Genomic DNA, 144179 nt, shown 5'->3' with positions numbered 1-144179 from the left:
TATTATCAACAGGAAACTTTTTTTTTGTCTGTAATTATTCAATTTCAATTCAATTCAGTTTATTTTATATAGCCCAACATCACAAATACAAGTTTGCCTCAGAGGGCTTTACAATCTGTACACATGACATCCCTGTCCCGGGACCTCACGTCGGATCAGGAAAAACTCCCCCAATAAAGATAGTAAAAACCCTTTCACAGGGAAGAAACCTGAGGGAGAGCAACAGAGGAGGATCCCTCTCCCCGGATGGACAGAAGCAATAGATGTCATGTGGTTAGAATGAATAACGTAACGGAGTTACAGCACATTCAATGAATGTGACATTATGCAGCTTAGGAGTGGATTTTTTTTTACGTTGCATGTGATAAATGCATCAATTTAATAAAGCTTGAGGTCCTTGCTAAAATAAAGACGACGTGACAAAACAAAACTGGAAGTTAAATGGGTTCTAAATATGCGAAAAGGTTAGCAAAATGCACCCCAAAAAAGTAAATTGGTTAATGATGAAATATCCTTTAGCCATCTTCTTCTCTTCCAAAGTGGTTTAATTACAACATGTTTGATCATCAGCAATAAAAAATGGCAGCAATTGGTACCCCACTGATTTTGCATCATGCTTCCATAAAGTCGGTTTGACTCGTGAGAGACAAGATAGAGATGTTTTGTTCCCCTTCAAGCTCAAAACACATAACATTGCCCAACATGCAACAAAACTTCATCATGAAGGGTTATTTTCTCAGCCTTGACAAAGCGCCAAAAGAGTTACAGGAGTTAAGGAGCACTCCTCATGGAGAGAGAACAGCGCTTTACGCAATATTACAGATACAAACGATGACCAACTATGAAAAGTGTTCGCCTCCAAAATGTGTCCTTTAATTAGTGGGAGCACCAATGGGAGATCTGTGGTTAAAGGTGTTGACATCAGCACATTTTTTATTTTACAAAAGGGCACGCGCCCATACGTTTGGTGCGAACCACTAACGAGTAGCTTTACCGTGTCGGACTCTCGCTAAAAGGCTCCCGGTCATTCGTGTTGAACTTTGAGTTTTTTTTACCGCAAAGTTTCTGCAGCGTATATGGCTGGGAGGAAGCCCAGCAGACCTCAAATTATCCTCCTCTTTTTCAGGGTCTTTTCATCATTTCAGCTCTCTTGCACACCATTCCTTTACTCTCGGACATTTTACCCACAGTTATATCTGTTCTCGCTTGCACATTATTTTTTTGCTTTCTTCTTCTCTGCTCGCTCCGGTCCCTGCTCCTCCCAATTTCATGCCAGGCCAGTCCTTGGAGAATCACCAAGGGCATTGGAAACAATCAGACGACTCTTCCCTCTCCCCAAAAAAAAACAGACCTGAGTTCTTCATAATCAACCATTTACTTTCCTCTGTGTCACAATTAAAAAGCGAGATGGAAATTATTTTTAGACATGGCTTTCGTTTCCTATTTTGCATTTCACAGTTCAAGATTATTTATCTAAACGCAGCACTGTGCGAGTGTGCGTTCTGTGGCCCGCAGCTATTTTCCACATGGGCAACCGTGAAGTCATATTGACACTAAACATATGGTCGGCCCTGTTTTGAGATACACTTGCAGACTCCCAACGTTTCACTTGTCTTAATGAATAATACCATGGTGGATTCCGGCGTCTGGAATCAGTGGAATATTTCAACAGCACCAACAGTGCTTTCATGCATGAATTAACGCTGTGCATTTCCATTTTTACATGGTGCTGGGGAACACAACGGTTTGTAATTTCATTTGCAATATTATGAGGGAGGAACTAAAAAAGAGAACCGTCCCGCTTGTAATAAGTGGCCCATTTTATGTTGATTTTTGTATTCCAGTCCAGGCGAGTACATCCTGGCCGGCACAGTTAAAAGATTGAAGCATTTGAGCAAAATCAATGATATTTTACGGTACTAAACCGCCAATCCTTAGTGATATATCCCTTTGTTATTGAAATGCATCTCTTTCAGAGGACCCTGGCTTCGCATCAAGACTGGAGCTATTCCTGTGGGCGCTGAACGGAAGAAACCTAATACTAAGTGACAGGATAAGAAATGAAAATAATGAGATCTCACAAATATAGTTTGGGAGACTAACCGTCAACTCCTGCTCAGACAAAAGGAGGTATTTCTGTCCGCAGACCTAATTTCAGTGACCTCTGAGGTGCAGCGGAAGCCAGAGACAGAGGGGCGTAAGATGTGTGTATTTGTGCAATTCTTTATGTTTTTGAAGGTCATGGCCATACCAAGCTGAACAAGACATCCAGTAAAGAGATGAGCTCACATTCCAGTGTTTTCTAATGAGAGACCATCAACACATATATACACACCAAAAGGGCAGGAGCTTGAAAAAGGAGGCAAAAAGAAGCACATACGTGTGTTTACACATGTGTGTGTGTACACCTGCCCCCTTGGTGACTTTCAGTGTGTAATGATTGTTGCGGAAGTTTATTTTAGCCAGCCCAGCCGATGGAATGTGATGATGTCAGTGGATCGTGTTTTCCTTGATCTTGACAACTCATAACTCCGAAACCTTATTAGGGTTGATTAGCGATTTGTTGAGCTCATGCTTTTGTGTGCACTTCTGTCACTCATACGTCTTGACAAATGGCCTCTTGGCGCTCGCCACCATATGCATGATGTAGTCGGCTCCACACAGGTCTCACTGCTTGCTGATTAGCTGTCTGCGTCTGACTTTGGTCAAGTGTAATGTTGACTGACTAGAAAAGTGAACTGGAGATACTAGTCAATGAAAAGAAAGGAAACAACAACAACTGCGGCAACTGCTCATTAGCTTCTAAAAAACAAGTGCAATTACATTATTTGTATCACCTCTGCTCATATTCATATGCAATAAATTGCCTATATTTTTGCTGAATCCAATCACCAAAACCAATTGGTTATAAATACCTCGCTATCCCTATTCCCAAATCATTACAACCGCAAACACAGTGCAAAAGTCAGTGCATGCAGCTGACATTTTCAGTTTAATTTCACCCCTACAAATAAATTGTCCAATGGGAGAAATTTGATTTGCAGAAAGGTTTTGAAATTAAAAATGTAATTCACTAGATACAAGGGACATAGCAGAACATGCCCAAAAACATCAGCTGATAAAATTAGACTACGGGCATGATGTAATACATCTTCTGATGCATGCATTAATCCAATTAATGGTCTATTGGGCTCTACATCAGAATGCAAAAGGCATGAGCTCTCTTTGCCCTCTATAAGAAAACCACTCCAAGACTTTAGAATGGCATCGGCCTCGCTCACCATATGCTTTCCAAAAGTTTCCAGTCAGTCGTACCTAGAGTAGCTCCATCTTGAAATCTACTTCTGCTAATTAAGAGAGGGCGACAGTGGTACAGTAAAGGTCTGTGGGACAAGGAGCAAACATAAAGGTGCAGGTTAAGTGACAGGCCAGATGGTCCCAGTTTACAACCAAAGTCACTTTAGCTCGTTGGACTCCTTTCACCTTCCTCTGCTGATAAAGCATAGTGTGACTGTACACTTTTTGAGGTCAGTTTTCATTGGACTTGATGTTTTTATTCTGCATGTTGAAGATTCAAAAGTATCAGAGCACCGTAGAGAAGACTATATTTACAATCAACGCATTTCTAAAGTATATGTCCCAGCACAAAAGTGTATAAATACCCAATTTCTGGCTAAATGCATTGAAGAAATCAATAACTGGATGTGCCAGAATTTTCTTCAATTAAATCAAGATAAAACAGAAGTAATTGTTTTTGGTCCCATGGACGAACGATTGAAAGTGAGCGCTCAGCTTCAATCACTAATGTTAAAAACCTCAAATCAAGCCAGAAATCTAGGTGTAGTTATGGATTCAGACCTCAACCTGAACAGCCATATCAAGACAATTACAAAATCAGCCTACTACCACCTGAAGAATATATCAAGGGTTAGAGGACTTATGTCTCAACAGGATCTGGAGAAACTTGTCAATGCATTTATCTTCAGTAGACTTGACCACTGTAACGGTGTGTTCACAGGCCTCTGTAAAAAGTCAATCAGGAAGCTGCAGCTGATTCAGAACGCTGCAGCTCGAGTCCTCACTAAGACCAGGAAAGTGGATCACATCACTCCTGTTCTGAGGTCTTTGCACTGGCTCCCTGTCAAACAAAGAATTGACTTTATAATCCTGCTGCTGGTTTATAAAGCACTGAATGGTTTAGGGCCTAAGTATGTTTGTGATCTGCTGCTACCTTATGAACCATCCCGGCCACTCAGGTCGTCTGGGACGAGTCTACTTTCTGTTCCAAGAGTCAGAACTAAACTTGGAGAAGCAGCGTTCAGCTTTTCTGCTCCACACATCTGGAACAAGGTCCCTGAAAGCTGCAGGTCTGCTGAGACCCTCAGCTCCTTTAAGTCCACATTGAAGACTTTTCTGTTTGCTGCTGCCTTTAATTGAACTAGATTCAATTACTGCATCTCACTACTGCATTTTATTTCTTAAACTGCACTGCAACTTTTATTCAACTTTTATTTTTTATTTTGCTTTTTCAACTTTTATTTTTTATTTTGCTTTTTGACTGTTTTAATGTTTTCTTAACTGTTTTTAAATCTGCATTATGTTTTGATGCTTTTAATGGTTTTATGTGAAGCACTTTGAATCGCCTTGTTGTTGAAATGTGCTATACAAATAAACTTGCCTTGCCTTGCCTTACTTTGTATGTAGTTAGTATAGTCCAGTGGTTGCCAACCAAGGGGTCAGGTCCATTCTAAAGGTCACCGAAATTAGTAAACTGATGATTAAAGTTGCCGGGAAGAATAATAAATCAAAGTTGTGCATGACAAATCTGAATGTTCTCTGTTATTTGTTTTACAAGTGAAATAATGGATAAGTTGACCTCTTAGAACCTAAGAGGTCATCTAAGACATAGATGATGTAGAAGAAATACTCAAGGACAGTACAAGTGCCTTAAAATCCTACTTAACTACAGTGCATGAGTACTAGTACTAGTAATGGGATGATTTACTGAGCAACTGTTCCCCTCCCTTCAATCGGTCCGTTTCAATAAAAACAAAAGTCTCATTATGGCAATGCCTCATATGACAAGACAGTGAATGAGTGTTGAGCAACATGCCACATTATTCTAAGCTATTTTCCAGCATGTCTGTTCAATTTGTTACCATTTATTTAATTTCCCGAGATTCAGACACAAACATTAGGGTAATAACCAAAGCTAAAACCCCCTGCAGGTTGAGCCAGCAGTGAAGACGCTGATTATGAATCATGGTTGCTTAGAGCATCACAACACCATTGCTGTCTACCAGGAATAATTTCTTTCAGATTTATTACCGTTGTTTTCCTCTTCTGATATGTGTTGATTGACGGCTTAGAATGCGGTTAGAGGAAGTAACTGACAAAAATAATCAAAGTCTCACTGTGATGGATTACCGAAACTAAACGTGATTAAGTTTCTGGAAGTTCCGTGTTTGTACAGTGTGTTGAGAAACGAAATAGCTCGAAAACAGAGTTGTCTAACTCCAGGGGAAATAAACACACACCCACAAGCGATAATGCACACAGGGACAGTCTAGACAAGCTGTGAAAAACCCATAATCATGTTGGCTTGGTGCTTAAGATGCAGTAAATGGGAGGGCAGTGTCTTTAAAGCAAAGTGAAAACTCACTGTGCATATCAGCATTGAACACTCTCACCCTTTCGAACAAGCTAAGTGCATTTTATTGGCAAAGTTTGCTGTAAAGATGAAATCATTTCACTGTTCTCCTGTGCCGTGCAAGCACTCCGGTATCTGCCTGATCAGACTGATGCGCGCACACACACACACACACACACACACACACACTCTCTCTCTCTCGTGCATGTAGGCTACTGCACAGATGGATATTGATGACAGTGCAATACCAATTGGTGTAATTAATGCCCAGGTTATATTGGAAGGACATGGACAGCGATGTGGGCCATTTATCACCGGTGGGCTTGCTTATTCTCGCCCCATTGAGCCATTGGAGTAGGCTGGCTGAGCAGAATCTTAATTGCAGGCTCAACCCCCTCCACCCCCAATACCCCCCATGCCTAGAGACAGTGGGGACAAGACGCGAAAGTCAAGCAGCCAGCCAACCCCCCTCCTCCTCCTCCTCCTCCTCCTCTTTCCTTCCACTTGTCATCACTTTGCCTCTGCACAGTGTGCAACGAGGGAGAGGAGGAGTAATACATGTGTGACGGTGAGAAGAGCACACATGCACACACACATCGTCTGCCGGATATCTGAGTGAAAGCGGGGGGGAGTCCGTCACACACGCCGCAGGACTCAGAGTAGATTACAGAACTCCTGAGGAAATATGTCTTGGCCCTCAAACAGACAGTGGAAGTGAATTGACCGCTGTCGAGCCCCAAAACAAACATTCGCACTACTCCTGCCACACACAACCATACTTAAAGAAACGAAAATGAGAAAAAAAAGTCACATTCTGCCAAATGGAAAATCGACAGGGAGCTCGCGGTCTGTATTTACCTCAATTGGTGTGAATGCCAGAGTCATTGTAGAAGATGTGCCCTTTTAAAATGTGTTTCGGCAGGAGAGAGCCACAATGTTTTACATGGATAGTGTCTGCTGCCAACATCACCTGGCTGTCTCTTACAACATTTTTGGAAAAATTCCCACCAGGTGTCTTCGTTTTGATTCTTTTTTTTTTTAACTCCCTCTGCCTCAATGAAGAGGTTAAGGTGCTCGTCAGAACGCCTAATTGAAAACATGAATGTCAGCGATGAAGCGAGGCAAAGCGTGCTCGCATGGCAGAGGAGCCGACACACTAGGAATAACACGGAGGGCTCCATAATCTACCAGCGTTTTACTGTGTGATGAGGAGGTGTAAGAAGGGAAGGCCCTGTGGGTAGAAGGTGAGGAAGGAAGGAGAGACGAAAGGAAGCAAAACAGAGTTAACAGGTGGATGCAAAGGGACACGTAGAGATAGATATGTGCACCTATGGTTATAATATGTTTCCAAAAAGTTCTTCCTTTTAGCATTTTAAGCGTCGACCGTGGTGTCACACATTAGTGGACAACCTCGTGGAAGCGACCTGTCAATCACTTAACTCTTGGAACACTGAGGTAATTTTCAGTCGATTTTCTCAATTTGACATAATTTCTTAAATTCACCTTTTAAGGCACTTTTATACGAGATACATACCCATGTTTTACATCATAAATTGCAGAACAATCTCAGCTCTCTATATAATGATGCACTATTGTCATAAGGCAAAAGGGTAAAGAGAAAATATGAGTCTAAAGCTGAAAAATGGAATCTCGATTTTTGGAAATTCTTCATATTTCGTGTTCAAACATAGCTTTGCAGGTGGTATATAGGTGGTAACTCTGTTTAGGTGATGGAAATTGGTTTACCAAAGGTTTTAGGTTCACAAAACGACAGAATTTAGACAGAATGCACGTTTAATGCCGCCTGGTTTTAAGCCAGAAAGACGATGACCAAGCTACTTTCTCTGCATCCCTTGTCCCTCTTGTTTTCATGGTTGTTGCACATCACCACATCTCTCTGTGTGATTTTATCATCAGTTCATACCTCCAGTGGCGAACTGTCTGCCCGGCCAGCACTCAGTGAACAATACTAATATTTCAACTGCACTCTATTATGAGATGCACTGCAAACAAGACACCAGCACCCCACCCCTCACCAGCCCCCATTTTCTCCAAACCACTTGTGTCAATACAGGGGAGAGATGTAATGCGATATGATAGACTGCTGACCTTTCTCTGTAATCAGACGTGTCAATGGGATGACAAATAAGATGTTAAGTCAGGTGAGAACGCTGACGGTGAGCAATACAGAAGCCCAAGAGTTCCCACTCTTGTCTCAATCACTCTTAAACATACTAGTGGGTATACATGGACATACAGAGGGGAGGCACACTTTCTTTTGGAAACGTCGAGTCAGCACTTTGGTGTCTCCTGCTGACTTGTGGCCTACCACCACTTTGAACTCAACAAGCAGCTAGATTTTGCTTTGCATTAATGTGGCCGTTGTGACTCTATGGGTCATGCTAACCGTTGTAGAAGTTTTGAGGAAACAATAACTTGTACAAAAGAACGTATATATTGGGGCCTCCCAAACAACGTATATTGGGGCCTCCCTCCCCTACAATCAACACTAGCTCCCCCTGGCGGCTTGGTGGGTCTCCTACTACAAGCGAACAAAGCTTACATTTTAAATGACTTGTTCCTGATACATTATTTAGATGTTTTATTTCTGACTAAAACCAGGCAACGGAAAATGAAATGCATCCATCTAAATGAACTATGCACTGTGAACTGTTCTTTTTTTGGGGTCTGGAAGAATCAGTCTTCCTGCCAAACGGGGAGCACAGAACCTTTTACTACTGTTGACCTCCAGTTGACGAACGTGTGTCGGCTAAAGCCGTTTTATTGTCTTAATTTATCGTCCTCCCGGTCCAGTAGGTCAGTTTTTATCAGAATTCAGACGTTCTGACCTCTATTATCAAGCTGAAGTGTAACTGGTATTACTGAATCTGTAAATGTACAATACCATTGTTTCGCCGTCTGACTCTACATTACCATACTTTTCTACTGATGATTGTAATAAGTCCATTACCTTTTTTATTGATAAGGCGATGGCGATTATTCATGCAGATTACTGACGAGGGCAAATAGACGGTCTCACATCACGCCCATTCTCAGATCTCTTCACTGGCTCCCTGTAGAGTATAGGATCCACTTTAAGATGCTCACTCTCACTTACAGAGCACTACGCAGCCAGACTCCTTCATATGTGGCTGAACTACTTCCCCCTTATTTACCAGCCTCAGCAATCTCAGGTCAAACCTGTTAAATCTTCTGTCCGTCCCACACACTCGCCTTTAGACCCGTGGTGGCCGAGCCTTTGAGGCAGTAGCACCAAAGCTACACTAAAGATATTCCTGTTTACATTGGCGATTGATTAAAATTCATGCTCCTCTAAGGCCTGTTTTTAATTAATCTGTTTTTATTGTATTTTACTGTGCCTTTTTAAAATGTCTTGTAATGTATTGGGCCCTGGTATGGTCACAATGTGTTTTTCTACTCCTGTCAAGCCCTTTGTGACCTCAGTCTGAAAAAACATAATGAATGAGTAAATATTGTTTTCTTTCCTTTTACTTGAATCATTCCAAAGGCTTGTTTTGTCAACGGCAGGTTAATAATATACTTCATAGTTAATTTCTTGTGCATAAAGATAGAAACACTGTTGATTCAGAGATTGTTTATCAAACGTATAATTTATATAGACCCAACATATTTACTATACACATTATGTATCAAACGATCATACAAAATATAAATGTTGTAGGCAATATTAATACACTGCAGTGTGTCTGTCCACCACGTGGAGGCCGTTCTTGTGCTGATTGACGGTGTGCAAAAGAAAAAAAGTTTTGCGACAGCAGATGGGTCGAGGAGACATCTGCAGTGTCTACAATGCAACTTTCTCCATTTTACTCCTTTCCCCCCCCCCCCTGCGTCTGCTTCCTCAACCCTCCGGCTAAACACACTTCATTGTATTCCTCGTGTTCCTCGTGTCGCAAGAAATAACTGTCACCAGGGCTCCAGTCATGTGCCGTCATCTGGCTCCTCCGAGGGGCGCGGGGGCTCTCTGTGTGTGTGTGTGTGTGTGTTTGGTGGGTGGGCTGCCATCCCTCCGTCTCCGTTGAACTGATTGGCATGGCAGTAGTGAGAGCAGACGCTAATCTCATGTGCCAGGTTGAAGGCATCGCACGGGCTGCTATCACTTCCACGGGTAAACAAGTTACCCGCACAGAAGTAACGCTGCCGCGGAAAGTCAGTTGACTCAATACATGACAGTGAGGGACTGAGAGTTTCATGCACGGAGGAGGCAGCGAGGAGGATGTCCGGGGGGTCACAAGTTCAACACCAAGTGAAGGGCACATATTTGACTTGAGCAATACAAGGATAGCGTCACTGGGGATTACATCCATTTTGGATTTTTCTGCCGGATTACGATTTGCAAATCTGTCTTCTCAAAAAATTATGTTTATATACAACTATATGATTTGACTTATAACCAATTGCACGTTGTAATGTTGAGCCAATGAGAGACGACAACGGCCATTATATTGATCTATAATATCAAATGTTTTACACCAATCGGGGTGCATAATTTGAAGGCTAGACAGATAACTGCCGTTAGATATTCGGTGGTCTGTGGACGCTGTGTTTTTGTGCACCCTCGTGTACACTGTACCATCAACTTTTTATTAAATTCGTTTTATTATAACTTACTGAATTCAGAACTATTTCTTCAAGTCGCGAGACAACATGTGCCGTGTTACCTTCTCCCAGTAGTATTCTTAGTTTGGAGCTGTCATCTAGTTCTCTGAAACCAGAGACTTGGGAGCTGAGCTGGTTTAGGTATATTTCTCTTATTTTAGGAGGAAGTGCATCTCCGTCTCGACCTCACCTGTCGAACAGTGACCACATATTCTATTTTCTTTTGGCTGCCAAGATTTCTTTTGTCTGCCTTTTTCGATGGCCAATTGGTGGTCACTGCGCCTGCACTTGGTCAGGATCTGTCTCTGCTTTCCATCAATGACAGAACAGAGATATTCTGCCAATTCATAATCTATTTTTAGGCCCAGATAACATTTTAATCTACTTATAGTTTATTTTTTACAGTGTTCCAAATATGTTTCTTTGCTTTGCTTTATAATTTGGTTTACTCTGATTGGTCTTTGGAAAAGCAGTGTTCTGCTGTGTAGGAGCAGTTAGTCTCAACACCAGCTGACTCAGGGGACTCTTTCAGCTCTTGGCTTTCAACCAATGAACTGTGCTTGAGTGAGAGAGGGGAGATACTGTGATTGCTGTGACCAATGTAGTACCAACAGCGGAGATGACAACATTGCAGACAAATAATGCCATCTAAAATCACACAATGAAGATATGACGACATATCTTACCAAACCAACATACTGTATACGCTCACCAAAGGACAATGGCAAGGATCTCTCAACTTCAAATAGCCTACTCATGACCAGCAGTGAATGGGGAGTTTGCCATCTGTGGAGCAACCTCGTCCTTGTAAACATTGTACATGAAATCCCAAAGTGTGTCTAGAATAGCGGCTGAAGTGCCCTTTACATAGCATTGAGCATCGTCATGGTTCCTGGAGTCTGAAAAGAAGACATGGAAAGCAGAACAAGGCTTGTTTTCCTTTTGAACCACTGGTTGTTGAATTATCTTTTGTTTAAATATTTTCCTTCTTGAGATATGATTAAGTCATCTGGTCCCAAACATTGCATTTCCCATTTTTGCTCTAGGGGTAAAGTGCTAAATTGTCCTGTAGTAAATAATCCACTTGAGTCATTACAACTGTTGTAACTGTTGTTAACATAAGTACAATATCAGTCCCTCTGTACACCCTTGCACCATTAAAATCGATCAATGGGATGATTATAGGGGCCCTGACCATCAAGCCCCACCCACAATCTAAAAGTACACATAGCATGTGTGCACACATGCGCATATGGTTTGTCGGGCCAGGGCCACAAGTGCAGTAGGGCAATATGTTTCTAGAGAAGAGATTTAATTCAGAATATAATGAAAATTTGCAAAGCAATTCAGCAGCTGAAGACCTAGATATTTCCCTGAAGGGCTGGTAGAGACCCAAGACGGAGCTAAAAGAGAGTGAATACTGGGCTTACTACTCGCCAGGTAGCCACAAATATATCTCTGAGTGGAAACTGACACGCCATCCCCGGCCACATCCAACAATTAAACTAAAGGGTACATAAAGCGCCATAGTTTGAAGCGGGCCACTGACAAAGTGTCAGTATTTGACGTTTTGGGATTGAGAATGTTGAAACAAAACCTTTCTTTGGCAGCACAAACGAACACACACGCACACGCTGGATCCCCCCTCCGTGAAGTGACACACAGTGTGCACTTGTATTGCCTGGTAAGATGGCGTTTATACTCTGAAAACCAGAAGGAAGTGGGTGATTTTCTAAGTTGCAAAATCGATGCATGAATTAAATATTTCCCTCAGCTATTTTCAGTGCTAGTACAGCACTTTGGTATTACCTGCCACAGCTGAGTCAATGCAGTCTCACTCACCCCAATCATGCATGCCACCCTCAACCCATCCCTCCTCCGAATCCTTTAGAAAGCGCTATGTTATTTATACAGGGAAGCTTTGAGTTATATATTTGTTTTCCCCGGCCACCGCTATGCTTCAAATTCATCCAGTGCAATGCACTCACTCAAACTCAAACACAGTCTTGCACTCCTGGTAATAATGCAGCAGAGGGGGTTAAAGGTCTTGCTCAAGGGCACACTGGCAGCAGTTGTAGAAGGAGGAGCGGATCCCCCTGCTATTTGAACAGGCATTGGAAACAGATGATGAAACCTGACAGCATAAATCCTGAATATCCCCAGCGGTGACATAGGTGGTTTTATCACACATTTTTATCACACATGCCCCCAATCGCATAGCGATAGAAACATTAAATCACCACAGAAATTGAAGCCTGCATATGAGAACCGCTCGGTTAATAAAGAGGGTAGCGGCGTGGCGGCTGACACTATGGGTGGCGATGTGCACATAAACATCTGTTTTGTTTTGTCAAGACAGGCTGCTCCCTCGGGTTCCTGCTGCTTAGCGTCATCAAATCCATGTGGATTTATCGTGTGTGTACTTTTGCATACGTGTGTGTTGCATTACCAGGACTGTAATGCACGTTGCGGGCATTTGTTTGTGTGTGCTTATGTTCATTAATGCTAATTAACTGTAGCCGTTGAACAACACACGTTTTTTTTTGTCCTCGAGGGGGGAAGACGGCCGGCAGAGGTTTAAACGAAAGGTTCCGGACACATGGCCTCTCGTGGGATGTAATGTAGCTCCTCCCCCTGTTTTCTGCTCTCCTCATCCCATTGGGTGTAGCAAGACAGGGCAAGGCAGGAAGTATACAAGGTGGCCATAGGGACCACATGGTTCACACAGGGAGTGTGTGTGTGTGTGTGTGTGTGTGTGTGTGTGTGTGTGTGTGTGTGTGTGTGTGTGTGTGTGTGTGTGTGTGTGTGTGTGTGTGTGTGTGTGCGCGCGCATGTGTGTTTGGATATTGTAGCAATGCATAGTGCACTTTATACATATTTCTGTGCAATACTGTCACTATATTTTGCCTTATTTTTATTTATAATTTTTTGCCTTAAGTTTATTTGATTTTTTTTCCCTTTTAAAGTCTATTGTAATTGTGTGTTAAGAGGATCCAGCAAAATAAGCTTTTCATTGTATAGAGTAACTGCCTGTTATCTGTGCATATGACAATAAAAATATCTTGAATCTTGTGTGTGTGTGTGTGTGTGTGTGTGTGTGTGTGTGTGTGTGTGTGTGTGTGAGAGAGGGAGACAGAGATAGGATGCAAAGGAAGAGGAAGACGCTTGTTATTCAAAATCACACCTCTTACAGCCTACAATAAACGATGATGCTACATATGGTACAGTCTTCCGGAGCAATTAAGGGTTCAGGACACCTTCACATGCGCAGTGGACGACCCGCCACAGCAGCACCCCCCCGTATGTGGAAAAATTAGCATGGACAGCATCACATTTCCTATGCGTTGAAGTCCTGCAACCCCAATGCATCAATCAAAACACAACCAACTGGGCTGTGATCGTCACATATAACGTCCTTTGATGTGTCGCATGTAAATACCCGATATTCTTCTCGTGCTTTTGTTCTCAAACGCAGCTTCTTCTAACCTAGATACTTCAACAAGCAAGCCACCCCTTTCATGGGGCCATCAGCTTTATGCAAATGAGTAAATAAAACATGCATGCGTACATGCTTGACTGATTGCATCCCACACACACGTGCGCAACTTTGCAACGTCTCACCACAATCAGATATGTGGTATAATTATGCTGTAACATGCATGCAGATTGTGCATACAAGTAAGCGTGTTTACTATAGAACATCAAAGACAAAGTGCTGGCCTTGTCTGAATAATGCATGCATAAACAGTTATTTTATATACAACACAACAGTATTTTGTTTGCTGGTGTTGACTGTATAGCAGGGAGCGAATAAAGCAGCAAGCAAGAGGCGACTCTCCACAGAGAATTAGCCTACAGATCTCAGTCTCTTCTCACGATCCTCATTCGGTGAATTGTATTAGCCCGCACGGATAGCCGAATCCATTGATCTTGGCAGAGGCTCAAATTAGCTAATTAATTAGTGCAGGGGGAAGGTGGGGGAGGGGGGAGAGCAGACAGAGAGCGCTTGATGCAAAAGTCTTCCACAAAAACTAAGTCCCATCCTGAAGTCGCTCCCATGCCCGTGGAGATTCCAGGTTGAGGCTGGGCTTTGTACCTTATGTAAATAAACCTCAGATGAATTATTCATGAGCAAGTGTCACGGCCAGTGTTACTTTGGTATGCTAATGCAATATGTAAATAGACAGCAGCGTGTTGGACCAGCGGTTGGTTTCAGAGATCACTGAGGGATCAATAGTTGAACGGTTTAGAGGGAGTGCATTAGTTTATGTATGTACACATGTTCATGTCAGACACTGTAGACGAGAGCATGAGGTTTAGTGATGCGGACTGGAGTGGAATAAAAGAAGTCGGAATTGTTGATGGAATTGCACACAGAGGGAATAAAAATGATGTTTTGACCAAATGTGTTATTAAGAATAATTGGATTCCCTGCTGAGGCCATTATGCAAAAAGTCCTTCCATTGTTATTAAACGAGTTGCCGTTTTTCTTTCTGTTTTTGATTTTTAAAGATGAATAGTGCACAAAGACTGAGTCGACTTTTCACAGTTAAAGCCCATGACAGTCCACCCACGCAGGTGTTTTCACTTATGTTGCCTAATTAGACCTCTTCTCTGGACAGTGTGGGCGTGTACAAACTGAGCTTGATTAGCATCTCCCTGACTCCCCTGTTGCCACATGTTAGGGTGAGACCCCGTGGCATTTATCCAAAAACAATGGAAGCGAATACAATAATCCTCAGCAGGAAGTGAACTAAGGAGGCTGTTTCCCATGGTTGCTGCTATTGGAACTACTACTACTACTTAAAAAAGAAAAATAGTCCCTATAAATCACTGTTGACTGTGTGTTCCGTTATTATATTGTCATGTTGTTCAATTATGCGGGTAACATAAACTTAATCCTAATCACCTCAAACGTACGGGTGGTGGCAGAGACCTTTAAAGTAGAATACATCAAACCTTACACCTGAGAAGTAGAATCTGAATGGCTGGGAACTTTTGTTTTTACGTTATTTACCAGAACTAGTCATTTTAAAGAGTAACTTTGGCTCGACTGAAAAACAATATCTTGCAGCTTTTGAAAGTTTACAGTCAGTCTCACCTCAAACCAAGCTCACTGGTGGGTGATGCCATGAGGTCATGGAGTACACATGTGCATCACTGCAGCAAGGTGAGAAGTTAGACCACTGGAGATCAACAAACAAACAAGATTTCTGGTGGTGTTAAGTTACTCTTGGAGTTCAACAGTTGCTTGGAGGAATATGGGGGGGCGACACCTTTTATATCATGTTAAAAGTTTGTTTTGTGAAAGCAAATTGTGTATCTTCTAATATTTGATTCAGAATTCATAAAGTAGCTTTTTTTGTCCTTTCAATTATACCAGAAAAGCTGCCTCACAATTTGCCCATTTTTCATTCTATGTATTCAAATGTCTAGTTCTGTTGATGAACATCTTGTTATAAAGTTGAAAGTCTGCTAATTGGGCCTTGTGGTGAGAGTTTTTTTCTCAACTGTGATTGATTGCTGGAAGACATATCTGGCACACAGCTAACTAATGATAATTTAAAAAAAGGCCACATACTGAGTAGCTTTTGGGGAAAGCGCTCCTTCTATATGTACCTATGTGGTGATTTCCTTTGGTGCAACAGTAATGAGAAGAGCAGCAGAGTGGCAGAGCTAGCGGGGCACAGTGGGATAGAAATGTCTCTCTGTCTATCAAAGTGTCAAAATGGAATATAGCTGTGCTGCACTCTGGCCTTGAGCCACAGGGTGAGTCAGGGTTTTAACACACACACACACACACACAGGCACACACATACAGACCCACACACACCTACACTATAAGGTCAATACAATCACTGCTGAGTCAAACCCCATATTCATGAACTGACATGGAAGTGTGAGCGTCTTCGAGAGCGAAGGACAACAAACACAACTTGAGAACGGTTTTATCCTTGAGCTGGAGGGCTCTTAAGACACACAAGGAGGTTGCACTCGCACGTGTGTGTGTGTGTGTGTGTTCTGGCCCTCACACACAGCTGCGCCGTACATTATACATTCATCCACATGGGAAATAATGAGATCACTGAGATCATTCTCTTGGAAAAGGAAATGCGTTGCATGTTCGTAGCTGGTGCCCTGTGCATGTTAACAGCATGAGGCGAGCAGGAAAAACCAGCGCGCCTCTCTCTGTCGTTTTCTTTTGCTCGTTTCCCTCTCGCTCTCTCTTTCCGTCTGCGTAATGCAACAAATTGGAGCATGTGCGGGGAATGTGTGAGGATCCCACAGACGGGGACGAGGAGAAACCAAACAAAGAGGAGTTGAAGAAACCAGATGTGAGTTTTGTCTCTGCAGCTTCACAAGCAGGGTCACCCTTTCGGTCCGGGGAACGCGAGTCACTGTTAGGCGAGGCTAAACGTTCAGTAGTACAATTCCGCTAAAACATTTCCACTGGAGGAAAAGAAGCTTTTGTACACAATAGTGTGTGAATCCTTAACTTAAATTCAGATGTGGAAAAGGGCAAAGATGATATATCACTCCCACTACCAAAATGTAAGCAGCGAAACATTACCAACCAGAATGCTTTCATATGCTATCACCCCGTGATTCATATGTCAAAGATGATCTGCCTCGCAATGTCTTCCATAAGTGAGAAATTCCATGCACTGGCCTTTTCCTCCAACGAATGAGCACCGTTTCTTGATCGCTCTGAATTCTGAGTATCGTAATCATGTATTATAAATGCCGTCTGACTAATTTCTTTTTCATGTTCTGATTGTTCATACAAATGAAGAGCGATCTCATCCTTTGAACCGTGCGGCTTTTTGGGGGATTACAACAGGAAGCCAGGCAAGGGAGCCGTTTTCCAAAATGAATATAGACAATATAGGCACGCTGCAAAGGTCGACTTGGGGAGTGCTTCTCTACACTGTAGCGACAACATAAACAAATGTCACATCGATGATGTGGCAGGTGTATTAGGGTATAGAACAACATTACTCATATGAAAACTGAGTGTTGGAGATGGAACAGAATGAATCAATAGGTCATGAAAACGCCCAAAAATTGCATATGAGACTTGTGGCGGGAACTTTAAACATTACAAAAAGGCAACCCCTATGTGTACTGTCCAGTAGTACAACCAGCCAATACTGTGTAGCACTAGCTTTAGTTTGAACCGTAATAGTCCCATAATTTCCTTCCAAATATGTCGTCACGTATCTATGTTGGAAGTATTATTCTTGCGGTAAAACACAAACCTGGAGTTCCACTGCTCTGAACATGTCTTACATGCAGCCCTGATTCATCTGCAGAGTTGTTTAAGTTATGAATACCAAGGGTTTTTGTATAGCACCATATCATACGAAAGCGATTTAGAGTGAAACAAAAAAGAAACAACTAATAAAATGTGCTACGCATGACTGAGGATAGCAATCCCCTCTAGCATTGGGCAATAGGTTTGAGATCTGGCAATACGTGGAGCTATACGCCTTGTTTTTGTGCGGAGAAATCATTGAGATGATCGGCGGGCCAACAAATAACTCAAGAACGAGTGACTTGGAAGGAGGACGAAACAGACTTCAAGTCACAGCAGCAACCAAGAAGTTACCCAGTGAAATATTTGTCCACTATTAGCATTTGTGGAGCAATGAGTTCTCCTTCAAAATGAAAACTCTCTGCACACCAACTCTCTCGGCTCCTTCCAGGAAAAGGCTCTCCCACCCACGACCTCACTATTACCTTCAACAACTCAGTGTTGGCACCGACCCCGACTGCCAGGAACCTCGGTGTTACACAGTCAACTTTTTTTCTTCTCTCACACATCTTTTTCGACTACACGTTGAATAAGGAAGGTATAGCGCCGTAGTCGCACTTTAGTAGCACTTAGATGGCACTTTGTAGTTTAACTTTATTGAAATTGTACTTTCTTGATTCTTGTTTTTCTGAGTTTGTAACTCATGGTGGAACTTATTGTGCACTTATTGTAAGTCGCTTTGGATAAAAGCGTCAGCTAAATGAAATGTATTGTAAAATATCAAACAAACCAAATTAAGCTCAAAGGATGTCTTTTGTCTTTTTTGTTCATTCAGTTTTGTTAAAGAAGCCTTTATTTGGCACCTGAATAGTCATATTTGTTTCCACTATCAGTCCGTTCAATGTGACAGTCGGGTTTAAAGTGCTCTTTCCCACCAGGTTTGACCCCTCACATTGGACACCCGCCTTATTCAGTAACTTTTGATATTCATAAATTACATTTGGCTTTCCAAAAAGTACTTTTCAGAAGCAATAGCATCCTCAAAAGGTGTTTTTTTAGTCCCCATTCAGCGTATTCATATTCACATAATCATTCTGAGTCAAGCATTAGCACAGACACAACTTCAATATTTTTACAAGGTTTTCCGTCTTTTGGTGTAAATTGGGGTACATTGGGTTTTCTAATGATTCATTTTCTTTTCCACACCTTCCAGAAGTAAATACATTTCGAAGTAGGAGTTTGGCTGCAATGAATAAATGTATTTGTCATTTGTCGAGGCTTACTTTTTAGAACATAGTCTGGATGTAAGGTATCAGGGGGCGGGGAAAGGGGATGGGGGGGTTGTCGGATACTCAATCAAGCAGTCACCTTTTTTCTCCATCCCTTTCCCACACAGTCTACTTCCATCTATTTGTCATTTCTCCGCCTCCTGCAGCTCTTTCCTTCCCTTTTTCTTCTCACCCGCTCACTTTCTCTTATGTAAGTAGTTCTCATTAATCACAGCTCCGGCTCCGACTACTAAGGCTTGTATAGATTTTGGTCAAATTGCTTCTGCCACATGAATCTAGCACATATGAATTTGTGTGCATTCACAGTCACAACTGATGTGTGATTAATGCGAGCACATTCGGCTTCACCGCTGCAGATGTTTGGCTCTCTTCGACAAGTACGTGTAGCGCTCTTGCCTCGGCTTTTGGTCGGAGATCACGTGACAGGGGGGCTCGGTCTGAGCTGCAGGTCATTTCTGGGACATCTGTCATGTGACAGCAGGGGTCGCAGAGAGTCTTGTGGGTAATAACTAGTGACCCGTACACGCTGGAACGATATCACTCATACCTCCTCTCTCCGCCAGTCCAGTTGCTGCCTTCTTCTCTGTGTCCTTGTTTGCAGGTAGAATCTGTTTGTCATGTACACAACTAGAGGGGTGAGAGCAAAAACAATGACTGATGGACCGAAGATGAAGATATGCTTCTGCTGCAGTCTCTCTTATACTTACTGCATGAATGTAACTGGACATTTTGTGTGCGAGGATCCTGTGGCTCAACCTTTTCAACAAATATTGATCAGGAGAGAAGCAAAAATACTTGTATCTAACTTTCTGACATTTTATTTACTATGACATGATTATGCCATAGAAATAAAATGAGCACCTAACATGGTTGAACAGTTATTATAGTGGCAGTGGCAAATACATCTGCTTCTGAAATGTATAGTGGAATAAAAAAATGGAGATACACAAGTAAAGTATTGTATAGTTTAAAGGTCTGCATGGGGAGGTAAAAAATTATAAATAAATTGCTTTCACCCTACTTATTTTCATTCTTAGTTAACCTAATACCTTTGTTTGAACTCTCAACGCACGTGTTTAAAACTGCAAGGGCCCAGTGTGACGAGTTGGGAGTGTAAACGTTAAAATATATTGTCATGACCGTGGTGTTGAAGGTTACCTCTTCATACTTAAATGTATTACATTGTAAATGCATTTATTTATTGATTTGGAGGAATTTAGCCGAGGCCTAATAATAGTACATGTACAGAAGAAAACACAGAAGCACTCGATTCATAGAAGATATATGGACTGGAAATGATATTCAAACTGTTAAAAGTGATAAGAAAGCTTAGAGAATACATTCCACGGAGGTTATCCAAGGGCAGAATGCAGCGTCTGCATTTCTTTCTGTATTGTGAAGCTTATATGTCAATAAAAAAAAAAACTTTGGGTGTGTGGGGGTTAAATAATCAGACATAAATAAATGCATCATAACCTTTCTATCTGTGTTACTGTTTGCGCTGCAGTCTGAACACTTTAAATACATTTTTCTAAACTTCTTCTTAACTGCTCTGCCTTTGCAGGGCAGAATTGTTCAGGCAATAAAAGTCCACCCACCATATTGCAAATCACAGCAATATAAAGCAACTGCAGCAAATCCACAATGAATGAATCTCCATCAGAAAACACTGACTTTAGCAATCCAATGTGATCACAGTAGTTGGAAGTGACTGCATCACCTGTGTGTGTGTGTGTGTGTGTGTGTGTGTGTGTGTGTGTGTGTGTGTGTGTGTGTGTGTCCATCTCCGCTGTGAGAGCAATACAATTAACTGTAAAGACATCGTCCACTGGGGTGTGATCGCCCGCCTGATAAATGCTGATCGAATTTATGTGATCACAATTAAATCAAAGTTATTGCAGGAGCTTCCTTATGAACTTGTTTATCTGCTCCATCCTCAATACATAAAAAAAAAGTTAGCCCTCGATCCCTCTGCGCATTCGTAAAATAAATATGAAACAGAAATCAATTTAACAAAGCCTTAACTGCTATTCCTCGGATGCCATTTCCCTCGGTTGCGCTGGAAAAATAAAATCTAAAAACAATAAAAAAGTCATAAATTGTGGATATCAAATAGCTTCCTCTAAGGTTTATGGTCAAATTCCCCCAGCTGATGTGATTTTGAGTCGTTATTTTTGCACCAGTGGGCATAAACGGGGAATAGGATTCACACTGAAATGGCAAACCTTGTGTTTGATGTTGGAGAAGTGATCAATGATTTCATTAATTTTATTTACATATTTGAGCCTGGGGTAACTTTGATACCTCTCACAGAAGCGAGGCTGTTTCCCTCCCTCCCCTCCCCTCCCCTCCTCTCCTCTGCCTGTGGTTTCATCTGCCGGCTCCACGCCATCTACAGAACCCTCATAGAACCCTATGAGAACCCTCATAGAACCCTATGAGAACCCTCATAGAACTCTATGAGAACCCTCATAGAACCCCATGAGAACCCTCATAGAACCCTATGAGAACCCTCATAGAACCCTATGAGAACCCTCTTAGCCCCACAGCAGAGCGCACCTTTGATTCAGGTGAATGCACGATTACTACCCGGGCTTCACCTGTGGCTCTTTTAGGGCTCGTGTTCTCACAGTAAAAAACCTGTGTGGGAGGTCAGTGCATTGGCCAGACCTTTTTTTTATTTTATTTTTTTATGCGTGGGTGCCTGTTAGCAACTTTGCATAGAGACGGTTGATATCAGGGCAATGTCAGCAATGATTGCTCCTGAGATCGCTGCCAGAGGGAGTTTGTTGCTGCCAGTGGAAAAGCAGCAGCTGCTTATGAACCTCTAAACCGGCACTTTGTTGTGATACAATCAGAAAGAAAAGCGCATTCATACATAATCACTGCCAAAATGGATGCATGTACCTTTTAAGGATATAATAATTTGCACATAAACTGTATTATTGACTGACGCCTCCGACAATCCAGTGATGTGAACGCATCTTGTAATTTCTGCTCTTATTCTTTTTTTTTATGTTATTCACAGTATTCAGTCGCTGTTTTATTCATGAAAAATAAATCTGAGCTCATCAGTATGCATCGCCTAAACATAAATTGCATTCAAATTCATTCTAATTTGTCTTAATTTACCCCTCTCTCAACAGAAAAAAAAAAAAATTAATACTACCCACTGCTTATTCCATGCCAGGCAATTCAAAATGCTTCAGAGAGGACAAGAAAACGAGCCAGACAATTTGCATATCAACATGATTCAAACCTCGTATTTCTTGGAAGTGGCATCTTTTGAAGACGAACGTGCAGAAAAGAAACGGTCACACTTTTGAGTTTTCAATTGAAATATAAACAAAAACTTTCCTGCCTCGTGTTTCTCTCCAGCTGTGTTCCAGCGTAATTTCTCCGTGACAGTTTTTCCGGAAAAAAACAATAAAAACTTTGGAGATTTTTGGAGAATTTTACAGGGCATTGTAGTTTTTTCCATTACGACGCCATTAGTGGTTTGAAGGTGCTGGAGATCCTGCGGCGTTCTGTTAATCAGAGCGTATATGGCAATGGATCTCTAATCACCTCGACTGTAATCGCCTCATACATCACCCAGACATACAGGCGGGACAGGAAACGCACACTCCAAAACATATGAATACATGCACGTTACGTCAAGTGCAAATACAGTACATAGACACACACAGCTGCCGCGTGCGCCATAAGTGCTGGACATGGTTGTTTAAAGGAATGTGGACGGCCATAAATGATCACTACTGTAGCTGGAAGTGGGAACATGTTGAGAAACAGCACTCCAAATGAATGCTAATGTCTCTCTCTGTCTGCTTTGTGTAAGTAGGCGAGTGTTTGCTAACACATTAGTGTTAATGTGCCCCCAAGTAGTGGGGAAAATAAATTAAAAGGTCTTCAACTTAAAATGTGGAATAATGTAGATGTGTAAACTAGAATATGATTATTATACTAAATATTGGATTTTTTATTTTGAAATGAAACTACAATCCTGCTGCATGTAAATGGATAGCATACTGTGTTTATATACTTTAAATATGTCATTGCATTAGTTTTAATAAAAGTCATTGTATTATGGTGTTGCCCTTTGACCAATTAAAGGCTCTGAAATTATTATCGTTAATTTGAAATGCATACACGTAAAAACAATGAAACCAAATATACTTGTTTTACCATGTTATATTTTAATTTCTGCAGAGACAAAAATGACAAGCAATTATTTACACAAACCTGTACAAAAGCAAATTAAATTATGTAAAATATCTCATAAATAGAAGTGGACTTGCGTTCAATACACTTTGCCATGTTCAGCTAAGCTGCGTGCATAGTGACTCATATTAAACGATGATAAATTTGTTCCTCAATTTCTATATCAACATCCAAGTCGTAGGACAAATAGTAATGGTTAATATTACAAATCTCATTACACACTGTGAAGGCTATACGAATACAGGAGAGCGCGGACTGAACACAGACCTCAAACATGTCGGTGGCAGGAATTTCCAAAATGTCGAAAACATAATAATAAATGAAGAAGTGTACGCTGCATTCAGTGTCCTTGCCAATGCATGTTTTTTTTCTTTCTTTCACGTCTATTCTTTTTCGTTTGAGCTTCACACCACAGAGTCTTTGTTTCCATCTGATCTAGAAATTCAAAGCGTCACCTCGCACTATCATAGCAGACATCTTATTTGTAGTACAGGGTTTCATCACCTGCCGATATGCATACTGTAAATCTGCACACGAGTGCCGTGTCGCTCGCCGCATCCTGAGGTGTGTGTGTTCTGTCAGCCACTCTCCCCTGCAGCTTTTTTTCTTCCCCTCCATCACTTCCACTCCTCCTAGTAAACCGTCACATTAGCATTTTTATCTCCAGGCTCCCTCAACTCCGAGCAGTCAAATGTCTCCAAGCAATCTTTTCTTTTTTTCTTTTTTTTCATTCTCCCCCACCTGTCCTATCTTGCTATGCTTCTATATTCAGTCCTAGAGCTTGTTTCATGCACAAAGAAGGTTACTTGACCTCAGATGTCATACATGTACATGAGTGGAACACGACAAAAAAAACCTTTATATCATTATTATTACTACCAACAAGCAACTGTTGAATGTACCTGCACTCATTCGGTAATGCACTATGCTAGGAATGGATATTTCAACATGTTATTTGAACGCAGCGAACAGCCTTTTGTGTATTATACCTACAGGCTCACTGACATTTGAGTGGTTGTCCTCCAAGAAGCCTTTGACATCATGGGATTTCATCTAAGATATGCAAATGTATTTCAGTCCGTTCTTAAATGCCACCCCATCTTCTTTTGTAAGCATGTCAACATAATTGTTTCTGCACCATTCCAATCCAACATTGAATCATACCAATCGGTATAAAAAGGCACAATTGCATATTTGCATTCACTCTAGTATTTTTTTTTTAGTTGATTTTTGTTGTTTTTTCAGAAGCACTCTAAATATACAAAGTGGCACCAGATAAAGAAAAAAAGTAAAACACATAGTACATTGCCATGATCATTTCCACGGTTTTCGACTGTAACAAACACATGTATGGGATTACAAAGTAAAATACAAGATGAAGATAAAAATTGCAAATCTCATGATATAAAGTGGACGTAAACTAAACGTGTGAAAGATTTGGGTGTGTGTGGTTATACAAGAGACAGGGGTGAGATTCTATCATGTATGACAAATAAAAACAACAGTATGGACTGAACTGATGTACTAAGTTGTACTACATGTTACTTCAGGTATAACAAAAGCAAGCAACCAGGTGGATTTCCATGTTTACAGGGAAAACATTTTTTTTGTACATTTTGTTTTACAGATTTTTTTTCTTCTTCCTTCTCGTCAAGTGAAGTAAGTTCCCATTAAACGTGCAGTAAAAAGTAAATATTTATGTATACAGTTGATAAGTATAGGAGCACTTTCTTTCCAACGAGTAGTACTTACAGACTATAGATTGCCGGAATGCAGAAAAAGCCGCTCCGGTCAAACCAAAGGGGGTTTTGCTAACATACAAAAAAAGGTTCCATTGCATCTGATATTCTTTTGCTTTATTACAGTCATGATATTTTGCGCCTCTGCAGCTGCGAAAAAGAAACATCACTGTAGACAGGGAGGCACAACATCTCAACATTGTCATGTGTCTGTGTGTTAGTGGTCATTAAGTGTCAGCTCAAAGGATATAATGGATGTGTTGTCATCACATTCGTATCTCAATGAGAAAATCCATCATGTAATTTATACTTAAAGCCCCCCAAATAAAAATAAAAAGCTATTTTTTTCTGTGTGTGTAATGAGGGAATGCTTCATCCTTTTTCGCAAAGCTTTGGTTTCACTTTGACACCAATTTTTTTTCTCAGCCTCTCATCCATCAACCTCCTGGTATCTGCGCGTAGAGACGTTGCGTTTTGATTGTTCTCTATTGAGCTGATTCTTACATTCTTGCTCAAAGATGCCATCACCATGTTTTATGGAAAGCACAATCTACTAGTGCGAGAAAAAAAAAAAGGACTCTTGGACGTGTGGGTTAATGTAACCTTGAAGGCTTGAGTAGAGGTGAAAAAGAAGTTGATGCTTGTTGTTCACGTGTACATTATGATATTTATTGCTCAGTCTATCACACAACAAGAAAGAAATAACAGTAAAAATATGTCATTGCAGCTGTTTAAGGATCAGCTCGGCCACGTAGACGCCCCTCTAAGCTTATTATCGGTGTACATCTACAGTATACACTAAATATAGCCTACAAACACACACTATGAACTGCATATCGGGCCCGTAAACACATACGATTTCCATTGCACCTTCGTAATTTTAATCTTGGTACGACACAGTGTGCTTAGCCAGGACTCTTAGTCCTGCAGTGCCCTTGCCCTTATTTAGATGGATCTGCTTCTGTGTGTGTGTGTGTGTGTGTGTGTGTGTGTGTGTGTGTGTTTGCATACACCATTGCGAAAAAAAACGGGTAAGTATTACAACTTGACATACACAGTAGCATCCAACTGAGGTGATCTGAATATCCACGACCATATGCACGCATGCTTTTCCAGCCGATGCGGCAATTTTGCATCTAGTAAGAGGGGTTTGGTCCCAACCTCGCCAATTAAAGACAAAGAACGAGAGACTGAGGAAAGGTAGCAAGACGAAAGGGAATGAAAGCGGTTAGCACTTGTTGCTGTGGTCCAATGTTTATGTACAAAGAGTGACTTTTCAGCTGTGCCCACTGGTAGGAGAGAATCAGTCACCAGGAGTTCATCATACCAGTGGTGTTGTAGTCTGAAACAAGGTGTTGCAGCAAATCCCATTGGCTCCCATGTCTGTCCATGAATCTTCATTTCAAAAAGGGGACTGACACAAGGATTGTTTTCTGGTGTATTTAAAGCTTCAAGTCCTTTATAAGATTTGAACGCGGTTACGTTTTGGTCTGCTATTGAGCAACTTTAATCACAAACGGTCTCGGCGACGGAATCCACAGGCGGCTCCGTATGATGAGACCATTATGTCCAATATATTGTTGCAGCCACTGAACATCACGGCCAGAGCAGTGTTCTGAAACTTAAAAAAAAATAAAATAGGCATAACCAGACACACTTTGAAGTCAAAATAGTCCACATGTACAGCTTTGTTTCTAGAAAAAAAAACACAAACAGAAAAAAAGAAATTGTCTCTTTTGTACAGTGTCATCTTCAGGGAATGGGGCCTTCATGGGGGATATGTGTGTGTGTGTGTGTGTGTGTGTGTGTGTGTGTGTGTGTGTGTGTGTGTGGGCAGGTGGGGGGGTAATGCATGCATGTACTGTATATGTAAAATGAGTTGAATATTGTACAGATTGACTGTCAAGCAGCAGATCGTGTCCCATGAGCCCGACTCGCCAGTAGAACAGCCTCCTCCCAAGTCCCATCAAAGTTCCTTCTCCTCCTCCTGTCTTCCAGGTCATGGCCGGAAAGAGCACTTTTAAAAATGGTGTTTATGTATCCACTTAGAGTTTTCATTAAGGAGCTGTCGTAAAAGTCTTTGGAGTAAGTTTAGTCCTACCTTGCGGAACAAGGGTGGCTAAAAGCCGCTAGAGCTGTAACAACTATGCCTAGTGTTGTGTTTCAACGCCATGTGTTGTGGCACAGCAGGTGTGTCTCACGCTCACAGGTACACCTCCCGTCGAGTCAGAGTACCGCAGGATGTCGGCTTGTACTCCCCAGCGGGTGCCAGAGGGATCTCCTCGGTGGGGTGGTGCAGCGTCTCCTCCCCACTTCCCGGAGAGCCGTAGGAAGGCGAGCCGAAGACCTCGTAGGAGGAGGAGGAGGAAGCCATCTTCTTGTTGAGCAGGTTGCGATTGCGGTCGCCCATCATGTGAGCGGCGGTGGGGTCTCCATTGGCCATGGCGAGGGTTTCTTGGCTGCCGGGCTCGGCGCTGCTGCTGCTGCTGCTGCCGCTGCTGCTGCCGCTGCTGCTGCCGTTGCCGCTCATGAAAGTGGAAAGCTTTGGTTGTTGAGGGGTGGTGGTTGACTTTGATGGCCGTCGCTCAGGCGACGTGCGCACAGGCATCCAGCAGGAGTCCGAGTGGCCGTACTCGTCGCATTCCCGGGTGCACTTGCCAGTCATGGCTACGTCAGGCAAGGGCCGAGAGTCTAGAGGAAGCAGAAGGAGAGAAACTACGTTAAAGACACTGTTTGTTCCATTAAAGTGGGATATTTAATGATGAACTAACATGGGATACATAGATTTCCTAGCACTTAGTGTTTGGTGTGGTATGTGTCACATGGTTTGGCTATCATGAATTCCTTCATTAGATGCGTGAGTTTGTATTTTCTCCCTAATGAGGTCATCACAGCATCTAAATGTTAATGGAGAAGGTTTGAAAGAATAAAAAAACGTTCACAATGGCTCCCAGGCACCGAATGTCACAGCCAATGCAACTTCTGACTTTTATCGCTCGTGGAGAGAATTTAGCTCTGACGGATAAAATTGCATTTGTTTTCATGCAGGAACCCATACCACATGACAGAAACGGAAAACACCAATGAAAAGAAGACTCCACTGGCTACCACAACAGCCTCAAACTAAAAAACAGTGGCGTGAATCAGAGTTGAAATAATGTCATGCTTCAAAACGTGTTTGTGCTGAGAAGAGGAGGAGGAGGAGGAGGAGGAGGAGGAGGAGGGTGGGTGGGGGGGAGTTTGGATTGTGTTTTTCAGTTTGCCATGATCTATAATGTAAGATGCACAATTGGGCCTGCTTCTGTGTGTGTATGTTTGTGAGACATTGTGAGCACCAAAAAACATCCTATTTCCTTATCTGGTGATTGACAGACGGCAATCACATTCTGATCTAAGTAGCTTAATAGCTTTGTCTGGCTAAAGCGCCCCGATATCCTCTTAAATCCACTAATAGGGTTCTTAACCAATTACCTAGCTGGAAGCTGGCCTCAGATTAACTATGTCTACTGTATTATTGGGGAAAGCAAATTATGTGCTTACAATGTTACACCAGGAAAACAGTTTTGACAGACGTCATCAACTAATGTTAGACAGTGCAAGAGTCTGTTTCAGTGCAATATGGGGGGAGATAATTATCCATTAAATACAGCAAAGCAAAGCTGAGCAGCTCAATATAAGACCAAAACTGTAAGAAAAGGAAGGAGTCTACTCCACAGCCCTGACCGGATGACAAAGACTTAAGAGTGGCAATGTTATAGAGATTCTATGTTAGATGTAATTTATTCATGACCTGATGCAAAAGTATGGAAAACCAAAAATAAAGCAAAAGCGGAGGGTGAGTGCAAACCAAGCCAAGCATGCCTTTGCCCACATAAAAATCAGAAGAGTTTGGACCATGGCTTACTTTTAATGCTCTTTTTCTCCTGTAAAAGACAAAATAGAACAGAAATCACTCTTTATGTATCGCACTTGCAATAATTTATATATACTGTATGAGAAACCTTAACAGCTAAAGGAAACCGTGTTATGCAGAGCAGACACATGGCCGAGGACACGATGAGGCCGACGAGGACAGCGAAGAAAGGATAGGTCGGAATAAAAGGTCGGAATAAAAGAACGGATACTGATTGGAGGGTTTAATCACATGGTACAAATACAAATGCTTTTTTAGCAAAAACATTGCTTCGAGAGTGCCATTCTTGTGCAGCCAAAATATCACTTTTCTACTAAATGCTTATTAGAATCCATTTTCGTGACACAAATTACCTTTTGTAAAACATCAGCTAATGAGTGCCAGTCAATATATAACCAAAGCCTCAGGGAGCAGCTTGATATGAATACAAAACAACTGTTCATCATTTGTCAGCTCCAAACTGTTCTGTTCGAGGTGCAATGAAATGTAAAACAAGCTAAATAAATGAGAAGGCAAGGAACTAACACAAAACAGAGGGATGCACTGGCGATCACAAATAGTTAGCATGCCAGCTGATGTGGTGGAAATGATAACAGCGTCCGTGGATCACGGGAAGAAGAGACGTCTTCGCTTCCCTCTCCCTCTTTCCCCCGTCTCAGCTCGACAAACACAGCCATCAAAGAGACGAGTGGATACCAGCTACTGATTGTCTTGCTCATGTTCACCTATACGATTGAGCCATCAGGCTACCCACAATGCACGGCGGCTCTCACGAGGTCCCACAGCGGCCTGCTCCTGAATGCCTATCCAATTGCCTCCTCACCCCGGTCGCATTCAGACAAACTGGCGGGAAAAAAAAGAGGAAAAAAAAATCTGCGGGGACGACCTCACGCTTCCTCCAGCTCTCGTGGGTATAAACCGGCCAACCTTCGGCATCACGTCTCAGCCGCCGTGTGCGGTGAGCTGCTGAGGTTGTTAGCCGGCTCTCTGTGTGTGTTGTCTGCACTGAAAGGAGGCTGATTATTTCCTAGCCATGCTCCATTGACTCGGCAGGCTTGCTCAAAATGAAGACGTTTCCCGCTGAGCTAATGAACTGGGCCGCTACATCGAAGCAAGAATGCTGTATTCTTTCCTCTTTCTCCATCTTCACAAGAGCCACCTCCACTCAGGTTGGGCCATCAATAGGAGTAGACTATTTAAATCCATCCGTCCTTTAGCTCTGGACAAAAAAAGTATGCTCGAGTTTGCTTTAGCCTGGACCGGTAGGAATAGTTGTGGGTAATGCTAAATTACTTCTAATGTCAGGTTATCATTTTTATTCGCAAGGATAGAAAGAAACATCACGATTCACATCTCCTTGTAAACCTTTGCTGGCTCATTTAATTCAAAGTTTACTTCATATCAAAGAATGTAAGAATCAAAGCAAATGCATTATATTAAAGACGATAAAAAAAAAATCTATTGTATTTGTTTAAATATTTCTATGGAGAGGACACGCAACGTGGCTTCCACACATATTCATAGACCCTTTCAAGACCCGATTCAGAAATCAGGACATAGAAAATATTTTCAAAGAAAGGCCCTAAGAGCACACGCAGCACTGTAGCAGGCTTTTGTTACATATTCACAAACACCCCGCGAGCTCACACTATCAACTAAAACATAACACAATACAAGTGGGTCACTCGGCTGTGTTAAAAAGCCTCGCTGCAACACTGAGAGCCGAACAAGGAGGCCCTCCATACCAGGTTACGTCCCCGGGGCTCGGGCCTTGTTGTTTGGGGATCCGGAGCCAGAAAACAAGTGGCACAGCCCGGGCCCGCTTTCTCCATCCGCTGGAAGAGAAGAGCTTTTTAACCAGTGCTCATAATGGCCCCCGACGCTCGACGCGAGCCATTAGCCCTTTTTTTTTTTTTTTTTTTTACATCTACTCAAAAGAAGCTTTCCGGAAGAGCGGGAGGGAGAGGTGGATGGGGAAATGATTGACAGATGAGTAAGAAAGGGGCGATGGGTAGAGCTGAGGGAGCGCTGTGGCTTTCCATGTAACATGTAATTCCATACGGACAAAAGTCCCGTGCGGCTGAAGTGATGATTGCCTCAGGGATACTCCGCTGTAGAGCAGTGCTTCCAGATATTTGTGCCTCACACTGTGTCGGCGGTGAAGACGCTCTTCGTTTGTGCAAGGAGGCAGGCTGAAAGTGGGCCATTGGCTGCAGCGGTTGAGCTGCGGCTTTTCTCGGCCGGCTTTAGTCAGTCACCCTATCAGCTGACTAGCTTACACTCTGGGATATTTCAAAGAACCTCCACTGCCGGGGTACAGTAGCAATTCGATGCGGCTTCTTTAGCACTCGCTAAGATGTTTTGCAGTGGTCGGGGAAAAAAACTGGAGGGTTAGAGTGACATCGACTCTGGCACAATGATATCTGTTGCGTGGGCATTTCTGGGCAATTACACTTTAGTGTGTTTGTTTGTGTCATACTTCTGTACACTGTGCTTTCACTGCATGTCAGCAAGTCCACTTGCCAGTCCGCATTCATCTACGTCACCGGCGCCTTTCCCTCTTGAGCGGTGTCGTCCCCCCGCACCATCACTTCTCCCTCTCCTTCCTCTCTCCATATTCCGCTACGAACCGACTGAAGCTGCGCGGCTTTTCGCCCTCTCTTTTTACAGCCGGCAGATTCAAGCCAAACAGCTGAGGCATTGGGAGGGAGGGGTGGAGGGCGAAATGAAAAGAACGGAAAAAGAGCGAGAGGAGACAAAGCAGAGGTGATGTGTCTGCGTGCATTTCTGTGTCTACGCTGTGTCTTTGACAGACGTTGCAGTCGGCCGGACAGCGGATAGGGGTCAGAGCAGAAAAAGGGAGGATGAGGGCACGCGGGATGGGAAGAGAATAAAGGAGAGAGAGAAAGAGAGACAAGGAAGGAGCGAGTGTGTGCCGAGTATAGCAGGGTCAGGGCCTGGGAGAAGGGAAGCGGCAGATTGAGTGGAGAAGACAGCATGGCTGCCTCTGGGCCGTCACAGGCCAAACACACTGCCAAAGAGAGCAGTGGAGAGGAGAGTCGGGGAGACAGGAGGAGAGGAGAGAGAATTGAGGACATTAGCAAAGACAGGAGAAGGGAGGAAAGGACAGAAGAAGAGAGAGTTGGGTGATGAAGGGAACTTTGACAACAAAGACGCACTGTGCTGTAAATACATCCCGGTAACGCGCTCTCACACATGCTCGCATTACCTTATCAACCCAAAGACCTCGATTTAGCCGGTTTAACGCTTCAAATTATCTCTTCCGACAATACAGCCCTGTGTGCGGCTCGATGCCCAGCGCCACCATCTTCACCATTAACTCAATCTAATACACCTCCGTCACATTCCCTGCATTAGGACACAAAGAAAATACTGTAACCTCCAAACGCCATTTGCACGCGTCAAAAATGTTACGTCTTCTCGATGGAGACAAAAAGAGGGGAAAGTTTTCAGGGTCAGGGCAGAAAGTACAGAGAGTCTGGCGTGGAGATGGGCTTGGGATTGGCTCGCAAACCCTCATCAAAGGCCTGCCTGTTCGGACAGATCTGTTTCACACGGCGGAGCAATCAGCGTGAAGATGACAGTGTACATTGCTGGGTGTCATACGGATTACTCCGTGCGGGCTGAGGGAGGGAGAATGAAATATTTATCCTGAGAAACCAGCTGCTGGAAAACACTCGGGCCTTTCGTGACAAAATGGGAGAGGAGAGAGAGAAAGGAGACAAATGAAAAGTGATACTGAGAGACGGCAAAAACAACAAAAACAAAAGCGAGACAGGGATAGGAATGAAGCTCAAACGGAAGGCGGCGGCAAATGCAGCTCTACGCAGTCGTCGTTCTCACTTTCTGCCCGTTCTCGCCTCTAACAGGGTCCCATTTAATTAGGTGGAACTTGCCGACTAATTATGGCGTAAGAGCGAGTCTCACTGTGTTTGGCTGTCTCGGTTTGCAGGGCCCCTGTGGCACCGCCTCAAAGCTGAGAGGTCCTCGGCATCAAAGACAGACAGACTCTCGCTTTGAACACACACACACACACAACTAAAAGGAAGGATATGGAGGGAGGAGAGAAGAGAGGAGGCCTGAGAGGAGAAAATAAGGTGGAGGGAGGAAATGTAGGAGCGTCGAGAAAAAGAATAGCTGCTGAATTATTAACGCCGTGGCTTCGGGTTCAGGCAGAACAATATCCACGGGAAGAAAAAAAAGCGATATTTGTCTTTCTCTTGCTGAGATGTTTGTCAGACAATTAAGGAGGGACGGGAGAGAGAAAAGGCACACGCAGTGGTGCAGGGGAAGATGAGAACAAAAGGAGAGTCCTGGGGCGCAGTGACCTTTTGAAAACGCAAGTCACCGCCAGCGACGGCATTAATTGATTGCAATAACGTCAGCGATGGAGATTTTCTTCAGCGGCACAGTAATCCCGTTTAGTGCAGTTAAGATCGGCCATTTTTATAGAAGGAGCAGAAAAAGACACGCTCTCCGTCTCTTTTCATCACTGAAATATGTTTTCGTCAAGGCCTGAATTCACGGCTCGATGGTGCACTGGAGCCATTTTTAGCATAGCCCCTTCCCCTAACACAATATAACAGACCAGAGCACATGGCGTCAGTGTTTCTGCAGCTCAATTGCAAAATTACAACACTTATGTACCACGGCCTGCAGGTAGCTAAGGCAGCAGTGGTGTATTGTCCACCCGGCATACCGGGACAAATCCTAGCGGGCCTCCGCACCGATGGGCCGTCAACAAATCCATTATGTTTTCACTGGCCGTCCGGCCATGTCTATCTCCTTCCCAGCCCTCTCTGGGAGCATGCTGCTTTCAAAACACCTATTTATTTCTGCCCTCCTAGGACCCTGTTCATGAGCCTGTGCCACTCATATTTGCCATTTTTTACATGTCCTGCGTATATATATATATATATATATATATATATATATATATATATATATATGCCAGCTGGAGGAATGCTGTTGTGACGTAGCAGCAGGTTATTTATTGTCTGCTTTCTGAGCTCCTTGTATTTACTGCTTGGCAATGGCAACTAAGGGAATTAATCTGGAACCCCCCCCAGACTGGCTGCAAAGAAAACCAAAAGGAGAGGGAGAGTGAGTGACTGAGGGAAAAGATACAGAGCCCTGATGGAGTTCAGTAATGAGGTGTCACCTCCTTTTGCCTCGCTTCTTGAGAACCTCTATGTGGAACAAAGACTCAGCATAAAAAAACCCCACATGGGGCCGATATCAGGTACTTTTAGGAGAACTTTTCTCGGCTATATGAATGTAGATGATGACATCACCTCCTTTTCACTCTCTTTCAGCTGCCGCTGCTGCTGCATATTCCCTCACTAGCTTTCGGATTACTCGAGGCATTATGGGTGTGATATGGCCGCTTCTCTCTTCCAGCAGGGTCAATACTCTTTCTGGAATAATGAATGTACTGCGGCCTGCTTCCGAGGTAATTAATTGAGGAGAGATTAACTAGCATAATTTCATTCTGGTGACGATCTCTCAGCCAATTACCAAATGCGGCTTGCACTCTCCCTCCCCTCTGCACGCATGCTGCCTCTCCGGGTCTCAACCTCTCTCTGCCCATTTGAGAAGTCAGCACTCAAGCCGAGGAGCTCCATAAATAAAATGTCCCTGCATGTCGTGCGCCCTCATTCATCTTGCATGCATATGCGCGCTCACATGCTCACAAGTGCAGGGCGAAGCGTCTCGTACATCAGGTGGTTGTCGTGCTCGCCGGGAGCATATCTTCTCAATCTGAGGCACACACACACACACACACATAAATACACACGCGCGCACATATGCATACACCACAGGTTGCGTCTTCTGACCCCTTCACCTTATCTATAAGTGGAGCAGCAGCCGGATGATGTGGAGAGGAGAGAAGCCAAGAGACTCATCTACTCTGCTAATAAGAGTGATGGCGCTGGCTTCCTGCCGCACGCACACAAAACAGCTCGACTCAAACAATACCTCCAAAATATGCCCTCAAATCCACACACAATGCATTTTTTTTCAAGGTTCATCCTTGATCCACAATCACCTTTTAGAGGCTACAACTCATACATGTCTCTATGTAATTCATGTATGCTCAAAAAACGACTGCAGTGTAGAATACAGCACCATGTGCAGTTTTCTCCACCATGGCACGCTGAGTTTATGCAGAATACTCTGAAAGACCCGTGAGGATTAGCATTAGCCGCTCTGCTATGGCGCACACATACAACACTGCTAGCAACCGATAAAACAACATGGCATTCTGCGCTCGTTTTCACACCACACAGACACTGTGCGGCTGCAGCTAGCCTTACATCAACCATGCAGCGTGTGTGTGTGTGTGTGTGTGTGTGTGTGTGTGTGTCGATGCTCAGCATTCCTAAGCACGGACAAGAAGACAAGCACACAGTGTTATTTGATAAGACAAACACAGCACAGGGATGAAGGGTTGGTGGGTGTGTAGAAAATGGTAGGGCTTACTGAGCTACTGTGAGCGTGTGTGAACGACGGGTTAAATCAGTTAAAGAAATGTGTTGTTTTTATTGTTTATTATTCCTCTAAATCCCCCCCCCCCCAAACACACACACGCGCACACACACACACATACACACACACACACACTCTCGCTCTCTCCAGTCTTTAGAAAAGGAAGTGTCGTTGCTTCTTTTCCACTGTTACTCTTATCGCACACTCGCAGGCACACTCACACAATAGCCTATTTTACACCATTAAATGGTTATTTGTCAAAATACAATTTCGATTAAATCCCCACCCTAAAATAAAAAGAGAGAAAAATAAAGTCTGTGATTTGTGCTTTTTACCGATCGTACTAATAAGAGGAAACATCTGAATCATGCTTCGACATACTGTAGTTCTATCAGGAGAGAGGGGCAGTGCTTCCCTGATGACACGGGGTAGTTTCGAACATATGGATTTTTTTAATCTTATGCTGTTAAAATTAATAGTGACAGCACAGAGCATACTTCATGTTGCGCCTTAAGCAGCGTATGAAATATGAAGATTCAACAAGAAGTATAACATCACTTGAAAAAGACAACCATAACACTGGCAACTCATTTGCGTTCAAATATTATTACGCCTCAAATTTAGCACGACCTACATATCACAAATAATGTTGTATTGATGCGTTGCGTAATTTCCATTTCCAAACACAGAAAACAACTCCTGAAATTGTATCCTCTCCTCCCAGTACAAAATGTACTCTCTCAGCACCTAGAATCTAAAATGATGCTTCCACTTGTGACAAGTAGCTACCAGCAGCGGGCTAGCTAGTTAGCTTGTGAGTCACCCAGCGTCCAACATGCTTGACATGCTCAGCAATTAGCTCTCAGCTGCTAGCACATTGTAGGCCCGAGCAAGCTGGGCACGGTGAGTCACGACCATAATGGAGAGCTAGTGGTGGAAATGTGGTGGGGGTAATTATGCTGACCTCTAGGGACAGGCTCTCCCTTTTTTCCCCGCAAGTCGGTTCATGAACAGGCACAGGGAGCTCCGCTCCAGAGCCGAAAAGGCAAATTACCCCGGGCCCAATGCTATCCGAAGGGATTTGTTTTTCTGTGCTTCAACAGGTTCACGAAACACGATGAAATCTAGTGTTCTACCTCAAAGCTCTGAGGAAAACCGATCTGATCAAGTTCTGTTGATTTAGTTGGAGAATCTGTGTGTGTGTGTGTGTGTGTGTGTGTGTGTGTGTGTGTGTGTGTGTGTGTGTGTGTGTGTGTGTGTGTGTGTGTGTGTGTGCCTGTGCCTAAAGCTCACGAGCTGTGCACTGCAATCAAACCGGCGATGTCGCGGTGGCAAATACATATTTTGGATTTTGGGGGGAACTGTCACTTTAAGTTTGAGTGAGTAAGAGTTTTGTGTTATTAAATGATGTACATGTTGCAGTGAACAAACATCTGAAGAGAAAAGCTGCCCTTCACCCTTTGCGATTGTACTCTTGGTCATATCTTCTCCATCTGCCATGGTGACTTTCCTCCATTAGGATATTGGGATGTGATAACACTCCTGGACACAGCTTTACTTTACAGTGTTATGACCAGGGTAACCAAACAAGCGATCAGAAAGGTTTTAGAGAATTTCCCCTCCAGAGCACCTGCTGGGAAGGTTAAAAACCAACTGCATCAAATGGCTCTGCTCAGTGCAGCCGCTGATGAAAGTGCTAAAAGGATGTCCCACAGTGTATGAGTGTTCAAAACTAGAAGCCACGGCCCCTGTGACAGCATGAAGGACTCATCCTACATGCCAGACATCTGCTAAAGGAGTCTTGATCGCCACCATTTCCATACCAGTCATGTGTCCAAGGACATGTACAGATACACACGGTGCCAAGACGTCATCGGATATCTGGCTCGGTCGCGCAACGAGTGGCGTGGGAGCTCGGTGGAGATCTGTGATCTTGGATTTCTTGAGTGCCTTAAACACTATCCAGGCACTCTTGCTCAGGCAGAAGCTCAGAGCGATCCAGCCCGATAACGCCAAGGTGTCCTGGATTATAGACGATCTCACAGATAGCCCACAGTTTGTTCCCTCCCCGGTGCAGTGTATTGGATTTGCTGCTGCAGAGAGGCACTGCGCTGTCACCTTCCTTATGCACTTCTATCTTTGACGTGAAAGTGCACTGTGGCTCACGCCACGTCCAGATTTTCCTCTTAAGATTACTTAAATACGGGATGCATCCGTAAGAGAAGAGGTGTTACTTTTATGTACATTTACAGCATCATACATACCGAAATAATACTCCTATGTGCTTTGAGCACGGTAATGCATGTACGAAATGCGGTAAGAAAGCCCATCTGAACATCTTCACCGTCCTCGCTTCCTCGCCTCCTCTCCTCCCCCTCTCCTCTTGCGTCACCAGCTAAGGGAGTGTCGGCGGCAGTGGCACACCACATCTTAAACATTGATCACTGCGCGATTCTGTTTCCAGCAAACAAACGCCAAAGGGAGACAACAAGGCTCTTTTCACTCATCACTCCAAAGTCGCTTCCTCTCCTGGAAGCTCCAAATCTAGATTTGAATGCAAGCGGACACTTGAAAAGCACGTTTTGCATTAACATTCGCATGTATCATGCGGATGAACAAGGAAGGCATATTATTGGGAGCGAACCCAACCCTGGATGCGAGTCACTATAAGCTTGCCCCTCTTTCAACCCCTCAGCCCTTTTTAGCAGGCCAGTTGAGCAATATAGAACTACAGCGCCATGGCTGGAGCCATACACCGTGTATTATTTAAAGCACCAGGGGCCCAATTTGTCACTCTGGCAGGCTCATCACAGGCGAACATCCTTTATTTTCACGCTGCCTGTCGGGGAGGGATCAAAGCAGCGGCAGCCTTGCCCGTTTCTCCCTCTTCAGTCTCCCTGCTCCGGTTCTGAGTGACAAAATGAGTCAATTCAAACCAAATGGATACCCAATCAAAATAACGAGAGTGAGTGAGTGAGGGAAAGAGACGGGGAGAAAGAGATTCATATAGTGGGTGGGTGAGGTTTGGACAGGTGGGCAGTGATTGGGAAATATGGACACTCAGCCTCTCTTATCTTCACTGGAAAGGGTTGGATATAGGACACAAATGAAGTCATGGAACTGGAAACAATATTTCAATACTTCAGGAACGAAGCTTCACGTCTGAACGATATCAGTGTATCCACTTGACGTCTCGACAAAGCACGCACCGACTGAGATGAGGTGGTACCACAACATTTAGGCTAGCTAATAAAGTAGGACAAAAATGTCTTATAGAAAGGGGTCTGACGGTACCACTGGATGTTCGCTAAAGCAAATGTGATGTTATATCACACATATCAGCTGTTAGCATGTATGCCTAGCATAGCTTATGTGGCTAACATTAGCTCCACCGTGTAATGTGAAGTATTTAAAGCTGTCTGCCTATTTCAAAAGCTTTAAATCAACAGCCAGAAATTGTAATGCAGCGCTAACCTGGCATTGATCGGCAGCACTTGAAAGCCCCAGCCGATAGTTGGTGGACATATTAGTTCACCGATTGCACCTTAAAGAGACTCTTGAGGATGGTAAATTAATACTTGAAGAGTTCAAAAGCGCCACGTTCGCCAAATCATCCTGTACATCATTTCTGGCTCATGTGATACTCAAATTAATTTGACATTAGATGACATGGAGTTCGTAACACAACTTCCCCGTGCCTTTTCTCCTTTGCCTTTGAAGCTCTGAAAAACACGCTTCATTATTCACCCAGCTTGACAGGCCTACACCACCCCCTCCCACCTCCCACCACCAGCTACCCCCACTACCACCACCATCTTTTTAGCAAAGCGCTCAACCAAATTGATTTTTCCTCTTCCCTCCGTCTGCCTCTTTTCCCCCTCCGTTCTTGATTCTCATGCTTCTGGGTTGTGGGAAATATTTATTCACATCGATCGACGACAGACCTGATGGGTCTTTCATGAGCGTCAGAACTCAAACTGTTTTTGTCCCACAATTGTCTCCAAATATCAATCACCGGCGGGAGAAGTGCAGGTCCGACTGCAGATTAGGGCAATCAAGGCCAGACTCATTTTCCCGACAGAAGTAGAAAAATACGCAGCAGACAGCCGTAGACTGACCCGTGATGGAGTGTTTGTGTATGCTGAAAGGTGTCCTGGGAGCTGTCAAGTCATCACAATGTTTTAAAAGACAAAAAATAACTTTTCGGCGCATGATTGAAATACCCGAAGCAGACACAGGCGTGGACCACGTCGGGCCCGGAGGCGCAGAGTAGTCGGGGTGCTGTGCATGACGCGCTACTCAAAGGCTAGAGGGAGCGCTCGCATGGTAATTCCTCCATCTGCGTGGTCTCCATTAAAAATGCAGCGCCGACAGGATATTTTCGGCATCAAATTTTCATAGCATCAAGCAGTCTCGACAGCCCCGTCTGACACACACTCACACGTAACAATGATGAAGTTCTTGAAGCCTGTCTGGTTCTCTCCGTGAATGAATGCAGCGTTGGCTCACATGGGAGGGACGCAGGCAAAGTCCCCGGTTCACAGACGGCGGCGTCCCTCAGGGGGCCTTTGCTACTGTATGCGTGCTACCCACCCAGATGAACCCCTTCAGCACTAATTCACACGCGTGGACGCACACCGACGTCCCCGTTTACCGGCTGTCCCGTCCGTGTGCACACAAAAAAAACACATAAATAGTGCCGTAGGGAAGCTGAATTGTCTTTTTCTCACAATTATGACAGGAAAAAAAAGGATTCTCGAAGCTTTCAAGTGACAGGTTGTCATTTATGCCGAGGACAACAATGTTTGCTTGTTTGCATTACATTTCAATAGCCAGCAGCCCACACATGCGGGACTGTACAGTCCGTTGACATAATACACAGTACAGTTGGCAGCCAAACACATTATATCTAATCCTCATGAATATCACAACCCAATCTGACTCAACTGCTCTTTTCTTATTCATATTCTGCTGTCACATCCAAGATAAAAGCACATCATTCCAGCAAAATAAAACTCGTTCCACCAATTTCTGCATGCAAGGTCATATTTAAATAGGGTTCCATCGCAGCGAGGGAGACAGAGGCATCACCGTCCGTGTCAGCGCCGTAAATAATGACAAAAACGGCGTTTGATAAATACGCCCGGGTGTACGGTCACACGCTTTCCCTTGGCCTGAGCAAGAGGTCTGGAGAAAAGGGAGAGCTGCGGAAGTTTCGGCTGTGTGCAAGGGCAATGGAGATGTACGCTCAACACATGGTCACTTCACCCTCATTATCACCCTCACACTACACACTCCTTTGTTCTCGTCTCACGTGGGGAGACCAGAAACATGCCTCCGGCTCATTTTGGGCCCCATTAAAAACCCTTATCGCGGAGAAAGCTTTCAAGAAAAAAGTTGTAGTCGTTGTAATATTACATGAAACTAAAAAATACTGGATCTATCACTTTCCACACACACAGCTACATTAAAAAAAATGAAATAAAAATCCTTTTGATGACTCCCAACTAAATCCAAGCAAAGCTGACAGAATATGTGCTTTCTATACAGTTCACTGTTTGAAAGATTAGCATTATCTCCGTCCTTTGATGAAAAGAATTCACCAAGAATAGGACGGAGCGATCGAGACTACACCATAGCATCGACACTGAGTGAGTCATACGATGGTCGGCTGCTCCGGCGAGGGCCTGCTGTGTTAATACCTGATGAGCGATTCTTGAAAAAAAAAAAAAAGTAATATGTATTTACTTCCTTTGTTTCCTCTCAAGAGACGGACGGGGAGGGGGCTCCTTGAGCTACAGCGGAGTGTGCAACCAAATTAAGAGCGAGAGAGAGAACATAATCAGTGAGTGGTGGAGAGAGAGAGTGAGAGATGCAAGTGTGTGCGAGAGAGAAAGAGAGAGAGAGAGAGACTGGTAATATGCTTGGGAATTTAATAAGGCTCAGCGCTCCTCAATAATATCACCCGCTTCACAGAGTCCTCTGGGAAACATGAAATGTGCCGATAAAGGATGATGCCTCCCTCTGACAAACGGAGTGTGCTAAAAGCGCTGGAGAAGAAGAAAAAAAACAACAATAACACAAAAAAAACAGCCACGCGCAACCCTCCCTCCATAGCTAGCACACATGCTAATATGCCCCAGGCTGCACTTTAAAGAATTATTCACTTTCTTCTCCTTATGCTGAGCTTCTTCAAACCCCCTCCTTCTTTAAGGTCACACGCGCTGCACACTTATTCAGACTGCAGCTGAATAACGGCAGCTTTATTCACAGAACTGTTAGCGGACATGGGCGGGAGTTCCTGTGTGTGTGTGTGTGTGTGTGTGTGTGTGTGTGTGTGAGCGTTCAGGCCTGTCTTGCCGTGCTTAATATATAGGAAACTGCTGTAAGATTTGTCATGGCACTGCAGCTTTGCTTCTGTGTACGGTGAAGCTGATCAAAGGGCAAGAAGTACTTTCACAATAAGAGGCGGTGATTGCTCGAACTGCCCTGCAGGGGTTTGCTCCACCACAGCCTGAGACCCCTTTCCACCTAGCATTAAAATGAGTTTTACGTGATTGGATTGAAATCGGATTGTGCTTGACCGCCTGAAATTACAGGTGTAAATGCACTTGTTTAATTTCTAATGGCCAGCAGGGGGCGGCTCATTTGGTTGCAAAACAAAATCCAAAGTGTGCAATAGTCTACGAGAAAATGTATTTGCATTTGATCAACTGCAGCCACTGAATTTTAGTTTCCTGTTTGGACCGTCCACACCCATCAAAACCATCTCGGTCCAGCATTGGGCCGTTTGATTCCATACGAGTGAATTCCTCACAATTTACCTTTTTCCCAAGTTTTCTCCAGAAAGTGCAGCCTTACTCATGGATGTCAAAGCCAATGTGTTCATGTTGTCATCGACACGACGCCCTCCTCGCCCCCATGACCTGTCATGTCCGCTCAAACAAACAGAGAGCGACAGCCTCTCGCTCTGTTGAGTCCCATAACATTTACATACGAATCTGCCTGGTAGTGTAGGAATCACCCTTAGGCTGTATCAGGCCTCGAATTTAGGACGGGCCCTTTTTTTTGCAGTCACGCCCGCCCCCTCCCTTGTCACTACCTCACCAGGACCTGCTCACGCTTGACAAAAAGAACCCCAAACATGTACCTTGCTCCACTTGGCCGCCAAAACGGCCCGCTGGCTTTCAGACGGAGGACACAAAGCGTGAAAGGTTGAAAAAAACGAAGAAAAAAACCCACATGGCCCATTTCTCCTTTCCTCCCGCCGTCCTCTCTTTCCCATCTGAGCAGACATTGATGTTCACATTCTTTCTTTCGTGGCAAGTCTGTCCATCAAGGCTCACCTGCTCTTTTGTCTCCACTAATCCGTTCTCTCACGCTCGCTCAATCTTTCCCCATTTTCATTTCTTTTCCCCTTCAATACCTTTCAATATTTCCTCCCTGTAGTCACTCTTTTCTCCCCCATATTCCATTCCTCTCTCTCTCTCTCTCCCCCACACTCCAGCCGCCCCCCATTTCTCTCATTATCTCCTTCTGTCTCTGCTGATCGGCCAACGACTCCCTATCGGCAAATTCATGAGATTGATCATTTTTACACGGGTGGGTGGATTTACTGAAAGGGCCCCTCTCTCCTCCTCCCCCCCCCCCATACACGGCTCCTACACGGCGCGCTATGTGGCACCCACACCCCTGCCGGTAAGACTCTGAAGCCCTATCACTTAACATGCACTGGGCTCAACTCCCCGGAGGAGAGAGAGAGGGGCTATGGGAGAGAAGGAGAAGAAAGCGGAGCAACGTCTGAGCGGAATACTAATAAAGTGCAGCACTCGAGAAAAAAGGAGCGGGGGAAAAAAAAGACAGTGGGCGCTAAAAAATTAGCACTTAATTTGATTCAATACCGTTGCATCTCTGTTATCTCTGCGCCTGGTGTTTGCGCGCACAAACGTGTGTGTGTGTACATTTAGGGGAATATATGTCGGACTATGTGTAAAGTGTGGCCATCGGCATTCAAAGATTCAGAGTTATAGAACTCTCCACTTAAGATATTCATATGCCTTAGGGGACTTTGGGCACTCCATTCTCTCCATCTTTTTTCTTTAATATCTATGTGCGTTTGCTCTTTGAATAGACACACAGAGAGCGAGAAAGCGAGAGAGGTTGCATTAGCATGATTAAAAGGACAGTAACAAATGACTGCTGTCTCAGAGAAGCCATGTGACTATCACGACAGGATATAGGCCAAGTATATCAAGGCGCTCGCTCCCCCGTGATTCGACGTTCCCTCTCGAAGAGAGCCGCCGTGGCGGGAAAACGAGCAATGAGGGATGTCAAGAAGAGACAACATTCCACACATGAATTTGAGAATTCCCTCAATCGCATATATGTCGCGTATAGTATTTGTAAAAGGCTGGGTGTGAGAGTGTGCACATCAAATATTAACGGACACATGGTCGCTGGTGAAGCCTCATTATCACAATTTCTTTTGGGGGGAGAAAAAATACAGACGAGAGAGTTTCTTTCATTGCTACAACTGCTGAGTTGCAGGCAAAGGCGGCCTCTAAAAATAGCCTGAAGGTTTCAAGTGCCGTAAATCCATTTGTATGCTCTCGCACTGGGTGGAAGAAGTGAAAAAGCATTTTTTTTATTTTTTTTACTGGTTATGCTCATTGTTATTCATGCACTATGTGGACTATTTCTCTTCATTACAGCTTTTAATCATTTAGCTGAGAATGACTTGCCTGGTGCTGGGAAGTTCATTGGCTCAGCTTTCAATAATAACCATTCTGAATGAATAAAGTCATTAATTCCTGCCTATCACTTGGCTAATGCTCACCCGTGGCTCTGCACTAAACCTTTGCAAGGCAAGTGCACTTTTTCCCCAATTCCACTCGGAATAAGGAAGCTATAACCTTGTTCATGTTAGCATAGTGGAAAGAACATGTTTCTATCTTTGCCCGTGGCAGCATTCAGCCGACATTCATTAATATTAGAGGCAGAGGAAGGGAGAGAGTGAGAGAAAAAGATTCCGCGGTACATTAGCGGCCAGATTTATTGACGTCTTTGCGCCGCGAATGTGGCAGGTGCTCTTAGGCTACTTGTGAACAGCAGAGCTCCCCTCAACTCCTGTCTCTGGAGATAAGTTTGCGGAGGAAAACACACACACACACACACACACACCACATTCTGTCAAGGTTGCTGAGACGTTGCTGGAACTTTATGAATGTTCTCTGTCTTGTCAGGGCACAGTGTGCAGCCTCTTGCTGACAGCAGGCACAAAATGATGGAGGGTCCACAAACGACGTTGCCAACGGCGGAGAAATCACCCGCCGGACCTGTGGCTAGACCTTGAACGCAGACTTAGACCACTTTTGAGGTCTCTAAGTCATATTTTAAATCTTTCAAACAACTTTGAATGCTCGTCTATGAATAGCATCATTCCAGCTGAGGGTGTAGGAAGGACAAAGCAACTACCAGCTGAGCTAGCTGCTCAATACCGCCTTAAAAGTAACACAAAAAGGAACAAACAAGTGTTTCAGTGAACTAATTTCAATTGCACATCATCACTTGTTCCCTCTCTTGATGACTGAAGCTGAATTCATCCGCATCAAGACACCTCCATTGAGTACCTCACATTATAGCTTGTTTATCGATCAGGAAGCCTTTCTTTGGCACTCATCGCACGCTACTTCCACCTTACTATTTATGTCTGCTGACAACATTCTTAACTCAAGTCTAAAGGCCCATAAACACACAACGTCTTTGCCATAAAACCTGGCGACACAAGATCTGAGTATACCGCAACATGCACTCGTTTATTTTTTGCTTTACGAGACCCCTTTGGCTTTTATTTGTTCTCACCTGAGGAATCTGTCACATCCGTCCTGTTGAAATAACGAGCGCAGACGAGAAAATATAAGACTGGTACCAGCAGATGAATGTAATATATACATGCTCTATAATGGTCCTTGGTTTCGCTGCAAGATTAATTTCTTGGCCCTGCCCCAAAGCCACAATCATAACCTTTTCACCCCGGCACACATGTCTCTCCGAGGCCTGCGGCAACCAGCGAGCTCCATCGCTCGCTGGATGGGAACTGATGTATGGCGCAGCGCATTGCTTCAAAACCATTTAATTGTATTAGGCCTAAAGTATGAGATTAGTCTTCAAATCTGTCCACAAGGAACAGGGATGCTATGTGAGCACTGGCGGTAGCGTATTAAATTGATGGGAATCCGACACAGTCTAAAGGGGGAGAAAAGCCGACTCTGGTCTCGGGAGATAATGACTTGCTTGGTTTGTTACTGCGGGTCAGCCCGGCCGTTTCAGGGCTAGGGAGGCGTAGTCATGCATGTGTCAAGACTGTGTATCCCCCCCTTCATCACCAAATAATTCCATGCAACTTGATTTTCATCCCCGCACCTTGCTGAAAGCGGACCAAGCTCTGAGACATGTTGCCTGGCACGACGCTTGTGAAATAAATTAGAAAAGGGAAGGGGAGAATAAATCACATTTTCATTGGATTTTGTAGTGAGGGAGCCTCGGAAAGAATCAAAGGAATGAGTTTAGGCTATGAAATGCCATCTATTCTTGGATTTTGTTTGTGCTTTATTTTTGGGAGTTACTGTGTTGCTGCATAGCATGAATAAACACGCCATAGTGTGCGTTATGTCATATGAAAGGCCTCGGTGTCCATGGTGCAAAATAAAAGGAGGACAGTAACATAATTCATACTGTACTAGCTCATTCATCCGTCTCTCTTCTGCTGTGTATTATATAGAGCACAGTGTCATCCTTAAAATTGCCAGAAACAAAGCTTTTTGTTTGCTGTGTGTGTGTGTGTGTGTGTGTGTGTGTGTGTGTGTGTGTGTGTGTGTGTGTTTCCCTGTGTGGGAGTGCGATGACATACAATTGCAATGCCAGCCAATCTTCAACGCACACACATGCACAGATTTTGTTATTCAAACACAGAAGCATTCCGGGTACTAAATCTCCACCAATCGATTGGAGCTGTGGATATCGTAGCATAAAGGCAGGGAAACCCACCAAATATTTAATACACGACAAACATATCAGCCGCCAACAGCTGAGTATGGATTAGGCCATCTTCCTTGAAAGTGAGCGCATATTTACTGACACAAACAAGCTATGGGGGCATATTATCGAGATACACATTGCTCCGTGCCAGCGTATGAATGCTAAATTAGACTATATGGAGGTTCAGAATGTGTGGCTGTGGCATTTGTTGCACAAGATAAACAATAAAATGTGTTACATAAAAGGCTGCTTAGGCAAAATCATCAGAGTGAGAAGTTATTATTTTGGTCAGTGCTGAGATAATGGCTGATTTAATGACACATTTCTTCCATACCTACTTAGATAGATATTTAGATGGTGACTGTTTTGGTGAATGCATTTCATGACAAGTTGAATACAATGTCATGTTGGGGATTTTAATACCAAGGGAGATTAAAGGAGACATAGTATGCTAATATTCAGGTTCATACTTGTATTTCGGGTTTCTACGGAGCTGGTTTTTACATGCTTTGATGTACAAAAAAAAACACTTTTTTTTCTCATACGAGTCTGAATGTCTGAAAGTCTGCTCTGATTGGTCTGCGTTATCCTCTCTTTGGCGTCTACTCTGTCACCGTCTTCACAGTGTCACTGCAGCTGGGGGTTTAGCGTCACGTCTACTGGAAGGCCTGCTTTTTAATAGATAAAAAAAAATACTCCCACAATATGGGAGTTCTTAATCTCTGCCATCTGTGCACTGAACTCCAACAGATGCTGAAATAATGCCATTTTCTCTTCATATTTGTTGTTGCTTTATCCACTTTAACCTCATCTGTTTTCTCCGCATTTTGATAGAACTGCATCCACCATTGGTAAACAGGAAAAACAAATGGGCTCTGAGCTCATGGATGTAGATGGGTATTGTTTATTATTGATTTCCATTGGGCGAGGAGCCGGTGACAAGGAGCCTCCACTCATCAGGGCAGGTTATCGATCAGCTGGGGAGGAGCAGCAGGGGTCTGCGAGTGGTCAAGCGTGAGAAGCGAAAAAAAGAAAGAGTTAGAACGAGGCCCGTTGGAAAGGCAAAGCGCAGCCCCTGATCCTTGACACCGGTAATTAACGAGTGAAATGCAGTCAATTTGTCTTCAGATGGGAAAGGGCTGTTGCTAAGTCAACATTCTTCTCTGAAAGGGAACGATCTCACATACTCGAGCACAGCGTATCCCGCGGGAGGCGTCAGTCTAGCACAGCTGAATAGCAGCGCGACGTCGGGTAGGTGGTCACACTTACTGTTCTGGTGCCAGTCAGCATTCATTTAAAGATAGAAAACACAGCTTTTAATGAATGTATTTGCAATGGCTCGCTCCTAATAATAGCATAAAGCGTTGAAGACCTCCCTAAATAATAATACATCACTATAACTTCATTCCTTTAGATAGCCACCCCTGTATGCACTTAGAGGACACTATACACTCAGAGGTAGGTGAGACAGATGACATTTTGAACCCCCGCAAGGACTGAATCATTACAAGCACCTCCCCACTGGAGGTGTGGTGGGATCAGCAATATTTCACACTGACAGAAGGACCCGACAGCAGGCGTCCACACACAGAGAGCCGAGCCCGAGTCCTCTTCTCCGTTTTTTATTTATTTCCATGTTTCTCCCCCCCTGCATATATTTGGGAGTTACCAGATTTGATCAAAAGCACATCAAATGTACTCTCCTACTTTATCGCAAACTTGAAGAAGTACGCTTGCACATAAAATCAAATTCTGAAAATATTTTTAAAAGCAGTGTCTGTGTGTGTTTTGTGTGATTTAGGAATCTCAAACTCTACAGAACATTCTTCTTTGTGTTTTCTAGTCAGCATCTGAATGTAAATGTGTGTTTGGCTCCAGCTGGAGTGATAGGCCTAGAATCAGTATGTGCCGGCTTACCACCAAAGTGTTTAAAATGCCCGCTGAGTGCCTTCCTTACCCTCTACTCCTCTTTCTTCCCCTCCGACTTTGTTGCTGATGTATATGCAGGAGACGTGGCATTAGGACTCTGGTTCAGCTGATTGAACCCATTTGCTGCCTCGATCCCCTCGCCCATTACATAATACCTCCGTCGCACAACAGTTCGCTTGTACCTAACTTGCATCTCATAAAGAAGATGAGCTCATGTGATCTAAATACTCTGCTCTTACTGCATTTCGTTCCTTGTGCTATTTATTTTTATTCGGGCCATAGCCTCTCTTCTCCTTTAGGAGGCATGAATAGTGCATCCTTCGTCACTGCGATGCTTTAATGAAAAAAAACACAAAGCGCCTTGGATGTCTTAAGTTCGACTCCGGGGCAGGTTTTTTTTTTCTTCCTTGCACCCCTCCACCACTCTTTCCATGTTCCCATGGAATCTCACTTCTTTTCTTCTTTTTTTATCACAACTGAAATGAAACGAGTTGGAAATAACCGCTCAGTCTTTGGCAGTGGATCTGAACATCGTAATTCTCCAAACAGTTGAGGCGTATTAGTTTTGGAAGCTACTGACATGGAAGATGTTTGCCGACAGCGACCACACTTAATCACTTAGGAGGAGTCCTTTCTTTTGTCTTCTGTCTCGCTGCCAAGAGGACACCTCTGCTTGGGTGGCCTTCACCGCCCCATAGGGATTAAGATCACCAATTGCCCTTCTCATTTGCTGATTAGGCATCTCGACTTCTACGTGCTGTAAAGCTGTAATTCATCCAATGGTCGACAGATTAATTTGAGGAAAAACTGGCAAAAACGGGTTCCTTTGGAATTAGTTGCCAGATAAATAAGCAAATAAATAACTTCTTAGGCTTCTGTTGGTATTAAAACATAATTCCGAGCCACTAGAAAATGAAATCGCGAACCTCTCCCCAAATGATTCCACTATCTGTAACCATGAGAGGTGACTACTACCATTTGCTGGGATCAATTAGGCTGATTGGCTTAGGCTGTGTCTTGGCCAGCCCAGGGGGTTGGCAGTTGCAGACACGTTGTCCAATTAAGTGAGCACAAGTACTTGCCAATAATGGCTGAATAATGGGCCTTAAGGGGAGCGTGATTCATCTCCAATGTTCGGCACCAGGGAGGCAGCCACTGAGTGTGTAAAAACCATAGATTTCTCTTTTCAGATTACAATCGATATCGCCCCCATGGCTTCAACAACGGCCTCAATGACGGATTAGGCTGTAAAGATGATGGCATCCTGGGTTGATGCCAATAGTTATTTCCAGACCGGCTCCCCCAGTGTGCAGCGTACAAATGTCAACATCTGCTCTTCACAAAAGGTGGATACAATTAGACTTGTGTTACTCCTCGCAAATGATTGTTCTTTGCTTGCTCACACTACCAGATGCTTGGGACTTAATGTGTTGTTACACGTTAAGTTGTCATTCAAGTATACTTAGCTGTTAATGTAATGCCCTGTCTGATTAGCATGTGTAGAACAAGCACCGCGTTACTCAATTTGGAGAAAAAAATAGATTGTTCCCATTATATCACACTGGATGGGTAAACAGTATAAATATAACGCCAGTGATCAACACCCACATCTGCCTTGGCATTATGCATGCAATCCAAACTTGCCCAAAGTAACTTCCTATGAAGTCACTGTTTCAACATCTTCTGCCACTTCCCTATCTGATTCTAGAATAACAGTAAGTAGTTGAAAGGCTTTAATTTCTTCTGACATCACATCCAGCGCCTATCTCCCTCCCATCTCTTTCTCTCTCCTCGTGTCTCTTTTGTCGACGTGTCTCATCCAGGCGGGTTTCTTAATGTCATATGCAAGCAGCTGTAATTGAATGCGTCGGGTGTGGCGTCTGACAGTCGCGTGTTTAATCTCTCCCTGTCGAACGCTTGTTAGAGCCACCACCTGATCATAGGCCCGGAGTGGGAGATGCCACCGCGTGCACAAAAGGACCATTTTGAATGAGAGCGATGTGCCGGAGAACGGCTGCCATTCTTTCACGAGTTCTTTTTCATCTCTCTTGTCTCCGGTCCTTGTACGTCTCATATGTATATTGTGTGATTATTGAAGATGTAGCTGTGTCATAATGAGGTGAGGAAGACAAGGGTGCCTTGGCAGTGTTACTTGTGCATTCATTTCGATTGCTCCTCTCCCACGCTGCTTCTACATCGGCCTCTGTGACTTATTTTTGAGTCCTTTGCTCTCTCCGTCCCTCTGTGTGCACCGTGTGAAGGTGGGTACATGCAACAGACCTGAATATTTTCCCCTTCTAACATTCTCATCTCTCCTTCCTCTCCTCTCCCAGGTGGCTGTCTCCGGCCAACCGTGCCCGCTGCACATCGGGGTCAGTAGCAAAACGGACGGCATTAACAGGGGATCGCACACTTGCACATGTGTGCCAGTCTGCCCGTTCCCCCACTGCAGACATTCCCTCACCGACACCGAAGCTGTCAATCATGATGGCATGGGAAATGTGCGCTTCAGTACAGCAACAAGCCGGGAATAATACAAACCCTCCGTGCAGCTGTAGGCACCCCTTATTCCCCTCTCTCCTCCGTCTACTTTTTACCTCCACCAGACACTCTGTCCTTGTTCATCCTCCTTTTTAGAACATATGATAATCCCTCTTTCACAAGAGGGTACTTGTTTCTCGATGCACCAACTATAGTGGTTCCCAGCAGATAATTGCTTAGAAGACACATTGCCGTTTTGGTTAAGATTTAAAACTCAGACACAGGGGAGGATGAGGCCAACCAGTGACATGTGCAGGCTGAATCTCATTAGATATATTTGAACGCCGGGTCTGCATGAGATTCCACTGACCATAATGCCATGCAGTTACCAGCGGGGCATTATGGGAGAAAAAGCAATTTGCTGCGGCAAGGCTCAATGGCCTCATGAATCAAGTCAATGTGGACAAGGCGAGAGCAGTTAAGAGACCAATGCATGCTGCCTGGAGATTTCACTTAATGCTGCTCTGTTACAAAAAAAAAGTGTCACACCATGAACTATACCTCAACCCACAGGTTAATGTTCTTTTCTGCTGTCGCATTATCATGTGCCCTTTGTTTTTTTTACGCACAACAGGTTCCGGTGGGACCTTATTGAAGTCCCTGCGCAGGTCAAGGAGCTTGTAAATAGAAAGGGACACAATTATTATCCTCTCTTTTTTGTAAATGCAAAGGGTTTTCTTTCCGACAATGCACTGGCTTGTTTGTTTCCGAACGACAACCTGTCGACTTCTGGCGACCAAGAACAGTTAAAACACCTGTCATACCCCGCTGTCAACCCCTTCCTGGTAGGTAGCTGTGCCGCTCAAGCTGCTAATGATAATGACGGCAATCAAAACATTGGCGCTAATGCTGTTAATGCCGATGATAGCGCTAATGAGGACACTACCTGAGAGGCTGTTTGCTTAAGCTGTTTTCTCGGCTCGCCCTCCGGGACCAGGGAAAGAGGGCCTGATATCCTGTTGCAGCGGTCCCCAAGTGGTCTCCTGGATGTCCTGGCAGTCTCTCATCTGCACCGGCTAACTGCTAATACACACGGCTAATTACAAACAGGGGAAATGAGGTAACAGCATGCGGGGCCTCGTGGGGCTTTCGGAGATGCCCCCTGACTGCCTCCCTGCTATAACCCCTCGCCCAGCCTTCCACCCTGGAGGGTTGACGGTTAGCAGCACGTCTCTAAACTGTTATTTTTCAGTCCTCTGGCTGTCGAGAGGTTCAGTTTGAAAGCGCGCCCACAGGTGAGCGAGTTGGAGGAAAACAGGCACGTTGTTATTCTCTCTAGCTTTCAGCCCCTCTGTACGGCAATTAAAACCGCTCTGCAAAATGGCTGCATTAGTGATCAATGTGGCAGCGGAGAGGCAAGAGCAAAAGAAAAAAGAAAAAGAAACAGAGCTCTTAAGCTCGTCTATGTTGATAAAAGCTATTTATATACTGTATGTTCTGTCTCCTAACAAAAGTGTGGTGGAGGAAAGAGGGTGGGGATTACAATGTGGTAGGATTTACCTTTGTAATGCTAAATCCCATTCTTAATCTGCCAGTATTGATTGGCCATCACAAGCATTCATTTACAAAACAGAGGATTGTGAGAGGGGTGGTTGGGGGAGGTTAGCGCTCCCAAATGGCCGACGCTGGATCAAACCAAAGGCAGCTCCACTGAGCCTGCGCAGACAGAGAATAGAAAATCGAGGGTAATGCTCTCCTTCTCCTTCATCTACTGTTTGCGCCACCAGCACAAGAGAGAGAATAATCGCCAGAGCAAGACTGAGCTAAAAAACAAGAAGAGGGAAAAGGGTAGAAATGAGCCCTCCTGCCTCCATTTTGGCTCTGATATCTGGCAGTTGCCCTTTAAGAGTGAGAGTCTGCTGGGTCCAATTGGAGACGGAAGCTCAATCCCCTGTTCGGTCATTAAAAGCGGTTTCTAGAATGGCATCCATCTGCTGCTCCCTCATTACTGCCGTGAGTGATGGTGGTAATGTTCCTAAATACGGTACTGGCGAATTGTCATTGTGACCCTTGACTCAGGAAGTGGACACAAGCCGGCTAATGATGCCAGCGCGCGGACAGAAGTGCGCTCCGGGTGTCCGACTTGGACTCGATGCAGGTGGGCTCGCGCGGTCGCATCATTAAGCGTAAATGATTTGTCCTTTTTTCGGGCGCCGTGCGGCTCGACGGCGCCGCTGTGTTTGTGCTCCGGGTCGATTGTGCAGCCACCGGAATTAACACGGAGGGGGCGCTAACGCCGAGCCGAGGATTGTTCATCACCGTCGAATGTCAATCAACCACCCCTCCCCCTTCCAACACACACACACACACACACACACACACACACACACACACACACACACACACACACACACACACACACACACGCCACCCAGGACCTGATTCCTTTCTTCACTGCCTTTGACAGATGGAAAACTCAAATGTGTGAAATGAGTTATAAAGCGTCGCTAAAGAGCTAAGCTGTGACTCAGCAAACGGCGCATTCACTGAGGATAAAAGCCTTCTCCACGGCAGCCATTTTGATTTCACATCCACGGCATCAAAGTTGAGGCTGCCGTTGTTTTTCTCCTTCACAGAGTGAGTGTCTCTCCAGCGCTCAGAATCCGTGCAGCTCGCCTCCAAACTAGCCCCTCCCACCTCTGCTCTCCACGCCGTAGCTGCAGCGCTCACTCCCATTAATTACCTGCTTACAGAGGCTCTGCATTAGGCCTGCCAAGACGGCAACAGAAATAGAGCGCCAGTGAGAGTCACCCATGTTCTTTGGGCTTGTGAGGAATGTCTTGCCGCCTCACACACACACACACGCACGCACACACACACACACACAACCAAACCCCTCTGCGTTGTTTGATTCAGACAAATACACACACAAACGGTGCTGCTGACAAACAACTTCATATGCAAGTGGCTATGAATCTAAATATGCAAATAGATACAGTAAAATCGAAAACAACCCTCGCAGATAGTATGTGTATGGGCATTGCTCATCACTCCGAGGTGTGAGGTACCCCGGCGTTGAGTGTATTTACCTGGAAGAGAGATGAGCTATACAGCACACTAAGGACTAATGAGCTCTCTGCAGCACAATCCCCTAAGCATATCGCACAACAATATATTCTCACACACACACACACACACACACACACAGGCATACCCACAACTAGCTCTGCTGCTTCCTCTTCTCCAACCACTTTAGTCATTTCTTTTGCAATTCCTCCTTGTGCGCCTCACTTCTCCTCGTCTTTTCTCCTACTTCCGTTTAGTTTTCTTCTCCTCTCCCTCCCCGAGGCATATCCCAGGGAGCCTGACTGATCCGGCGGCTGTTTGTTTGGAGTGAAGTTGATAGGTCACACGGGTACCTTGGGGCGCACAGACGAGGAGGCAGACGGAGGCGTATGAGGTGAAGGGAAGGAGGAAGTGGCGGTTGTGACGCCGCACGGCACGGAGGGAGTCACAGGACAAGTTGGTGTGTGTTTGCGTCTTTTTACTGCAAGTTTGGGTGACATGAGTGCAGATAGAACCCTTGAGCCTCGGTGTCTGGCGCGTTGTGGCCTGGAGCGATAAAAAAAAACGTTGGCCTCAAAGTCAAGGTGACTTACTGTATACCACTGCAAGAAAAAATATAACTTTTATCAATGTACTAGCAGACAGAATGTTGGACTTTATGTAGCAGTAAGCGATGTGGTTTACATAATCTATAGTGATTTGTATAAACTCATTTTGTGACATTGACGTCAATATTTATGTGAAAATCCATTCAGAAATTGTTGGCTGGATAAAATAAACAACATGATTGTGTTTTGGGCTAATTAAGCTATTGAAATGAATAACCTTCGACGAATGAGTTCATACCCGACAGGATGTTATGAAAAGGGCCGGTAAACAAGTGGGGTGAAAAAACATGCACCTAACTGGCAAACGGGCTCCATTTAAAAGCTTTTATGAACTCTCAAAGTGGCGCACAACAACCAGGTTTACTGACAAACAGGGAAAAAAAGGACACTCTAATCCCATAAAAGGCGTCTTTGTGGTATATGAAGCTGCTGCACTGCAGTCTACTTCACTTTGCTGGTAATTATCAGCGTCTGCCTTGATAACAGAGACAGTAATGCTTCATTACAAAGTACAGCAAAGAGTGAGGACACTGAGGAGAAGAGAACAGGCCAGGAGGAAAGTAGGGGTATCATTACTGGCCCATTTGTCTCAAAACGCAGGGATGGGGGCTTGAGGAAGAGAAGGTGCACAAGAGGAGTGCATGAGAGAGAGAGAGACCCTTCAGAAACTAATCCAGTTCAGTCTCAAGGGACGCCTGCCTCTCAGAGAGAACCAATTGGCGAGCTCGAAATTAACCAAACCCAGAGTAAATGCAGCAGACTCTCCAATTCAATTTCATTATTCCACCTTTAATTACTTGCCCAATTTGGGGGCTATAGCACGCCTTGATTAAAACGGACACAATTTAATAACCCTGGCCCCCTCAAAAAGGAACGCACCTTGAAGATGGAATAATTAAAGCAGCCGCGAGATAAGATTCATATCGTCCCTCTCTGACTCACTTCCCGCAAATTGGATGTGCGAGCAGAGTGAGCCGGAGAGGGGAGGGAGCAACAATGTCCGGGGAGGCGGCGGCGGCGGCGGCGGCGGCTTGGCCAGTGGCGGGGCTCCGTGAGGGAGAGGCGCATGGTTGGAAAGATGTGTCAGGAAAACGGAGAGCGCAGGTGCTGATTCGGCATTCGTTTTAGACCAATCTGAGGCCTCAAAATCTCAATGTTTGACACCGCTGGTACAAGCGCGTCTCCCGTGTTTGTGAAGGGTAAATGTGCTGGAGAAGGCGGGCGGGGTAGCAGGGTGGCCTCCGCATGTGTCCCCCCCCCCGGGGAATGGCTATTTAAAGTAAGGGACGGACAGTCTCCCTCTCTACTCAGACCAAGAAATGAGGAGAGAGAAGTGGGGCAGGACACTTTCGGTGTCCTCCACGGCCAACACACACACACACACATTCACGTACCGAATGTGCACAAGCTGCATCTGCGGTTCTCGTTTGTCTTTTTTTTCAGGGCTCTTAGCATTTTAAAAGGGGAACAACTGTAACCGGACATGTTCTTACCTCGTAATCACACCCGGCGGACCCGAGGTCGTGAGCCAAAACACAAACACGTCGGAGTTTTTTTTGCAGCTTCTGAACTTATTTATTTTTCCTGATGTTAAAGGCATCTTTGTGCCTGTGTGTGAGCGAGAAAGTGTGTGTGTGTGTGTGTGTGAGAGAGCTAACCTGCGAGCCCTCGTGGCCTCACCTAGTGAGAGTGTCATGGCTCGTTAAGCCGGCGAGGATGATAGGGCCTGACATGTATTTACCGTAGCCACGCAAACAGACACAGACACACACAAATGGCCCACTTTGGCCAACGGCATCGCCTCCAGACATTTTATGACTCGCTCTTTGACTCTTTTTCCTTCCATTACACCCTCAACGCCCCCCCCCCCCCCCCGCCCCACCTCTCATGTCTCCTCTTCATCCCTTCGGTGCCTCCATCCTGGTCTGAAACGATTAGTGTCATACCTGGCGATGTGTGCTGTTCAGTGGCCTAATAGCTTTTATGTGAAGACACTGATCTCACCCTGAAAGGTAGCTTTAGTTTATAGGAATGTATGAGTCCTCAAAAAATATGAAATCATTTGCAGGTTGAGGGGCGAGGCTCGTCTCCGATCTGCCTGCGTGTCGAGGGTGTACGCATATATTCGACATTTCACTCGAGCGAACACGTTCTCTTAACACTCGCGGAGACTTTGTCGACGATTTGCAGACGAATGTTTGAAAGCTAGTTAACTAAAATGTGGTGTTATTTTTTTGTTTATTTTTTTTCACTTTAAAGAGAGTGCATGTTTTTTAAAACGCGCAACATTTTGGTTGACAGCCTAATTATAGAATCAGAATCCAAGTAATCCTCCATCAGGTTTGTGTTCTGAATATGCAAAGCTATTACAGGTCGAGCTAATGCGCGGCGGTGGGTTTTGCTCGCCGTGTACTGTCGGAATGAATGGAGCGGGGAGAGAGACTAATGTAGAAAGATGTCGAGAAAGAGGGAGCGAGCGGGGGGAAATCACAGCATGCCACCCTGGGCTCAAGCAAATGAGCGCTGTCTAGGTCAGCACATTTGAAGTTAAAGTCAGCCTTAAATGGGTCTTCAGACACCCTCAAATAAAGCCGACAGACAGCCCTGACCTTTACAAACTACTGTCTGTGGCGATGAGAGAGAGGGCGAGGTAGACGGAGCGCACCCCGCCGCCATGGCTCAAACTCCTAATTGAAACTCGGAGTTGAGCTAAACTTCAGGGAAGGCAAAAATGAAGAGAGGAGTAACTTCTGTTTTGACTTGTTATCTTTCAGCCGCCACACTTCCAATCTTTGTGTTAATGTTTAAAATCTAGGTTGATGTGAGTGCGGGACTGTGAGGGAGGGTGTTATTCGGGTGTTATTTTACCCGCACGCCGCAATTAAATTTAATGACACAAGACATTGTTTGAAGCGACTTAGCTTCGCAAGAGGGCCACGGCCGTATAGATGTCACATTTCTCCACATGTTGTGTATCTTAATGACCCCGGGCCCTCATTCTGAGGATTATGAAATTCATCTGAGACGAAGATTGAAGTTGTATTGTTGCTGAACGTTATTGATTGGGGAAAACCAGATGCCTTTATTCAGCCACCGGTTTTGACCAATGCTTTTGGCCCGCGAGTTGCCAGAAACAATCCTTTTAGTGTGACAGAGTGAGGCTTGCCGGGTCCCCCATAAATCTCAGCCGGGGTGCGTGAGTTATTTGTTTATGCGTGACATGTCTTGGCTGGGAAATGTGTGTCAAGTGAGCAGGTGGGGCGGTCATCAATGAAGACAATTAAACACTTCGAAGGCATTCAGCCAAATCTTCCTTCTGTCCCTTAATGCTCAGTAGCCTCCCTCCCTCCATTTATCTGTGCCTCTGACAGATGATAATTCAGTGGGAGTAAGGGGTCATGGCTTGACAGAGAAGGGCATCATCAGCTGTGATAACCATCGCTGGACACAGACGGGCAACAACAAGTTGGCAGCTGAAAACAAACAACAGACGTAAGAGAGAACTTTTCAAAGGCACACACACACACAGGCCTGGGTTTCAGTTACAGTCGCACGCACCACTCTTCAAACGTGCTAGCGTATTTATGCTGAATCGGCCCTTTTAGACGGAGGGTGGTGCAGGTACACTTTGTGCCGCTCCGCCAGCACACTGCTTACTCATCCGAACTTGACTCCCTTGTGTGCGCCCGAGACCCGGAGACACACGGATACGCAGCGAGACACAGAAAAACGTATCACTGCTCGGCCCCACTCGAGGTCAAAAGGGCTCTCAGTTTCTCTGGCATCGTCTCAAACGCTCGCTAATTACACTGAGTTGACGGGTATTATTGTACCCTCTCTAATTGCTGGAATATTCTAGAAGGACAAAAACATAAAAAAAAAAACTTCTGTCACTTGCACATCCTCAAAGGAGGGATTATGGTCCCAAACTAGAGTGGGGGAGAAAAAGAAAAAAAACTCGGGATCGACTGTCAGCCCAGCTAATTATCCCCGTTGAAAAGAGCAAGCTTCATTTCCCGGACTTACGTCGAGGGGAATCATTTGTGGCGACCTCATCCCCGACTTTGTGAAAAGAAAAATTGCATTCATAATATTACCAACCCCCCTCCATTCTCTCCAACTCTCTCCAGCTCGGCTCTCATTTTGACGGCTAATTCCGGTGTTTTCATTTCAGAGGCATGAGCTTAATTCTAATGCATATTAGCGTATTACAAGGGGGGTCTGCGCGGCGGCGGCCCACACACATCACGCTGACACGTGGGATAAAACATGTAAGCTCTCGGTCACAACGGCAGTCGAACAGTTCGGCTGACTGATAGCTCCCACTCGGTCGCCCACATATTAGCACTTCTTTAATGCACTCACACACCGTTAGCCTTTGCTCCGTTTAGCTGCTCCGTAAGAGGTGGCAGGGCTCGGCTGCCTCCTTCTAAGTTCACAGCCGAATGCAACTCGGCGAGGTCAAAGCCGGGGCACTCACATGATCGATGCTAACGTGATTAGCGACACCCTAGCGTTCAACCGGAGGCTACACCCGTGCTAGCGTCGGGCCCTCTTTCCCATCACAGAGGCGAGCATGTGAACCCGCGGAGCAGACGTGTGTGCAGGTTAACGGGGGGCTGCCCATGCACCATAATCCATTTACGACTGTAAACATGGAGGAGGGGGAAGGCATTTACTGTCAGACAGCACTTGCCACAGCCAGTATATCATCTCCCTGTCAGCAATGCACACACCGCCAGCCTCCATGAGATCCCTCCCGCTACAGTCGCGACGCTACAGTAGACTTCTACCTTCTAATCCACTGTAATTACAAGACTTCCTTTGACACAAGCTCATTTAAAGTATCTTTTCACTGCCCATACTCACGTCTTTATTTTTTTTAAATGTGCAGAAAAGCTGGATTTTATGTCCCAACAAACATATGTTTTTGTAGCAATTGGACACCATTCACAGCAGTTTACGGTGAGCAAGATCTTCCGTCAGCTCTGAAAGCGAAGATAGATGCTTCCAGTCACGGAGAGAAAAATGAGGAGCAAACATATGTTTGTGATTTTAAAGTGGAAGTAAGAAAACAACTGTAAAAGAAAAGGTGGTGAAATTGGAAAGCTTTTGTTCGTAAAGTCACCCACAATTCTGTCTTTTGGTTTAAATCCCATTCTTTAAAATAATCAAAAGTAGTGTGATTTCTCCTAAAAAAGAAAAAAGGAAACTATGAAGAGGACCGATGCCAAGATGTAAAATAGCCGCCGTGATGCTCTGACAGTGTTAATCCACTGGCCTCATGTGGGGTGAATAAGGGCACAGTTTGGCAGCCAAGGTTAGAGACTTGTTTAAGAAGGGCTGACATCCACACGCTCAGGTTCCTAAGACTTTAGACTCCCAGCATTCATTCAGTGGCTTTGTGTCCTGCTGCTCGCGTCACGGCATACGGGTGACGGTTAAGCCAACGCGGTGCACCTTATGTGTGTGTACAAAGGGGTTTAGATGCAACACAGAGAATCAGAGCGAGAGAGACAAAGAGTGTGTTTCCTATACCTCTCTTTCTGCTGTGCACACACACACACACACACACACACACACACGCCCTTTCCCATTATGCTAACAGCTCTTCTCACACTCTACCTTGCTCCTAGACCGTAGCTTCTATTATTAGAGAAGGGCTGTCCAGCTGCCGGTACTCCTTTTGATTGTCATTCGCGGTGGCTTCCGTGAGCAGGTGTCTCGCCTGCAGAATCCGCCATCCTCCCTCTCACAGGTGGAAACGCGATTAACTAGCTTGCAGACTGTTTGCTGCAGAAAATACATCATTAATGACTTATTTCTTTCTGTGGTGGTTTGTTTATTCGGCCAGACCGAGACAACTTTAGGTCAAACAACGTATAGCACACATGTCTGCCCTCCAACGGCCAAGGTTGTCTGCATTGTCTGGATTGATGTTTCTCCTCGTATCGTCTGCTGGAACACGGGCTGCATCGGCTGTAACATAAGCAGCTGAAAACACACAGCGCCTCTGCATTCTACCTGTGATTCCAACCCGGAGAAGAATAAGGATGGAGATAGACGTGCGGTTTTAGAGCCTATACAATGTGATTTTTTTTTTTCTTCTTTTACTCTGGAAGTAAGAAAGTTGTTTTTCCCCTCGGATTTTTCTCGTACAGCGATGGGATGCTGGATGGAATTTCATCACCAGAAAGAGCCCAATAAACAGAATAATGATGAGCGCTACTTCAGCTGCTGATTACAGCACAGGGACTAAGCCAAGGAAGGCTTCTAAAAGAGACCCACTCATTGTGTTATTGGTAAAGAATGCACATTTGTATCTGCTAGTGTATATGATCTGTCCTGCTGTTACATAGCCGTGACAAACGTGCATCATTCATGTGACACACACACACACACACGCAGATGCACACATTCATGCAACCAAACCCACATGAATTAATAACTAGGAAGTTTGCTACACTGCTGAACATGTCAACGACGTAACACTGTCAGCGGACATCGTCACAGTTATTAGTCTATTATTAGCTGCAGTCGCGGCTGTCTCCCCCGCAAACCACAGCGGTGTCATCATAGATGACTGGCTCCTAATTGGATACAGAGGGGGGAGCATCCATGTTTCACACGCTGCGGCCAAGTGGTGAGAATCATATTTTCAATTAAATAAGCCCAAAAGAGGGACAACAACAAAAAAACATGTCTCGGGGAGGTGGCGAGCGGATAACTCTGTGAATCATGTTGAGGCTTTTGGATAAACAGATGATTACAACAACAAGTCGTCGAGGGGGCGGGAGGAGGAGGAGGGGAGAAGTTTGTCGAACAAAGAAGGACCCTCTCTTCACTGTCTCTCTGCGCCTCAAACACTTTGGCACCTACTTTTTGTTTTTCCTTTCTACTCACATTGGGTAAAAAGTGGAAATGATAGTATGCAAACGCAGACACACACACACACACACAGTGGGAGAAACTGGGGGTCTGTGAAAGTGAGGCAGCTGTGAAAACATTGCTTCTCAGTATCAGAAGAGAATAGAGAGGAAATACGGTGCAATTTTTGTATTTTTTTTCCAAGCTCTTTGCCTGTCAGCGTGAGTAAAGAGAGCCCTGTCCAGTGGACCTTTTGCAGTCTCCACACGCATAAACACACACACACACACACACACACATCACGCTCTAAAATCCAAATGCTGGTGTCACTGAGTGTGCTGGGAACATTTGCCTGATTTGAGGCAACTCGTTGTAGATTATTCCTGCTGCAGGGGAACACATTCATCTGTGGCCTCATTTTCACAACAACATGAACGAGTCATATCCTGCGAGCAATAGTGGCAACGTTTGTACTTTTTGGCCTATATTTCCGCACCAGACGCATCACTATTAAACTTCCTGTTTTCAAACAAACAGCACTTACAGATTGCTCCGCTGACTCTAATGCTAATGGGACTTTTCTGGTCCTGCCCTCTGAGTTATTTTCACGAACACGAGATATAAGAAAACAAATTTTAGAAATTGATTTCTTTAGTATATATATTTTTTTATCTCCGGCGGCTTAAGAGAATAAGGCTTCGTTTAGCGCACGCGTGCGTGTGTGTGTGTGTGTGCGTGTAAATGTGTCATACAATGCATTTCATCAGGGAAAGTGCTCTCTGGATCTTAACTGTGCATTCTTTCTTTCTCATTATGTTTTGCCCTCTTCACATCATGAGCACTTCAGATTAAACTGAGTCAATCTCCTGCCTGCGCGTGGAGACACACACACACACACACATTAATCTCAAGAAAAAGGGACGGGTCTTCTCGGGTTGCATAACGCCTTGTACAGAATACAATCGCCTAGACGCACACACTCCCACATCCGCTCTCGCCGCCTCTCGCTCCTTGCTCTCTCCCATCATCACCTTTGCCAGAGGATAAACTCTTTGGCTTGCAGGCTTTCTATCAAAGCCCTGCGCCACAAAAAGGAGCTCGCTCTCTTCATTCTTGCAGTCTTTCAACAGAAATCTGTTTATACACTGTATACACTCTCACCCCCCTGCAGCCGTCTCTCACATTTTCCTCCTCAAACCCCCGCCCCATGCTCCTCCTCTGATGCTTTGGAAACAAATTGCTTTGTCCTCGCGCAGAGTTCAGCCAAAGAACATGGGTGTCGACGGCTCTGGTCTTTTTAAGAGGAGAAGGGGATTACCGCATGTATGTATTGAGGTGGATTAAGACTTTGCCGCTAATGAAAGGTCCTGACAGGAGCCTTTTCGGAATTGGGCAGCGAGTCTTAAGCCCAGATAATGCCTCTAGACCACAATGAAATCATCCAAAGCACGGGTAGTAATAATAATAATAACACCAAGGAGGGAGGGAGAAAAGAGCAAACAATCAAAAAAATGTCTGGTTAGTGCAATGTTCACGCCAAAACCATCTGTTCCTGCTGTTTATAATCTGGGGTTGCTTTTGATTAAGATTAAAACTCGCTCGGGCCTCTTGAGCTGTTCAGGAAGTGGAGCCTCTCTTTTGTTTTTAATAAAGATGAGTGATTTGAATGGTGATTTGAGGAGTTCTGGAACAAGGTGAAGAGTGTGTGTTGTGTGTGTGTATGTGTGTGTGTGTGTGTGTGTGTGTGCAAATGTGTGTGTCCTTGCTCCGTCTGCAATCGCTCAGGGATTAAAGTGATTTATGCTGGCCTGACTTTAGATTCACAACGTGTGGGGTGATGGAACCATCATTCATGTCTCTCTCTCTTTTATTCTTTTTCACTGTCAGTAAAAATCAGACTCATGGAGGAGTTTAGATTCTTCTCAGTTCTTACAACGTCGAGTATTGAGCTAACTGTTGGTTTAAGGTTCTTTAAAAATGTTCTACAAAGATTTAGTATTGCACTATAAACTACCTCACGGACTCCTAATGGATGGTAAAAATCAAAATGGATGCAGCAAAACAAGAGATTTCATCTGCTTTTAATCCCCATTTTCTTTTTTCTCGTCAAAACCAGGCGCCTCCAGTTCCCACAATGCAACGCGACCACCGACAGTTCGGTTGTGTTACGCCGGTTGCAGCTACATGCTGCTCGCCTCAAGCAGACATGAGAAGCCGTGGCTACAGAAGCCAAGTGAGATGCTTTTTGTGAAGCGCCTTAAACGTGCATTCTCTCTAATGACCATCAGGGGGCGACTCCTCTGGATGCAAAAGTCCCATTGTATGTGAGAAAATGACCCTACTTCTCACTTGATTCATTGCGTTGGCAAACATTGCCGCTACTTTAAGTCTTCTTCAATACAGAATGCTTTATTTTATAGTTAAGAGTTAATCAATAGATGATACAGCATAGTATGCTTGTGATTGACAGGTTACTACCGCGACGTTGTCTGCTCTGTGCTTTTTTGGTGATGTAATAGTGTCCATGTCCAATTCTAATATTCAAGCTGTGGTACAAACTGGAGGAAAATGGTGGATGTACCCTATAATTGGATAAAAGCAGTTTTCTATTAGGTGAGAGAAAGCCATGAAATGGCAAACATACGTGTGTGTGTGTGTGTGTGTTACACTCCTGCTATGAGACGACTACCCAAAGAGTAGTTTAAGAATGAGTTCATCCTAACGGCTCCAACTGGATAATGACTGCAACTTGTTTCCCAGCGCAGTGTGTGAACCCAATCTGTCACTTCCTGAAGATTTTCAGAAAATCCGAACCGTACATTGTGTGTGGGAGGCCGGCTCTCTGCATCCCACAGCCCCAGTGTTACAGCCGTCCGGTGCAACCAAAAAACACACTCGTGTTAATTTCTAAACGCTCCAAACCACACGGCTTTTTTTTTCTCCCTTTCTCATATTTCACGTGATGTTTTCACTTACACCTACAGCACAAAGGATTCCTTCTTTTCTATGTATGCAAGCTCTTGGTTTGTCAGGAGGTAAGCCTCTTCTCAGCTGCATCCTTCCAACAATTAAACAAAATCCGTTCACTCGCAGCGAGTTGCAGGCGATACAATGTTTGCAGAGGCTGCCAAAAGCTGATTTCAGGGCATTCGCTCAAAGAGATAGAGAGCGATTTCTTGCGTGTTTAAATCAGGTCCCTCCGCATATGTATTTATGTGTGTGCCCATGAATGTGTGTGTGTGTGTTGCGTTGTCAGCAGGACTTGCAGGCACATCATCTGGATTAGGACGCTCTGTTTTGTCAGGCCATCGGTGGCGGGGGCGCATGCAGGGGCGTCTTTTGTCATCGTGTCAGTCTCTTCCTGCTTCCTTTTTTTTTGGATCCTTTCTCTCTTTCTCCGCATGCCTGATACAAGTTGAAAGGTTGCTTGGTGCCAAGACAATGTGTGAACAAAATTAAAAAGCCACAAAAAGAAATCAAAGAACTGACAACTGGGATAACTTGAGGAAGTTGGATGACTTGCGAAGCGGATTCTTTTCTTTGAGCGACGCTCCGCTCTCCGTTTGTCATTGTTCATTCGTTAGCTTTTCATCCACTTAAATGTAATCGCGTGCGCCCTGGGGAGGCACTCTCGTGACTGGTCCCACAACCTCGGCTAAAGTGGTTGCCTGAGGATTTCTTTTGTGCTACAGACAAGATAAATGCTATTGTTTTAGCCCTCAAGGTAACCATTAGTCTGCGGGCGGGACTGCAAACAAAAGGGCAGGAAACAGACAAAGAGTCGCACGCTTTACCACAATTGAACCGAAACAGGTGTGCCCCGATTGCATTTGCTCAAAGGGTTAATCTTCTTTTTTCTTTCTTTTTTTTTGCTAACCTCCCCAGGGGAAAGACAAACAACCCACCTGGCTATCCCTCATCAAAACGCCACAACGGGAGCGGCCATTGTTTGGTTTCAGGTGTCGCGTTACTTCCCGCTGATGGCTTTTGGCTCTCGGGTGCTTTTTCTGCTGGGCATGAACAAATTTAAAAAAAAACGGAGGCTTCCTCACAGGAAGTTGTGCTTCGGGCCGCAGTCATCAGAGAGGAGCATAACTGAGCCGGAGCTTTGTGAGGTGATTGCGGCCTTTCACGGGCTTGAAAAGACAGCCGCCACGGTGAATGGCGAACAAAAGGACAGGAGGATTACTTTCTGCTCCTTGTTTTGTAACCTTGAGGTGAAAAAAAAAAAAGAAGAAGAAAAAAAATCCACACCTGAGGGGATTTGTATGCTTGTATGCTCGCTTCTTAGCCTTCGCGACCAGGTGCTCCGAAATTACTAACAACACGGGGAGGGGGAGGCGCCGGGCCGATAAGGGGGAAGAGACTCGGGTGAAATTTGTTAAAGTCGTGGGCTCTAGATGACGTAGCACTTCAATTACTGGGTGCCAATGCATATTCATCCCGGCGAGAGGAGGAGGTGGCAGGGTGGCACGTGGTGTCAGAGGGTTGTTTTATTCCCGGCAACGACATTTCATTTCAACTTTAAATCCTTGCATTTCAAGATAGGCGAACGGGGCGATAAAGTATTTATGAATAAGGAATAGAAAGAAACAGACGAGTATTTTCTCTTTGGGAGAAAAAAAAAGCATTCAAATACAGTTTTTGAGTGGCTTTGTGTTGGTGCTGTATGTAAAGGAATACTCTGTTCACATTGTGAGCAAAAAGCCCTTGAAAGGGTCAACAATGCAGCTTCACACTGACAAGAGAGAAGCAGGGGAACGCAGGCGTGAGCAGCAAACACACCACCATCTCATATGAAATGTTTGTCTTTAACTCTATAGGCCTTCAAAAGACATGTACGCTGCTAATGCTGGCCATTATGTGCATTTCGTGCCTCGCAGTTTCCAGGGAAACCGTTTCGATGGGCAAGCCTTTGTGAAAAGTCTCTCGCAAAAAAGCACTAAGTCACTCGCTCTGACCAAACCGTACCCTCTGTTCTCTTCATACTTAATAGAACCAGAGAATAAGAAATCGTATTCTTTTTTTTTTTTCTCACCCTGAAATAGAAAAATAAATACCCACACAGCTACTTTGCGAGGGGATTCCTTTTTTTTTCACTAATGCATATATGACCCTGAGTAATTGTGTCCGTGAGCCGCGGCGCCTTGAAAAAGAAAAAACCTGCCAAAAGGAAATAAGGAGAGACGGAAATAATGAAATTCCTCAGCTAGAGGAACTCAGGAGGATATTGTCCCTCCAGGTGGATTGTGTGCAAGCATGCATACAGCTGTGTAAGGAGGTTTTTGTGTGTCGAAGCCTTCTGTATGTGTCTTTCTGGTGAGAGAGGTATGTGCGGGGGATGCTATGAAACCCATCTCGGGTGTCAGAGGTCGCGGCGTTGTGCCACCCCGAACACGGCTGTGCCAGAGGGCGGCCGGCGAGCCACCTTCTATAGACTGTGTGAGCTTTTCATTTTAGTCCCACCCCACCCAACACTTCCTCCATATGAGACACATTAGTCCTCAAAGAGAGGAGAGCGGGAGGATAACCCCCTCCTTCCATTGTTGCGTGCTTTCATCTATTTTTATAAGGCGAGGCAGCGGACGGGTGGGGAGTAAGAGGATGGAGGGGAGTAAAAATACGTTCTGGTGGGCTGCGGACCGGTAGTCTTGTTGCACCGCTGAGAGTATGATGCATCTCTGCCTGGATCCAAACACACCTGCGAGAGGCATGTGCACACACACACACACACACACATACACAAACACTCACACAGCCGGCTATATTATACATGCATGCTGAAACACACTCAGCACTCAGTATTGATCCACACCACTTTCTGTAAAGCACTTCAACCCACCATAGTATTTATAAGCAGCTTATGAACACTTAATTCCTGATTTATAACAAAAGAAAGGACCTTTGTACAAATGTTGATGTATGTATTGTCAGTGTATGTATATGAAGCATCTTCAAATGATGTATTGAGAGTTACTAGATGATTGATAAACGCAGTATAAGCTGTAATCAAGTGTTGTTATGATGATGATACATAACTGCACCCGGTGAACTCCAGATTCTAAACCCTACAGTGTGTCGTACTGGCGTTTAAATAATTCACTACATGTTTATCCAAATGCTAAATGTGAGGGTAAAAGGAAGTGACACTGCATTGCAATAGTCATTGCTATTGTTGCTATACAAGCCAGCGGAGTGACTTTGACCCCGTCGTGTGACACGGCTGTCGTGCAGGAACGGCTCGCGGCGTGTCTTAAGCCGCAGGAAGCCTCACACAGCCTCCGGGACCGTCCCCCTCGCACCGAAACATCATTAGCCTTCCACATAATGCCTGCAGCAAGGAAGCACGCATTTGTTTGCCTGTGTTTTGACAGTTTTACAGCATTTAGCTGCGTCTCTGAGTCATCAAACCACCCCGATTAAAGACAAACATGATGTCAAATTCCTAAATAATACGACCTAATTGCTATCAATTAGTGGGAGCAGCCGACGCTGCTGGCAGAGTGAGGAGTTTCCTGACAAAATCCCTACCCAGAAGGAATGCCAGTTCACAGCCATGCCTGCTGGAGATGTGGCACAGCAAGCTGTTATGGAAATAGGCACACGTGGGTGAACCCAGACAGGGTGTGGAAAAAAGAAAAAAGCGACAAAAACAAAAGTTTTTTTCGGTATTTTGTATTGTTTTGTTGGGGACAAAGTTGTGGGCGGCAAAAAAAATTGACCGAGGGTTGAGCTGCTGGCGGGTCATGTGTGAGATAAAGAGAGAGAGCTGGAACATGCGCGGGTCAGCTCGTGCACAAACACAGGCAGAAATATGTACACGATTTGCAATTCCTACCTGAAAGGTCAACATGAGTGTTACTGCTTGTATTGAACGTCCACACACACACACACACACACACACTCAGCCGTACGAGGGGATCTCTCTCCACTTTTGGCAAATGATCGCTAAGTTGAAGTCCCATTTGTGTATATTGGCCGGAGGCAGGTTGCATCTGGTTGCAGTCGGTTCTGTCGGGTTTGGCAAAACATCTCCACCTTTTTTAGTGTTTCTTCTCGGAAATCACATAAAATGCGCTGCGTCTCATAATCGGCAAAGCGTTCCTTGTGTGCGAAATTAAATTACCAGCTAGTTTTTGAGACGGGCGGAAAGAATGCGTTGAGCAGGACAAAAGTGTTCCAGCAGAGTTATTATGCATGAATTTGTGTATGCGCCTTAACTGTGAGATATGAGTAGGGGGTGGTGAGAGACGGTGTTTGCACATAAAGTATAGTATCTTTGGCGAATGCATGAATGAATGCATGAGCGGCCCCAGCTTGGTGTCGGCCTACAGAATGTGTGAACACCTGAATGTGTTTTTCTCAATTCTGTTTGTTTGTGCTCTTTCAACAAATTCCCCGAAGTGAGAAAAAAAAATAGAATGCCTTCATTCTTTTCTTCGCGTTTTCTCTCGGCGGTGTGAAACTGGTACGCTGTAACATATGTGCATACATATGTACAGTTGTCCCCTGCAGTGGTCTTTCTTTGGTACGCTCGGCCCACGTTCAAGGATCAGAATATGTACCAAATAAATAAATAAACACTCGCGGGCAGCGAGCGAGATCATTGGCACGACTTGCAGCTCGCTCCCTCCCGCGCTACAGACGCCACACTGGGAAGGACATGGCACCCGCCGTGTCCCGGCGCGGCACGCCTGATGTTCCTCCGCCACCACCTGTTCACCTCGTCCAGTCATGCTCAGAATCCTAACCGCTTATTTGGGAGAGAGAGAGAGAGGATGGAGGACCAGGAGGAGGGGGACAAGCAGAAGACAGAGTGTCTGGGAGAAAAGGGGGAGGGCGGGAGGCTTTGGCTGAGTGCCTTGGAGGTGTTTAATTGTCTTCATAGGAGACCGCCCCCACCACCAAACGTTACACCTGACACACATAGCCTCGCCAAGGAGTGATGATATCGTGAGAGAGAGAGGTGTGTGGGTGGAGTGTGTTGGGGAGGTGTGGGGGTGGGGATATAAAAAGCGAGGTGCATTCCAAATTAACAGCTGTCAGAGAAAGTGATTTTATTCCGAACATAACAAATGCCCGTGCCGTTTGGAGACGAGCCAAATTGCCAGTCGTCGCCTCGTTGCACCTAAAAAGGCACGGAATGCACATGGCGGCGCGCAATGACTGTAGGCCCTCATTGAAAATGCAGTCATGTCCCTGCAGTCTCTCCCGCTCTTCTGCTCTTTCTCCTGCGAGCGTTGACGTGTCAACCGCGCGGCCAGAAGACGATGCAACAAAAAAACGACAGAATGGAATGAATTTTGTCGGGAAAAAACAACATGTCCGCCTCACTCGCTCGACAATAACGCCCGAGAAACACGTTCACAGCCGGTCCCCCGGCTCATATTCTGTACCTACAGTCGATATAAAGTGGCTGCGCTCTTTTCTCTCTCAGACCAAATGGCCGGCGTGGCCGTGTGATGCCTCTGTGTGTCATCGTCTGTGATCTCGCTGAATGGCTTTTTCTAATCTCTGTCAGGGAGTGGGTGTCCGTCCGACTCTCGCTGCACAAAACACCGCAGCGACAATACCATTATCCACGCCCGGACCTGCACAATACAGTGCTTGTTTATTTTTGGCAGTCTCTCTCGCAGCATCTTTCATCGCAGAGAGTGTAATATTCGGAGGATAAAGAATACTGTTTGTAATTTACGCCTCAATTGTTTTTCAGAATTCTGCTTCGACGCCCCCCACAAAGTGCGCCCCGAAAGAAACTTGTTCATTATATTCGAGTTGAGTGGTTTGGAAAACCTTTTTTTTTTTTTTTGGCTTGTGTTTAGAGGTCTAAAATGGTTAGATTCACAAGAAAGAAGATGAAAAAAGAAACAATATGTTGAAGAAATAGGATTTCATCATCTTGCTACCTCTGAAATGTATCTTGTGTCAGTGTCTTGGTGACTATATATTTGGTGTAAAGCTACAAGGACAACTCCTCGCTGTGAGGCCAGAGTAACCTGGACATTGTTTCTGGAAAGGTGAATTGCTGAATTACATAAAAACATAAAATGTTCTATCTTTTTCTTTACTGCGGTGGCTATCTCCATACCAAATTATCCACCAACAGCGGTACATGCAAGGTGAACTGAAACATTCACCGGAAACATTAATAAACAGATTCCTCGCGGCCTCTCTGTATCATGTGAAGAGCAGATCATTTTTTTCTTCAGGCTTAATTCTGTCCGGGTGGCGTGTTGCAGGAGTTAGACGGCACCGGGTGTGCTCTGCAGTCCACGTGTGCCCATGTGGAGAGACGGGGAGGAAGACAGGCCTGTGGATGTGACTCTGGGGTATGATTTGAATACCTGCCTGCTCTGGCTGGGCAGTGATCAATCATCTCTCTGTCAAGCGCCACTCCCTGCTGGCAACTTCTCCACGCACGTAACCCCATCTCTTACTTTTTCCTCTCCCTTCTGTTTCTCCTTCTCTATCCCCCTCGACTGTATTTCTTTTTTTTAGTTTTTCAAAAATAATTTCCTCTCTATCTGCTGGTCTCTTTCCAACCTCCCATCCTTGGATCCATCTCTGGGCTCCTGAGCAATGTGTTACTCATTTACTCTGCGTTGCCATGCTCTCCCTCACTGCTTTCTCTCGCGGCATCTCGCCAGGTCCTCTTGTTCTTTCTATCTCCCGTGCTGTCGGCTTGCCTGAGGATATCACGAAAAGAAAATAAGGGGCGTGGGGTAAGGGACAGATGGAAATGAATGAGAGGCACACGGCGGAGGACTGCAGGCGCACGGTTAGTACAAACCCTGCCGCAAAGTGCACCTGACTGTAACTGTAACTCATTATTATTTCTCTCATTTCCGTCCCAATTTTTAATTTCCTAATTAATGTTGGAGTGTTTTTAACTCATGCACACATGGAGTGCGACCTTGGGGAGGGCAATCGGGGGAAAGAAATTGTGTGTAACATGGTGATTGATATGTGAACGCCTTCCGCTTTTCACTATCCTGCTTTCCACCGGGTGCTGATAGGCAAGAGCAACACACACACACACACACACACACACACACACCCCTCCACCAAGTTGGGGGAAATCAGACCTAAGACCAGTGCTGCTGCCGCTCCGCTCTTGAAATATGAATGGTTTTAATTAAACAAATTCGCTTTGCCATCTGGCCCTACAATTGGGCTTGCCTAATGAACGGAGTAACACACACACACACACACACACACACACACACACACACATGCACATTATTAACCAGGCTAAGCAGCATTCCAGCGGGCAAAGCTTTCGAAATAGACGGAAACAACAACAATGAAGTGATCTAGTGAGGTGCTTCACAGAGCTGGAAAATGATGCAGAGCTGAATGAGGTGTGTGTGTGTGTGGCTTAAGCGTTTTTTGTTTTTTTTTGTGAGCATGTGTTCTCATTTCTCTGTGTAAAAGTCTTCATTTTAGTATGTGTGCCTGTGTTAGCACAGGCTCAGACGGTGTCTGAACACACCGACTAGCTCACTGACAGCTGCAGTGATGTGCCACTTGTCTGTCCTACTCCATCGGGCCAGCTAGCCAACACTAAATGATGATGTTTGTAATCCAACGGTGGTAGCCCGAGATTTCTCAGCGGGAGAGGCAGGAGAGAGATAGAGCCCGGTGTGTGTGTGTGTGTGTGTGTGTGTGCTGGGGAGTTGTCTGGCAGCCAAAGCACAGAAACGTGGGAGGCATGCTAACGTTAGCAGCCAGTAGAACGTGCTATTACTCTCTCAGAGGCTACAATAAATTTGCACTATTCATCCGTCTTAGCAGCCGGCGTAAATGAAATCCGGCGTCAGCCTCGGTGAGATGCACTCAGTGATGTAGTGGTAAGTAAAAAGTTGGGTAAACTAATATATAACCTCTTGGTGAGCGTCACAAGGCACAAATAAAGTAGTAAAAGTTCCGTTGAGCAAAGTTAAGCCGTCCTACGCTCGCGCTCACCTGCGCGTGGGATACATTAGCTTTTTGCGTACCTGTGAATGGTCTCGGCTGCGAGGCCGAGCCTCACGCCGTTGACTCAAGCAGGTGAGGCGAGGGTAAAAGGTTCAAATCCAACATTAGCATTTTATTTCCATAATAAAGCCGCCGTATAATGATTCACACTGTGGATCAAATGGTATAAATCATCGGGCAGCGTGACCTACCGCATCGAGCAGAGCAAACCGTATAGCTGCACTGATGCGCTGAACAATTATTACGTCTTCAGCCCCCCGAGCTGTTCACATTCGCGCCGAGGTTTCATAAGAAAACACTTTGCACACCTCAGACACCTGACTCACGATGAAAGGGCAGCGTGGAAGGATGTTATTTTGAGATGTACTTGAACTAACACGGTCAAAATTGAAAAACCCCACTGCTCCACCCCTGGCAATGTGGAGATCAATAATAGAGCGCAAAGTCTTTGACCTAGCGATAGCGGCGCACATCTGGAAGGGCTCTTCCACATCCGTAACGGCCTAATCGGGTGTTTGACTCCAAACACTCCGCGTTTATGAATATCTGATGAGCACCAGAGTAAGCTTATGAATAAGTGAGTGGGCCAGCTGTGCATCAAGAAGATCAAGACTTCATGAAATGCACCGGATGTCATACTTGAGCAACACATGGAACTGCGTGCCGCTCAAGATTATTGGTAAAATATTTTTTTTTTTTTTTTGCTCCGAAAAACGACAAATTTAATTATTTGTACGCTGTTCAGCTGAACAAATCCAGAAACCTCTGTGAAGATGCAACAGAATTCTCCGAGGTTTGCAGCTTTTGACTGTCTCTCACTCTGCCGAAACAACGCCTGTGAAGAAGGAACTACAGAGCAGTCGATCGCTTGTGCAGTGTGGATTGGGTCAAGAATGTGTTCATATTCCCGCGATGACCTCAGCACTCCCTGTTTGGAGACGGTTCTGGAAGAATCTGTCTTGGATGGAGAGGTTGTTGTTTTTTCTTCTTCTTATTCCCCACACTCCCCACGGAAAGAAGTCAACCAACAGAAAATAATAAAGTTCGAAACCTGACCTTGATGAAGGAGATGAGGAAAAGAAAACACGGTCCCTCGGTACATCTGTGCGCGGTGGAAAGGAAGTATAGGGATGAAGAGCGGGAGGCCAGAGAGTGAAAAACAGACTGTGTGTGTGTGTCTGGGGTTCGTGTTAATACGGATGCCTGCGTGTGTGTGTGTGTGTGTGTGTGTGTGTGTGGCTGTTGGTGTGGGTGCATTCATGTGTGTGAGACAGACGAGCAGCTGCAGCGGAGGACGATTGTTCCTGCACATTGTGCGAACATCGATCGACAACAAGCAAGTTAGAGCCGGAAAAGAGCCCTTTGTCCGCATTCGACCCTGCCACAAAGCAACGGCCATCAAACATGAAGAATCGGTAACACTGTTCACAACAAATACTCAAATCCTCAGATTTGGTTTGCAAACTGACACTGGTCTCGGAGGGGAGGGGTCAAGGTTTTTAATCGTGATGAATTGACTCCGATCCATTTCGACTACACACAGACCTCCTCTTCGCCTTTCTCTGCTCCTTTCTGGTCTTCCACAGGACCAAAAAAACAAATAAAACTGAGTCATGCTGACAATTACCTGTCGCTAATGACGCTCACACCAACACTGGGCGCCACAAAGCCATCTGCTAGCTCTTTTTCCCCCCTTTCCTCATAACTCCCTCGTTTCCTAAAAGGGCTAAGGTTTCACATGAAGCTGTGTGTGTGTGTGTGTGTGTGTGTGTGTGTGTGTGTTTCTGGCTACAACACAAGGGGGAGTGCTAATGACTGTAGTTAGCATCCCTCAAGAGGGTGAAGCACTTTGCCAATATTTGCCCTAACCTTAGATGATTGCATTTACTTTACTCTTAGGTATTTAGCCGAGGCCCTTATCCACCGTGACCTCGGAGAAGTGAGCAAGCAGGGGCTCAGCGTCCCCCTCAAGGACACTTGAACAGGAAGCATAAAGCTGCCTTTTTCTAGGATTGAATGACAGGACCAAGACCAATTAGCCGCTCCCAGGCCACAAGGCCACCCTGCTGCCCGCCACACGTCAAGGCTGCTAATACAAAGCGTAGGAGCTCATTCGCTGCAAGAGGTGCAGCAGTTGCTTTGAGATCGTAAACAATGTGTTGAACAAAACAGGCCCAAATTCACATGAACTCACTTGTGCTACTGCTTTTCCACACACACACACACAGAGTTCAGCTGATCTCACTAAAGATAGCAAGCAGCAGCAGAGCATGGCGTTTCTCTTGGATGGAGGCTGATTCATGAAGTGACCTTGAAGCTGTTCCTCCAACAAATCTCTAACGCTCCAGTGTGCTGTACAATAGTACCCGCTAAAACAGTTGAAAAGGGGAGAATTAACAACATATGTGCACTGAGCTGAAACCGAAAATTGATAGGGATGAAATTACCACATACTGTGGGTCAATGTGCTAAATGTAAGATATCTCACATTGGACAACATCTTACGTTTTTTGCTTTTTCTCAAGGTGGATTTGATTGACAGGCCGACCCCACTTCTCATCTAACTTGGATGTCTGCTCTCGGCTGTCCCTGTCCTATTACTTTTAAATGGAGACCAAATTGAAATGAGTCTTTAGATTGGGTCTAATTCGGCCTGTAAATGGGTGCCTATTGTCTGAAAAGGGAGATTTTAAGTATCCTCGAGGTAGCGCTATCAGCTCACATTAAAGTGGTTTAAATCCTTTTTAATCTGCATTGAGGCCAAAATTGGAGAGAGCTCACCTTGGGCACCTTTGTAACTGCCTGTTTGATGTGCACATCTGTGCCCGACTTTCTATCTGCTTTCTTGGGGGTCATTGCAAACCCATAACTACCCATTTTACCCTTTCTAAAGGTTGTCCGGGATTCACCTTGTGGATACAGTGGAACGCCACATCGACTCCACTGATCTGAGATAAGTTAAGACATCATCTCCAAAACAAATCCATCTAAAAAAAAAAAAGGAAGAAAAAAAAGAGTGAATCTGTACACCATTTGAATATCCTAAGCTGCAGTGGGGAAGCCTCTGCACTTAGGCTTAGCACTCTCAAGACAGCTCCTCCTTGTTAAGCATCGCCTCAGACTCCAACACTATGAATGGGACCATTACCCCCATCTCACTGCACACCCAGATACACACACATATTTTGGTCTTGGTAGGAAACTAGCTCAGGGTGGCTGTGAGAAGGTTATGCAGTACTGTATCCAGGGACTGCCTTTACAATAGGCTTGTTTTCCACTGCTCCCACTCACTCTCTCTAGACTGCAGTCTTTTCACATTACAACCTCCAGAACATCAGCTCCATCTCCCAATTGTAGCAAAATAAACTCCTTCGTAGGGGCCTCGAGCCAGCACTCATTGCAAATCATTACAGCAGTACAGCTTCTAAACAATTCAAGTGGGGTATTAACCCCCCACTGCTACTCCTCCTTTACTTCATCTCAAAGAGATCTCAAACAAAATCTATCCTCAGTCGAGTTGAAATCAAGACGACGACTGGAATTCGCCGAGATTTGCAAAGAAAAGAGCAGAAAACTACAAGGAGTAAGACGGCCTGAAAGGTGTTGATCTTAAAGCATATGTCTGTTACATACATTCCCTCGTGTAGCGCCTTTGATCAAATAAGTCTGCTGTCTTCTGAAACAGAACCACAGGTTTTATAATAAATCCCGCGCCTCGTCTTCACATGATGTGCAATCGTGGAGGCGCTTTAGCTTTTGATGAACAGCTTCTACGTCACGACCTCAACGGCACATCTGATTCGCTACAGAACAAACCAGGAAATCCTCAAGCACTCAAAACACTTTCAGAAATGTCTACTTGGTAACAAATAATAATTTTAAAAAAAAGGACCGAACCTCACATGTTTTTGTATGTTTCTGAGACTGTCTACCGTCGGCCGTGCTACTGTACGTGGATAATCTAGGCACTACGTGTGTGTTATCTGTATCTTAACGCTTTCTAAATCTCCTTTAGTGTTTGCCCCTACCATTTTCCATGTGCTCTGCCTCACCGACACTGCCATCCGGCGTTGTCCTCTCGTAGCTGTCCTCGGGCAGGGGAAGGGCGCCCAGCCGGGGGCCCGACGAACTCTTGCTGCTGGGTGTCTCCGACTCGTCCAGGCCGCTGTCGTAGCAGCTCTGCAGCGATCCCTGCTGGTGAGGGTCCTGGGGCTGGCTCACCACCGAGAAGGTCACTCGGCGAAACGGCTACAAGAGAAACCAAACGGCCGGGGGTCACTATAAAAGGGACTGTTTTACTTTTCGTTACTTTTTGTTGTATTGTTTGAGGACAGCTGTGGCGTTGGATCCTCAGTTTCAAAAATAAATAAAGGGTTTTCGGGTCAGAATGGTAGAGAAATAGGTTAGGGAAAAAAGGGGGCATGGGGAAGGAGACTACACTATAAATGGAGGAGTCTGGAGGAGTCGTAGAAGTGTGCTTGCTGGCTAGATTTTAAGGGCACAATTATTGGAGTATAAATCTCCAAGCTATAGCTGTGATGTCACTTTCCTGACCCTAAAAAAATAAGACAAACTACCTAATCTGCTCTCTCATAAAAGCCAACAAAGACCTTTTATCGCAACAAACAAGGTCATACCTTTCTCACACCCTGAACACTATCAATGGGAAGACATTGTGACAGGGAGACGTGGGCGGTTTCACAAAGGAAGCCTTCCACAAGCCCGCTTGAAGCTCAAGGGGACCAAGACGACATGGCAACTCGCTAAACCTGTGCTTTAAATACAGTTGAGGAGGGAAGGAGTGCACTTGTTTATTCTGGCCACTAATAAAGAGGACACAAGCATCCGGCTCTGCAGGAGGTCTGATTTGACTCGTACAGAGGCGAGTGCACACAAACGGGGGACACGATCGCATGCGAGCTCGACCGCGCGACGAACTGCTGGTTCACGCTGCCCGACCCGTGTAGCCTGCTCATTATCGAACAGTGTCCTGAGTTAAGCAGTAACAGAGCATGTCATTAAAGCGGAGGGCCGTCTCAGTCCGTTTCCCGTCCCTCCTTCTCCCCGTCTCTCAATCCCTGTCTGAGCGTTCTACAAAGGTAACGGCAAGCGAGGGGGGGGGGGGGGATGAAAGAGGGAGAATGGGCATGAGACTAGGAATGAAAGATCCGGCGTGGTCATTAGCAGAATAAATGGCATAACAAATGGCTAACGCCATTCATTAATTAGTTACAAACACAGTCGGAGCTGATCTTCCCCTTCAGCCCCTTGCCGGACCTCATCACTTGTTCTCCCACTCGTCTGCGTCCCCCTCCTCGCTATGTCCCTTCTTGTCTCATCACGAGAATATTAAACGGGACAGAGGCCCATTACTCAATTTTTTTCTCTTTCTCCCTCCATCTCCTTCCATTTGTTCCCAGATTGCCTCACCTGATGAAATGAAATCTACTATCAGCCGCTGCGGTCGGTGACCGCGTCTTTAATTTGTACATCTATCCATTTCCTGGAGCCAAAACATCACGTCAAGCGGCTTATCGCGGCCGGCGGGGTATTTGGTCTGCGTATAGAACATATGTCTATATCTTTTGAAAAAGAGTGACAAATGAAGTGACGGCACTCTCGTGCACACGGATGTGAGGGACAATCTCCGCGAGTGTATACAGGTCACTATAGGAAGGTGAACCTCTTTGTTATTTTGTCATCCGGAGACACTTACTGGAAGCACTTCTGAATTTCTGCCAGGCACACACCATGAAAGATTATCTTTTTGATAATGAAATTTCCCACAAGCAACTGTGAAAAAGAAATAGGCCTCCTTTTGCTCTGTGTGATGGTGCGTAAATTTGCATTTATTTATATATTTGCATTTATTTATATAAATATGTATCCACCCTGTTTTTCTCTGGCTGGCTGGCTAGCACAACAATCTTGGCAATAAATCATGTTTCCATGTAATTACAATCAACACTCAACAAATGAATTGGTATAAATATTCACTTGGATAGTCAAACATTTGTTGCATAATTAAAACCGGGGCCCAGAAGGAGAACTGCTCTCTATAAGTGTAATAACACTTGAAAGGACGCTAAGATATTAAACCATGTTTCATCGTGTTTTTGTTTGTTTGTTTGTTTTCACCCTATTTCTCCGAAACACTTATTTGGTGTGAGGTGTGTGTGAACAAACACAACAGCTTGTGTGTGGTCGGGGGGGGAAAAAGTACTTTGTCTGTATCAGATTTAGTAGAGTACCATAGTCCTTGGGAAACACACTTTTCTAATGATACAAATTAAACGACTGTTGCCTAATGAATTGCTGGCGAGACCGTCGCAAAGAAAAGAAACACTCGAGCCGGCGCGCACCGAGGGAAAATTGAGTTTGGGAGAGAGAGAAAAGGAGCTGACAGGAAGGGGAAAAAAAGGTAAATGAACAAATAGATTTTATTCACCTGAATTTCCCTTATTTCCACTGGAGGGAGAAGAAGAAAAAAAGCTAATTTGTTTGCAGACCAGAAATGGAGTTCACGCAGAGATCGCCAGAGGCTTTGGATTAGAATCTGCGGCAACCGCCGTCTGCACAGCGACCTTCGCTCCCTTCATTCTGTGTCTTTTAAATAAATGAATAAAATAAAAAGTGATTCTCTCTTAGTCATTTTTTACCCTTATATGTGTGTGTGCATGTCTAGGCGCGTGTTTCAGAAGAAAAATGAATTGTCCAACGTGCCGTGTGAAATCGCATATGCCTTTCTGGCTGTCAAATCCAATGCTTTTTTTCCCTCTCTCTCTTCCAAGTAATCATAGGTAACTATTGGTGCTCGTCACAAGGCTAAATCACAGGGGGAAAAAATGCTTAATTATCTGGCGCGCACGCACACCACATCTTGGTCGACGGCTGGAGTTTTTTTGCTGACCCGAAGATACTTCAATACATGGGCAATGACGAGGAAAGATTTGACATTGTGAGGAATAAAAACAGGCCGTGAGCGTTAAGGTGAAAGGGTTCCCCTCGCGGTCTGTCCACGCTGACCCAGCGCTGACCCCATTTCACCAGATACTGGTCATTTCCAGACCCTGTGAGTTTGTTGAGCCTGACTGGGTACATGCCCTTTGATGCCGGCCCCTCAATCTCCCACCCTGACCTCCTGGCCTCATGGTCCACTCAGCTGCCAATTATTCCAGCAGTGCATTCACCCACTGAAACGTCACGGCCAAGTCCCATTTATTTTAGCCAATGCTGTCTTTTGACTGTCTATTGTGTGACGGGTCTTTTTTTAACGTTTTGGAATATACAAAATAACAAAACATACATATCTCCATGTATAAAGTAGCTAAACCCCATGATGTGTCCGGCCACAGAGTGGCCAAGCTTCCATTGTATGGCTTTAATTACAAGTTAACACTAGTTTATCTTTACCAGATGCCGGGACCTCTTTGCGGTGCGCCTGTGATTGAAAGCCAGCTGTGACAGCCACGGGTGATTGAGCAAATCCGTCATCCCAAAAAATTGAATAATGCAAACAAGCCACAGGTCTACTGGGAGCTCTGGCCGAAGCTTGGCTGGGCCTGTTTCCTGGACGCTAAAGGGAAAACACATGGGCCGCCTGACTCGAGCGAAGCTGGAGCCAATAAAAACAGGACCGTGCCACTCATGTCAATAATGTGTGACCCCTTGGATTTGATTTTTATTTCCCCCCCTCCCACCACCGCCCTCCGAACTAATAGTTTAGCCGCCGTCAGCAGTAGTATGGGGAGCAGTCGGCCTTTGCACGGAACCTCAGAGTCGTTCACATCAAGTTGAGAGCACAGTCATTACTTAAGGCTATGCAGCAGCTTTAATGTCAAGCATTTTGTAAAGAATCCTCATCATCCGACCTCCAATCAAATTCTCCAATGTCACTCATGTACATGTGCACAACGCCACACAATGCTGACTGTGTTCCTGCTCTACTGCCAGGCCTCATCCACCCAGGAAGCCTTTTGAACCCGATCTCTCTGGATGTCTGGGTTTATAATTAAGCCCACCTTCACCAGAGCCTCTGGGTGGAGCGTAGGATAATAGAACGATGTAGGTAGGTCTGCTTGGAAAACACAGGGTGTGTAATTTCAGCTGTAAATACCTTTTGGCGGATGGCAGTGACCCACTACCGTGAACCACAGGAAGTAATTGTGGCTGGGCAGGACTTGGGGCAAGGGGAGCAAAGACAAACTGCAGGGCTAGTGTCTTATTGCAGTCAACCGAGAGAGATGGAGGGATACAGAGAGGAGAGTATAGAGATGGAGAGACTGATAAAGAGGCCAGTAAAACAGTGGGGTAGAGTAGGGAGAGGGGGACTCGGAGAGAGTGAGAGAATGGAGTGACACATGAGTACGGCCATGATTGCCAAAAGTGCCAGTATGTAATTAAGAAGCCATGTTTCATTTTTAATGGGCAACCAGACTGCAACCTGAAATACGCCACCTGAGACGCACAGACAGTGCCAAATATCCACGGTACACCAGACAACATACTAGCCGGGATCTTAGATTGCCTCGACTCAATCACGGCTGCTTGCTTTGCGAAAGCTCAAATGCTGGTGAGGAATGCTGTAGCTCCAGTAATGGGGAATTAAAAAAGGTCACAGGATACACTGAGGCTGAAGCTGTAAATGGGACAAATGCCCTCAAGGTGAATGTCTGACTGGAAATCAATTGGAATCTGATCCGGGCGGATTCAGGTTCTGTTTGGGTGCTGCGCTGTTGCACTTAATTACTATGCTAAGCTAAGCTAAGCACAGAACGCCGCGGCCCGGCATCAGTAGTCAATAACAAGAGGCCGAAAGCGGATGGTCTCTCAGGTGTGTTTGTGACAAGGGAAATTTCCCAAAAGGGTTTCTGTCAGGGCCGAGTAAGTTGTGGGAATTCTGGCTGCAGCTTTGTTAGTGCAGCCGCCTGCACAGTCTCAGGTATCATGTTCTAGCCTGGCTGAGCCCGGTCAGGCTCCAGTGCTCCTCTTAACTTCTTCCTCCGTCTTCTTCAAGCTTCACTCCTCCTGCACACATTCCTACCAGGTCACTCAGGAAGAAGAGGAGGAACCGGGGTGACATTTCCAAAGTAAACCCAAGGAGTGAAAGACGGAGATAAAGAAACAAAGCCGAGGTAAAAAAAAAAAGGCCCTCGCAAGTTCAGTGTCTGATTTTTCCAATATTATCTTCTGAGCCAACAAAGATGCAAGGAGTTCTTTTTTGTACTTCCTTTTTTCTATTCTAGTTTGCTGAAAAAAAAAGTCCTTTTCAGAAACCACTCACAAGGGCGTCCAGCTGCCTGTTCCTCACCTTAACTTTGCCCACAATAATAATAAATTACAATGTTATATTTGAATGTCAATCTTTAATTTAATAATCACGTCAGAGAGCTGTGAGGTCATACAATCCACATGAGTCCAAAGCGTGATAATAAAATGTTTTACACAGCTTTAAAAAAAGACTTCTATAACAGGAGGTGCAGACATGAGCAACACAGCACACATCCGCGTTAAGAGTTGACGATGCTATTAGCACTCTCTCGTCTATCTTTGAAAGTGTGAGTGTGTTTCTTTTATGCTTCCCTTTATATTAAGCATGTGGTCGTTTTATGATCTGACCGCACACCGACCAATCGAATGTCCCCTAGTGCTTATCGACTGTTCTCTTTACTGACCCTATATTGCACTCTTTGGCAGAAGAAATAACGCTATAACTGTATCTGCACCAGTAAGAAAAGACTATTCAATAAATACAAATAGACTGCGGGGAAGCAAAAACATGAACTCTGATGCTGTCGACTATTGTATGTTTGGGGTTGTTCCATGAAAAGTTGTTGCTCGGCATAAAATGTCCTTGAAAAGAATGAGATGAGTTCTTAGTCGCAGAGCCTTGGGAGCCACTTTGGATGGAGGAAAAAGAAGTGGGAATTGTAAGAGGGGGGAAAAAGATGCTAAAGTTGGAAAGACTCTAGGAAAGCAAAAGAAAAGGGAGGAAATGACAAAATGGTGGATCCTTCCATCCCAAGCCTATTTTTCTTCCTTAATCCACATCCCCTTCTAGTCGCTTCTTTTCCCAGTGTGTTTGGAATGCCTTTGGAAGAGTGCCAATGCTCACACTACTATTAGCATGCACCCTGTGTGTACAGCCGGAGAGACAGACCAGCAGAAAGAAAAAAATGGAGAGGAAAAGAAAAAACACATGGTTACTTTCTTAAAGTCTGGGCTAAACTTTTAATTGCTCTTCAAGTGGCGGATTAGGCCATTGGTGTAACAGAGATACTATACTATTCGGGGGGGGGGGGGGGGGGGGGGGTGCATTTGAAGATCTTCAGAAGCTTAGCCCAACCCCTGACCTGCTCTGAATGGCAAAGGAGAAGTGTTTTTTTGTTGTTTTTTTGGTTGATGTGGATGTTGAGTGGCGGTGGATTAGCTTCAAGCTAACAAATGACACCCTTTGTGGGCCTCTGCTGCTTCTCCGCTGGGCTGCAGGAAGCACCATCCCACCGACCAAATAGCTAACGTATCTGTGTTCATGCTGTGGTACTATTTTTTTTTTTTGCTCGCGAATTTTTCCACAGGAACTTCAGTCGCGAATTATGTTACATCCTCTCATTATGAATGGATGGGGGCCTTCTCCTGTGTCGCCATGTTAGAGCCACTGCTGACACAGGCGCTGGCAATGAGTGTCAACCACACCCCGACTGTGGTGTTGCTTACATAGAGTCTGCCTGCAAAGTCTTGAGATCAGCCTTTTCCTACTTTTGCGGATTGCAGCCCTTGTTTACACGGTGACACCAAGAGGAGAAAATCTCTCCCTGGGCATTCAAGCATTGCACCTGCCTCTAGTCTATGTGTGTGTCAAGTCTTTGGCATTGTCATGTCATTTCACATGTCAACCTGCCATCCGCTTAGGTTACCACTTCTGGCATGACATGGGAGGTTGGGTGGGTGGACGGGGGGGGAGGGGGGTCTAGGTGTAGCATGTGGGGATTCATCACAGCTGTGGCAGCGCTGCATCTGACCACCGGCCTACTACTGTCAGTGTGTGATGGGCCCGGGGCTGCCGCTAACGTTAGCTTGTTGTGACACAGGTCTGGGTGTCAGCAGAAAAACATGACACGGCATCAGCGGAGCCAAAGCGGCCAAATGCCAGAGCCGAGCACTGCGCCGCCACGGAGATGAGAAACAGCGGCGCACTTGTTTTGCTACCTGTCCCGCGCAAGCACAGATGGGAGATTTAGATGCCTTCAAATGCTATATCTAAAGAAATGAATGTCAACGCAGAGGAGAGAAAGAAAGAAGGCAGTGATATGATCTACAGGGATAGACAGATTTGTGTTGAGAAGTATGGAAGAAAGAAAAAGACTGAGATAAGGGAGGGAGACGGAGAAAGATAAATGATTCTTTATTTACCATCCTGAGTCACTGATGACAGATAACCTGCATTTAGGAGATCAGGGCCGCCATCCAAACAGGCAAAAGAGAGAGGAGAGAGATAGATTGGCGGAGGTTAGAGAGCATATCCAGCTTATCCGCTAATGAGGCGTTCTATTTGAGTATGATCATGCAGCCATGTATCATTCAAGGTGGATAAGTAGTGTGTGTCCTTGTGTGTGTGTGTGCCTCTTTCACATGCGCCTGTGCCCACGTCATCTGAAGAATCAGCCGCGCTCCCCTCATTTCATCTGCATGTTAAAACCACCAGGTGGCGCTCGTCTTTTGCCAACTTTGTATGTGCCGATCACACCCCTTACACGCACTTCCCCTAAAAAAGGTCCCATCCACCACCTGTTCCCGGCGACAGAAGCGAGACGATTACGATCGGGGCAATTATGAAAAACAATTATTAGAAAACGAGTAATTAAAGCCCAATGTCGGGGTAAATAAACTGCCGGTGAGAAGGGAGAGGGATGAAGGAGGATGGGAGAAAGCCCAAGGCGATGGAGGGAAGGAATAAGAAAAGAGCAGCGGGAGAGGAGAGGAATCGAAAGAGATGTGTGCACCCGCTGCAACATGAGGATTATGAGGAATGGAACGGCCTCACACACTTACTCGCACATTTACCGGCCCTCGAAAACTTGGCATCAGAGATGTCTCACCCCCCCCCCCCCCCCCCCCAACTCCCTCCGCATTTCTTCCTGTCATGTTCCTCGTCCCTCCATCCTCGTTCATCATCGGCCCTTATCTCCCCCGCCTCCCCCTCTATCTCCAGTCTCTGTCACTCCTTCCCCACCTCGCTATCTCTGTCGAGATCACGCAAGGTCAAACCTCGCCGACGTTTGATGGATGAAAATGGAATTAAGATGAAAGCACACTTTCAGATAATGAAGATATGCGGCGGGAGATTAGGACGCTGGGGATGCTGCGGAGGTGCCGACCAAATTAATATTGAAATTTATGTGTGTTTGGCTCAGGCCCAGACAATCCCCATGTGTTATTTTCACCAGGGGGGCAAAGTGGAAAACATAACAAAAATGTTAATAGCATTTGAGCGGGGGCGTGGGGGGAAGAGAGTGGAAAAGCAATGCCTTTTTTATTTAATTTTTTTCAGCCGACTGTTCATTTTGCCTGACCCAGGAATGTTAAAAATGAAGTATCTGAAGTTCTGGATGCAGCCATTCAGGAGCAGAGGAGGGATTGTGTTGGGAACAATAAACATGCGCACCTGTGTGTGTGTGTGTGTGTGTGTGTGTGTGTGTGTGTGTGTGTGTGTGTGTGTGTGTGTGTGTGTGTGTGCTGCTCAAAGATCAAATGGCTTGAATGTATGTGTGAAGCATGTGCCCATTCAGATATCTACATTGACTGGTATATGCTTTACAAAAAGGGGACAAGTGCAGATGCACGTATCCCACAATCCAATCTTCCACATCTCAGCATCTCTAAAGGAGCGTGTGTGTGTGTGTGTGTGTGTGTTACAGGAGATGGGCGAAAGGGATAAGACCCCAGTGCCTCAGAAGGCATCAAATACAGACAGTCTATCAACGCTCCGTATCGCTGCCTGATGACGGCGATACGAACACTAATCCGCATGTAAAATAGTCCTCTCCTCCTCCGAGGCACTTCTCCGAGTGCACTTAGCGAACAGCGTCTCTCCTCTCCGATCCTTTCCTCTCACTCCCTTCCTCTTTGACACTATACCCAGAGAACTTTGAAAAACGAAAAAATCAAAAACAAGCAGATAAGATCCACAACGTGCTCTTAAGGTCTCATTTTCCGTCTCCAGCCCGATTAGATCTCATTACTCAGCTGTTGACTTGGCGGCCATTTTGGGACAGCTAATGGGATATTTGATAATGGCGTCAGGTTGTTTTGGTCCCCACTGTCACGAGCTATCCAGCACTCTGGCACTTAGTTAAAGGGGGCGCAGGAGTGTCGAAAAGCAGAATGAACTTGTTTGTTCCCTCTTATATTTTTGCCAAATGAGTTACAATAATGCAGAAGAAAAAACATTGGAGGCGGAGTACAAAAGAAACTTGTTTGTGGTTCTACTTGGCCCTGTTTTTGTCCTCTCTAAGCTGCAAGCTGTTCCCCAATATTGAATAAGAAGGAGCGGGAGAAACGTGCTCGGGTTACACAGGAGATTGCCAACAATAAAGCTCTTTGTTAAAAGCAAACAGGCGGAATCCAGAAAATATTATCTCTTTTTTTCTCTCCCCTTTAATCAAAGGTTACGGAGGTCAAACAGGCATGATTACTGGACACCTGCGCCTGCTCTACCGGTGTACCAATGCCCCTGTGCCATCAATCCCCACCTAAAATGTGCCTGTGTGTGTGTGTGTGTGTGTGTGTTTCACCTATCACCTTACGAGCAGCTGGTTTCCTGGGAACAAAGGAATCGTCAGAGACATGGTCAGCGGAGGAAGAAGATGAAGCGGGACAGTGGGTGGGACAATGGCGGCGGTGTGCGGGGTTTTGCAGATGGAACGGATCCTATGTCTCGGGACCCCACCCCTCTTCCTCATGGTGCAGGTGAAAGCACCTCACTGTAACTTACTCCTCTTCTCTGTACTTCCAATCGAGCGAAGGACAGAAATGAGAGGGCAGGGAGCTTTGAGGGGGAACAGAGAAAATAATGGCTGCTATTGAAGTAACTTAAGCTGGTGGAGAAATCGCCGCCGTGTGGACACATCAGACGGCCCACACACACACACACACACAGTGTCTGCAGTGACAGCAACCCGTTCTGCTCTCTGGCTCCATGAAGGAACTGCTGGTGGTGGTGATGCCGGTGGGAGGAGGTCAATGACTCTGAGATGATTATTGATTTAAAGTGACATCGTCGCGGCAGATAAAAAAGTGGCGAGCGCCCAGAACGGCGCAGTGCATCACATGCGGCATCATCAAGGATCCATGATGCCCGATCAATACAGAGGCATGAAAGTCGGGCTGGCGATATGTGTGCTTGTGATTGCTAGGAAGAGGCTTCCCTGCGTCCTTGTTGATTTTTCAGGGAGAACATAAGAGGGACGCGGCTCTCTGTGTCACACACACCTCTCTTTTTCCTCTTTTTCTTCTTCTCTCTCTCTCTCTCTCCCTGCCTGTGTCACTCAGCCACAACAGAACCTCTTGAAAAAAGAGAAAAAAAGCACACCGATATCAAAACTCCAGGCCAGAATCGAGGCTGTCACATAAAAAGGCAAAACATCCATTTCATTTGAGCTCGTATTACATTGCCATTTTCTCTCTCTTTGATCTAAGAACAATGCCCAGGATTTGCCTCAGAGCGGGCTGCCTCTCATACCTAGTCGCTGCCCAACAGGTTTTCTCCCCGTTCCGTAAAGCGAAGGCCGCACAGCTCCTTCGATGGCCCTCATCGGGCCGGCTCATTTAACCCCCCTGGTGTAAATTAAGAGGTAGAGGTCGTGAAGCTCCGGCTTAAAACAATAATCAGATCTCTAAATAACAAGGAGAGGAAGAAAAAAAGAAAACAGCCGCTTTGGCCCACATTTATATGCTAACAAGAAAACGGGGTGTGTTTTATTTATCTGCAGTGCAGACCACATTATTATGAATTTGGGGCATTGGAAGAGAAGTTATTTAGAAGGCTAGAGTTTCTGTGATCCCTTATGTATTTACTTTGCCTCCCCTGCTCTCTACCCCAGCCCTCCCTCCGCCCCCATCACTGCGCCTCTGGTCCTCGATCTTCGGCCAGAATGGAAAGCAGGTCAGGCGTAAATGACGACTCAATAAGCTAAGTATAATACACCAGAAACGGAGTTGAGGCCATCGTTGTTAGCATGCAGCACCACTGTGAGGTGCAAAATGTGCAAAATGTGTCTGGGAATATTATTTCAGGTGTTACAAATCTGCCTTTGTCGTAATTCTAACCGCTGACATGCACTCCCGAGGGAGCGGGGTTGAAGAGCGTTGGGTGTCTGTGAGGTGGCTGTCCTTTTTTCCCAAGATGCATCCGCCGAGCCCTGTTGGTACTTCAGTGGTAGTAAAATCACGCTGTGACATCTGAAGGCAGTTGCAGCAGCTCTCTCACACACACACACACACACACACACACACACACACACACACACACACGCGGCGAATGGCGTGCATTTCTTGCTTCAGTGCATGGTCCTACATAACAATGCTGATGGTGTTTTAAAGTGGAGTCATTGCATTTTAGTTTTTTCCCCTCCAAATAACATGTGCCAGGTACCAGCCCCCATCCAGATGTGATCATCAGCATCAGTGTTTGTTTTTTTCAGCACCAACAACTTTTCATTTCTCATCCATCTGTCAGGAATATTACCCACAAAGTCATCCATCGCCTTCAATCCACTGCCTAATTCCCACGTCTCTCGCTCTGCTTATCTCCATACCGTGCAGTTGAGGCGTAATACTAACACGGTAAGGAAAGACGAATTGCTTGTTGGGTCGTAAATCCGCAGATAAGGTGAGCGGTATGTTTCGCGTTACGGCTCGAGCCCGTGTTATACCTCTGAGGAACTTCCTTCACACACACACACACATGCCTAAGCACACACATGAATAAAGGTCCCTGTCATCCTTCCCTCTCTCTGCTAATGAGTTCCATTTCATTCCCACATTCCTTTACACCACCCCTTCAACCTCAGTGGTGTTGAGCTTCAATGCCACCTCTCTCTCTCGCTCTCTCTCTCTTTCTACAGTACAATCCAGTGCAGCCGATCTCCGTCGAGCCCCACAATCTAGTTAATATTTCATCAAGTGGGGAATTTCACATCTGTAGGTCACATTCTGGGCCTTGGCAATTAGAAACTCAAACAGCGACCTTTCTTGCTTCTTTTAATTCTCCTTCTTCCTCTCATCACCCTCCTGCGCACCCTCTTTTTTTTCTTTTTCAAAGGGAATTAACAAGTTGAAATTAATTTGAGCCCGAGCTGAAGTCCTTATAGCACAAATCGCCGTGAGTGGCCTGAGAGCAGGCGGAGGAGGGGTGGGGATGGTAGGGAGGGAAGGAGGGGTGGTGGTTGATCCGAGAGATGGAGAGACGGAGATAGCGCAGAGACCACCCGAATACACATGAATAAAATAGCATTCCGGGTTTTGAAAGTGTTGCGCAGCTAAACGAGAAGCGGCCGCAGTCATTTGCCGGGTACAGATTCTCTTTGGTGTTGGACAAATCCCTCGATTAGGAATCTAAGGACATGATACTGCCTCGGTTGCTGAGCTCTTCTCACCATAAACTGGAAACCACGGAGAATTATACAGTAATGGCATATACACCAGTTTGTATGTGATTTGGAGAATTAAACATTGTGCAGAGAGGAAAGTGTATTTGTGCGTTTTTATAATGAACTCGCGAGTGTGTGCTTCTCTGCTTGTGTGTAATTAAATGTGCGCTCACTAAAGGACATCTGTGCAGGCGCATTAAGTGTGTGTTGTACGGGTCTTAATACACACTGGAATCTGCAGGTTAATCCCAGATACTGTGCCTGAACTGGATTAACAATGGCTCCTTCATTGCAAGATCTTTGATTAACCCCCGCCTACACCTCCCAGCATCAGGAGGGACAATAGGACTCCCTGGTGTCAGCGGGGGGTAAATTTAAAGGGGATCTTCTCCACTCTGAATTGTTGCGTTATTCAAATGTCGCCATAAGAGTTGTGATCAATGAGCCGTTTGCTGTTTTGTTTTCTTTCCACTAGGAAGTCAGCACAGTGGCTCTGGGATGGATTTAAAGAGATCACTGGGCCGTTATCTGCTTAAGTTGCTGAGAAGACTTTACATAAACACAGAGAAGGGCTCATCATGGTTTTATAGACCACTACACGAAAAACAATGATCTCATTTCAGGCCTGACGGGTCGCTGACGGGGGTCAAGAATGCGTCTGCGTTTATTAGGAATGACCACTCGGAGCCCTGACCCAGAATGCACTCTAATGCGTGACCTTGTGATTGTTGCTCTTGCTTAGAGCTAATACATATTGATCTGTTGTTGGGGAAGGCAGTGTGTGGATGGAGTGAGAAAGAGATATGGACAGAATTCATTTTAAAATCGACCAAACAAAACAAAAAAAATCACTCTGGCAACTTCAGGTCCCTGCTGGGCTAATTTAAGCAGGCAAACAAAAGAGGCAGCCGAGCAATCTGGCAAAATAAAAAGCAATGCTCCCCGCTGCAGCCGGCCAGCCAAGGCCACCACGCAGAGAGATGGCAAACACCCACCGAGTCCTTCCTCAGAGTCACAGTCTCTACGAAAGCTTGCGATAGAAGCCAGCGAGCGCTCTCGCATTCAGACGGGAGGAGGCGGCGTGCACACCTATGTAAAGGTGCAGCTGCCACGAGGTTGGACACTTTGATACGGGGCCGCGTGTGATCTGGTGAGCGCGCCAGGCGAGACACACCCATCCCACACGCAGCCCAGATCTGTCCATCAGCCGTGTGTTTAGCCAACCTGAAGAAAATAAATCCCCAAAAAATAAATAAACTGCCCCAATCAACACAGAAGCCGAGGCTTGTCAGTCACACATTAGCAGCCAAGACACCACAAGGCAGAGGAGGAGATGAGGCTGAATGCTTATTAGTGGCTGTGAAATCTTAGCCCCAAAGCTTCTCTTGCATTCACAGGCTTCAGTCAGAAATGCTTTTCTTTAAGAGGATTTTTTTTTTCCTTCTCCTGTTTTGCACAAAATGGTACAGAGAAGGACGAGGCAGAGGAGCTACTAGTATGTCCAAAACATGGATGTTTCCCACTAGCTCTGTTACTGTAAGCATCAGAAAATAAGTTTCCAAATACAGTATGTTCCCAGAGATGAGGAGGCTTCTCTTCATCCCACGCAATTGTTTTAGTCTGGAGGAAGGCCGATTGGCTGTGCTGACTTTGGCCATTGACTGAGAACAGTCGCTGTACTTTTTTTTTTTTTTAATCCACAGTCAGTGAATGGAAAGTTCAACCCCGACATGGTTGGGATATCTCAATTTTGACCCTTCCCAAAAAATAGCTGGAACAGCTCGGATATACAAGCCACCTCTCACACATAATTCAGATCTTTAGAGGGAGAGCCCACATGCCCGTGCATGCATACATTAATAAAAGCGTACGACCACGCACACGCCCCCAGACACACCACACAGAACAACACAACTGGAGCTCACATCTGCGCGGCTCGCAGCCGACGGCCGACGCGGCGTTTAAATGGATGTGACATTAAAAACAGGCAGACCCCCGTTCGGATCGCAGGAGGTTCAGAATCGCATTCCCTCCTCCCGCCTCTCTCGCTCTCTGCATCAGTGTTGAAATAGCGATGTCTTAACATATTTGTCAAACAGATGCAGCTGCTTTACACTTGCTGGAGGAAGAGGCAAAACGCAGGGCTTTATGTGATTTTCAATAACGATGCACAGCAGCTGTCAGTCAGAGCCTGACCGAATTTTTAAAAAAAAGCACTCCCACTCTCGGGTCCACTCAATAGTCGTCATGAGTCACCGCTACAAGCAATTACCGCGGTAATAGAAAAAAAAAGACAAATGAGAGAGAATAAAAAAGAAAGAAAAGATGGCAGCATTAAGTCATACATGAGATCAAACTGAGGCATCTCAGATGTAGACGTTCCTATCGGGCTCTTGCAGCAAACTGGGCAGCGTCATTGAGATGGCATGGGTAAAAAACGACGACATATTTTTAGATTTGTTTCACAGTCATATTCAGCATATGTGCTTTGGATTGGATTCCATAAGAAGCATGGGAGGCACGTCGCCCCCGCCGGCGTGTTTTCACCACTTCTTCCCCGCCTCTCGGCGTGTATCAACCCGAGGATTGACCACCAGTCGCACACACCGTCCCCGTTCAATCTGCTCGCTGTTTGATCTCAGCGAGGCAGAGCCAAAGAATAAACAACTCTATCACAGAAGGATTTTGCATACAAGAGAAAGGCAAAGAGATACAAAGCAAACAAATAAATGTGCCAGCCCGTATGAGGGAATTCTGGGCTGCGTAATTAGGCAACATTCATAATACATGACCGGAGGGAGAGTTGGAGGAGCAGGGAAAAGAGAGAGAAGAAAGGTAGAGGGGAGCTTTTGAGTGTGCAGGCAGGAGTGGTAATGCGTGATCCGCCGCCATTGATCAGATGTGCGTACGTGTGTGTGTGTGTGTGTGTGTTACTTTCTGTTCGCTTCCATCGTGTGGCTATCCGTGTGTCTCTGCACCCGTGTGTGTTTGTTTGTGTGCACGGTGTGATGGAGGCAGAGGCCCTGTGGCAGGTAGAAAATGGCCCGGGCCTTTTCATTTGACACCGCTGCGCCTTCAAACAAACTACCTAGGGCCCCTGCGCACACCCATAATCCATTCAAGGTAGCAAGCAATTTTCATTATTGACTGGTGAGAAACACAGGCAGAGAAAGAGAGACAGGGAGGGAGAGAAGAAGAAAAAAAAGAGAGGGTGGGTGGAAGGAAGCGAGACGAGATGGAAAACAGAAAGAGTATAGCATGGCTGGGCGGGGGGGAGAGAGATTGAAAGTGTTAAAGAAGGTAGAAGTGAAGGAGATAGCGGTTGTTGGCCAGAAGAAAAGAAAGGTTGAGCACCGGAGAGAAAATAGATTACAAATAAAGAAGGGGGCTCAAGAAGGGCTCGGAAGAGACGGATGTGATTGAGGGTGATGCGTCTGGAGAGGAAGGGGAGGGAGGGGAGATGAAGGGGATGCAATCATAGGAGGTGCTAATGTATGGGTGCAAACATAGAGGAAGTTCATGTTTACCGACGCCGGAGGTGGCGCATATGTGCGAGGGACGACCTTTGCATATGAGCACACGTGACCCCGGAGAAGAGGTTTTTTTGCGGGCATTCGCCAGTAAAGTGAGAGGGGTGGAGCGCCATGCTAATCCAGACCTTGCGAAGAGGGCCAGGGTTGGGGCGGCAGACGCGGTCATGACCGTGAGCTGATGGATGGCATAAGCAGATTGTCTTTACACACAAACATACCCTTCTCTCTCTCTCTCTCTCTCTCTCTCTCTCTCTCTCTCTCTGTCTACAAACTACAAATCACAATACCCTATTTTAAACTCGGAGAAACTCTTCCACCGCTTGTCATTTCTCCGACACGTTTTATACAGTATGGCACTTTCAAGATCTGTCAAGAATATTGACGGGGAATTTTGGGACAAGCTCATTGAAATGCAACTCGGCAAACCACCGAAGAAGAAGAAGAGAGACGCAGATCGATGGGTAAAGGAAGGGAGTTGTTAAAGAAATCCCTCTGCACGTTATATAAAAATCACACAGATTTGTACTGTTTAACCTCCCCACCGACCACCAATAACTTCTACCCGTCCAGAACATATTGGGAAATATGTTTGATGATGGGGGCTCGAGCTGCACATTAATCCCTGCAGGCCCGGCGGGCCCAAACAGCAGTGGAATGGGAGCATCCTCTGCTCTTATTAGACGAGGGAAGTTGAGTGAAAAAGTGAAGAAGTGGGTTGAGAATGAGAGAAATGATTGATATTCCAGTCGAGTGACACAATTCCTCTCACTGTGTTTTTTCTATCGCTCCCCGTCTCTCTAACAACCTGAGCCAGCAGCCGGGAAATGAGCCTGTTTTGTTTTGTTGGAAGTTTTTTATGGCTTTTTTATATATTATTTTTTATATTCTAAATAAAAAATGACAGTAGATTTGTCACCCTCTCTGCGGTAATTTCAGTGCGAGTGCGTCCTTGTGTGTGACTCCTGCAGCTTAAAGGTGCAACCTGTGCCTCATGCATAGCGGGAGGAGCGCGTGACCCCACACCCCGCTGAGGACGGTGACGTCACTCCCCATGGTGCATTGCTGTGGCATCTATCAAACCTCAACAAATAAGTAATAACGGCACCGATCGCTGCCAAATGTCCCCCTCGTTTCGCATTCATGGCTGCACTTCTTGCTTCCAAATCCCTTATGCTAACATCCCAGTTCTCCTTCGCCTTATCTTCTCCTCCTCATCCTTTCAGCCTCCCTCCTTTCTCTACCGTCACATCATCTCACTCTCTCTCTTTCCCTGTCACACACACACACACACACATTATGCTCAGAGGGAGTGTGTCTGAGATTATGAGTCTCTCTTTTTCTTCTTTTTTTTCTTTACGACCGGGGCCAGGGCCAAAAGTTGCCTCTGTCAGCACAATAAGGCCCTATAATGGATGGTAATCATTCAGCAAGCGTGGCAGCTATGGCTAGCCTGCAAAAAAAGAAGAAAGAAATAAAGTGAGTGAGTGAGAGAGGGAGGGAGGGAGAGAGAGAGAGAGTCGCCTGGATCCTCCGCTGCTAATCTTAGCTAATGGCTTCCGCAGAGCCGGGATAGAGCTATACACACTTATTATGCAGCGGGGGGGTGGGGGGGGGGGGGGGGGGGGTTGGACATGTGGGGTGGAGAGGTTGGTGGCAAGAGTGGGTCAACTGAGTGTTCAGTGTGTGTGTGTGTGTGTGTGTGTGTGTGTGAGAGAGAGAAGGGAGGGGGGAATTAAGTGCAAAGAAAGAGAGCGAGAGAGAGAGATGGATCAGCGTGGAGTAAAGGAGGAGGGGAAACAAAAGCAAAGTTAAGAGCAGGGTTTAATAGGATCATTATAATGGGGAGGCACCCAATATAGGATTTAGAGTCAATACGCACGAGTCAATTTAAAGACGTGTTCATCCGATGCCACGTATCGCCGAGGCCACTCATGTATGGCTCAGATGCTTCTGGTATATTATTAATATTCTTGCCAAAGGTTAGACAAATATATTGATGGCACGCCTGTAGCTGTCTGGTAAATACTGCAGTCAGCAGCTGGCTGGCTTTGCTTAGCACAAAGAGGGAAGGGACAGAGGTAAACAGCTAGCCTAGCTCTGGAAGTTAAAGTAACGTAACTCCAAGTTGTTAGTACAGGTTACAACACAACATTGTGTTTCTTAGTGAGCTTTAGTTTGTAGTAGATGGACGTTGTTACCTTCAGACAGAGCTAGGTTACCTGTTTACACATTATGCTAATCTTTAAGGCTGCAGACTAAGCTAACTGGATGTAGCCTAATATTTTAACTGAGCCACTGCTGTGCTCATATAGTTTGCGGAGCTGGGACTATTTGTACTGCTTGAGAGATTGTAGGAGTTCACAGTGGATTGGATATAGCTTTTTTAATAAAGGCTGTGACCTTATTTTTTAGCAATCAATCATACCATCTGATGTTTTTCTATTTCTCAAAAGAAAGATCAAATCCAAAAACCTGTGTCCAGAAAATAAAATAAACAATTTGAATCAGATATTTGAAATACGAGACTGTAAACAATCCTGATTGGACAATGCGGCACATTGGCTAGTGTTGCAATGAGCAGCATGCTTTGAGGGATTGGACATTTGTCTAACCGGATTAGCTCGGGGGATAAGCAGAATGTTTCCCGTATCTCTTTAGCCTAACCGAGCAGAGACACAGCAAAATAGTACTTTGTTTGTGCCTGGCTCATTTTCCATTTCCAAATATATATATTTATCCTTTTATCCGGTTTTCATCATCCGCAAGGTTACGCAATCACGAGCAGAGACCGGACCACGGGGTCGAACATGACTGATACCAAATTACTGTTGTCCAGAGCTCATGCACATATGAAAGGACTGAAGCTGGGGATTGGAGGAGCGACCAGCAGGCGGGGTTTTTTTTCTTCTTTTTTCTCCCTCATTACAACGCCAACAGACACAGATGGCCGTAGCCAGAGCAGGGGATCAAATCCGTTGGACAGCACCCAATGGGCGAGCCGTGAGCCTTCCCGTGGTCACAGACGACACTAATTGGGAGGAAGAAGCTTGAGAGAATTAGCAAGAGCAGAGTGTCGGGTGTTCAGCATCTGTAGCGACCAAATTATGACAAAGTAGAGGAGGATTGATATGAATTTGTTTTTGAAAGATGGCGTCGTCAATGCGCCGCCTCGAATCACAGACGAGCTGTGGGTTTCACTTTGACGGGAAGATTTCTCATATCACCTTGGTCAGGTGTCTCAAATTACTCTGCAGAGGATCCACAATAGATGGTGCGGTGAGGATTCTGCCTCCAGAGTTTTTCAACTCCCAACTCTACATAATGCAGCCAGGAAGTCCAACACTTAAATGTTGCCAATTTGTTGTTTTATGGACCAAATATCGACATTACTGCCCGTTATTTCTTATTTACCACCCTCCTTCTTCTTCATTTCATCCCTACTTCAACATCTCTCCCCCTCTTTCTGCCTGCCTCTCTCTCTCTCTTTCTTCCTCTCTTCCTCCCACTCATTTTTTACTACTCTGCGGAGACCGATGTATGCCTGTTTAAGAGATGGAAAAAGAACATTAATCAACAAAGTTGAGATGCCTCGTCATTGCACTTGAAGTGTGTGTGTGTGTGTTTGTATGTGTCTGTGTGCAAGTAAACAAATACTATCAGAGGCATTTCGACATCTGTGTCTGAGTGCGCTTGTGATTGTGTTGCATTGTGTCTGGGTATAAACACACCTCCTTGAACCTGCTTCCACCTGCCGTGACTGACTGGAGGCAGTGTGTTGAATGCTCTCTGCTGCTTTCTTCTCGTTGGCATTCAAACAGTGTAGTGGGTTTTGTTGCTATTGAAGTGCCAGAGGTGGAATCCATCTGGCGTTATAAAGAAATGTGTTGACAAAAGAGCGTATTTTCTGAAATACGAGTACAGTCGAGAGAGCGCGCGAACATTCATGTGCATGGGTGTTGGACTAATACCCGAAAAGGAGCCATGAATCATGTTTTTTGCACCCTCGGCGCGAGACCTGTCATCCATCATCGCGGTGTGTTTTGTGTGTGTGTGTGTGTGTGCAGGTTGCTGCTCCCCTCATTTGACCAGAGAATGAGCGAATGTTATCATTTTCCTGCCCTTGACCTGTTCCTGCACCAGTGGACAGAAACACCAGATTGAGAAAAGATTGAATGAGGGGACGGGAGAGAAAACCAAATAAACAGGGGAAAGGAAGAAGACAGAGGGAGTGCAAGAAGTATGCTGTTTCAGCCATCAAAAGTACAAGACCCCTACAGGGAAAAATATTATAAATAGTTTTGTTTTATTGGCTTTGTTTTGTTTTTTACCGTGGTCTGAAATCAAATTTTCAATATCACAGCATGTTGCAAATATTAGATCTTCTCCAAACCCAGGATGACGCCATACTCATCACAAAGTGTCATCAAAAAAGAGTTATTCTCAGTGGATGGATTAGCTTCAGTCTTCCTCATGCCGTGTTTGACCTTTGTAAATCGCAGATGGTTATCGGGAGCCGAGCAGAAACAGAATGACAACCGTGGGGGGCGAGGGGATTTGATCCCTCGGCTAAAACCTCGGGTTTGTCAGAGAAGTTTAAACCCTGAAAAGTTAGTTAAAATGTGTCCGTGTCGAGGGTTTTTATCTCTTTTTTTCCCTGTCAGTTTTTGACATTATCAGGTGTTCTAATAGGATTCTGGCTGATACACACAGCTGTGTGTGCGCGTTCGCTCGCACACACTTCACACGGCGTTTGATCTGGCTCGCGCTGAGGTGACACCCCGCTGCCGGTAACGAGGCCCGCTCTCGAGGAAGGAGAACCTGAGGTCAGAGAGGCGACTACAATTCCACAGGCTTTCATTTAGCGCTCGGCTCAACCGCCGCACCTGTCTTTGAGCCGAGATTAAAGACCTTCAAAAATAGACAGAGAGAGAGAAAGAAAAAAAGAGGGGTGAGAGAGAACGAAGAGGGGGAGAAAAAAGTTCAATGACAACAAAAAACCCTCGGCTGTCAAAACTCAATGTCATTGTGTCTCAGAGGGGAATTGGTAATTGGCCGTGAGAGTAGGGGGAGAAAGGGGACCGGAGACGAGAAGGGGCCGGGCCGAAGGTTCTTCAGCTGTGCGCCGCTGTTGAGGTATGCTGCATGCATCCTCTGTAGCCGCAGGCAGAGAGAGGCCAGCCCGGCTTCTCAACAGCATAGTTCTAACCAGTATTGATGTCAGAAGAGGAATAAAAACTGAGCGGCACTTCCTATTGTTGTTCGGTGTATAAAAGACAAAGTGGTTGCCCCCCCACAGTGCGATGAGGGAAAAAAGACATTGGGGTGAGTCATAAAGAATCACCCCGAGCTGCTCAATGGTTAACCAAATCACTTGCTGGGAATGGGGGCAGGGTGTCTTGTGAATAGAGACGGAAATATTCCAAGATAAGTCTGTGGTCAAAAGCGAAAAGTGCCTGGAGAAAGAGGCACTTACTCTTCGGCAAATACAATGGTGCTTCATTTCATTGGCAAGGACACCTCTTTTGGGAAATCAGTCTAAACCTCGGCAGGAGGCTCTTGTGCAAACGGGGAAAAAAATTGCAGACAAAAGGCCGCTGCAGAACTCCTCGAAAAAATCTTCAAGAATGCTTCATCGGCACCTTTTCGGATCATCGATGACAGGACGTTGGCCTCTATTTACCCCAGCTCATTCAAGCTGTTCTTTAATTCCCATGTTACGTGTAGTGAGCAGCGGAGGAATGCTTTGAGTTAACGGTTCAAGGGAGGCCAAGGCGAGCAGATCAAAGGGCAGACTGAGGGGTAAGCATGTCTTCAAAGGGGCGGCACGGTTGTATGGAAGCAGGCCGGACGACGGCCTAACAAAGAGGACGCTTAACTCGGCTTGCAAACGCCACTGATGAATGCAGCTTTAACGAAACGCTTGAAGAACTCCTCTTGAAAACGGGCACATTTCGATTTATGAACGACAATTTAGATCAGAATGAAAATCAACCCGGAGTTCTGTTGAGCAAATACAAAGGTCTTCACAAAATTGCCGCGATGGAGCGTCGCGTTTAGCGATCACTGGCATCGCTTTGACGTTCCAGTCCAAACAAAGCTCAGCCACAACACCCCTGATTAACTATTAAAATCGACATGTAAAAAAAAAATTGACATAAAAGCCGGTTGTCGTCGAGCCAAGCTCTCACTCAACGGAATCAGCTTCTCAAATGCAAACGTCACGCGGTTAATATTTTAGCGTTAAAACGCAGGCGGGTCGAGAGCCACATCGCTCCCGTCTCTTCGCTCTCCGAGCGCCAGATTGTTTGGGTTAAGCCCGTCGCTCGTCTGACCTCCCACCTCATTCTTCATTGGTAGATTTACTTTCTTTGCCATTTGGATATGTTACTAAATCATCCAAGGTTTATCCAGATGGTCACCATCCAGTATGTGATGGTACAAAAATGCAATAAAAGGCAAAGAGAGGATTCACCCGGATATCTTTGCAGCACTCTGCCTTTAATATTTCAAGGTTGTGAGCATAATACTTGCATGCTCAGGGACAGAGGAATCCACTTCAAAGGAAGGGTGTGTTTAACCTAGAAAATATAGCAATTCAGTCAAATGAACGGTTTCAAAGTGTGTGTATCTGATGCGTTGTGCGAAGCCTCGGGTTTGAACCCAAATTCAACTCCCAATCACAAGAGGGAGAAATGTGAGCACCTGACGATGCCACCGTCAAGGGGGTAGATTTATTCCCTCTCTGTTTGGGTGCAGCAGCGTCTTTGCATGCGTTAAAAGCACACGCGTGCGCGTGTGTGTGTGTGTGTCAATATGAAGGCGCCAACACATAAGCTCGGCTTTTCAGCGAAGATGTAGAAATGATGCAGTCTGTGTGTGTTCCCTTTCTCTCAGGCCCTTGCATCCACTGCCTCATCCTTTGTGCCTTTGACACGCTTGTACGTTCTGGGCTCTTTTTTTTCCACGGCGCTATGTCATGATCAATTTACCGCTCGGCACATGACGGCCCCTAGCGCCTCAGAGGATTTTAAGGACTTTGTGTGCAATCTTAGCCTGCCTCGCTTTCTCTCCCACATACAAAACGGGCATTTGTATTCTTATCCCGCCTTGGCCGCCGAGTGAGATTGTGTCCTGGCTTTTGCCTCTCTGATTTCCAGGTTATTGTTTGGAAGAGAAATAGCACAGAGCAGACGTCAACCCAGCGGCTCCTATTTCGAGGCAAATCTCAGGCATTTTTGCTGTTTTATTCCCACTCTGTTTCACACTGTGTGAGGTCAGGGGGATCAATCTGGTAATCTCACAGAACTCGAGCTGTATGTGCCTACCTGTTTGTGGATATGCACGCCTGTGTATGTGTGTGTGTGCAAAGAGAGGGAGAGAAAGCACCGAAGCATTTTGAAAACATCAGGCTCAATCAGCGTGCATTTGTTCAGGGACCCCAAGAAACTGAGCTCATTGCCGCACATAGAGACGGAGTGGGAAAGGAACTATTACAGCAAGAGTTGTTACATGCAGCTACAGTATGTTCGTGCACCTGCCTGCTTTTTCAATGTGCATCTGCCAGCACTGAACACAAACACGGCTTGGCACGTGTTGAAACACAACGCCAAAATGTTCCAGACCTCAATGTCACTCATCATTCAAGCTCAAACGGCAGCCCAAAAAATAAATAAAATGGTGTTGGACTTCCTGTGAGAAACGGCGGAGACGGAGTGTTATTTTGCGCTTTACTCCGAGTAATAGAGTAAAATGCTAATAACTGGATTAATAATCCGCCGAAGCAAGAACACGCGAACACCGAAGGATTTGCAATTCAACGACTGTCATCAGTGGTAATGCATAATGTGTCAATCCAGCCAAAATATGATTATCATTCTGCTTTCGTACGCAGGTTGGTGCTGCTGCCACTGGCAAGGCTATATGGCTGAGTGTGTGTGTGTGTGTGTGTGTGTGTGTGTGTGTGTGTGTGTGTGCACGCATTATTGAGCTGGCCCGGCAGTGAAAGTATTCACGCAACCCGCATTGCGTTGCTCGTTCATTCCTCCTCTCCTTCCTCCATCACGCCATCATCCTTTTCCTCTTCAATCCCTTTCCGTTCTTCTTCTCCAGCCACCTGGCGAGAGTCCCACGACGGGGACTTTTACAGCCGGCCTTCTTTTACTCCTGCCGTCTAATTGAATAATGCACTGTAGTATAAAATCCCCCTCATTAAAAGGGCCTTCTATGGTTTAAAATGCTGAGGCGAACACATATTCTGCATGCGGAGGTACGCTAATGTAATATATATATATATATATATATATATATATATATATATATATATATATATATATATATATATATATATATATATATATATATATATACAATGTTTAAAGGAATGTTATTCTGATCAATAACTCACGGTATGTTTGCCGCTGATCTTGTTATCACCAAGGCAACCAATCCAGAGCATCCACAGGTAATGTATGGCATCGATAGCTTAGTTCTTTACTATTGAGCCCCACAGCACAGTGTGTTCTGCTACTATTACTGCAAATATGTTATATTATTCATTAAAAGGTGAACACATTTAGTTCTCCAATTAATTAAGTAACGTCTCATTTTAAATTCACATCATGTCACCCTTAGATCTCACCCACATAATCACTCCAGAAGAAAAACAAACGCAGAGAAGCATCCAAAACAGGCCAAAATGGTAGCTACCTAAATCCAGATTGGTGGCCCCAATACTGGCTGACTTGAGACCAAGCTACAACGCAGTGGCAGCTGCATCCTTCCTCTGAGACCCTCCTCCAGACAGAGACAAAGACTGAAGCTCTATCCTTCAGCCTGGTTTAGCACACACACCCGCTCCCCCTCTGTCCCCGGCCAACAAGCGTAATATCATTTATTTACCAAACCAATAAGGGCGGGCCAAGAGCGAAAAGCCGTGAAAAGGATGTCAAACATGTGGATTCAAACGATGAAGTTTTTTTTAAACAAACCTTTCTTTCTGCCCTCCTGTTCAAAATGCATAGAGAGACTGTAAAAAAAAAACACGGTATTCGTAATTTCATATTAACCAACCTCGTCCCGAGTATGGATATGAGATTCTTTTTTTCGTCTAATATTGATATGCAGAATTTTCTCATTATCCAAGGCGAATGAAAACCGCCACAAACAACGCGGAAGGGAAGCGAGGGAAAAAATAGGAAGAAAGAAAAGTTAATGTTTAATTTGTGATAACAACGCCCTGAATAATGAATTTCCTAAGTTTGTGTCCTCGCTTACAGCGCCTTGTTTGGCTTTGTTTTAATAGAGCATGCTGATTTAGAAAAAAATGAAGGGCAGAGAGGGGGAAAAAGGTGTTTGTGCAGAAAACACCTTATTTGGACTCTTCTGAGCCGATCCGACTCTGCCAAAATGTTATGTTGGAGCTAAGTGTAAGACAAGAAACAGTTTACAAGAGGAGCGCATTGCCAGAGGCATTTTAATGATCCAGGGGTCTAGAAACGTGAGCAACAGACGGCGCTCCTTCGAGCCCCAGACACAGACTGAGTTATTACTGTGTACAGAAGCCAACATCTCCTTCTAGCATCGCATAAATCCAGGAAGAAAAAAAAAAGAGGTAGCCAAGTGTTGTGGTGGCCTCAAAAGATGTGAGGATATGAGCCGGAGAAAGAAGACAGGATTTATCTGCTGCGGAGGAGTTCAGCATGAGGTCATAGAAGCCATTTCCAGTTTCTCTGGAGTCAGTGTGAACACGCAGTGAGCGGGAAAAATGCTTCAAGTTGTGCGGTTGCAAGGCCACCATTACTCTAAATGTAGCACTTTCTATAAAGAACAGAACAAAGTCTCATCTCAGAATTCATAGAAAAGTGTAGACTCAGAAAGGAGCAGATTTAATGTCTTTCAGATCTCATTTTAGAATCTGAATTTCTTTATTTCATACCATTTTGTCTTTTCGCCTAAAATATGCAGCACCAACATTTATAGATGACTCATACTTCTTCTATGACTGCACTTTTTTCGATGCAACCTTTTACAAAGGCTAAGGAAATGTCTTGAATTAAAAAAAACACTGTGATTTGAGCAGCCCGCCTGTTCCGTCTCTTCGGCTTTCAACTCCTCGCCGATCCGAGTTGCTGGAAATGCTGCGCCTCTGAAGTGGAATAACTTTGACGACTGCTGTGACTTCGTTGCGCTGATGAAAGGAGCGCTCTTAAAGTCGCACGCAGCGGCTGCCGACGGCGTGGCATGTCGAGCAGCCGAACGCACCCACTCTGTGCAGATGGAGTGGTTGCACGAGGAGATACGACCTGAAAAACTGCTTGCGCATACCATCAGACCGCGTGACGGGAACGGAAGCCACCGTTTAGACAGAGCCGACGCACGCAAACAGGTTGGACACACCCGCTCAAGGACCAAAAACAACATAGAAGCATGAGCAGTGAATGCCACTTTCCCATTCATGCATCTCCTCAACAATAGATTTTAAGAAGAAAAAAAAAAACACTGTTTAACATTTCCAACCTGTATCCGGTGGATCTTTATGCCCTTAATCCAAACTGCTTTACAACCGTTGAGGTGATAGTCTACCTTCAGCCATGGAAGAAAGACGAAGACAAAGATTTGAGTAATCCTCTTCCTCTCCAGTTGAGCTCGGTACGCTGAGGTACTCCCGGCTCTGTTCTGGGAGTGGAGCCTGCGATGGGGTTAGCGGTTGTGGTGGAGGAAAGCGGAGCGGCACACTCCTACTTGGAAATAGGGGTCAGTCTAGATCGTTGTCGGTCTAGGTGGGGGTCGGTCTAGGTGGGGGTCGGTCTAGATGGGGGTCGGTCTAGGTAGGGGTCGGTTTAGATAGGGGTCGGTCTAGGTGGGGGTCGGTCTAGGTAGGGGTTGGTTTAGATAGGGGTCGGTCTAGGTAGGGGTCGGTCTAAGTAGGGGTCAGTCTAGGTAGGGTTCAGTCTAGGTAGGGGTCGGTCTAGGTAGGGGTCGGTCTAGATAGGGGTCGGTCTAGGTAGGGGTCAGTCTAGGTAGGGGTCAGTCTAGGTAGGGGTCGGTCTAGGTAGGGGTCGGTCTAGGTAGGGGTCGGTCTAAGTAGGGGTCAGACTAGGTAGGGTTCAGTCTAGGTAGGGTTCAGTCTAGGTGGGGTTCAGTCTAGGTAGGGTTCAGTCTCGGTAGGGTTCAGTCTAGGTGGGGTTCAGTCTAGGTAGGGGCCGGTCTAGGTAGGGGTCGGTCTAGGTAGGGGTCTTCCTCATCGTCACCTTCTGTCAACGTGGAAGCATCCTCACTTCTCGTCACTACACCTAACCGCACGTAATGCATCTCCTGGTGGGGTTTGGAAATCACTGCAAACTCCAAGCAACGCTCTTAACTTTGCCATAATCCAACACTTCAAAGACTAGAGCATATTACTCATATATCCGTATTTGTTTAATAAAATAAAAGAGATTCATTTCCATCCGCCCATACACACACACAAGTCCCTGCAGGATGAAAGGAGTGTTGTTTGTTCCAACTTATCGCAATAAATGTAATTACACTGGGTATTTAATGCTTTTTTCTTCCCTTTTTTTTACTTTGACTTTTTTCTTTCTTTCTTTTTTCTTTTTTGCAAGAGCATTGTCAGTTTGTAATTAGTGATCTGTGAGAGGAATGAAAAAAACAAAAACAAGACAAACTTGTTTTTGTTGAGCTCTCTGCTTCTCACCGTCTTCCCTTTCTCCCCCGAGGGGAAGCCGCCTCACACGCAATTTGATTCAGAGCCGAGAGCCGAATCCAAACTCACTTGGCTTCAGACAAAGTTAACTCCTGGAGACGCATGCCCATATATTTACAACCTGTGAGATTTGATATTAATAAAAACAGACATGTCCGCAGAAAGGATGAGCCACGAAATCCTGTGGGTGTCTTTGATTTCCTGATGCTTCTCTTTTTACCATCCGGAGCGGTTTCCATAAATGTTAAAAAAAAAGGCCTTCGTCTCGGTGCTTTGATACATATTGCTCTCTACTAAGGTGACACCTGCAGAGCGACGGAAGACACTTTGGAAAAAAAGCTGTGCTTCAGGGCATACAGCTATTTTCTTGTTTTATATTTTATAACATTTATAATTTAGATTTTTATATATATATATATATATATATATATATATATATATATATGTATTGTTCACCTTTCCTGGTAAAGTAAAACTCTTTCACAATGTTATAAACCATGTTCTTCTTTAAACTGTGTAAAAAGTAGTGCTCTATGACGCTACTGTGCATATTTGCTGTCCGTCCCTTCTCTTCGTCTTGTAGGATTTAGGCTAAACTACTGTAGCTCTGACATCTGGCTCCTCTGGGAGATGTTTCTGGCCTGAGCTTCTGTTTATTGAATCCAGATCCTCTCGGAAACGTACAGAAAACATCGACACAGTAACGCTTTTTTGGACCGTGACTCTACAGGTCAGGAATGTTTAAATACATATGAATAAAAAAAGAAAAAAGTACAAAAAAAGAAGTCCTTACAGTTTAAGTTTACACTTTTGAAGTTTTAACCAAGAGGAAAAGAGAACGCAATCACAAAACGTCATGTGGACACAAGCAAGCAACAGCAGAAGAGCTTGGGGTTACATCAATAGTCTGAATGCTGAGGAATATTCACATTAAAAACCATATATCTGTTTGTCTTTCTTTCCATCTTATCAGACTGGAGGGGTGTGTACAGACGAGGCCGACAGGACCGGCCGTCTAGACGCGGTGATGGAGGAGGAGCAGGGAGGCGCCACAGAGCCAGCTGCTCTTTATAAACACTCCCATTAGAGATTGGAACTGCCGCTTGTTTGGATAACTTTCAAATGTGAAGGCCTGGTGTTTATCCGCCATTGATCCCCCTCTGTCTATTACACCTTGATGGGAGGACGGGCCGTTGTCAGTAACTGCCATTACAGGAAATCTATACCTAATACCCTTCTTATTATGAATGCTCATTTTAAAACTTCAATAATAGAGGAGCCGCAGTGTGGGCAGTTATCATTCTTTCAGGGGCGGGTGAGGATAAGTGATTTTATGGAGGTCGCTGTGTTTTACTCTGTTGTTTATATTATATTTTCATCCTCCCATCTTTTAAAAAAAGCAAAATATCCCCTTCAGTTCGAATCTCGGGACGCAAACCATACCTCTGAGTGGCCATACATACAAGCGTAACTTGTAGTTATGCAAATTGTAAAATTCCAGCCTCATTGATATGCCAGCACAAAGAAAAAGCAGCATGTCTTTTAATAGCTGCAGGGCTTCCTGGGTTGTGACTGCAGCGATGATGCGGAGCGAAACAACATCGCCGAGGGAGCAGGAGCCTTCAAAAATGAAATGCACGTTATAGATGTATAGATAGACTTATAGAGTCAAAGCGAGCCCGGCAGCCGTTCTGGGCCGTGATGAAACAACGACCCAGGAGCTGCCAAATTTAGAGGCGAGCTGGGTCTCCTAGGAAGCATCTCCATTTGGGCTGGAATGGCAAGTGTGACCCTCATCTCTCTGCTCCTCACCTCCGACTAATTGAATCAGGCTTCTGCCCAGGATAATTCTGTGTGTGTGTGTGTGTATGTGTGTGTGTGTGTGTGTGTGTGTGTGTGTGTGTGTGAGAGAGAGAGGGGACCGTGGAGGTGTGTGTTTGCAAGGAGTCTGTTAAACCAGGTTTGAAATCGTTAAAAATGTGACTTTCTGAGCTGACCCCCTCGCTTCAGATAACCATCCAATAAGTTCCTCACGTGATGGGAATACCGTGTGCGCTGGCGAGCCGCCGGGCCTCGCGCCCGCTTCTCCCCCCCAAGACCCATGGGAAGTCTGCTGCATCTGTGTCATGAGAATCTCTTAAAAAAAAAAAAAAAGCTATTAAATTCCCTCGTGGACATTCCCTGGGAGATTATGCATTATAAATGTTGCGACTCCCCCAACCCCCAAATCCACCCCTGATACAAGGCGTTTTATTAGATTCAGATGCATGGATTTAATTAAGAATCAGCGGAATAAACATAAAAAATGTATGATTGGAAATTGCCGCAAGTTCTATATTCTTTTTTCTCTTTCATACCGCCTTCCGTTGAATACGAGAAAACAATGTTTGAGCACTGTTCAGAGCCTTCCCGGGCATTAATTAAAGTTTTTTTTTTGTTTTCTTTTTTTCTTCTTTCCTCTGTGTGAGGGACCAATATGTCTCTGGTGGAGACTTGGCATCATCAAGGCCAGACATGGACACAAAGATGGGGGATGCTCGAGGGGAATCACTCTTTTCCGTCTAATTTCCAGTGCAGCTACGACACCGGCACTCTCATCAGCGTGCACGGTTTAAAAAAGGGCTTTGAGGAGCTTATGCCTTATAATTAGTCAGTAGACTGCTTTAAGAGTGTTGAGGTAAACAGGGTTTAATTAGGAAGGGTCGAGCAATCTGGGACAGATGTTGTGCAGGAGGGATCACACTGTGACTGTTTTCGGTTTGTGTCGCAAAGGAAAAAGGAAAGCAAAAAAAAACAATCTCGCGCTTCCAGAAAGACAAAAGCAACTTATTGTTTCAGACTCACACACATACATGTCGTGTCTGTATTGTTAGGGAGCTCATGCTGCACAACTGCACCCATAAAAACAGAGGCAAAAACGAGCAATTCCAACAGGCGTTTGTTCGTGGTGTTAGAAATATATGGGATTTTTTTTGTTCTTCTTCTGAGAACTTCATGTGTTGCTGTAAATCCAAGCACTAAAGAGCTTAAGTCCACAGCCCTGCAGGTCGGGTCCCTGACAGTTTTCCTTCAGGGGTGAAGGGAATCAGGGACAGGTATCCCGAGAATGTCTTCCGGACTTCCCCGCTAAGTGGCAGCTACACCACTTAGAACCTGCCGATGGGATCGCTGGGCTCCACCCCGGCTTAAGTCACCACTAAACCACACGAAACTGTCCTCCGACGGGCAGCGGCTGACCGAGGATCAACAGCTAACAATGTGGCAGTCAATGCACCATTTTGGGGGAAGTAACAAAAGCAAACACACCTAAGGCGGGTCTTATGGATTCTAAGCCTCACATAACCACGTCCGCTAAGCTGGAAGGAACAGGAGAGGGGGAGGATGGCGGTGTGAGAACGAGAGAGAGAGAGAGAGAGAGAGAGAGAACACAGAGGAGAGACGGAGGAGGGTATATATGTTGGTGGGAGAATGGAGTGTTGAAACGGAGACGATGAGAAGCGGAGAAAGAGAGAAAGAGAGAGAGAGAAATAAAAAAGCAAGCTTTGAGGGGCAGATGATGAGGATGACAGCAAACAGTGGGAGGCAGAGAGTGAGAGAGAGAGAGAGGAGGGAAACAAAATCAGGCATTCTTGACAGAGGCAACATGGCAGGATCACACAGCTATTTTTCATTCACACTCCTCTGCATTCGCACATGATTCCAAAAGGTACCCAAGCCCCAAGGAAGCCTTCCAGCAAACACTGTTTGCCAATTTTTCAAACCTGTCACTCCCTTTCGGTGGATCAGCCCGCCTCGCACAAAGGGGCCTCCTCCTAGCGCTGTCGCTATTGTTGCTGTCATTGTGCCGACGCGAGGTAAACACGTGAGGCAGAGTCGTCCATAACCCCTCCACACACACACACACACACACACACAAACGCACACATGCACATTACTGTGGGAGGTACAGTTTTATCATGCATCCGCTTTGTGACAGCACACAATATCCGCGCAGTATGTTTCAGTCGGTGTTGAGAAATGCGACTTGTGTAAATAAGCGCCGGCGGCTCGAGCGACGAGAGGATGCTGGGATTTTGCACGTTGAACCAGTTCATCTGTGGCAGTTTGAAGTGGTTGCATGGTAATCCACAACCATTTTTATTTATTTATATATTTCATACCTTGTCTCAACCTTTTTTTTTTTTTTACACCTTCTGGCAGTTAATAAAAAAACAGCCGAGCCTCAGACGGCGGCTCGCCTACACCGCGCTGCGCGCTAAGCCGCGGTAAACCGAGCAGGCCACTGCAGGCGGGCGGGTCAGAGTTCAGTCAGCGGCGAGCGTTGGTGCGTTTGGCGCCCCGAGGAACATGTCTCTCCCACATGCAAAAGGCACACATGACACCTTTGTTCTCCCGTACTTTGCCACACACACACACACACACAGAGGTGCACACTATTCACTGCCCACAGTGTTCATTGTGAGCTTTGACAGAAGGTCTACAGAGACTCTGAGGCTGGTAATCAAACAGGAGCCAGAGTGCTCCTAGAGGCGGCATCATCCGGCTATTTTTTGGTGTGTGAGGAGAGGGGGCGGGGGGTCTGTATTAAAACTTCTCTTGAGGTCACATGCAGGCTCATTAGTATCTCCATCCACAGCTTGAGAGCTACCTATGCAGCAGGGGAGGGGGCTTAAAGAGACAGGCGTTGAAACAGAGGGTGAATGCAGGTATATTCAGACAGACGTTAAAGAGAAATACCTCTTTTTTCCAGCATTAACACGTGTGAAATGTTCTCGGAGAAACCCCAAAATACAAGCATTAACTTGAAAATGTGCGTTTGTAAACAATAATACAACAAAATCCTAGCTGTTCATACCGGATTAGGGCGTGGGTTAATTGCCAAACACAAAGAGTTCAAAAAAAGGTGAGTGTGTACTTACAGTACACACTCACCTTTGTAAACACACAGCGTTGAAACGCCGCAGGCAGTCCTCTGGGCCACTCTGCAGCGACTTGCAATCACGCGTGCATTCCTCCTCGTGGCGGTCCCACTTCATTAGGACACGTGCGTGCCAAGAGGCACTACGCCGCTTCTACTCTGCACACATTCCTGTCATTCTAGCCTCTGGTTCGAAACGGCGGCCTTGGTTCATTATTTTTTGCCACGTACAGTATTTACTCGACATTCCTCCTCTCTGATCCTTGATGCCAATCCTTTGAATCCGTCTGAATGAATGCGTTGCCATCCAGCCGTCACGCTCCTCAGATACCGGATGAAATATAGAGGACTTGTTTCATCTGCCTTTAATATTCATGGCTATTTAATGATCTGCGATGTTTGAAAACACTAGAATTCTGCGTGCCGCATTACATCAATAATAGACTTGACCTTGCAGGGCATGTCTTTTCTCTAAAGGGGTGGTTATGAGACTCTGATCTTATTAAAAGCTTTTGTTTAAAAAGTGTGGACACACTATTTGAAATACCCTACGTCAGCACATTTCCCAGGCAGGAAGAGATGTGTGGTTAACCAGCAACCAGCCTTACAGGAATACACGGTTCCCTGTTAAATAGCAAATGCTTCTGCAGCCACTGATGTTTCCCTCACTGTCTAATTTGATCTCATGAATCAAGAACTCAAAGTAGAGAGGGCAGTAAATTACGGGTCCCTACGGAGCGGTGACACAGGGAAGAGATGAGCCCATTGTAGTGAAGCGACTGCTGCCAATTTAGTGCTCAGGGACCTTCATCTTTGAAATGCTCCCTGCTTGCCCAGGTGGCTTTTATCAAAAGAGTTTAGTGGAACATGGAGTTCCCACGCCTCGTCCACCTCCGGGCCGACGCTGTTAGAGTGCTGTGACTTTTTTTCTCTTTCTTCCTCCAGGAGGACGTTGCCCCGAGCCCTGCTTTTGGCAGTGATGTGTCGGAATTACCAGGTACAAGCAAGATGAGAGAGAGCAATGAAAACCTTTAAAAAAAGAAAACTCCAGGCATGTGGCCATGGGAGAAGCTGCCGGTGGGGGGGGGGGGCGAGGAGGTACTGTATATTGCCATAGTAACGTTGGATAGCCCACCAAGGATTCCTGAGCAAACACAGGCATACGGTTTAAACTGAGGACCCCTCCGCCAGTGTTCAAACAAAAACCACGCTGGCCCAGATAACGCTGGCATTTTAAAACGTAAATTACAAGCTCTCCAATTGTCATGTCCCCATTTCAGCCCAGAGAAGAGGGGCTGTCTCAGGCTGAAAAGAAAAGCTCATTCAAAGGGATTGAAAGGAAGCAGACAAACACAACGCACACGCCCTGACGTAAATCTCTCCAAAAAAATGTGCAGAGTGAAGGGAAAAAAGAGGCCGAGCGAGCGCTTTGCATGTCGAGCACATTTGCCCCGACATCAAACGGTCGCCACCGCAATTGGCTTCACGGGGGGGGGGAAGTAATCGGCGCTACTCAAACATTTGCTGCAGCACACCGGCAGAATTCTGATGGCGATTAAACGGAAGAAGAAGCAGTCTTCCCCCCTCTCGGCCCTCGGCTGCTCGTCGACGCCCCTGTGAGCTCCCCGCACGCCGCTCAGCTCACAAGAGCTCTTCACAGTGCGAGAGGCTTTCCCGTCGTGCACTTATGTTCCCAGCAGTTTGCCTCCTTCCGCCCCGAAGTCTGTTATTAATATATCGTCAATGGTCGGGTTAGATGCGATGAATCTGACGCTAAGTGAAGCTTATTAATAAAGCGAAGGCCGGGGCCTGAAATCAAGTTTGAGGTAAAGTGTGGATAAAAAATAAATAAATACCTGCTTGCGTTTAAAGCGGCTTTGTTTACTATTATTCTAATCATTTTACCGCCCCCGGACTTGTCAGTTTGATTGATGTCTTCGCCTTTCCCCGCAATCCCAGACCTCATCAACCTGGATGAAAGTATAGCAACGGATAAAACAACATCCCCCCTCTCACACACACACACACACACACATAGCTCTGTGGACCGGTTCCCCCCTTAAGGCACTTCTCACCACTGATTCCACTCTGCAATTTACAATTGGCTATTGAGTCCCGAGTGTCGCACTGGGCCACCTCGCGGTAAATGAACCAGATCAAAGACCAGTCTTTTCACTCTTCATCACCCCTCCCCCTCCTCCCTGTTTCTCTCCTTCATAACTGCCACAGCGCAGGACACGCCCTCGTTCAAGCACCTGAGTGAACGCGCTCATTCACAAACCAGAATGTCCGTTTTCTTTTGATTGACTGTTTTGTATTTGTTACTGAGAATGTTGTTGCTGGGGAGGAGGGAGGGAGAAAGGAGGGGGAGGACTCCATCTCCTGAGATACTGCAAAGAAAAGGAGTAAAAAGGTGAAACCAAAGCTAGATAATAAACAGGCTGTAGGGCAAGGTGCCGCAAATCAATACTTGCAACCATATTAAATGTCTGGAGCTCCTCAATCCACAGTAGAATTTGTCTGACTAAGGCCAGCATTATAGTCGTCTCTACTTTATTTTTCAGTTTCTAGCAGGGCAGGCCTTTGGGGGAACACGCAGCATATGAGGAACGGTGTAAGACCATATACAATTTATCCTGGCAGAAATATATAAAGAGCATATATAGAGCCCTGCTACAGTACAAAACCTTTCATCTCAAGCTTTCGTCTGAGATTTTTTATCTGCCACTATCACTGTCATCAAGCAAGATGTGATGACAAAAACAATAGGTAGTAAAAAGTAGTGAAATGTGTTCATTAGGAAGGTCTTTGTTCACTAGCAACTCCGAGATATTCAGTTTACGCTCATATATGACAATGATGAGCACAGCATCTTCACATTTATGGAGCTGGAACCAGGAAGTCTTCTGCATTTGCTTGATAACTCAACTTGATTGATCCTTCCGCTCTAAATATTACCTGAAGTCACACAAGCAGAGAGCAAAAGATGGACTTGTCCCATCTTACTGGCAGCCCTACTTTTATCCACTTTGTCCTTTTGAGGATATCCAGAGCATTAACTTTCCTCCCTTTTTATACGACGTTAAATCATCATCAAATTGCTCAGAAGCCGATGTAAGACTAGACAAAAACTACAGAAGATTTGTTATGAAAATTCAATATATCAACAAGCAAGGCTGTACCTTATTAACATTCCAGTCCTATCGCTGCACGGTAAAGGAGCGAACGTATACTGTAAGTGAGTATAGAGTAAGAAATTGAGAAATTATCATAAAAAAAAGAAAAGCTGGCTGGGCTTCATATTTCAATTGATTTGATAGCAGTTATCTAGCGAGGCCGGTCGTAACTCCAGCTGCCCCGTGACCTTCATTCTCCAGCAGACTCTCCCAGCCTCTGACAAGAGTTATCGGGCCGGGCTAATAGCTGCTCTCTGCCAGGTAAGGCCTCATCGATACAGGGGCTTCTCCTGCTAATGAATAGCTCCGCTTCTTTTTTGATACATGTGGTTTAAATACACATGAGCGGCCAAAGCCGGTGTCCAATAAATAGCTCAGTCGGGGCACAAAGGATTCCCGGTGCCTTGCTCGAGGGCAGCCACGGTTACCGAGCGTGACATCATCCACTCAAGCTTGTATTTTGTTTTCAACAGTTGAAGATTATATATATATATATATATATAAGTATTGCTTGAGCCTCCAGGCTCCATCTGCTTTTTTTTACACGTGTGTAGAGAGTATATGTAATAACCAGACACACATACAGATATAATAAACTGCATTCCTTGGGTAAACACACACACACACACACGCAGGATATTGAAACCCTCTCAGGCACGTCGCCGCGCGTGTGCCTGCCGTGCGGGATGATGGAGAGGCCGGACTCTGGAGGCCTCTCCATGCAGCCCCCACACGTACACACATTCATACTGTACAGCCACACGCTTTATCACACCCTCACACACACACACGTCCCGCTGAGTACATGTGCACAAACTTTCGCACAGGTCCCCTCAGGCTTTGATGGATGGTCGGTGAGTGCTCTACCTCCTGTTTCATACACATATAATCTCATTTGGGGGCCGCGTGGTGGGAGCTGCACCAAAGCAGGGCTAATAGAAGCAGTCAAGCCGTCTTCTCCCTCGCCTTCCCGAGTCAAGTCGGACCCATTATACTGCGCTGCTTAGCAAATATGTATGACTGCAGCCTGTTAATAAAACGGCATATCCTTTTGTACGAGAAAAAAGCTTTCGGATGCATTATTAAAACCGGACAATTCTTAATGTGTCTTACGCAGTCGGGAGATCTCAGCGCATGTTAATATTTCAGCACAAAGGAAGGTCAGAGGCATATGTGAGCCAGAGCAGGTGCACGTCTGTCAGAGCCTAACAGAAATCAATGTGAACCAGATGACGGTTCCACCGTTTTTAATTGTACTAATATACCATTAGGCAACGTGTCAGTTAAAGTGTCTTTCTCAACACCTGTCAGCTCCGCTTAACAAACAAGTTCACTTGGCGCGAAGGAGCTTTACAGTTGGCTACCGGAGCAAAAGGTTGGGCCCCGAGGGGGTAAATCATGGCTCTTATTCTCATTTTCACGAAGGCCGCGTGTCACAACTCGGCTGGATGCCGGACAGGGGGTTTAAATCGCCGGCGTCCTGACGGGCGGGCCGCGGGGCCTCGCTGGCAGTTCCCTTGACACCTTGGACCCCGTGTGAGCAGCACTGACAGCGAGTGATCCATCTGATTCACTGCCACGGGAGAGGTGGAGGCCAAAAGGCCAAAAGTAAACAGCAAAACACTGCCACCTGTTTGAATCAACAGCAAGAGAACAAATGGCCAGTGACCTTTTTTTTTTTACGAAAAACAGAAACAGAAATCTCATCATTATGGGACTTACTCTGCCAGACAGTTTTGCAATTTTGATGAGGTGCAGTGTCACAGTAAACAAAGCACTATTGTTTTGCCTATTAGGCTCACAAACAACAAGCCTCACGTCTGATCCGTGTTGTGATCCGGCTCGCCGACAGAGAACTATTCCCCCGGGGCTTTACAGCAGCGGAGTTCAGCGATGTTCTCATTTAGTCGGTTATAGCGTCTGTGGTCGATACAAGAAGACAGCTATGGAGAAAACAACAAGGCTAGCATATCATAGACCTTGGGAGCCTTGTAAAAGTCAATTTACTCGACAAACCCCTCCTAAAAATTGCCATGAAAAACAAGTCTGCGATATGATGAGTATGCGATGATTGATAGTGCCACAGGAAAGGCAAATCTGCAAAAATGAATCGGCTTTATTCAGGCGAGCCCTATCTAATGCGATCGCTGCCGCGTATGAAATGAAATTCCATTTTCGATGACATCAAATTGAAAGAAGCGGCGAGAAGAAGGTGGCATCCCTAACACTGCCACTTACAATCAGCCGCGTGGAGAGCAATCAAGGTGGCATGCGGCTTAAATTTCTTGTCTGTTTCTCCCGTCGCTCCCTCCCATTCTCTGTATTCTGGCATCTTATCATGACAAATGGTGAAGAATGAGTTGGGGCTCCTTCAATCATGAGTATTTATTTCCATTGCTCAGAAAACTAAGCTCTCTTGCTCATCTATTGTACGCGGAAGAAGAGAAGGGAAGACAAATAAATAGAAATTAAGCTTTTCATGGTTTCCTATATAGGTGCAGGAAGTGAAAACCTCAATATTAACATATTATGCAGGGTAATATAGCAGAAACCAGCTGTACCGATCGCTCTCTGACTTCCTCTCTCGGTCCTCAGCGTTTCTGCTGGCGTATCAGGTAAGTCTAATCCTCAGATTAGTAATTGCCTCAGAGCAGAATGCATTCAAATCACCAAACCAAATTATACCAGAAAATGCTGCCCGCTGCAATTTCACGAGTATTACTGTGCACTCTTACTCCTTCCATCTTCCGCTCATAACATAAACAACAAAGTCCCGAGCAGCCGTAGATTGAATTAAGCCGTAATAGATCCAAAACAATTTTGATAAAATTAGCCACAGTCGGCGGTACGCAGCACCGCACAAAAGGGCACGCGCTAATAATAATGTGGCAATAAACAAACCAGCTCATTGCACATCATTTCATTTCTTACGAGATGCAAGATTTCCAGATTGTGTTTATTTCACCTTTGACACCTTTGCCTGACATGGAGTCAAACCAGTTATCATTACGTGTTAAAAAGTCCGAATTGCTGATGATTGAGAAAAGGGGCTGCTTTGTCCAAAGCGGACTGTGGAGAGTGGGGGACGGCCTTGTAGATATTCTGTGGCTCCTCTTAACATGCATTTACCTTCCTCAGCTCCATGACTGACTGAACGTGGTGAAGTGGTTCGGACAATGTCGGCATGTACAGGATGTCCTACACCTACAAAAAAGCTGCAGTTCCGGTTCTTTGTGAGTTTCAATGAGGTAATTTGCGGCATTTCATATGTGTTTTAGGCAGTTACATTTTATTGGCTAAAACAAATGAGGGCAGAGGGAAAGTGTTACATTTCCATATTGGTTTCCTGATCTGCCCGTAGCCTGAAGGGCACTCACTTCCTATGTTTTGGCTACAAACACCACCCAGGTGACCCCTATTTGCATGGTGCATATTGTTTGGCAGGGCGAGGATTTGCTTTATGCAAATGAGACGCTTCTCGGGCTGGATTCGGCCCACGCTGGAGAGGTTGCAGCTACAATAACACAGAGGAGGAACAGCTGTGTCGAAGGCCGGGCGCTGGTTCCAGGACAACGTCCAGTTATGCTTGCTGCATCCGCCCCGAGGCGGGATGACTTGGTATACGAGCGCGGACCAGGGCTCTGCCCGCCCTGAGGGGCTACGCGGCGACAGCACATAAAACAAGCTGCTGTGGCTCACCACTGATTAAAAGTGATCCACCTGGGCAACGAGTGGCGCTTTGAAGTGCAATGATAAAACAAAAGCTGATGGCTTGTGCTAATTCGATGGCTAAGTGATTTCATTCCTCACCACATTACGGTAAGACAGCATTATTTTCTGGCACTGGGTGCAACGGAGGCTACTGCCAAAAGTAATACAGTTAAGTGCTCTGTTAAGTGCATGCACTACTCATCAGCCGGCAGATGTAGGGACTGGACATGTGTACGTAAGAAGCAGAGAGACCAACAAGTGTGATTTGGCCACATGGCGAAAAACAGAAAAAAAATGTCCCAATCAATGGAGTTAAAGAAAGAGATGAAATGTCAAGTCGGTTGGCCCTCCTGATCAAGCCTCAGCAGATGCTGGGTGACACGCCGGCTGCTCCCTCACCGCTAGATCAGCTTAATGACTGTTTAAATGTCTGATGGGCAAAAAAGAAAGGCTCGCCTCACCGATTAACTCCCTCAGTTGCCTGGTTACCTGCCCGAGCAAGTTGCCTGTGCAGTTATTGTAAGATTAGGTAGACGAGGAGAGAGAAAGATGGAACCCGATACCTTACAGTCAATGGTCAGCACTATTCTCTCCCTCTCTTTCTCTCCACCCGACCCCTGAGTCCCTTGTGAAACAGTAGGGGCCATTCTCTATACCACTAACAGGGCCGTCTTTCTTGTGCCTGTCTCTATCTCTTCCCACAGATGGACAAAAAGAGAGGGAGTGGTAAAAGAGAAGGGGTTGTGGGGCGAGGGAGTGTTTGTCGCACACACACACACACACACACACAAACAATGAAAAATACCCCTTACTGTGACTAATCATTAATCTTATCCACACACAGCTAAAACAGGCTCAACCTCGTTTGTATCCAAATGTGATAAAAAGGTAACATATGAACGATAAAGTCTATGCTATGAATAAATCTTAGGAAAGCAAAGCATATAGTTTCCTAAGAAAAATACTCAATATATTAACAACATAACGTCACTGGTTTTCCTTGACGGCATCACTTAACTGAGGAGCGTGAGTGCCGCTGAGTGTTTTATTATGTCTTTAAGCTGTAGTGGCACTTATGTGACTACAGAATTTTTCCAGGCGTCCCTAAAATCGAGAGTGTGACCGCTTCGCTACTTAATCTAATACAGAGGTGGCTGTTTAATGCCATAATTGTTGCACATGAACACACACCTTCTCTTCAATTAGCTCTCTTGAGCAGCCATTAAATTACACCCTATTCACCCCAACAGAATGTATCATCAACAGTAAGTATTTACTGAGCCCATGGGATATAAAAGGCTATTTGAATAGCAGCTAGTTATTGTATATTAAATACCAAACAGGCTACACCACCGAATAAACATGGCTGATATTGCCCAGTAGACCAGTAAACACTTTCTTCACTGTTACAATTTATACATCCAAACTAAATGCCCGAGAGTCACAGGGAAATTCTCTTTGTGCATTATGGTTTTTCCCATGACACTGTCTTCTAACAAACACAGTCCATAAAAGTTACCGCAGCATTAATGTAGAGAGTAAATAAATAATTATATAAGTGGAGCATAGTGACACACAATACATGCTGCTGCCGCAGCAGCAAATAGAGTGCCCTTTTAATTATGCAGGAGACATCCGAAAGCAACAGCACTCCTCACACTCTGGGAAGCAACTCAGTGAATACACCATATTAGAAGCTGTTAAAGACAGAGCGGAGGAAGAGAAGGTAGAGGAGTAAAAAGGGAAGTGAAATGATTTGAGAGGAGTAATCGAAAGAGAGAGGGAGGAGGGATATAGAGAGATGAGAGTGGAGATTTAAAAAGAAACCACTGCAAGAAAAAAGGCAAGGCGGAGAGTACAATTGTAAAGGGTATGATGTGGCGGAGGCTGAAGAAAAAAATGAAACCAGAGAGCAAAAGGAATACTGAGGGAATAGTGGCAGCACGGGTGGATGCAAGGCATGCAAGGATGTACTACATCGAGCCAAAGGAGAGTTTGAGGGGCGACAGTGGGCATAGAATATAAAAACATGAACAAAGATGTAGCCAGGGAAAAAGAAAGAGGAGATGAAGAAGCAAAAATGGAGGGAAAAAAGGAACAATCCTGCTGTGTTCAGAGAGAAAACAACACTCCAGATTTCTAAAGAGCAGTGCTGACACCATGTAAAAGAAAGATCAATAATTCATTAAACTGCCATGGAAAACACGTAAAACAATGTGTTCTTTTTCCTGAAAACGCAAATCAACTGACTTCATTATGCATTAACTTTGTTTCTTGCTGTCGTTGCACATCACAGTGAAAAAATATAAAGCCTAAATTGAAAAAAAACTCACATTTGAATATCACATCATGCCACCAACACCTTTTTTTTTTGGACAGCAAATGGAAGAAAAGAGTTACTGGGAGGAAGAGAAGCAAAGACAAGAAGGGAGGTAAGACTAGCTGGAGGGTGGAGGAGAGTGGAAGGAAAGCAGGTAGAAGATGGCAGACATTTATATATGAGGAAACGGATAAAGGGAGTCAAAGAGGCCGAGGTACAATAGGGGAGGCAATATAAAAACGTCCAATTTCACTACTAGGGCGATGAATTGATGCTGACGGAGAAGTGCAGAAGAATGTTAATAAGACTTCCTGGCCAGATGTTCGCACTCAAGCCGAGATTGTAAAAATGACTCACAAAGCCATGTTTGTGCTGCATTCACCCTACATCTACCTTTCTGCCCTCTTTTGTTTTTTTTTTGGCTCTCTTTCACAGGAAGACAAGGCAGCCTTGTCACAGACAGAGGGGCAGGGCAGGGCATGACATGGCTAAGGGGGAGCGTTAGGCAGCCCCAGGCATGCTCCCCTCTGGGATAAAATAAGTGCAAACCAAACCCTTATGTGAGCTGTCTCCACCACTACAGCATGTAGTTGCTAAGTTTAGTAGATGTGACACCGCAGACGGGAAAGGCAGCCCTCAACACATGCCGTGATAAAAGGGGGGGAAAAGTTGGGAGTTTGGTCGAGCGGTAACAATTCCCCCCTTCGTGTGATACGCTAAACCTCTTTCTTCCCTTTCAATATTACATGTGAATGGCACTCCAAACCGAAACAGATCAATACCGCTAACTTGACACACATTAGCACCATAAAGGCAACACGACTACTGAGACTAGCCCTGTCAGAAAGCATTATGGTGGAGAGAACACTAAGAGGAAGAAACAGAAGACATTTAAGAGTGGTGGAGTGGGAGGGGGGGGAGCATGGAAATGTGTCTTCTTACCTGTTTGTTGTACTTGTTGATGGTCTGACTGCTGTATTCGGAGCAGTGGTCAGATCCAAGGGAAATGTTATCTCCGGTGCCAACAAAGGTGTTGGCAGGGGGCAGGTCCTGAACTGCCTGGTGCTTTTTTCCAGCCGTCGGCGACTGCGGGTGAAGCTGGACGGTCGGGAGCGGTGAACTGGACTTGTAGTGCCGGGCCAGATCGGGGCTCCCCGGCCCTCCGTTGACCGAGCGGTAGCGACCCATGCCGGGACTGTCCGACAGCTTCTCGTTGACGCCGTCGTAGCGCTGCCCATTGGGTTTGGAGGCCTCGACGGTGACGATGCTGCTATAGAGGGGCTGTTTCGACTTTAGTTTCTTCTTGTCTTTCTTGGGCTTCTTGGACTTATCGTGCTGCTGAGGTGTGAAGAAGTCTTCGTGGTCCTTTTTGCCGGCCTCGTAGCCGTTCTTGTTCTTGGGGCGGCAGTAACAGGCTATGACGAAGACCAGGATAATGAGGATGACCGTCATGATGCCCGAAACCACTCCGATTACAATGCTTAGCTGCTGTTTGCTGAGATCATAGTTGGGGTCGCCGGCAATGTTGGTGTTGAGAGACGTGCTCAGGCTCTTAGCCACTTGGGCGTCCACCACTGTGGAATTGGAAAGTGTCTCGTTGACGTAGACGTGAACTAGAGTGGTGGTGCTCTGTGACGGCTGGCCTCTGTCGTTCACCTGGACCACCAGTCTGTGGAGGCCGAAGTGCTTCAGCTCAAGCTTCGCCACCAGCGAAATTACCCCGGTGCTCCCATCAATCTCAAACAGCTTGAAGGGGTTTCCACCGATGATGCTGTAGTTCAAGTCCGCGTGGATGCCAGTATCGGTATCAGTGGCTATGACCGTTCTGACTACTGTTCGGATGTTACTGGAGGGAGGAAGAAGGGTGTAGGAGCTGTTTATCGGGAAAGTGACAGTCGGTGCATTGTCATTTTCATCCATGATTAAGAGTGAAACTGTGGCGGTGGCGGATCTTGGAGGGTCACCGCCGTCCACAGCTTTGACACGAAATGTGTACGTGGTTTTCTGCTCTCTGTCAAACGACAGGGTGGAGAAAATAGTCCCAGTGTCATTCTCGATAGAAAAGACGTCCTCCTGTTCTTCAATGAAAAGACTCATCTCTGCATTTTGGCCTTTGTCTGCATCAATGACTGTGACCATGCCAACTGGGCTGTTTGGCTCAAGGTTCTCTTTGACGTAGAAGGTGAACACATCCTGCATGAACTTTGGTTCGTTGTCATTCTTGTCCGCCACAAGGACGACCACAGTCGCAGAGCCCTGTAGAGTGTTTATGCCTTTATCTTTGGCTATCACTTTGAATTCGTAGCGCTCTGTTTGCTCTCTGTCCAGAATGGTGTTTACTCTGATGTCTCCACTGTCTGCATCGATAGAGAAAATCCCATTTACTGATGAGTCTAGGGAATAGGCTATTTCAGCATTCTTCCCACTATCTGCATCAATGGCTGCCACTGTTGTCACTCTCTCGCCAGGGGCATTGTTTTCTGGAAACGACACCTCTACTACATTCTGGCTGAAGATAGGAGGGTTGTCGTTAGTGTCGCCCACTTTGACGATAACAGAGTTATTACTTGCCAGACTCGGGCTTCCAGAGTCCACAGCCACTATGACCACATTGTATTCCTGTGTGGCCTCGTAGTCCAGCATTGCGGACGTGTGGAGGAAATATTTCTTTTTATTCTGCTCACCTTCCATCTCACTGGCTGGTTTGAGCTGAAAGGGAACATCCCCGACCACTGTGCATGTGACGATGCCGTTTTCCCCCTGGTCACGGTCTGACACCTGAACCAAGGCAATGGGTGTGTCCACCACCACGTCCTCAGCCACGTTGGCGATGCCATCTTTTAAGAAAATGCGTCCAATTTTCCGTATCTCTATGGCGGGAACGTTGTCATTCTCATCCTTTATGTTCAACACCACAGTGGCCTTGTCCATTTTCGGGGGCTGGCCTCTGTCACGGGCCATTACTGTGAACCTCAGTTGGCTCACTTCTTCACGGTCAATGCGGTGCAACACACTCAGCCACCCTGTGCTCTCATCCAGCCTCAGCAGCCGCCTCACTGACTCTGTGGCTGCCCCAAACACGTACTCGATTTGACCATTAACCCCCACGTCTGCATCGGCCGCTTTGAGCTGCAGTATGGGGGCACCAGGGGAGCTGTTTTCTGGTAGGTCAGCTTCATACACGCTCTTCTCAAACCGAGGGTTGTTGTCATTCACATCAGTGATCATCACCCTCAGAATGGCTTGAGAGGAGCGAGGAGGATCTCCTCCATCTCTAACACGCAGCGTGAGCTCATAGGAGTCTCTCTGTTCCCTATCAAGGGCCCCTTTAATGATGAGTTGAGGCTGCTTCTCTCCATCAGTAGTGTCAGCAACTTGCAGTTCAAAGACGCTGCTCCTGCTCGCGCCTTCGTCGAATCTCCTCTTCCCCGAGAATGAATCCCCAGACGATCCCAAGCGCCTTGAGTTCTCCCCATTGTCCTGGATAAGCTCGTATCGCTCTATTCCATTTCTCCCGAAATCTCTGTCTGTGGCTGTGGGCAGCAGATAAAGGGTTCCAATGGGTCTATTTTCCTCCACAGATAGTGTCAGGACCGGGGAAGGGAACGACGGGGTGTTATCATTTATATCTAATATGATGACTTTTCCCTCAAAGAGGTCGACCCAGCTCTGGGCTGGTCCGATCACTGACACTTCAAAATCTATAAAGCACTCATTTTCATCAAATATCATTTGGCACTGTTGTAATTTCTCACGGTCTATGCGCCTCTCATTGGTGGTGAGCTCACCTGTTATGTTGTCTATTTTGAAAAAATCGGAGCCTGATTCTAGCGTGAATGTCACCTCGCCGGACCCGGCAACGATGCCCAGGTCGCCGGCTACGTTCCCTACTCTGACATCGGCAGGTCCCTCCTCCGCCAAACGGTACCGGAGTACTTGCTTGGCAGCGGGCTGATGCACGAGCTGCAGGATGAGCACACAATAGTACAAATAGTCCACTGCACCAGTAGTCCTCATGGTTCTTCTCTTTCCAAAAAATGTCCAGTTAGAATGGAAAAAATAAAAATTGTCCCAAAAAATATGTTTTAATCACTGCTGGGGAGTCGGAATATGGAAGAAAAAGGTCTGGTTTTCATACAGAGCACAGCTCTCTGCAGCGGGATGCGTGAGTCTTCATCCTCCGGACGACTTACATCGCTGCTGCTGCAGTGCAAAGCAGCAAGTGCACGGGCTCCCCGTCTGCTCTCTGCTTCTCCTCCTCCAGCTCCGGGTGGTAGTTGCTCTTTTCCTTGTTTGACTCAAAGAAAAAAGAAGGAGGGAAGAAAAAAAAACGCAATGATATCAAAAACTCGCCGTAGAGCCTACGTGCGCCTCCACGGATGCGCGTAATACGCCAAAATGTTATAGTCCGAGAACCATGTCACCAGAAAGTGAATTCATTCCATATGCCGCCTGTTTTACTCACAGTCTGGGGTTCCAATCTCCTTTTTTTAATATATTGGGGTGAGGCTGCAATACTCCTCTGTCCGACGATATGTCCACATATGTCAGAGGATCATTTAAATGCACGCGCAGTTTCCCTAACTCAGCGCGCGAAGAAGGATGTCCGCGCGGAGCCTGTCAACTCTCCGACGGCGAGGATGTGAATATGAAGCAAATTACCTGTCCGGCTGTCTACTCTGCGCTCTTCCTCCAAGTCACTTGAGGCGAGCGGGCAGTACAGTTCTCACACTCACTCTTTGCAACCTCAAAATGCAACGGATGTTTTGAAGAGGAAAAAAATAGCACTTCGAAGACAGTGAAAAATGTATATCCGACGCAGTTTTAATAAGGAAACGTTGGTTGAATCCTCGCTCAGCACATTCAGCCTGTTCCCTCACCTGCAGACGCGCCGCATGTGTTGGCAGCCTCTATCTGCAGCACTGTGAGAGGGATTCACAAATGATATTGCAGTCTCCCTCTCCCTCTCTCTCTCTCTCTCTCCACCTCCCTCCGGTGTCTTCTCCCCCAGCCGCGCGCCCGTAAACAGGGTCGGACTTTGGCTTGATCGCCCGGCCCAGACACCGACAGACAATATTTGACAACAACAACAAAAAGAGAACAGAGGAGTGAGACGCCTTTAAATAATTATAGTCCTTTTTTTTTAATCGGTATTTTTTTGACCGAGACGTGGCTCGGACCTTTTTTTGTGAGCACAGTTCCAATTCTTCATATGTATGCTCCCGGCGAGTTATCCAACGAAAACCTAATACTAATACAATTGAATGTGTTTCGCATTACAATAAGCATAACCTAATTGAATGGAGTCTCAGATGCAGTGTGGTGTTGGCTTTGCCGCAAGAGACCCCTTGGCAAAAAGGAAAAACTATTTAACCCCGCAAATTCAAACTATAACTTTTACGCACTCCAAAAGGTTGACAACACAAGTTATGTGTTTTAATTTGATATGTTCCTAATATCTATCCAGCAGCGGGACGGGACGGGGACAGGAGCTGTCTGGCTGTGTGCGCAGTGCTTTTCCTGTGGTTACTAATATGATTGCGTGTGGTCGCCAGTGCCTGCGTGTGCTCTCCGGCACTGCGCAGCGGGGCTCGGTCGATGTCTTGTCGCCCGCTTGCTGTTCCAGTCCACTCAGCATCCAGGAGCCCCGCACAGTGGCTCCGAATTAATTTGCGTGAGGAGGAAAAAGAAGGACAGAGATATCCCTCCCGCAACCAACCGGCCACTGCGCAAACCCAACTCCGCGCGTATAATATTACTGTGTGTGTGTGTGTGTGTGTGTGTGTGTGTGTGTGTGTGTGTGTGTGTGTGTGTGTGTGTGTGTGTGTGTGTGTGTGTGTGTGTGTGTGTGTGTGTGTGTCCTCCCGCTGCTGTGCCATCCCAGCACTTGTGATGGGCATACACATGCATGTGACTCCGGCGGCATCATGCTTAAAAAGGACGCGCCGCGTAAAAGTGGGTACATTAGGACATGTTTGATGATTACGTGGATTGCTGTGTTAAGAGCAACAACAAAAAGAAAGAAAGAAAAAGAAGATGGAACTTGTGCTTTGATGCGCGCGCGTGAGGAGACCCTCTATATTGGAATTGGGGATGCTCTCCTTCTATACAGTGCGGCGCTGCGTCTGATTATACAGCGAATGAGTGAGTGAAGGAAGGACTGGGGGGCAGAGAGGGAGAGAGGAAGCCAGTCTCAGCAGCTGCATCTTTCTCAGACGGCTTGACTGGATTCCAGCAGCAGTGGCTTTATCCTTGCTTACTAGCGCCCTCTATCGTCCAATTATAACCAAACCCCTTCCACATGTTTGTAGTGGAAGTACAGCAGATAGAAGACGGATCCAATCATTCTGTGTGCATGCGTTATGGACGTGCATGTGCATCCTTTAGCTGATTCGTTTTGCTCAAAAGACACTTTGTAGAACTAAATAATAGTAGCATTAAGGGTTTATTATGAGGGGATAATGTTGTTTTTTGAGAGGGATATGCAAAGGCTTTTGTGAGTTCATTATGTAAATCTGCTTTTAACCTGTGATGTTTTTTTCTCATTTTTGTCACTATCTTTCTTGTTTTATTGTTGCCTCTATTGTTTGTCATTACCATGTAAAGTGCCTTGAGTACCTTTTTTAAAGTGCTATACAAATACAATTTATTATTATTATTAATTAACTATTTAAAATATCATATTTTCCTCAGAGGAGGTTATAACTTCACTCAGAATCATGACCACGAGTATGCTTTTTTTCAGCAAATGTTGTGTAATTTATCCAACATTATGATTCATGAGGAATAAGGCTGCAATGTACACACTAAAAGCCTCAGGCTGAGGTTGAGAGTATTGTAGGGTTATGTACTCAAACTAAAACACAGAATGGTGATCATGTGTCAGACGTAGCGAGCTGATGTAAATTGCACAAAACCCCGAGCACATCTCGTTCCAACTGCAGAGCAATCGGTAACAAACAGTTCGTATAAGTGTAAAAAGAGCGAGAGTAGATTAAAACAGTTTGAAAACATACCATGTTTTATTGCAGTTTTGTTAAATTTGATTCATGATGATTCTTCGTAGTTGTATATGTCAAACACAGCAACATTGATAGTCAAAATGTTCATCAACCCTTGAGGCAAAAACATCTAAACATCCAAAGACTCACACTTAGCACATGGCTCTTTCTCCACAGCCTGTATGAATCCACTGCATCAAACACAAGAAATAACATTCACAACTCTGTGTCCCAAGGCTTTTTGGAATAAGTCAATGTGGAATAGAGCTTGTAGACAATTCTGAGACCGTGTTCAATATGAGAACCGTGAAGATCAAGGCTACAGAATCATCACTGAAACACATTATCGTTGCCGTGTGAAGCATCGATCTTGCTCTGGAGTGGATGAGTGGTCTAAAATGAAGCTATGGCAAAAAGCACTCCACAAAGACCTCATCGGTGTTATGAGGATGAGATGCTAAAACTAAAAAAAGTGACTTGTACTCCCACGCAGCAGTGGCTGGTAGCACACTTAAAAAAAAGTCCTGAGAAGAGATGATTCATTATTCGCATTATCATTTTCAAACCAAATATTTTGCATTTCAAACACATGAAGATATAGTTAGGGAATATCGGGATGGCAAAGTGGCTAAAGCTTCAGAATACACATGTTCAATGTTTTGTTGCAGAAAATCATCATCTAGTATGAACGCCTTACATTTGGAATCTTGAGAACACGTATTATGCAACTTGGTATGATGAACACATCCGGTTTTATAACAAATAGAAGTTGATGACCCAAACTTGGGTCGAGTAAACACATTTCCCGTACATGAACCGTGTGTTCTGCCAAAGGTTACCTCGACCCAACCGAAGGACACACATAGAGAACACACCGTATTTGGAAAGCCTTGCTTATTTTCCTCATGCGCCATGGATAGTCTATATGTGTTAATTACATTTTCAAAGAGATCATTTCGTATGTATTTCCCGCAAGTGGAATCAACACACGTGGTCTACATGTGTCACACAGTAAAATGTTCAAGTGGCTAATGCTGCAGTTCAAAATGAGAACCTGCCGTCTCCAGTTCGGCATTTTGCCCGCAGCCATCTTGGTTTACGGTTTACTTTCATGAACTAAAAACACACTGTGAAAGGAATAAAGTTCTACGATGGAAACACTGGCAACTCCCTGACCCAATGGACTCAACGAGAAAAACAGGGCACCAGCAAGCAGAAAGTTTTCTACAGCATGTTGGGCAGCCTACTTGGCACTGTTTTATTTCTCCATTTAAGTGCACCCACTATTGTACTGCATCTCGTTGCATTAGAAATGTCAATGTTTGTATATCAACTACATCCCACCTAAGCAGGAGACTTCTACAACATGGTACCAGTACCTTTATATTCACATATACAGGGAGTATAAACGGTTATTTTAACTGCTAAAACTGAGAAGCTAAAACAGAATACAAAGGCAGGTACCCAGTGGAGTTTTGTGTATGTTTATTGAATAACTTTAATCTTTGTAAAATACATTGTAAGCGCAAGTTATAGTGGCATCAGTCGTTCATCCGCCTCATGGATACGGTTTAAAAGGCTCCTGCTACACCTCTATAGGTTCAGAAGGACGTTATCATCGACTCACATGATCGATCACTATTACAAATACAAGAAAACAAGTCTGACCTTTTCCTACTTTTGTACTTATGAAAGGAGCAAAGGAGGAAGTCAGGTGACGTGGCATGAAGAGCAACACAACCCAGTGGAGCAGGGGGTCAGGGGTGATGGATGACTCACACACTTGGAGACTGCTGTGACCTGTGTGAAAACCAGAACAGCTGATAACAACCAAAATGGGTGGTGGCTGTGCATGTGTATGTGACTCATTCATAAAAAAACATTGCTCCATATGGCATTGACTAGAGGACCAAAGCTCCACAGCATACATTTCATAATTGCTTTTACTCACCTATCAAGAAGACATCATGGTGTGCAAAAACTTTGAAAAAAGCTTCGCACAAAAAATACAAACATTGGTCATTTTACTGTGAAAATAGGATATATTTCTAACACTGCTGATAATTATGGGGATGAACTCGGGATTGAGCACTCTGGTGATGTGGGCATCAACATGACTCAGCGTGGAATCTTGATGCTGGTTGGATGTTGGCATCGGGAGCTGGAAGCAGCACACTGCAGGTGCAGATAAATGGATTGATACAGGGGATGGTGATGAGGGATTGGCTGAGGTGAGGGAAATGTGAGCTTAAGTGTATTGGATTGTTTGAATCAGGAAGTACATGCGTCTTAAGGAGAATATGTGAATGGATAAGAGACAGGAGGCATGTGTGTTTAGAGACAACTGTTGATTCTAGTGGAGAAACATAAGTTGTTCTCTTCTTTTTTGACTGCCAAGTGCCCGTTTAAGACCTGCTGTTCAGATTACTCGGCCTGTGGTGTTGCTACTGGTGGTTTTCTCAAAAAAAACACCGGTGAAATACACTCTGGTTCACAAGGGAAAAAACACCGTGGGGCGGAGATTATGACCCCAAACAGCTATATGATTATTATGATGTTTAGCTATGGAAAAATATTGAATTATTTTACAATTCGAACCAATTGTGCCCCAAAATAACTAACCAAAGGCCCTAATACACAAAAAAAAAATCACCTATGTACTTCTTACTGTGTTTTTCTACTTGAGAGGAACACATTGTACTAGACCTGACGTACCTGATGAAGAAATGCTACTGGATGCGTTGGAGTTTCACATTTGACTCACCAAATAAAACCATGAAAACATTTAAACTCATTAAAGTATCCAGCGTCATATCAGAATTGCAAGGTCCACCTTGAACACGAGTTGGGTAAATATTTAAAAACATTGTGCAGATATTGTCTCTTTCACTTGAAAGAAACATCTTCTATTGTGCAGTATTAATAGTTTAACTCTTTTTTTTGGAGCCGGCCGGCTTCTTCTCCCACTGCCAATCCCAACACTTCCACCAGTTATTATCAGAGTGAAAAGTATACAGCAAGACAGCGTTTGACTGGGGGTCCCAGATCCCTCTCTGAACATGAATATGTATAAATTGCACCATATTCGACAAAAGCACTCCCTTGCAAAGCAATACAAGACCGTTCTATAGATGTGCAAAGAATAGACAGACATACAGAGAGTCATCGCTTTATAAATGTTGCTCTTGAAATATGAATGCAGGTACTTTGGCCACTACTGAGCTCCTTTACATGTGTTGTGTTGCTTTGTTACATTCAAACTGCAATCATGCAGTTTGAATGTGAACAAAAAAATACTCGTTTGTGACAGAAAAATCTTGCTAATTGGCATTCAGCTTTGATGGGGTGACAACATGTTAGCATTTTTCCAGCAAGCCATCAGATTTTTTTTGTGTCTATTTTTCTGAAGATTTTTCAGATGGCACGACCAAAATTGAATGTGTCTTTGAAATGAAAATAGCAATTTTGCTCATTTGCATAGTGTACAGAAATAAACAAGATATTATAGATACAACTGCATCCAAGCTAATATGTTAAGAAGTTAAATGATAAAGTTTCTTATTTGTTTAACATAAGATGATGTTGATTCTCATGGATATTTATTCTGGAAAGAGAGGAAAGATTGTCCAATGAGGTTGGACTGCATAGAGAGTCAGTTTTACATCTTTGAAAGTTAGTTTTGAGAAATGTGAGAAAAGTATAACTGTATTATCCTTTGACTCTGATAACAGTTGATTTTTGTACCATCCTCCATCTAGTTTTATTTTTCAGCCGTCACAAAAATTGGGAAAATTGCGCCATCATTAGCACTCCCCCGAAGAGGCACAAGGTTAATAAAAGTTGTAACAAAATTAATAACTGTGTATGTTTGAAAGAAATTAGCGTACGTGTTGGCTGTGTGTGTGTGTGTGTGTGTGTGTGTATGTGTGTGTGTGTGTGTGCTAATGCAAACGAGGAGTAAGCAAACATAATTATCGTTTTTGTGCCTTTGTACACAGCTTTTATGTCGGTTTGGGGAATTTATCAACATATTTGAAATCATCAGTCAAGTGCAATATATATATATATATATATATATATATATATATATATATATATATATATATATATATATATATTCACTGAATTGTATGAATAAGATGTCCTTATTATGTCAAAGTGTTGGAATAAATGTTAGATATTTAACTGCTAAGCAGCAATGCGTGATACCTTTTTTTGCATTGAATCATACAGAGATGTTTGCTGAAATTGATTAGATGTGCCTACCAAAAAAAATGCCACCAGCCGCATGACAACAGCTGGACTATATGGATCCAGGATGCATGAAACTCCGTGATGGGCTTTCAATTTCCAACTTTGTGTATACGTGCATTAATAGCCGGATTACTCCTTTCTTCAATCTGTAAAAACACTGACAAAGACATTGGTACAGATGTTGGCCCGATAGTAACACAGGAAGCAGACTCTGTTGCTTTGAAGTGCTTGACGGATCACATTGGTGGGTTTTTTTTGTGGCTTTTGTTGTTTTAGGACTTGGGTGCGAATGTACTTAATTGATTTTGACATTACACTGGCAGAAGCAACGCTATATTTAAAAAAAAAAAAGCCAAGAGTCCCGTTTGTGTACTTTCACAAAACATAGCAGTTGTTATCAGTTCCCATGAACATTCTTCAACATGTGATGTTCTCATTGGACTGCAATTAACACTTCACTCTCTATTTGAAGCTATTCCTGTCCGCAGTGGGTATCTATGAACAAGAAGCAGGGGCGGGAAATAAGTGGTTCAAAAGCTTTGGACAATGTGTCTTGGTAAACTGTACAGTCTCCCCTATCGGAGCCGTGTTAGTACAGAAACAGAACATATTCTTATCAACGTGCTGCCAACACCTCCTCATGCTCCAGGAATGAGCCCAACCCTTACATAGCATCTACAGCATCTATGTGTATGTCCTTTCCTTATCTCCCTTCCTGCAAGTGTGGGTGCAAGCAGCGATTCACACTTCCGAAGCATAATAATAATAATAATAATAATAGCTAGGATTTATATAGCACCTTTCATGAAACCCAAGGACGCTTAACAAAGACATAAATAAACATAACAAATGCAACAGTAGCTAGAGGACATAGGCTTTGGTGAAGAGGTGAGATTTGAGGAGTTTTTTGAAGGTGTCCAGAGATGGTGTGTTGCGGAGCTCTATGGGGAGAGAGTTCCAAAGTGTGGGGGCTGTCACACTGAAGGCTCTGTCCCCAAAAGTTCGCATTTTTGTGTGAGGGATGGAGAGCTGACCCGTGCCTGAGGATCGAAGGTTCCGGGACTGTGTGTAAGGGTGAAGGAGGTTCGATAGATACTGAGGAGCCAGGGCATTGAGGGATTTGTAGGTGAGGAGGAGGATCTTGTAGGTGATGCGGGACTTGACCGGAAGCCAGTGGAGGTGGATGAGGGTGGGGGTGATGTGCTGCCAGGGCTTGGTGCGGGTGAGAACCCTGGCAGCCGAGTTTTGCACATACTGGAGCCTGTCCAGGGCTTTGCTGGGAACCCCGGACAGAACTCCATTGCAGTAGTCCAAACGGGAGGTGACGAAAGCGTGGATAAGGGTTTCTGCTACAGAGTCAGAGAGTGATTGCCAGAGACGTGAGATGTTTTTGAGGTGGAAGAAGGCGGATTTGGTGATGGACCTGATATGAGATTGGAATGATAGTGTTGGGTCCAGGATGACACCCAGGTTGCGGACTTCCAAGGATGGGTAGAAGGAACAGCCGTCAACGTCCAGGTGGAGATCTCCAACCTTCCGGAGCAGGGCCTTGGGAGCCACAACCATGAGCTCAGTTTTGTTGCTGTTGAGTTTTAGGAAGTTTGATGACATCCAGATTTTTATTGCATGTAGGCAGTTTACAAGTGACTGTGGGGGTAGCTGGGTGGATGGTTTGGTGCTGAGATATACTTGTGTATCGTCAGCATAAGAATGAAAGCTGAGACCATGGTGGTGGATTATCTGACCAAGGGGAAGCATGTAGATGGTGAAGAGGAGGGGTCCCAGCACAGAGCCTTGAGGTACGCCATGGTTGACTAGGGCCGGGGTGGAACCGGAGTCTCTGATGGTGACAAACTGTTTTCTGTTTGTGAGGTAGGACTGAAACCAGGAGAGAGCTGAACCGGTGAGGCCAAGGTAGTCAGATAGGCGGGTGAGGAGGATGTTGTGGGAGACTGTGTCGAAGGCAGCTGAGAGGTCCAGGAGGACGAGGATGCTGATGTGACCAGAATCTGCAGCAATGAGGAGGTCATTTGTGATTTTGATGAGGGTGGTCTCTGTGCTGTGATGTGGTCTGAAACCAGATTGAAATGTTTCGTAGAGCTCATGGTTGGCCATATATTGATGGAGTTGGGCGGCCACTGCTCTTTCCAGAATTTTGCTCAGGAAAGGGAGGTTGGAGATCGGTCGATAGTTGTTGCAGTCATCCCGGTCCAGACCTGGCTTTTTGAGGATGGGAGTGACTGAGGCCATCTTGAGGCTGTCGGGTACAAGACCAGATGCCAAGGAGGAGTTGATGATGTTCACCTTAATGGGGCACAGGGCAGGTAGGCACGCCTTGACCAAGGCTGTGGGCATGGGGTCCAGAGAACAGGTGGAGGCTTTGGCCTTAGTGACCAACTTTGCAACCTGAGGAGCACATACAGGGGAGAAGAAGGAGAGGGAGCACTGAAGCAGGTGAACATCCGAGGGAGCCACGCCTAGTGGCTGAGGTGTGTGTGGAGGGAGGTGGGCCTGAACCAGGAGCTGCTGATGGATGGACTCGACTTTGTCCTGGAAAAAGTCCAGGAACTTAGTGCAGAGGTCGGGGGTACCTGAGGGGAGGGGGGGGGTCAAGGGGGCGAAGGAGCCGGTTGATGGTGGAGAACAGCAGTCTGGGGTGGTTTATGTGGAGGCTTCCCCTTGCTTGCCAGGTGGATGTGTCAGTCCCCGTCCCTAGTTGAGCCTGTGTGGAGCCCGCCGCGGTCTATTCTCTGACTGCACGCCCTCAGAAGAGAAATACAAGCATCCATCAACAATATGTAAAAAGTGGGCCAATGGCGGGCGGCCAGCCAGCCAGCCAGGCCACTCTTAAGCGACTCTTTGTAGTGCTGCCCGAGCGGTAATATGTCACAGCATCCTCCACTTTAAACGGTGAGAGAGAGAAACATCAACAAGGAGTGATTCCATGGCGCAGAGAAGAGGCGTCCAGTGTTGTGGTGGTGGAGCTCGGCAAGCTTTTTTTTCTCTCCAACTCCCTCTGGCGAGTTTGCTATTTTGGGACTCGACGCCTTGTTCTGCCTTCTGCCCCCTGGGCTTTGCAAGAACTGTTGAAGAGATCACAATACACAGTAGAATTGGTTCAGAAAGTTCCAATACCGCCCAGATCATTCAGGTAGTCACAGGGGGTAAAAGGGATGGTGCCGTGCTTTGAATATAAAAAGGGAAGTGTGTCTTGTTCTCATTCAGGTGAGGAAAAAAAATATGTGAAAGTAAAATCCGGAAGGATGATTGAGTTTCATGAGTCATATTGACTTTGATTTGATACCGTGAGTGAAACAGCTTGTTGGCTTACAATATTGATTAGCACATCCACTGGCAAACTCTGAATCTTTGGCAAGAAATGTTTCAATAACTGCATGTCTGTTGCGCTTTTGTACATCCATCCGAACACATACACATCAATGGCGGTTGGGCGAGTGTGTAAGAAATCTTTTGGAGAGTTAGGAGTTCTTACTAAAGGACTTGTTGATATGTGGATGAAAGGAGCCAGGAATTAGACCACCGACCATCCATCCATCCATCCATTATCAGCCGCAACATTTTCCAGCTCATTCTGGGGGATCCCGAGGCGTTCCCAGGCCAGCTTGGAGATATAATCCCTCCCTCCTGGGTCTTCCCCAGGGTCTCCTACTAGTTGGGCGTTGTCTAATGGGAGGATCTGATGGGAGGCGTCCAGCGACCACCGGCCATGTAGTTTGGTAATAAATTAATGTATATTCTTTATAAACAACAACTGATATTTGGTCAAATTTGTATTGTATATACAGGTATAAGGTCTGGTCACAACTGAGCTAAATATTGCCTTCTGTTAATCACTTTATAATATAAGTCATGTTAAAATTTGCCATGAAAAAGGACGTTTTTCAATTTTTGTAAATCTTATTTTATGTATTTTCTAGGTCTTAGTTCAAATAGCTACATTTTATTCAAACATTTTACTGTATTTCTTTTATTTTATTTATACATTTCAGTCTTGTAATTGAGATGTTTCCCATATCCCTCCCATCAGTACAAAGTGCATATACATTGTAGGCATTAGTCACCCTCACCCACCCAGCCAGTCACACTTCAAAAGGGGAGCTCTCAAAGCAGCCATTCACCGAGGGGTCACTGTGTCCGCTATGGGGGGGTCAAATGTGGTGAGAGGAAACTGGTATTATAATAATTCCAGTGTCAACACTCTGTGCTCCTCCCCTCCACTCGCTGATCACCAATGAGCTCGGCTCTTGTCGCACAGAAAGAGCCTTAAAAATCGGACACTCAAAGGGAAAGTTTGGCACAATAACCCTGCTAATTCCTCACGCCATATACCATCCTACAAAAAAAAAAAAGAACACAGCCGGAGCATGCAACACTGGCCACATTATTAAGATCTATTGAGGGAATAATAAGGATGAATTACCCCTCCTTTTCTTGTGCCCTAGAAATCGCAGAGCATACTAAATCTTGCCCCCGTGTCAATAGCTGCCTGTCATTTGCATGCATTAAAGGGAAAATAGCGGCTCTCTTTTTTTGTGACACTTGTCTTGTGCCAGCGAGGATAGTCCCGAGCTGTCCCCGGCTCAACTTGAGCGGACCTGTTGAAAACATCACATGTGAAGGGAAGTCATTTCCAATACATAGTTACTCCTTCACTGCTGTGTTTTTAAGCGTGTGTGTGTGTGTGTGTGTGTGTGTGTGTGTGTGTGTGTGTGTGTGTGTTTGCCTGTCTGTCTGGTCTGCCGGTGTGTTTATCTGTTTATGAACAGCGTTGGAGTGTTTGTGTGCACTGTCCTACTGTTCGGCAGAAAATAAGAAGACACCTGCTCGGCGATTCGGAGCTTGCTGTCAAAAACAGAGAAGGAAGTGTGGTGGTAGAGAGAGAAAAAAAGAAGAAGAAAAAAACAGGCAGCCCAGAGATATATCTATTCTGTCTCCCTGCTTCCCTCACGCTGCCGGTAGGAGACTTCAAAATGGCTCCACTCCCCGCCACAGAGTGGGCTCTGCCCTGTCAAAAACGTCTTTGAATGGGAAATACAGACTGGAAAGTTTCCTCCTTTCTCTCTCTCTCCTCTCTCTCTCTCTCTCTCTCGCTCCCTTGTTCTCTCTTCCTCCCCCCCCCACTTCTGTCCATCCTTCATCGCACACAGAAAAGGGCATCTCCCCTTCTCCAGTGGAGCTCTCATCGAATGCTACCTTTGCTCTGAGAAAAATACTCTTCTTCTCTCTCTCTCTCTCTCTCTCTCTCTCTCTCTCTCTCTCTTTCTCTCTCTCTGGAGCCCCACCAGAGCTCTCTGTCTCGGTGAGGTATCTGCCAGTCACTCCGAAGTACATTCTTCACGAACACATGATGTCTTTCTCCTGGGTCCTGTCTGTAGAACAGTGCAGGTCTTGGTTCCTTTCGTCAGAAGCAATTATGACAAACAAAACCAAAAGGGAACCAAATTAATCAGCTAGGGTCAATTAACAGGGCGCACTTGTATATTTAAGATTTATTTTTTTATTTTTGTGTACAGCCAAACACATTATCTGTACGTAATTCCCATGGTTAATTACTGTACATATTGGTCAGCTCTCTGGGAAGGCTTTCCATTAAATGTTGCATCGGCTAAAATCACTGATACCAATACTTTTTATTATTATCAAAAGTGTCTTTCACTATCATGTGAGGCGAAGTGTCCAGAATGTGAGCTCCCGCAGTACCGACAAATTGTGGAGGCTTTTGACTCCAGTGCAATACCCCAATTCAAAAGACTTATTGATCTGCCCTCTGTTATTAGTGACGTTGGGCTCTGATGTTGTGGCTCTCGTTCCTTCAAAAGGTGCTGCATGGGGTCGAGGTAAGTGCCGGCTGTGTCCACCGACCTGAAGCACAGACACTAAAACATTTCTTATGGACCTCGCTATGAGCTTGAGAGCATTGTGATGTGTATCAAAAACAGAAATTGCTTTTCCCATGAACCTTCTCAGATTGTTAAATCTGAATATATTTCAGAGACCTGAACATGTAGAACAGCAATGTACTTGGACAGCAAAAAAGGAGGAAAAAAAAAGTTATATGGAGTAGAAGTAATGTTTTAATTCTTTCCTAACTCGTTAATTATCTTGCAACCACTCAGTCCTGTGATCGTCTCGGGGGTCCGGAGCCCCAGGCTGTGAAGCCCCCAATGGATGGATGGATGGATAGATTGTACTTTATTAATCTCGACAGGAAATTTAGCTGTTACAGCGTCTTCGATTATTAAAGACAGAGACAAAAAATACAGCACTTATCAAATGATGAGCAAAATAAAAATGTAATAATTAACACTAACAACACACACTAAGCAATACTTACAAACACCTTACATTAAAATGGGTTGGTTTACCGTACGTACAAACGCCCCCAGTTGACAACCACAAAGGTTGTCCACATACTTTTGGCCATATTAGCGGATTTACCAAGTGATTTGAGAATGTGGATGCTCAGCGTACAGTCGTGACAAACACGGACAGAACAATGTTTCACTACTCTGCCATTAAATATGTCATTACATGTGTCGCACATCCATCAGCCAATCATCATTCATTTCACGGCGGGGACACTTGAGAAATATATCTGCTGTAATGTGGCCCCCAAGGCATCTTACATTTATGGTTAATCTAATACTTCTCCTTTGACCATGTCTAAAAACCCCATTCTGCCAGTGCTTTTCCCATTATTTCAGGTGGCTTCATCACCTGTGGCCAGAAGGAACCCCCTAATGGCCATTTTTATTTGATAATTGGTTATCTTGACATTTCAAACTGGCTCCATAATTTGTTCGTCTCTATTGTGAGTGGCTCGTTAATTAGAGTGTGTCTGTGCTTAGCTCACCATTCCCGAAAAGGATTTGAGGTCATTGTCGAATTACACGGTTGGCATTCTTTGGACACGTTCATTAAAAATGGCAGTTTTGCCTAACCAGCCTAACATGAGAACTTTAGAAAATCTGATAACTCTAACCCTGAGGACTAACCGCGGAGAGAATATTAATGCCAAAAACCTGATGAATTCAAGCTGTGTTTATTTGAATCCGGGCAAATGTGCATCTTTTGAGCTCGTCTTACGGACGGAGGGCGATACGTGTCCTGACATCGGTGAGGAAAAGGCAGATCCATGTCCGGAGACGAAGTAAATGTCCTTGTGAAAGTCTTCAGATGACTGATGCCTTAGTCTAAGCCTTCAATCTCTCCACAATGCTCATCTCAGCAATAATTCATTCTGCATCCTCAGAAATGGAAAATATTGATTTTCAATGAATAACACCCCAAACCAGCATGCAGCCTAAGATTGCCGGTAAAGTAAAAAAAAAAAAATAGTATGCTTCTCCCCTCCGAAGAGGCCCGTCTCGTGCATCCACTCCTGGTGCGATGAGGCAGACACCCGAACGACTTCTTGTTATTACAAGTAATTAGGAGATAAATCCTCGTCGCCTTCAAGAGGCTCCAACTGACAGATTATAATTGCCGCGGTGTTCACAGTCGTTATTATTGTTGGTATGTTTTTTGCTGAAAAGACACAGCTGTCGACAACAAAGCTGCAAAATTAAATTCTGGAAAAGGTTGAATATTTATTTGGCATTTATATTCAGAGAGTGTGCTTAGTGAACAACCTGCTTGTGTTCATCCGTTTGGGCTCAAAGGAGGAGAATAGCAAAACCATGCTTCTTCATACAACGTCAGCTGGTATTGGTGAAGAGATGCATCTGGTAATATCACTGATTACCTATATGTGACCCGGATCGGGTTCAAATTATACTTTGTACTGCACCTTTAACACCAGCTCAAAACCACTAAAGAGCTCGCCGTTTATAAGGATACATGTGGCTGTGGATGACTTAATGAGACCAAGGATTACCCCAAGATTACAACATTTATTACAACAAGAAACACTTTGACAGGGTATTAAAATACAGGACGTCCATCACATCTAAAAGGTTAAAAACAATAAAACAAGTATATCTAATATACTTGGAGATAAAGATTCATAATAAAAAGGTTTACTAAAAAAGAGTAAAAGACAAAAGGGTGAAATTTAGTGAGTCAAAGAGGCAGCTCATGGTGTGGCTTATACGTGGTGGCCCAAACAAAATGGAAACCAGGAAGTAGGAGGGGCTAAGTTCTACTCAGCCCAACAATAGCCCAGAAGGAATATTTCGTTATATGTAGACGGCTACATATAACGTGATTTCTTTAGATTATTTCTTCTCCGGGCGCCCGTCTGCCTCTCTGTCTCTCTTACAGAACAGTACAATGTGTATTGCCAGTATAATCCGTTATGTGGCTGTATCAATGACAGTGATTTGCCAGGATTAATGTGATCACCAGGACTGATCAATAGATTATCCGAGATTAATGTTCTAGTACAGAACTGCCTCTTGAGCGACCCATTTCCACAGTGAGGATTATGTAACTGTACTTTCCCTGTTAGTCTCATGCCGCCACACCTAGCACCTGTTTATCCACAACACTCGGTCAACACGAGTGAAAGACGCTGCCACTGTGACGTTGGTCGTCTTTGAAAATAGCAACAGGAATGATTTCCCGGGATAAAAGGCTCCGGCTTTACTGATGTGATTAGAATTATAAGTATAATGCGTTAAATCCCCTCCATGATCTCTTTTGTTTCCAAGCACGCGGAGATGACAGACAGATTAAACAAACGTTAATTTGTTGTAGATCTGTGTGCATCAATTACAGCTGGGGCCACTATCAAACCGTTTAGTATTAATACATTCATAGGAGAAAGTTTTTCAGCAGATGATGAAAGAGACAAATCTGCTCTCTTCCATGTTTGGCAGACAGAATTTAAAAACTGATCCTGTGTGCACTTATGGAAATTGGCATTCATGTAATTCGCGCTTGAAGATGAGAAAAACACATTCAGTGAGCTGGATTTTAATCAATTAGTGTATGGTGGAGAAACATTTTATGGTAGGAGTGATAATTTATTTTAAAAAGTGTATTACTGTGTCCATTATTCTTCCACCTGATAGGCCTTCACTCCAATCTCTCTGGGGGCAACTTCCCTTGAAGCTGTTCGCCAATGTAAACTTTATAATGGGCAGTGTGGGGGAGTGTGTGGAATGTTAGGCTACATCCCAACGGTGTCGACACTTTTTCGTCTCCACAGATCTCTAAAAGTTTGCCACCCACACCGAAGCATTGCATCTATAGACTCTAAAGAGAAATATTATTCCTTTTTCCTTCATTTCAATGCCAATCGACCGACCGCAAAACGGCGGCATTCAAAGCACGCTCTTGAGGTGGGAAACGGCAGTTGACAAAATCTGTGAGCCATGGAAACATGATTATTATTTCAATTGGGCTAGGATTAATCATTCTTTCATGTATTATTGGCCATGTTTGAATACAATGTTTCCGTTGCACGCAGCAAGGGTCATATGCCAGAGATCGGCACCAGCCATGTGGAAGAGACGTACATGAAGTCTGGGAGGTCACAGCGGGCACAGATTTTCCAGCCAGATTTTGTCTGCAGCATTTTAGAATGTCCAAGTCCACTTTTTGAACTGTTGTGCACCGTGATCTGTTGATTCGTTGAGTTCATCCAGCCAAGCTGTTGTTTGACCTTGTGTCCGTGTTCCAATGCAAACACGTGCATGTGTTATACCTTTTAGCATCCATATACAGAGTTTATTTGTTAACGTAGCTTCTTTTCTTGCAAACACTCTGCCTTACAACGTACTTTCTTTCTATATAATTCAGTATTGTAGATTTTTACTGTTTATTATTTATATTATTTTTTACTATGTCTCTTGTGTGCACTTTCCCCTGTTTGCTGCTGTTACCCTGCAAATGTCCCCACTGTGGGACTAATAAAGGAATATCTAATCTAGTCTATTCCAAATGCAATCAATATCGGTAAACAAGGACAACTTTCTCACGTAGCCCTGAGGCATACCAACATTAACATATCTGTGACGTCATCAAGTGACAGTGCGGTCGAATAAGTGGCTTCATACAAATAGCATGAGACACAAGGGCCACACACACACGTGTCACAAAATTATTGAAAAGGGAAAACATTGCTTTCATTGTCAACTCTGAGTTCAGATACGACGTGAATGGAATAATGGAATCATGTGTGTCAGCAGAGGTAGTTGGATGTTGGTCGTAGGAGGTAGGATGATTGTTGTTGGAGAGAAAGGAGGGGGTTTAGATACGCCTTGCACTGTGTTTTCTCTCCAGAATCAACCAAATACCCATGCTTGACCCTCGCGCCATGCTTCACAGTGGAAATGGACTGCAGAGTGGTTTGGTCTTTCTCTGCTCGTTCCTTCTGTTGTCTCAGGTGGGCATTGAAGATAGCAGTCATCATCTTGTCCATTGAAAGCCACGCTGGGACGCAGTGGCGGGCCGTGGATTTTCTACATGTAGTGTATCTGTGAAAAACAATTAAATTATAAAATAGCTATAACTTTATGATTCTGTTTAAGCCCGCAGAGAAGGTTTAGCAGGCCCTGACGGCCCGCCACTGCTGTGACGTTGGTTTTCTTGTAACGTACAGTAACCTACAGCAAAATGTATTTTTCCAACATGGTTATGAATCATTTATCATGGTACCACCATGGTAATAAAATCATCCATCACCATGGGAACAATTTAGTACTCCCATACTGTAGGTATTATGGTTAGGATTAGAGTAGGTCTATAGCTTGACCTACTCTAATCCAAACCATAATACCTATGGTATAATCATGGTATTTCCATATTTGTTTGGGTAAAAATGATGGAAATACTGCAGTGCTTAAAGTGTGTGCAATCCAGTGATGGATTTTAAGATGTTTTGTTTATACATTTTGCATATATCAACAGTTGTTTTGCAAATAACAACCCCAACATGATGGTGGAAGAAAAATGGGAAATCCAAACACTCTGCAAAGCCACTCTTGAAACCAACCTGAGGTGTTGATAATAGAGCACAGAGATGTAACAATGGGCTTCTGGCCAAGAATTTCTCTCCATTTTGTGGAAAAACCTGAACTTCGATTAGTTGTTTCCTGTAACACCACTTCAAGACATCTCTTGTTTCTCGCCCATGTGCCGCTGCTTCGCTGCAGCCGAAGCCACCTCAAGCAAACGTAAAAAAATAATGTTTGGCAGTTGAGTTCATTTCGCCATTTCCGCACAGCTTCTCCAAAGCAGTGCTTCAACATGTGAGTAAAAACACGTCTAAAGAAACAGCTATTGACTGCCCGCTGCTCCTGTTCACACAGTGAAGCCACATTGTTCACATTCTTAGTGCTGGGGGACTCGCTAATGTGGGCTTAGCAGTGGATGACTGATATCAACCCTCCAACTCCAGGTAACAGTAAACAAACCAACCACCGAATGTCAAAATAACGGACCGTTGCTGGGATTATTAGTTCATTTAAAATTGAATCCAACACAAATCCAATAATTGTTTAAATTACTCTGGAAAAAAACGAAATCCCAATGGTTTTCAGAATAAAGCTCTGCTCTTTGTGATCTCTTATTTTTTTCTTTTAGTAGAACATATACAGAACTTCCTGTTCCAGTTAGACATTTGCACACATAGAGCATGTTGATGTGACTGAGAGTCTACCTGCAACTATTTTGTAGTTTGCAGACTCTCAATGGGATGCTGTAAATAAAACCTAATGATACTATTAATATAAATATATATATATATATATTTTGAGAAACAATTATTGGCTCAGCTTTTGAGGAAAATTGGAAAATCAATAACTGCTTCCAGCCTCAAAAGTAAAAAAAAAACATAATCCTAAAAGCCCATTCTTATTCGACTATTATATATGTGACACTTAACTCTCTGCACACTAATAATGTACTGCTGGAAAAACACCAGGCAATGCCTTTTTAAATGACTTCCCAGTGTGTGTTGGAGTGGGATCTTTCTCCCTTCCCCGGCCAGGCAGTGTCTCACTCCATAGCCGCTCAAATCACTCACCTCGTCCCCAGTCACCGCATTACCCCCCCAGGCCTCCCGCTGTCTCTTATCTGTCCCCTCTACCCCCGGCCTTTGATACACCCCTTTAGCCTCCACCGGCTTCCTCGGAGTGCAATCTGCTGTCCACTGGTATTGATCAGGCACACAAGGTTTTGATTAGCACAGTTGGCTGGATAACGGGGGCTTCACTGCATGATTGTACTCCGCCCTTCCACTGTCTTGTTCCTCTATTGGCCAGGGAGTACTTCATTTTATTGGAGTCTGTGATTGGATGCACCCCAGACCCCCCCCCCCCACACGCTCTCTCTTGTAAAAAGATCCAATAGTCTGATGCTTTCTTCACTTGACTGAGTGTTTTTGTGTTGGTTTTGTCACACGGAGGCAAGTTAAATGGAGGCAGCAATGTGCAACCGAGAAGCTGAATAGATCTAAACTCTCACCGTGGAGGTGTACACAGATGAAAGAACTGATGGCGGGTTACATTTGGCACAAAAAAAGAAAAAAAGAAATCAAATGGAGCTGAGGCCTCCTCGTTCAATAAAGAATTTAACAGGCGATTTAGTGAAGAAAAGCCCCCAAACAAAAGAACAGGCATGAGGGGCGATGGGAGCTCGATACGGATGTTTAATCAAGAGGGACGTCCAAGGGATTTCTCATTTGAAGTATAAAGAAGGAGACGAGGGTAAGCTGTTAGACCTTCAGGCATTTTGACATTGCAGCCTAGGAGTCAGCCACCCATTGGCCTATTCACCGGTCAGCCAATTAGGTCGTGGCTGTTAAGGTTTAATACCTACAGTTAAGGCTACTATTGTGTGCCAACTAATGCCATTTCAGGCTTTCACTCACTTTGGAAGCTTTCATTAAATCCAGAAGAATGCCAGGGCTATTCACACAGAGGCTTGAGTTAAAGCTCTGCATTTTTATATTTCCTTAACATTCAGGACCCCCTCCTCCCCACATATCCCCATCTCCATATACTCAAAGACACAATCCTTCAAATATAGTCACTTGCAAGAGAAAAAAGACTTTTGGCTCTGACTGATTTTCATTTGACTTTTCAGATGTCTGGGCTGCAGTCGTTCTTGCCGCTACAGGGTCAGGATGCTCTCATCGTCTTTCGGAAAAGTTTTTTTTTAACAAACTTCTTTTCGAGTAGCCGCTCACCCGTGATCTTCGTGTGATTCACTGACTCTCTCCCTCAAAAGCTCATGTTGAGGGCTCGTGGCGTGTGACTTCTGTTTCATTCGAGAGGGTTTCTACAAACATTTCACGGTCATCTGACTCCATGTTTCCGCTCCTTGTTTCCAGACTGAGTCATTGTAAACAGTCGCCCCATTGAGAGTGAAACTTATCAAAGAAAAGAAGAAAAAAGAGGCAGGCACTGGCGTTCATTAGTTGCACGCTCGCTGTGATGCATGCAGCGGGACGGCGGCTGGGTTTGGCCCGAGCGCTCGAGCGGCGAGCGCGCCAACAGATGTAGCGTAGCCTCTCCAAACAGAGGGGGTCTGACTCGTTCAAAACCCGGCCGGGAGTCTGGGGAGCTGTTGATGGAGTCGGAAGATGAGAGGAGGATATGGAAAGGGAGTGAGAGAGAGAGAGAGAGAGAAAATAACCAAAGGGGAGAGGGAGGCTGAAAGATAAAGAGAGACAAACAGAGAGGGGTGGGGTGGGAGGTGGGAGACAAGTCGCTCCCCAGAGGGATCACTCTTGGTGTCTCACTCCACTGGTCCTTCTAATGTGTGACGCTCAGGAGATTGACAGACTGTGTAAAACTCAGCCCACAGGAGAAAACAACAACAACACAAGTCAGACACATGAAAACTGCAACTCGACCGGGCTGCGGTGAGGAGAGGCTGCGGCGGGGGAGTTGGATGGACAGCAGCCCCGGTTGATGTAACCTTTACGCCGGCGGGGAAGGTTAGCCGAGCATGTGAGCTTGTTTTTTTCTTTTTTCTTCTTCTTCTTCCATCACCATACGACTTCTAACTCGCACAGTGACATGAGTTTGGATCTGGGAGTTGCCCCGTTCGGTCTCAATGAAGCAGGAGGAGTGAGGAGCTCTTCCATGAGGTCATAACCCTTTTTTTTTTTTTTTTTTACAGCGTTCCCATGGGAAAATGCTGTTGTCAGAGGGCGTCACATGATATTTGAAAAGTGAAAACTGCTTTGCATCTCCTCTCCCTTAAAACATTCAATCATACGTGAAGGGTCACAGAATTAGAAAAAAACAACAACACTACTTTCCAATTATCCCTGTGATGCAGATAGCAACAATTCATCGTCCCTGTTCAATGTGACTCTTTATTTTTAGTGTGTGTTTTTTGGTGAGGTATAGGGAATGACATGCAACAAAGACCCCAGTCGGCCTCAAACCACAGACGTTGTGGTTTATGGGCTGCGCCTTAACCCCTAAGCGACTGTCTAGTCCACAGCACAGGAAAGATTTATGCTCTACTGGAAGTAACTATGGATTTTAAAATGGGAGGCATCCGGGACTGTCTCCCCCACAGTGGATGAGTCTGTCTCCAACGGCGACACTTTAGGACAATGGAGGTGAAAATGGATTTTGGTTTGTGGAGTTCATCAGTCCGGAAACAATCCACAGACAAACCCCACTGTAATAACTTGTGCAGGCACTACTTTTCTGTGAAGAAATAGTCCCTGTGAATACTGTTAATTGAATGTTCTGTGGATTATACAGCATAAATGTTGTCAAAGTGTAAATGGCATGAATCAAA

General features: G+C 45.2%; 1 protein-coding gene across 1 annotated transcript; it reads right to left on the bottom strand.

Moving 5' to 3' along the window:
- Window positions 1-26998: 26998 nt before the first annotated feature.
- On the bottom strand, window positions 26999-122211 carry pcdh7b (protocadherin 7b; the record flags this gene model as incomplete). The annotated part of the gene is given in 5 exon segments (XM_079215052.1): window positions 26999-27486; window positions 28700-28718; window positions 76212-76301; window positions 76303-76431; window positions 119137-122211. Coding segments are annotated over 5 exon segments (3801 nt in total).
- Window positions 122212-144179: the final 21968 nt, after the last annotated feature.

The sequence above is a fragment of the Taurulus bubalis genome (assembly GCF_910589615.1).
Source record: "Taurulus bubalis genome assembly, chromosome: 3".
Lineage (NCBI taxonomy): Eukaryota > Metazoa > Chordata > Actinopteri > Perciformes > Cottidae > Taurulus > Taurulus bubalis.
This window is presented reverse-complemented; position numbering and strand designations above follow the sequence as displayed.